At 47.8% G+C, this 140711-nt stretch overlaps 4 protein-coding genes and 1 long non-coding RNA gene across 15 annotated transcripts; 2 read left to right on the top strand and 3 right to left on the bottom strand.

The window, feature by feature from the left end:
• Positions 1-2410: 2410 nt before the first annotated feature.
• FAM186B (family with sequence similarity 186 member B) lies at positions 2411-28770 on the bottom strand. Of its 3 annotated transcripts, none has more exons than XM_055582989.1 (9): positions 28263-28770; positions 18461-18612; positions 16958-17183; positions 11817-11999; positions 9819-11478; positions 8922-9114; positions 6763-6941; positions 5914-6099; positions 2411-2707 (listed from the first exon to the last, which is right to left on the bottom strand). In XM_055582989.1, the coding sequence occupies exons 2-9, from the start codon at positions 18554-18556 to the stop codon at positions 2557-2559; spliced, it is 2874 nt and encodes a 957-aa protein (XP_055438964.1). In that variant the 5' UTR covers positions 18557-18612; positions 28263-28770; the 3' UTR covers positions 2411-2556. The 3 variants fall into 3 exon arrangements, with proteins under 3 accessions (XP_055438964.1, XP_055438974.1, XP_055438983.1); XM_055582999.1 differs by lacking the exon at positions 28263-28770 and adding an exon at positions 20724-20799 and having other exon boundaries at positions 18461-18608; XM_055583008.1 differs by lacking the exons at positions 16958-17183; positions 18461-18612; positions 28263-28770 and having other exon boundaries at positions 11914-11988.
• Positions 28771-28897: 127 nt separating this feature from the next.
• Positions 28898-49271, top strand: PRPF40B (pre-mRNA processing factor 40 homolog B). 7 transcript variants are annotated; one of them, XM_055583018.1, is made up of 27 exons: positions 28898-29026; positions 35211-35291; positions 36129-36272; positions 36571-36636; positions 37308-37335; positions 37562-37587; positions 37721-37831; positions 38123-38243; positions 38327-38351; positions 38580-38780; positions 38999-39128; positions 39212-39276; positions 39802-39966; positions 40067-40175; positions 40533-40683; positions 41392-41525; positions 42177-42291; positions 42440-42531; positions 46571-46687; positions 46883-47020; positions 47232-47327; positions 47580-47678; positions 47879-48056; positions 48169-48219; positions 48304-48365; positions 48486-48629; positions 48720-49271. In XM_055583018.1, the coding sequence occupies exons 1-27, from the start codon at positions 29024-29026 to the stop codon at positions 48810-48812; spliced, it is 2745 nt and encodes a 914-aa protein (XP_055438993.1). In that variant the 5' UTR covers positions 28898-29023; the 3' UTR covers positions 48813-49271. The 7 variants fall into 7 exon arrangements, with proteins under 7 accessions (XP_055438993.1, XP_055439002.1, XP_055439020.1 ...); XM_055583027.1 differs by having other exon boundaries at positions 47580-47666; XM_055583045.1 differs by having other exon boundaries at positions 38123-38195.
• A 496-nt stretch (positions 49272-49767) lies between these two features.
• On the bottom strand, positions 49768-101125 carry FMNL3 (formin like 3). Of its 3 annotated transcripts, none has more exons than XM_055582972.1 (27): positions 100767-101125; positions 70311-70394; positions 69339-69419; positions 68992-69068; positions 65399-65482; positions 62519-62671; positions 61233-61341; positions 60980-61056; positions 60541-60634; positions 59411-59485; positions 58594-58704; positions 58141-58287; positions 57597-57698; positions 56403-56682; positions 55925-55993; positions 55711-55835; positions 55360-55562; positions 54339-54573; positions 54129-54197; positions 53938-54018; positions 53708-53837; positions 52990-53150; positions 52598-52699; positions 51988-52080; positions 51608-51731; positions 51364-51480; positions 49768-50695 (listed from the first exon to the last, which is right to left on the bottom strand). In XM_055582972.1, exons 1-26 carry the CDS (start codon positions 100890-100892, stop codon positions 51389-51391), a joined length of 3084 nt encoding a protein of 1027 aa, XP_055438947.1. In that variant the 5' UTR covers positions 100893-101125; the 3' UTR covers positions 49768-50695; positions 51364-51388. The 3 variants fall into 3 exon arrangements, with proteins under 3 accessions (XP_055438947.1, XP_055438942.1, XP_055438958.1); XM_055582967.1 differs by having other exon boundaries at positions 58141-58290; XM_055582983.1 differs by lacking the exon at positions 62519-62671 and having other exon boundaries at positions 58141-58290.
• Positions 101126-107942: 6817 nt separating this feature from the next.
• On the bottom strand, positions 107943-113128 carry LOC129641704 (uncharacterized). The gene is made up of 2 exons (XR_008709407.1): positions 112882-113128; positions 107943-108089 (listed from the first exon to the last, which is right to left on the bottom strand). It is a non-coding gene; the product is annotated as an uncharacterized LOC129641704 (long non-coding RNA).
• An 11365-nt stretch (positions 113129-124493) lies between these two features.
• On the top strand, positions 124494-139350 carry TMBIM6 (transmembrane BAX inhibitor motif containing 6). Its single transcript, XM_055583087.1, has 10 exons — positions 124494-124645; positions 131635-131722; positions 132092-132200; positions 134850-134970; positions 136185-136233; positions 136341-136438; positions 136640-136719; positions 137208-137308; positions 137991-138066; positions 139154-139350. Exons 2-10 carry the CDS (start codon positions 131667-131669, stop codon positions 139172-139174), a joined length of 711 nt encoding a protein of 236 aa, XP_055439062.1. The 5' UTR covers positions 124494-124645; positions 131635-131666; the 3' UTR covers positions 139175-139350.
• Positions 139351-140711: the final 1361 nt, after the last annotated feature.

A 140711-nucleotide genomic window follows, 5' to 3' on the forward strand; every position in this document is an offset into this window, starting at 1 on the left:
GGCACAAAAATATAAAAAACATGTAATTAAATGTTTATATAATGTTCAAAATCCTCCAGGCCAGGCTTCAACAGTATGTGAACTGAGAACTTCCAGATGTTCAAGCTGGATTTAGAAAAGGCAGAGGAACCAGAGATCAAATTGCCAGCATCCATTGGATCATCGAAAAAACCAGAGAGTTCTGGAAAAACATCTACTTCTGCTTTATTGACTACGCTAAAACCTTTGACTGTATGAGTCACAACAAACAGGAAAATTCTTAAAGAGTTGGGAATACCAGACCACCTGACCTGCCTCCTGAGAAATCTGTATGCAGGTCAAGAAGCAACAGTTAGAACCGGACATGGAACAATGGACTGGTTCCAAACTGGGAAAGGAGTATGTCAAGGCTGTATATTGTCACCCTGCTTATTTAACTTATATGCAGAGTACATCATGCAAAATGCTGGGCTGGATGAAGCACAAGCTGGAATCAAGATTGCAGGGAGAAATATCAATAACCTCAGATATTCATATGACACCACCCTTACGGCAGAAAGCAAAGAGGAAGTAAAGAGCCTTTTGATGAAAGTGAGAGAGAGTGAAAAAGCTGGCTTAAAACTCAAGATTCAAAAAACGAAGATCATGGCATCCAGTCCCATCACTTCATGGTAAATAGATGTGGAAACAATGGAAACAGTGACGGACTTTATTTTCTTGGGCTCCAAAATCACTGCAGATGGTGACTACAGCCTTGAAATTAAAAGATGTCCGCTCCTTGGAAGAAAAGCTATGACAAACCTAGACAGCATATTAAAAAGCAGAGACGTTACTTTGCCAATAAAGGTCCATCTAGTCAAAGCTATGGTTTTTCCAGTAGTCATGTATGGATATGAGAGTTGTAGCATAAGGAAGGCTGAACGCCAAAGAACTGATGCTTTTGAACTGTGGTATTGGAGAAGACTCTTGAGAGTCCCTTGGACTGCAAGGAGATCAAGCCAGTCAATCCTAAAGGAAATCAATCCTGAATATTCATTAGAAGGACTGATGCTGAGGCTGAAACTCCAATACTTTGGCCACCTGATGCGAAGAACTGACTCATTGGAAAAGACCCTGATGCTGGGAAAGATTGAAGGCAGGAGAAGGGGGTGACAGAGGATGAGATGGCATCACTGACTCTGGACATGAGTTTGAGCAAGCTCCAGGAGATGGTGAAGGACAGGGAAGCCTGGTGTGCTGCAGTCCATGGGGTCACAAAGAGTCGGACACGACTGAGTAACTGAACAACAACAAAAAACATAATATTGTCAGTTTCATTATTCTGTTAAATTTAATATTCAAAATGTTCTCATATTTACAAAACTTGTTAGATTTCCTCTCTATGGGTGATGAATGCTGAGAAGTCACAGCCCACTGCACATTAAAAAAAAAACACAACTTACTCATAGTCAGTCAATTTCCAAAGCAAAGTTATAAAAATCTTTTCAAATTATTTATAAAGAAGTATATTTAGCATGAGGGCTACCATGGGTGAGGCCTCCTGGAAAGAATAGACCCAAAAGGCTAGAAATGGCCCATTCTTGCCCCAGCAGTCCAGTGTGTGTGACCTGCATCAGGAATGCCTCTCACCATCCTCCCTCCAGCAGGCTTCCTTGGGATACACAGAGCTGTGGCTCAGAGATCAAATCCTGCTCTGGCCCAGAGATCAGGTCAAGCGCCCATCTGTTTGCATCCCATATTCTTCTCTTCCTTCCAAAGTTTCAAGCTTAAGCCGGGAGCAAGCATGGCTGCCATTCCTAAGAAACAGAACCACTGGACTGTGGGTCCTCTGAGGACAGGGTGACTTCCTAGCTCACGTTTGGTTGTGCCTGCTCCCAAGGCCTGGCCCGGCCGGGTGAGACAAAGCGGAAGGGGCGGGCAGAGGCCGATGGGAGACTGGCAGGCCGCTGAGTGCAAGGGAGAGTGAGGGTGGGACGCTGCTTATGAGCTGTGTGAACCAACCAAAGCCATGTCTTACCTGAATTAAGACAATAGACAGGCATGGCCTCCTAAGCCCACAGCATGTAGATTTGGAAACTCGTGTCTCCATTTGTTCCATCTGTGTCCTCACTCCTCAGAAGGACACTCGTCTTTGCCCTCCCCTCCGCAACCTGGTCACCCCTGGCTCTGACTTGTACCATCTTCTTTTGTTCTAAGTGTTGATGCTCATTATCAGTTACATATTTGTCCATGTCTCTGACTGAATGAAGACTTACTGAGCCCTGACGTGTGCCAGACACTAATCATGGCTGTCTTGGTGGATCAACTCCCAGAGGGCAAGCTCAACATTTGGGGGATCCTCTGTAACTGGTGTCCAAGTCATGGACCTGGTTCCAAAAATGAGTTGGGGAGGTGTGGGTTTTAGCAATGAGACAGAAAATTTAAAAAATAAACATATCTCTATTTTATTAACAATGTACAGTTTGCTGACTGAAAGAGGAAAGTAGTGTTTCTCAAAGTTCTAGGATTACTTAGCAGGACCCAGAGAGTTTGTTTAAAAACAGTAGCTGGGAATCTGCTTTGGAACAAGTTTGAGAATCACTGGCTCAGGCATGGAATGGGGCTGGGATTGCCTCGATCCTTCTGGCTCCTTGGGGTTCCAGGGAAGGACTCGTTTGACTTTTTATGAACAAGCTCAGCTGACTCCTCTGGGGGTTCCTCTTCTTCCTTTCTTTGCATCACTGAGGCACTGAAAGGGTTAATACAGTTATGGATTGGGGAGCAGCTGAGACATGGCCCCTGAGATGTGAGCGCCCACCCAGCCTACCCAGCTGTTTCCCTGGTCGACTCTGGGAGACCAGTCCAGGGCTGACCCAGATGTGGAACTGCTTAATACAACATTTCTGCCACATTCCAGGGGCTCTGCTGCTTTTCTTACGAATCTTCCTCTTCTTTCGCATCACAGAATTCTCCCTCTCTCTCCCCTCACTGTTTCCTGTCCTTCTTACCCATCCATGCTTATTCCTCTCCACCCCTATCTTGGTTCCTTCCCAGAAACCAAGTTATAAGCCCTCTCCTCTGTCAGCACCACACTGGAAGTCTGCATGAGTCCCTGCTCGCTGCATCTCGGCACACACATGTGAACTGCTGTGTACTTTGTGCAGAAACAGGCTCTGAGCAAGGGAGGGCAGGGCAGTCTGAGTCGAGGTTAAGATTCTTCTCGGACTACACACAGTGCCTAGAGTGTTCGGGCATGTAGCTATCTTACGTGTCAGACAGAGCGCCCAGGGGAGACGTGTAAAACAAAGCATAGAAAGCTTCTGGAGGAGGGGGTCTGCTGGCCTTTGAGAGACTCAGTCCCAAAGCCCAGGGGGAAGATGAAGAGCCCTTCCCCACAAGCTGAGAAGACATCCCAGTTAGCCTTTGATGAGGCAGGTTGCCAGTGCCAAGCAAACGGGGAGAACGGCGCAGTTGGCCCGAGGTGGGTTCCAGTTAGGAGACTAGCCACTACTGTGAACTGGAGAGCATAGCCAGGGGAGCTGATGAGGTGGGCAGGGTCACAAAGGGGTGAGTGGCCTGGACCCACGCAACAGGTGGACATGCAGATTTGAGGTAGGCCTGGGGCAGTCAGCCAAAGAGGGGATGCACTTTTGGGAGTGGAAGCAGCATGTCTCCAGAGGTGCATACACACAGAGAATTCACAAAGACAGCAGCATAACCACCAGCCCAGGGGCAGCAGGAGCCTGGAAAGCGGCAGAGAACTTGCATTCAGGAGCAGGAGATTCTCAGGCCATAGAACTGAGATCCCAGGACAAGGCAGGCAGCACTGCCCTGAAATGTCGGGGATCGGCTTGACATCCAGGTAGGTGGTGCCCACCTGGCATGTGGGTAAAGAACACAGAAGCAGCAGGGCTTGACTTCTACACCTGGTACTGTGATAAACTGAATACATGCATGTGGAGTTAGAAAAGGGAGAAGAAAATTGTATTCACCTAAATTCTCCTGGAAAAGAGAAAGTCTTTGGTGGGAGCAATATTTTGATAAGTGCTTAAATCTGAAGCTGAGATCCCAGTGGAGGGCTGGGTGTGGGTGGAAGAGCTCTGCGTGAGACAGGAAGGAGTTTTTGCATTCTGCATGTTATATACAGAGAGAGGGGAAGAAAGGAGGCTGCTCTGTGGTGCTGTTCACTGTGAATCCCTGTCTCTGTCACCCTCCTAAATTTTCAGAAAGTTACTAACATTGTGAAGCGCGTGCAGCCAAGTGGCGTGTGTATACTTGATATTTACGTGCACGCATTTATGTGTGTCTGAAGAACAAAGGGGTTCGTGCCTCAGGTTGAAACAGATGCAGAGGAGCTCAGAGAGGAGAGACACCACTATGGGGGTGCGGGAGTTGAGGGCAAGTTTAGCCCAGTCTCAGCAGGGTGCGGCCCCTGTTGATTTCTGGGTTACTAAATTCTGCCACACTGTTGTTTCGGTTATTCTCAATTCTGTTTGCTCAATTCTGTTGTATCCAAATCAACTAACAATAACAGCAACACACCCACACACTTGGAATCGCTTTAGGAACCAAAACCAGGTATGTATATACTAGGTGGGCTATGTTGATGTCCAGCTGGGACTCTCAGGACCACTTCAGAGTGGGATCACAGCCGAGCACCAGCCTCCTTTGATGCTGCTGGGCCACCCTGTCTTCCCTCAGTCCCTGTCGAGGGACAATGGCAGCACCAGCATCTTGCAGGCTTGGTTCTGGTTAGGTCTAGACTGGCAGGCATCAGTGCCCGCTCCCTGTCTAACTCATTCATTCATTCATTCTTTTGTTGCAGGATCTTAGTTCCCTGTGTGCGTGTGCTAAGCTGCTTCAGTCACATCTGACTCTTTGCAACCCCATGGACTATAGCCCGCCAGGCTGCTCTGTCCATGGGATTCTCCAGGCAAGAATACTGGAGTGGGTTGCCATGCCTGCCTCCAGGGGATCTTCCTGATCCAGGGATCGAACCTGGGTCTCCTGTATCTCCGGCATTGGCAGGCAAGTTTTTTACCACTAGGGCCACGTGGGAAGCCCCTTAGTTCCCTGACCAGGGATTAAACTGGGGCCCCGGCAAAGGAAGTGCCAAGTCCTAACCATTGGACTACCAGGGAATTCCTATCCGGTCAGAGATCTTTAGATGCGCATGGCCAGGGCCACAAGAGACAGCTGGCATTAGTATGTAGAAGGGTTCCCTGAAGAACCTTGAGTCTTCAAGCCAAGAGAGGCAGAGTTGAACCTTCCTAACCAGAAAAGCCTCTTGTTGGCCCCACTGAGTCCCACTTCCCTCCCCTCAGCTGCTCTTCCCGGGGGCAATTCTTGAAGGCAGTAAGGAAACAACAGTGCCAAAGATGGGCCCAGGTTTATCCTGAGATTTTTGGTCTCTCTCATCTCTCCATACCTGCACCTGGCTCACCTTGAGAACAACCCCTGATACACTCTTGAGTAATTTACATGCAAGTCCCAGGAAATAAGTGGAAAGAAAAGACTTGCATCCTGGTCTTCTGAAATGCCATGTGGAGTCTTTGAGACAACTAGATGGTGTTGGTGTGGGGACCCAAGCTCATGCCTGATGAGGCAGGTAAGCATCTGTCTGTCTGATGTGGTACGGTAAGTGAAAGTGTTAGTCACTCAGTCGTGTCCGACTCTTTGCAGCTCTATGGACCATAGTCCACCAGGCTCCTCTGTCCATGGAATTCTCCAGGCAAGAATACTGGAGAATTCCTCTTTTCCAAGGGAATCTTCCCAAACCAGGGATCGAACGTGGGTCTCCTGCATTGTGGGCAGATTCAATGTGTTACAGTGAGTCATTATTGTTTGGAAAGATATCTGTTCAGCGGTTGGACACAGGGAGTGTTTACTCTGGCCCCTGCCCTTAATGGGCAGGTGTCCCTGAATCCAGATTGACCATCTGGCCTTGCACCTTACCGGGCCTTGAGGGACATCAAGCTTTTGTGGAAGGAGGACTGCACATCCAGTGTCAACAGGCGGGGAATGTCTGGGAAACCTCCTAGCTGGTCCCAGGACAGGCTGGCGGGGGTCTTCTTTTCTATGGGGTAACTGGAGGCAGCCACATCAATTTTCCACATGGCTTCCATCTGGTTCCCCTGCTGGCTGGGGTGTGAAGGCGGAAAGTACAAAAAGAGACGAAGTTAGACTTGCAGAAAGGGAGAGAATGGGCAGCAACAAGCTCTCCAGGGTTTTCTTCCCTCTTCAGATAGTTGTCACCATCCTCCGTGCCACATCTCTTCCCTTCCCAACTCTCAGTCTCACCTCCCGGAGTCTCCTCTGGTTGAGGAGCTACTGGAAAAGGCTGCCGAGATAGCCCCTGTTCCTCCGAGACATGGCCCGGGGCTGAAGCCCTGAGCCGGCCACGCTAGGATGGTTGAGGTGTGGCTCACAATGTCTCTCTTTGAGCCCAGCGGCCACAGGGTGGGAAGGCTCAAGTTTATTTTTATGGACGGACCAATGCTCAGGGTAGAAATGGTTGTGAGTTCTCAGCTGTGGGTCCCAGGAGTCTCTCAGTTGCATAGTTTGAAACATACTTGGTCAGGCTGGCCCTTGAAGCCCACACACCACACACATACACACACCCTCATCTAGGCCAATGGCCAGAACTGGGCAGGGCGGCTGAGAAGCTGGGCTCCTTGCAACTCATGGGTGAGCTTTGCTTGTCTGTGCCTTCACTGAGCTTCTGGTCCCCTACCCAGTCTGCTCACCCCTGCTCCCTGATTCCCCACTCACCCAGCCAGCTGCCCCCGGCTTCCATGCACCTACCGGGCCATCTGCTGAGGCACACGTGGCTGGTGCTTAGTCTTAAAGAGCTCCTGGGATCGCTTGCAGAAGGGGCTGCTGGAGTGGATGTGCTGCAGTAGGAATGGAGGAGGCTTGCTTTTCCTTGACTTTGGGGAGATGACCACAGGGGTGTGCAGGTTAACGTTCCACTCCTTCTGGAGCTAAGAGAAACCAGCAGAGAGGCATCATCAGAGAGACAGGAATTTATCCTCTTTTAAAAGAATCCACCTGCCAATCCAGGAGATGCAAGAGACACAGGTTCGAACCCCTGGGTCAGAAAGATCCCCTGGAGGAGGGATGTTTACCCACTCCAGTATTCTTGCCTGGAAAATTCCAAGGTCAGAGGATCCTGCTGGGCTACAGTCCATGGAGTCACAAAGTGTTGGACATGACTGAGTGGCTGAGCACAGCCCAACACAACTGCTGCCTGACTTGGGGTTTAGCACAAAGGGGGAGGTCCCACTCCAATTAGAGACCCCCTGGGACTTCAATGTATCACATTTCCTAGAAATGCCTTGAATTGCAATTTGCTGGTTTAGTTCCTGTTTTCTCCTTTGTTGTGGAGAATCCAGACAATGGGCAAAACAGCAAGGAAAAAACTAAAGGAAGCTAGAGCAGCTGGAACTGTGAAGACTCATAGGGTTCATGACACGGGTCAGGTTGTGTCTGGAATGCTCTCTGTATCTAGTCATTCAGCCTCTGCCCTGGCCCTGGGCAAGGAGCTAGGGGAACCCTCACAGCCACCTAAAAAATTATATACATATGGTCCCTTTCCTTCTCAATCTCAAAACCAATTTAGCACGTCAAGACACCTACAGGAGGTGATCAAGACTAGTATAAGGAGACAGGAAACTGAGTTGGGAGATGGCTCCATGGCAAGGCTCTTCCAACTGCCTTGGCTCAACTTCCAATGCTGAATCCCTCAGAACACTGCTTCCCCCAGACTCTGACCACTGCTGCTCAGGACTCAGGGGGGTTACCTCCTGGCCCATCTTAGCAGATTCAGAGTCACTGCTAGCCATCAGCTAGCCTCCTGTGGGCCACATCAGCACTTAATGCTTTTCTGACCTTGGCAGCAAGGGAAAGAGTACAGGAAACTGCAGGCAGCCCTTAGAGAATAAAACTGGGTGAAACCCAATAGAGTAAGACTCAGAATGACTTTGGACTCTCAACAGCAAAGCCAAAACCTGGAAGGCAACGATCAGTGCCTTCAAAATTGTGAGAGAAAATGAATTCTAACCTAGACTTCTCTATTCAGGCAAGCTGTCAGCCTCAGTTAAGGGTAGATATTAAGTGAAGACATTTTCAGACAACCAGGGTCTCAGTGATTCTACCTGCCAGAAACCCTTTGTCAAGAAGTGACTGGAGGAGGTGCTCCACTAAAACAAGGGAGACCCAGGATTGGAAGCAGGGGAGCTGTCCCCAGAGAGCAGTAAAGGGAATCCCCAGTATGAGGGTGAAGAAGACCTGGAGACCAAGCCTGGAGAGCAACCAAGAGAGCAACCAGATCCGACAGGAGCTGGACAAGGAGACCCACGGGAGAAGGAAGATCTGAGCACAGAGCTGGACTGCAGGCTCTGGCTACCTCCCCTGCAGAAGAGGCTTCCTTCTCTAGCTCTTTTCTTTTTAAAATTTATTTCTTTATTTTTGGCCGCACCTTGTGGCATGTGGGATTTTAGCTTCTCTGCCAGGGATTGAACCTGTGCCCCCTGCATTGCAAGCATGGAGTCTTAACCGTTGGACCACCAGGGAAGTCCCCTCCAGCTCTTTTTGAGGGTCCCTCAGATCCCCTGGAGAAGGGAAAGGCAACCCACTCCAGTATTCCAGCCTGGAGAATTCCATGGACTGTATAGTCCAATACAATCCATGGGGTCGCAAAGAGTCAGACACAAGTGAGCGACTTTCCCTTTCTTCCCTCTCTTGCTCTCCCCCCATATGTGGAGATTGGAAAACTTGCCTTCCTTCTACTCAGGCTGCCGCCTGCCTTCCCCTCTTCCTGGTTCAGAGGCTTTAATCTGCTCTCTGATTTCCCATCTGCTCTCCTGCCCCCAGGCACACCCCCACAGCCCCATGGCTCCATCCTGGCCCTGTTCCTGCTGGCCATGCTGACCCCTGAGAAGGTCGCAAGGTGCGAGGCCCACCTTGGGGAACATAGTCGCCATGCTGCTCAGGCACTCTCGGCGCTTATCCTCCAGGTCCTTCTGCTTGTTTGTCCACACCTGGAGCTGGAGTTTCTGCAGGTGGTCCACGTTTTCCAGGAAGAGGAAGAGGTTCTGGGCCTTGTAGGAAGCCCCAGCTTCTCTCACGACTTGTATATGGTTGATCACGTCTTGGCTGGGAAGAGAGGAAAGTGATTTAGTGGGTGAAGGGGCCTCCTCCCAGCCCCTATGCTATGCTATGCTAAGTCACTTCAGTCGTGTCCGACTCTGTGCGACCCCATAGACGGCAGCCCACCAGGCTCCCCCATTCCTGGGATTCTCCAGGCAAGAACGCTGGAGTGGGCTGCCATTTCCTTCTCCAATGCATGAAAGTGAGAAGTGAAAGTGAAGTCGCTCAGTCGTGTCCAACTCTTAGCGACCCCATGGATTGCAGCCTAACAGGCTCTTCCGTCCATGGGATTTTCCAAGCAAGAGTACTGGAGTGGGTTAACCAGGGATGACTGTGTGTGTGTGAGAACTGGGGAAAACAGGGAGCAGAGGTGAGGTGGTGTCAGGTAAGGAGCCTTGGGCTGGGCTGGAAATAGAAAGTAAGGCCAACGGGGGAGTATGGCAGGCGGGTTATGGGCAGGGCAGTAGGACGACAGGAAGACAGCAGGAAGACTCCCAGAGGGAGAGCAGTGTTAAGTACTCCACCTCCCACACCTCAGGATTGCCCAAGGCTCTGAGGCTGGGTGTCCTGTGCAAGTCCCTCTCTCAGGGGCATCATGTCCAGGCCTGGGTGATTCTCCCCACCCCATGCCCCATGCTCCTTCTTTCTCATTGGGTTTTGGCTCTGCCCATGGGTGTGGGTGGTGCCAGTGGTTGCCAGGGAAGACTTACCGGAGGCTCTGGAAGTGTCTGTAGCAGATGTACTTGTGGCAGAGGCACCACAGCTTGAGCGCATTCAGCTCCATGGTGGTGGTGGTGAGCTCCAGCGCCTTACCACGCAGGTAGTGGGGCAGCCCCAGCATGTCCTCCTCAGTCAGGAGCCGCAGATTCCTCCTCTGGGCCTCCATGTCTATATGGTATACCTTCTCCTTCCGAGTTACCGGGGCTATATGTACAGGGGGCTGGGTCACCCTTCGTGGGGATGTACCCGTGACGGGAAAGGAGGCCGATTTCTTGGGCTTCATAGGAAGCCGGTGGGCCTGTGGTTTCTGGGTAAACTCGGCTGAACTCATGGACCTCTGGTTTCTTGGGGTGGGCTGCTGGGCCTTAGGGGACCTGGGCACGCATGGCCTCCTGCCTTGGCGAGCAGATTGGGCCCGGCTTGGGGGAGGTGCCAAAGATGCGTCCTCCGAGTCCTTCCAGCGAATGATGGGCACGAAGATCATCTTCTCTGCGTCCTCTCCCGGCTGCTCCAGCTCCCTCCACGGGCCCCTGGGCTCCTGGTCCAGTCTCAGCCGCTGCTCCCTTGCCGCCTCCTCTGCCTCCCACTGACGCAGCTTCTCCTCGTGCTCCTGCTCTAGCAGGGCCCACCTTTCCTGCCGCTGCAGCCACATCTCCTCCTCCTGCTGCCACTGCTGCCTCCGCCTCTCCCAGCTCAGCTCCTCTTCCCTGGCCTCTGCCTTGCTCTCCAAGGCCAACTTCCTCGACCTCTCTAGGGACAGCTGCTTCTGAAAATGGGACTTAATTTGGAGTCCTTCCTTCTCCCAGGCCACTTCCTGGAAGAAGTCCTGGTCTTTGGCTCTGTCACCTGGGCTTTCTGCTGACAGTCTTTCCCATTTCTTAGGAAACATGTGATCCATGGAGGATGGCAACACAGGCTGAAGACTTTCAGCGTCCTTGCTCCTGTACATATCTGCAATCCTTGAATCCACGGTCATGGTGGAAAGAGGCTGATCTGGTGAAGGCATAGCACCACTGTCCCAGGCCATGGCCATGGGGCTTGGGGAACATGGTGAAAACTGCTCCTCCTTCTTGGGCTCCTGTTGGGTTTCCTCCATGACTGTGCCTTTCTTTGGGAGGGCTTCTTTCTTGGCAGGGTCTGGGAACTCAACCAAGACCCTGACTAAGTCTTCTACTTGACCTCCAGCAGACTGAATTTTCTTCAGCTGGAACTCTAGGGCATGCTTTATCAGGAGCAGGTCATGGTACTTTCCCCCTAAAATTTCTATCTGCTTTAGCAGGGCATCTCTCTTACTCTCGAGGACCTGGAGGGACTTCTGGAAGTACAGCTTCTGGCTGCTGAGTTCTTTGGTCATCTCTATTTTCAGGTGCCTGTATTTGGCCTCCAGGCTCCTGTTCTCCTTGTGCTGGAGGATCAAGGCCTTATTGAGGTTCTCCACCACAGCAGACATGTACCTGATGGCCCTAACCTCCCCTTGGTTGAACATGGTGGAGTCCAGGAGCTCCTGTAACATGGACTTCACCTCAGAGACCTTTACGCAGGTAGTGTGCTTGTCCTGCAGCATCTGCTCTGGGCTCAGGAGCTGAGGGCAGGGTATCGCTTTTTGTGGGCTCTGTTCCTGCCAGTCCTGCCAGAAGGTATGTTTGGACACTAGGAGAGGTAGAGAGAACAAAGACAATAAGCTCCCATGGATCCAAGGATTATACTGATTCTCCAGATCCTGCTTGGCCACATTCCCATCCAGCCCTCTTAGGGCTTTGGTAGTAAGGAGCTGGGGCATTATATGAGGCCATGAGAGATACTGTCAGGAGAGGACTCTGCTGGGCTCAGAGCTTACCTGTCAGGGTCTGTCAGCTCCACAGCACCTGTAGGGCCCAGAGGGGTCTGGACCTATTTGATCCAGTTCAACTCAATTCAACACACTCCTGATTCTCCATATTTCTCTGGAGTAGAGTTATTTTTCTAATCATGCTGTTCCCAGTACCTACTTTGTGCCCCTTTCCTTTGTCCTTCAATGAGAGTAGAGCAAAGGGAAATGAGAGACTCGATGCCTCCTTTGGTGGCTATGAGGGAGAGGGGTAACACCTTTTCCATCACCTCGATCCATTCATCCAGGGCTTCCTCTTCCTCCTCACTCTTTCTGTTCTTGATCTCATAGGTCAGGCTGTCACCTGAGAAAGAGTGGGAGATTCAGGCTGATAACAATCTGTCCTCTAGGGAGCCCCAAACAGCGGTAGAGCATGGGGGTAACCCCAGGAGACTTTGAGGTTAAATTAGTTTAACCTCTTATTAGCTGTATGATGTTGGGCAAATCACTTATTCCCCTAAGCCTTAGTATCCTCGCCAAAAAAGGGCTGGGTATGGATTAAATGAGATAACACAAGTGAAATGATTAACATGAGACCTGCCATGTAGAAAATATGCATAGATATTAAATTGTATTATTGTACTACAAGGCCAAGCATGTGTCTGCCTTGTTATTTTTCTACGCTCATTGCCTAGCCTACTTATTTATTCTATCTGGACAATTAAAGGAATTAACTGGAGTCAACAGCTCTGCTTAGTTTCTGGAGGCAGCTGAAGAACCACTGAACTGAGCACTCAGGAGCAGGGCAATGTGAGGAGGGTTAGAGCACATGCTTATACCATCTTCCTCCAACACTGCAGCATCCACCACATCTCACACCAGACTGAGGTCTCTTGATGGAATAGTTCTGATCTTAAGAGGGGTAGCACCTGGTTCCAGGGCTGCGTGCAGCTGGTCCACACCCAAATGGCTATACCAGTTGCTTACAGCTGGCATCCGTGCTCTTTGGCCTAGTATCCATTCAGTACTTTGAATATCACCCTTGAGTTCCTCTATGAAATAGCTAGTATGCTCCACCAAAAAAAGTATTAGAACTAATAAATTCAATAAAGTTGCAGGACCTAAAATCAACACATAAAAATCAGTTGCATTTCCACACACTAACAATTAATTATCTAAAAAAGCAATAAAGAAAACAATCCCAATTAAAAAGCATCAAAACAATAAAATACATCGGAATAAATTTAACGGGGGTGTGTGAAAGATATCCACAGTGAAAACCATAAGACATTAATGAAAGAAATTGAAGAAAACACATATAAATGGAAAGATAACCCATGTTCATGGATCAAAAGAATTAATATTGTTAAAATCTCTATACTACCCAAAGTCATCTATATGTTCAGTGCAATCTCTATCAAAATCCCGTAGCATTTTCCACAGAACTAGGAGAACCATCTTAAAATCCATAGGGAGCCACAAAAGACCCCAAATAGCCGAAGCACTCTTGAGAAACAAAAACAAAGTTGGAGGCATCACACTACCTGATTTTAAGCTATATTACAAAGGAAATCAGTCTTGAATATTCATTGGAAGGACTGATGCTGAAGCTGAAACTCCAGTACTTTGGCCATCTGATTCAAAGAAGTGACTCATTGGAAAAGACCCTGATGCTGGGAAAGATTGAAGACAGGAGGAGAAGGGGATAACAGAGGATGAGATGGTTGGATGGCATCACCAACTCGATGGAGATGAGTTTGAGCAAGCTCTGGGAGTTGGTGATGGACAGGGAAGCCTGGTGTGCTGTAGTCCATGGGGTTACAAAGAGTCGGACACAGATGAGTGACTGAACTGAACTGACAAAGCTACAGTAAACAAAACAGTGTGGCACTGACATAAAAACAGACACATGGACAAATGGCACAGAATCAAGAGCTCAAAAAGAAATCCATGCATATACAGTCAGCTAGTATTTGCCAAGGGAACCAAGAACACTCAATGAAGAAAGGATAATCTCTTCAATAAGTGGTGCTGGTAAGCCTGTACGTTCACATGCAAAAAAATTAAATTGGAGACTCCTGTCTTATGCCACTTACAAAAATTAACTTGAAAGGAATTAAATAACAGCCCCCAAACCTTAAAACTCTTAGGAGAAAACTTAGGGGAAAAACTTTCTGATATTCATCTTGGCAATGATTTTTTTTTTATATATATGACATCAAAAGCAAAGCAACAAAAGGTTAAGTCACTTCAGTCATGTTCGACTCTGTGTGACCCCATAGATGGCAGCCTAAAGCAAAAATAAATAAGTGGAACTACATCACACTAAAAAAGTTTCTGTACAGTAAAAGAAATGATCAACAAAGTGAAAAGGCTCAACCTACAGAATGGGAGAAAATATATATAAACCATATATCTAATAAAGGGTTAATATCCAAAATATCTAAGAAACTCACAAAACTCAAGAGCAAAACAAAACAAAACAAATAATCTGATTAAAAATGGATAAAGGGGACTTCCCTGGTAGTCCAGTGATTAAAAATCCACCCTGCAAAATGCAGGTTCAATCTCTGGTCAGGGAACTAAGATCCCACAGGCCTCAGAACAACTAAGCCCAAAAGCCCCAACTATGGAGCCTGCATAACACAGCAAAGATCCCTATGCAGTCAAATAAATAAACATTAAAAAATTGACAAAGGATATGAATAAACATTTTTCTAAAGAAGATATACAAATAGCCAATGAGTATATGAAAAGGTGTTTAACATCACTAATCATCAGTTCAGTTCAGTTCAGTCACTCAGTCGTGTCAGACTCTTTGTGACCCCATGGATCTCAGCACGCCAGGCCTCCCTGTCCATCACCAACTCCCGGAGTTCACTCAGACTCACGTCCATCGAGTCAGTGATGCCATCCAGCCATCTCATCCTCTGTCGTCCCCTTCTCCTCCCGCCCCCAATCCCTCCCAGCATCAGAGTCTTTTCCAATGAGGCAACTCTTCGCATGAGGTGGCCAAAGTACTGGAGTTTCAGCTTTAGCATCATTCCCTCCAAAGAAATCCCAGGACTGATCTCCTTCAGAATCAGGACTGGTTGGATCTCCTTGCAGTCCAAGGGACTCTCAAGAGTCTTCTCCAACACCAATCATCAGGGAAAAGCAAATCAAAGTCACAATGAGATATTACCTCAGACCTGTTAGGATGGCAATTATGTAAAAGATACGAGATAACAAGTATTGGTGAGGACAGGAAGAAAAGGGGCCCTTGTGCACTGTTTGTGGGAGTGTAACTTGGTATAACCATTTTGGAAAACAGTATGGAGGTTCCTCAAAAAATTTAAAATTGAATTACCATATAATCCAGCAATCCTACTTCTGGGTATATAACCATAGGAAACAAAATCACTGTCTCCAAGAGATAGCTACATGCGCATGTTCAGTGAAGCCCATGTTATAAGAGTCAAGGCATGGAAGCAACCTAAGTGTCAGTCAATGGATGAACGGATAATGAAAATGTGGTATATAAAGAAATACAGATAGTCCCCAACTTCTGACTTTTTGACTTTACAATGTGAAAGTGATATGCATTCAGTAGAAATCTTTGAATTTTTATCTTTTCCCATGCTAGCCATAAATGGAATGATACTCCCATGATGCTGGCACTAACAGCAAACTGCAGCTCTAAGGAGCCACACAATCACAGGAGTAAACAGCAAATACACTTGCAACCATCTGTATGCATACGGTCATCCTGTTTTTCACTTTCAGTATAGTCTTCAATAAATTATGTGAAATATCCAACACTTTATCATAAAATAGGCTTTGTGTTAGGTGATAAGCTAACGGAAGTGTTCTGAATAGGATAGGCTAGGCTAACCTGTTTGGTCGGTTAAAGTGAAAGTGCTAGTCACTCAATTGTGTCCAACTCTTTGGGACCCCGTGGACTGTAGCCTACCAGGCTGCTCTGTCCATGGAATTCTCCAGGCAAGAATACTGGAGTGGGTAGCCATTCCCTTCTCCAGGGGATCTTCCCGACCCAGGGATGGAACCCAAGTCTCCTGTGTTGCAGGCAGATTCTTTACCATCTGAGCCACTAGGGAAGGTTAGGTGTATTAGGTACATTTTTGATTTATGGTATTATAACTTAGGATAGGGTTATTGGGATGTACACCCATCATAAGCTAAGGAAGATCTATATTATTAAGTCACGACAGAGAAGGAAATCCTGCCACTTGTGACAATATGGATGGACCTTGAGGGTATTACACTAAGTGAAACAAATCAGACAGGGAAATGGAAATCAAAAAATGCTGAGCTGACAGAAACAGAGAGTAAACTGGTGGTTATCAGAGGCTAAGAAGTGAGAGAAATGGGGAGATGTTGGTTAAAGGTACAAACTTTCAATTATAAGATGAATAAGTTCTGGGGATCTAATATACAGCATGGCGACTACAGTTAACACTGTATTGTATACAGGCACATCTTGTTTAATGGCATTTTATTTTATTGCTCTTTGCAAATATTGCATTTTTTAAAAACTGAAGGTTTGTGGAAACCCTGCATGGTCAGATGATGGTTAGCATTTTTTAGCAATAAGTATTGTCAATTAAGGTATGTACATTGTTTGCTTAGATATAATGCTATTGTACACTTAATAGACTACAGTATAATAAAAACATAACTTTTATATGCACTGAGAAACCAAAAAATTCTTATGATTCACTTTATTGTGATATTTACTTTATTGTGGTGATCTGGAACTAAACCTGCAATATCCAATATCTGCAATTTGCTAAGAGAGAAGATCTTAAATGTTCTCACCATACACACACAAAAAAGGGTAGCTGTGAGGTGATGTGTTATTGTGATAATCTTTTCACTGCATACATATACATATAAAATAATCACATGTACACTTAACATTTATACACTGTTGTTTGTCAATTATATCTCAATAAAGCTGGAAAAAGAAAATAGTGTGAGTTTGCATTTAGTTTCTGTCTTACTGAACAATGAGATATAATAATGAACCCATGACTTAGGGTGCATCACATAGGCATCTAATGTCACAATCTGTTATGTTTTGGACAATGACACATTTGCCTCTCTAGGGAGTAGAGGTGACGTGCTATGTCTTGAGTGGGCAATGTTTTCACTGGCGAGGCACTACGATGTGTCTTTTGCTCCTTCTGCACCCACCACTCTGCCCTTGCTCCCATCAAAGGCTGGCCTAGGGTGGGGAAAGAAGGAGGTTGAGTGAGCTGGAACCAGAGTCACTAGGGGAAGGAACCCACCCTTAGGATTGCACCCCGCCTGCAAACTCACCCCAGTCACCTAGCCAGTGAAGAATTTCATACAAGTGCTTCTCTTTAGTCTTAGCATCTTTGGAGAAGGAGGAAATTTTCTCCAGCAAGATGAATCTGTTCTTGCCCTTCTGCTGTGGCTGGGGAGGTTTCGCCTTTTTTTTTAAATCATATCCTAATTCTTCCTGGAAGCGGTTGATGACACAGTTGACATTGTCCAAGATTTCTGAGAGCTGGGAAGAAATATTCTACACGGGAAGCAGTAGATTGCAGTGTTTAGGAATGTAATCTCTGGCACCAGATGCCATGTCCCAGTCATGTGATCTTAAACAAGGCAGTTAACCTCTCGGGGCCTCAGTTTTCTTATTTGTAAAGTGGGGATCATTATAATAACTATCTCACAGAGTTTTAGTAAAGATTAAATGAGCCAGTATTTGTAAAGCACTTAGGTCAGCACCTGGCACAGAAAGTAAGTGTTAGCTTTAATTACTCTCATTTCAATTATTAAGACCAGGTCAGGGAGAGAATACAAAAAATCCACAGTGAACATTTCTTCAGAATTTCAGAATTTGCAGGGACTTCTGGACATCTCTCCTCACAAGGATCCAGAGGCAACACACTAGAAAAATGAGGCCCCAAGAAACCCAAGGATCAGAAAAGTGAAAGTGAAAGTCGCTCAGTTGTGTCTGATTCTTTGTGACCCCATAGACTATACAATTTATGGAATTCTCCAGGCAAGAATACTGGAGTGGGTAGCCTTTCCCTTCTCCAGGGGATCTTCCCTACCCAGGGATCATACCTGGGTCTCCTACATTGCAGGCGGATTCTTTACCAGCTGAGCCACAAGGGAAGCAAGGATCAGAGGTTCCCATTTAAAAATGAGAGTTTCTAGGGCTCAGCTTGGGGAGATTCTGATAGGTTGCCAAGAACAGACCTGAAATCATGAACTCTGGGCCCCTTCTGCCCTGGTATGGAGAAAGCAATGGCAACCCACTCCAGTACTCTTGCCTGGAAAATTCCATGGACGGAGGAGCCTGGTGGGCTGCAGTCCATGGGATCTCTAAGAGTCGGACACGACTGAGCAACTTCACTTTACTTTTCACTTTCATGCACTGGAGAAGGAAATGGCAACCCACTCCAGAATCTCAGGGATGGGGGAGCCTGGTGGGCTGCCATCTATGGGGTTGCATAGAGTCGGACATGACTGAAGTGACTTAGCGGCAGCATCTGCCCTGGTAGGACCCACCACCATGGTCTCAGAGCCATCCTAGGGCTTCCCTTGGGCTGTCCTCTTCCTGGACCCATCGCTGGCCTCGGGAGGGTGCGGTTTGATTCCAGATCACCCTCCAGAGGCCAATCTATAGGAGGTGAATATTTTGCACTAAGCTATCCACAAACCCAGCTTGCTGAGGATCCTGAGGCCCCACAGGGGCCCAGAGCTGGAATCTTGCCCAAATCTGGCATCAGTCCCTGGCCTCCCCATCAGACCCCAACAGAAAGGTGACATTTTCATCTCAGGGGTTACCTCCTGAGCCCGAGTTAGCTGGGCAGCCTCAATCCTTGAGATGATGGCTTTCACTGACGCAGGGGTCACCAACTGTGGGGGTTTATCTTTCTCCATCTTGGATCACTCTGTCAGTCACAAAGACGTCCTGTGTCTCTGGTGCAGGGGCCTGCCTGAATACACAGTGTTGGCTGCTTGGGAGTTAAGGACTCCAGGGCAGCTCCTGACCCCTCTTCCTAGCTGCAGCTCCCTGTAACTGCCAGGTGACAGGTTCCAACTGACCTTCTTTATTCCAATGACATCATCAGGTTGACTGGAAGAATGACTTCCTGTCATCTATCTGCTTGATTATTTAGCTTTTTATCCATATCCATCACCTAATATATATTAACTTGGCCTACTGCTTTTTAAAAAATCATTAAATGCTATGCTCCCAAACTAATATTAATGGCTAAAAGTAGTAAAAAAAAAAAAATTAGAAAAAGTTATTTTCCCAAAGAGGTTTTTTAAAAAAATTACATTCAGCCAATAACTAATGGGAATACATTTCAATTTACACCAAGAGTCAGGGCTTAATCAATACTTTCACTGAAGATAATCATCATTACCAGAGGCCTTTTTAAAACAAATGATTAAAATGAACATTGTTTCATGCCCAGGACTAGAACTTTGCCTGGTATATAATAGGCACTTAATAAACATTTGTTGAATTAATGAATATGTAAGAAAAATACATATATGTGCAAATTATTCTTCCATGCTTCCGGGCTTCCCCGGTGGTTCAGACTGTAAAGCGTCTGCCTTCAATGCAGGAGATCTGGGTTCGATCCCTGGGTTGGGAGGATCCCCTGGATAAGGACATGGCAACCCACTCCAGTACTCTTGCCTGGAAAATCCCAAGGACAGAGGAGCCTGGTAGGCTACAGTCCTTGGGGTCGCAAAGAGTCGGATATGACTGGGCGACTTCACTTCATTCTTCCATGCTACTGAAACATTTAACAGATAAGGAATTAAACATTTTAAGTTCAGTTCTCAGCAGTGCGATAGCCACTTAAAAACATGTCACCTGACACCCACCTGTCTTTTACATACTATCATTCATTCACTATGGGCTTCCCCTATGGCTCAAGCTTATTCAAAGTTAATTCTTTCATTGTCTCACTCCTACAGTGAACACTTATTGGTAACATTTAATGTTTCAGGCACAGAGCTAGGTGCTAGAAATACAGAAGAGTGAGACCTAGTTCTGCCTTTGAGGTACTCAGATCCTGCTTTATGGATTCCTATCCATACATCTAGCACTGGATTCCTTTAATCCCTTGTGATTTCAGAGCATGTTGTAGTTTACAAATAACTTATTCATCCTTACAAACATGTTTGAGAGCCAGCTGAGGCTCAGAGTTATGAGATTTATCTAAAGTTACAGGGCTGGCAAGTACAGAATCAGGACTTCAACCTGCTTTTTTGATTCCCCGTCTGGGGTTCCTTCCTCTTTTTTCCTTTCTCTCCCTCTCTACTTTTTCTTTCTCTTAAAGATGATCATGCTACTGCTGCTACTGCTAAATCACTTCAGTCGTGTCCGACTCTGTGCGACCCCATAGACGGCAGCCCACCAGGCTCCCCCATCCCTGGGATTCTCCAGGCAAGAACACTGGAGTGGGTTGCCATTTCCTTCTCTAATGCATGAAAGTGAAAAGTGAAAGTGAAGTCGCTCAGTCGTGTCCAACTCTTGGCGACCCCATGGACTGCAGCCTACCAGGCTCCTCCACCCATGGGATTTTCCAGGCAAGAGTACTGGAGTGGGGTGCCATTAAATAGATGATCTAAATAAGCTAATTAAAAGATAGATTAGAAGATTCAATTAAGAAAAACCCAAGACTCAAACTATGTTCTGTCTACAAGAAACACACTTTAAATAAAAAGACACACATAGGTTAAAAGATGGAAAGAAATAAACTATGCCAATACTAGTCAAAAGAAAGCTAGAGTGACTACATCAATTTCAGATTTTATTTTATTTTTTACTTTTTGGCCACATGGCACGGCATGTGGGATCTTATTTCCCTGACCAGGGATTAAACTAGCACCTGCTACATTGGAAACTTGGACAGCCAAGGAAGTCCCAATTTCAGATTTTAGAACAAGAAAGATTAGCAAAGTTAAAAAGGGAGGTGTCCTTTTTAAATCCATAAACTCTATGATAGAGGTGTCAACTAATAAAAGTGATGTAATCCTATATATATTTGAACCTAATAACAGCTTCAAAATACATGAAGCAAAAAACTTGCAGAAGTGAAAGGAGAAATGGATAAATCCACAATTTCTGTTAGAGACTTCAATGCTTTTCTTTCAGCAACTGGAAAAAAGTAGAGAAAAAAAAAGCAAGGGTATAGAAGTTTTCAAAAATACTGTCAACCAACTTGACTCAATTGACATTTATAGAACACACCACCAAACAACAGCAGGATGCCTTATTTCCAAATGCATATGGAATAATAATCTGGACCATAAAACAAATATCAATAAGCTTAAGATTAGAATCATACAAAATCTGTTCTCAGATCACAATGGAATTAAACCATAAGCCAATAATTAAGAGGTATCTGGGAAAATTCCCAAATGTTTGCAAATTAAACAACACACTTCTATACAACTCATGAATCAAAGAAGAAATGACAGGGGGAACTATGAAGTATTTTGAACTGAGTGAAAATGAAAACTTGACATATTAAAATTTATAGGATGCTGCTAAAGCAGTGCTTAGAGTAAGAAACTAGATAAGTAATTACAGAGAAACTGAAGCAGAAGGGAATCGTATGGATAAGAGTAAATAAATAAAACAAACAAAGAAAGATAGAGAAAATCAATGCAATCACTCAAATCTGGCTCTTTGAAAAGATTAATAAATTGATAAAGCTCTATCCAGCTTTCACCAGGGGGGATAAAAGACACAATTTACCAACATCAGGAATAATAAAGGGGACATCACTACAGACTATATAGTGGGATATAATGAAAGTATTACAAAAAAACTTTATGCCAATAAACTTGATAAATTAGATGAAATAGACAAATTCCTTGAAGGATACAACCCATTAAAGCTCAATAAGAAAGCAAAACCCTGAAAAACCCTGTATCTACTAAAGAAATTGTAATTAAAAACCTTTCCCTTAAGGAAGACTCCAGCCCCAGATAACTTCATTGGTAAATTTTGCCAAAGATTTAAGGAAAACATAATATACAATTCTATATACACTCTTTGAGAAAGTTGAACAGTAACGGAATACTTCTCAAATCATTTTATGCAGTAAGCATTATCTTCTACAAAAACAAGACAGAATATTATAAAAGCACAGACCTGATATAGACATAAAAGAAAAGAAAATAGAAGCCCTGACAGGAAAAAAATTATTTGCAAAACATGTATTTGGTAAAGGACTTGTATTCAGAATATATAAAGAACCACTATGACTCAATTACAAAAGAGAAAACAATCCAGTTGTTAAATGGGTAGAAGATGTGAATAGACACATCACTGAAGATATTCACAGGCTTCCCTGGTGGTCCAGTGGTTAAGAATTCACCTGCCAATGCAGAGGATACGGTTTGATGCCTGGTCTAGGAAGATCCCACAGGCCAAGGGGTAACTAAGCTTGTGGCCACAACTACTGAGCCTGTGCTCCAGAGCCCGGGAACTGCAACTACTGAAGTCCACACAGAGAGAAGCCATCCCCAGTGAGAAGCCTGTACCACAGCAGAGTAGTCCCCGCTTGCTGCAACTAGAGAAAGGCTGCATGTAGCACAAGACCCAGCACAGCCAAAAATACATAAATAAATCTTAAAAAAAGAGAGGGTTCTCAAAAGGTAAATAAGCAATAAGAAGATTCTCAACATCATTAGTCATTAGTGAAATACACATAAAACCACAACTTGTTAGCCACAATAAAAAGCGTGAACACACCAAGTGTTGAGGAGGATGTTGGCATGTGAAACCCTCATTTATTACAGGTGAGGATGTAAAATGGTATGGCCACTTTAGAAAGCTGTTTGGCAATTAAAAAAAAATTAAATATCTATTCCATACAATGCAGCTAGCCCATTCCTAAGTATTCACCCAAGAGAAATTAAAACATATCCATACAAAGACCTATACACAAATATTCATCAACAGCTCTATTTGTTATAGCTCAAAACTATAAACAACCTAAATGTCCATCAACTTGTAAATGGATAAACAATGAAATGTACCACTTAGTATTTTTAAAAAAGAATGAACTACTGATACATGCAACAACATGGATAATCTCAAAAGCTTCATACCAAGCGAAAGAAGGGCAGACACAAACTACTACACACTATACATTCCACTTATATGAAATTCTTGAAATGTAGAACTGTTGTGACAGAAAGGAGGTTAGTTGATGCCAGGAGCCAGATGAGGGAGATTCAACTGACTGCAAAATGGAACAAAGAAGGTCTCTGAGGGAGGGAACTGTTTTATGTCATGATTAATTCACTGCACCCTACACTTCAAATTGGTGAATTTTATTATGGGTAAACTATATGTCAATAAAGCTGATTTAAAAAAAAAATTATTTATTTATTTGGCTATACTGGGTCTTAGTTGCTGTGTGTGGGCTCTAGTTCCCTAATAAGTGAAGTCACTCAGTCGTGTCCGACTCTTTGCGACCCCATGGACTGTAGCCTACCAGGCTCCTCCCTTCATGGGATTCTCCAGGCAAGAGTACTGGAGTGGGTTGCCATTGCCTTCTCCAGGGTTCCCTAATAACTAGGGATCAAACCCAGGCCCCTTGCTTTGGCAGTGCAGAGTCTTAGCCATTGGACCACAAAGGAAATCCCAAAGCAGACTTTTATATACTTTTTTAAACTTTAAAAATCGTTTATTTTTGACTGCTCTGGGTCTTTGTTGCCATGCACAGCCTTTTTCTAGTTGCGGTGCATGGGCTTCTCATTGCAATGGCTTCTCATGTTGCGGAGCATGGGCTGTACGGGGTGTAGGCTCAGTAGAGGCTTCAGAGACGTCCCCCAAACTGATTTTTAAAAATGTAATGTTCTATAATGTTCAAGGCTGTGGAGGGATTGTGGGCAGACAGCACAAAGGACTGGAAGTTAGTCAGGAGGGTATAAGGAAAGAACTCTTTCTCTTTGCTCAGGTGGCAAGTCTTCCCTATTTCATTCCCTTTACCACTGGGGCTGGTAAAGGGGCTGGTAAAGGGCTCCCTCCTCCAAGCCCCTCTCCCATGCAGGTCAATAGCAGAACCTTCACCACAGTTCAAGGGTCACACTAGTTGATCACCAGCTCAAAAGAGATGTTTGCAAACGTTTAAAAAAGCAGCTGGGGGCTTCCCTAGTGGCTCAGTGGTTAAGAATCCGCCTGCCAATGCAGGAGACACCGGTTCGATCCCTGGTCCAGGAAGATCCTACGTGCCAAGGAGCAATAAAGCCTGCACGCCACAACTACTGAGCTTGTGCTCTAGAGCCTGGGAGCCACAACTATTGAAGCCCACATGCCCTAGAGCCCCTACTCTGCAACAAGAGAAGCCACTGCGATGAGAAGCCTGTGCACCACAACTAGAGAGAAGTTCCCGTTTGCCACAACTAGAGAAAAGCCTGCACAGCAATGAAGACTCAGAACAGTCAAAAGAAATAAAAATAAGTACACAAAATTATAAAAAAAAAAACCCAGCCAACCCCTTCCGCAAGCAAAGCCTTTTGTAGAACTTCACTATCTAAAACAGACACAAGCAATGTCTTATTAGAACACATTTGTAAGTTCAACTTCATATCTCTGTTATAAAATCATTCAATGTCAACTAGCCTGTTTTGACTAAACCAAAAATTTGAAATGTAGGACATCTGAATGTTCATATTTTTAAACTACTGTTTTACAAATAGTTAAAAGATATTTAAAGTTTCTGGGTAAAAATGGTAGATTGAACACATGTATCTAATTTTGCTCTACTAAAAATACACTAAAACTATAGCAAAGGGATTTGTTTTTTAGGGCATAAATGCACAAAGACAGGAAAACAGGAGAGGAGACAAGAGTGAAATACTTTAGGAAGCTAGATGAGTGGTTTCTGACAGAACAGAGAAGGATGAATCCTAGGACTGCAGTGTGGCAACCATATGGCAAATGGAATTGGTTGTGCCAGACTGCTGACCACCCTGAGAAGGCAGGCCTAAAGATGGGACTCCAGAGGTTCCCCGCAGTGAAGTTCTTAGAGACAAGTCCACTCACGCACCTGAGCCCACAGAGCACAACTGCTTCTCACTGGATTTTGGTAACCCATCCTTAATGTGAGCAGACAACAAAGGATTATAAAAGCAAAGAATATACATGAAAGAAACCAGAATCACAGGAAAAGAAATTTAGAGAAAACAGCAATTATGTGAAAGAAGAAAATTTAAACAAAAGGATCATTAATAGTGTCGGAGATGTGTGCACGTGCTCAGTGGCATCTGACTCTTTGAGACCTCGTGGACTGTCGGCCACTGGGCTCCTCTGTCCGTGGGATTTCCCAGGCAAGAACATTGGAGTGGGTTGCCATTTCCTTTTCCATCTGAATTATAGGAGTTACAAAAAAGAAATGAGAGAAAATGGCAGGGAGGAAGTCACAAATGGATGAGTCAAGACTACTTCCCAGGGGACTTCCCTGGTGGTCCATGGCTAAGATTCCATGTTCCCAATGCAGGGAGCCTAGGTTCGATCCCTGGTTGGGGAACTAGATCCCACGTGCCACATCTAAGAGTCTGCATGCCATAACTAAAGATCTCTTGTGCTACAACTAAGATGTAGTGCAGTCAAATAAATAAATAAAATTTTAAGAAACATTATTTCCCAGAAGTCATTGAGTGCCCAGCACTACAAATAGCCTCTCCCAGACATATCACTGTCATTTCAGAAAACTGAAGACAAGGAGAGGTTCAGAGGGAGGGGGAAAGTCACTTATGAAGGATAAGGAATTAAAAGACTTTGGACATCTCAAGAGCAGTGATGGAAGTTAGAAAGTAATATCACAATGCCATCATAATTTCAAAGAAATTCAGGCCCAGCCAAACAATAGACCAAGTGTCAGAATAGAATAACGGTAATGTCAAATGTGCAGTTTCCAAATAATTTACCTTCTCCTTTCTGGGGAAGCTTCTAGAAGATGGTCTCCTCAAGAGGGAATAAGTTAAAAAAGAGAAAGATATAGAAAATGGCAAATAAAAGATCTAACAAAGGAGAGAGGCAAAGAAAATGCCTAGAAGGATGAGAAAGGAGATGCTAGGTGAAGCAAGGGGGTGGGAGGATAAACATATTGGAGCAGGTCAGAGGGCTCCAGATGTCATCAAGAAGATGAAATTGATGGGATATCTCCTGTATCTACACATTCTGAGAAGAGATTTAGGCAACTGCGGGAAGATTCTGAGGCAGATTTTGTGATAAACACATAGAAAACTAAACAAATGAAAAAACAAGATAATTACTAATTCCAGGAAACATAAAAAGTGCAGGAAAGGAAGAGTAATCAAAGTTTTTTACAAGGCTCAATTGTGAATAGCATATGTAGTCACAGCATCGTAAGAACTGAAAATTCAACGAACAAAAATCATCAAATTTAATTTGGCAGATAGGAGATAAGAAGAAGGTATGAGCAGTGGGGAGAGAGGAAGGGGAAAGAGTTAAATCCTCAATCCTTCCCCTATTATTTGTGGGGCCTTCGACAAGGCCCCACAAGATTACAGATGGAGACTCACACACTACATATCTTAATGTTACAAACTAAGGCAACACACTGTTAAAGAAAATACCTTCCAAACTCCTAACTTAACAAATATACTTTCCTAAGGACCTACCTAAAAGGCCAGGCTCTAAATTACAATTTTGGGAATCCTGAGTTCTACAGTAGAAAATAGCAGCCCCTAGCCTCTGACTCTTGCCTGACCCCCTTCCTTTCTGCCCTTGCCTCTGTCCTGCAATGAGAGAGCCTTGCATAAGGTCCTGTGGACATCCCAGCTTGTGCTCATTCCTCTTGCTTGAATAGCTGTTCCCTGGCTACCCCTCAGTCCTAGGAATGCCCACATTATCAGCATGGTCTCCCTGGGGAGGAAAGACCCAAGGAAGAAGCTGGTGCAGGCCCAGGAAGCAAGCTGGGCAGGGAATCCCAGGGTCCCAGGTATTCAGAATATCATCTATTAGAGGGTAAGTGGGCTTTGGGTCTGGAGGAGGGCATGGCATCTCACTCCAGTATTCTTGCCTGGAGAATCACTTGGACAGAGGAGCCTGGCAGGCTACAGTCCATAGGGTTGCACAGAGTTGGACACCACTGAAGCGACTTAGCATGCAAGAACGGGCTTTGGGTAGGCACATCCCCTTGGGTGCCTCACTCTGAGGGGAGGGATACAGCTGGAGGAGGGTCAGAGCTATGAAGATAAATGCCAAAAGAAACAGTTTAAAAGAGCTGAATATGGCTGAAGAGGTAGAGATGATGGAGGAAGGGCTCTGCTGTGTCTATGTATTCTTAAAAATTATCTCATTTAAAAAAAACACTGTAAAAATAAAATATGATTAATAAAACTTTATGGAGCCCCTGAACCATTCTGTTATGCCTAGAGGTCTCAATAATAACATTTGAAAGCAACAGGACTAGACCCTCTTTGAGCCCATCTAGTATTACAATGCGGAGAAGGCAATGGCACCCCACTCCAGTACTCTTGCCTGGAAAATCCCATGGACGGAGGAGCCTGGGAGGCTGCAGTCCATGGGGTCGCTAAGAGTCGGACACGACTGAGCGACTTCACTTTCACTTTTTACTTTCATGCACTGGAGAAGGAAGTGGCAACCCACTCCAGTGTTCTTGCCTGGAGAATCCCAGGAACGGGGGAGCCTGGTGGGCTGCCGTCTATGGGGTTGCACAGAGTTGGACACGACTGAAGCGACTTAGCAGCAGCAGCAGTATTACAATGAAAACCACATGGTTTGCGAATTCCCTGGTGGTCCAGTGGTTAGGGTCGTCCCTTCCACTACAGCCGGCAGAGGTTCCAACCCTGGCTCAGGAACTAAGATCCCCACAAGCTGTATGCTGCCAAAAAAACACTCCCAAACCAACTCCCTCCAAATGAAGTTTCTCTCTGCAGTGGCCTTAAGAATGACTCTCTCTTCCTTTCCTCCTGTTTGTCACCTTTAGAACTTCTACTTCCTATTGGTTGTTTTCCTATCTCTCACCGGCTAGGCGCTCAGCTTCCGGCAATCGGACGCAGGTGAGAGTTCTTTGTATCTTCAAGATCTAGCACAGTACCAAGCACAGAGCACAGGCTCAGCTAAGTGTGAATAAATAAAGAAAAAAGGAAACATCTTTACCTGGGCTTTGGAGGAAAGATGTTCCACCTTTCTGCACCCGAATGCCTGGAGCTCTGTAAGTTACTAGCCCTGAGACGTTGAACAGTCATTAAATAGCTTTAGGCTATAATTCCTTTCGGAGAAGGCAATGGCACCCACTCTAGTACTCGTGCCTGGAAAATCCAGGAGAAGCCTGGTGGGCTGCAGTCCATGGGGTCGCTAAGAGTCGGACACGACTGAGCGACTTCACTTTCACTTTTCACTTTCATGCATTGGAGAAGGAAATGGCAACCCACTCCAGTATTCTTGCCTGAAGAATCCCAGGGACGGGGAAGCCTGGTGGGCAGCCATCTATGGGGTCGCACAGAGTCGGACGCGACTGAAGCGACTTAGCAGCAGCAGCAGCATAGTCCCTTTATCTGTGCAACATAATATCTATCTCACATCTTTATTCCTACAATGAATTGGGCTCCTCACCTTACTATTTCACCACTTGGTGGGAGCCAGTCTCAAATGAAGCAACACTGGAGTCACGTGAGAAACACGTGTACAACGCATGAGGGCAGGGATTTCCGGAGATCTGTTCACTTTTATTTTTTCCACTGCTATTTGCCCAGTGTCTGCACACTTCCCGGCACATTAACAGGTGTTCAAAATAAATAGCTGTTGAATGAGTGAATTAAAGTGCTAAAAATAACTATGCATTAAACAAAAAACGCCTTGCGAAGTGCAAAGATACCCCTATATTCGGAATGAATATTTGGGTCCGGCCTCTGGTCCTCAGAGCAAGCGCATGAGCCGCTCCGTGCGCCTGGGCAGCCCAGCACGAAGGCCAAGAAGCGGAGGGCGGAGGTCGGAGGCCTGCCGGCAGGGCGGGAAAGCAGGGGAGTAGCGGGTGCGCGCTCAGGGGGCCAAGCTCCACGTTCAGGCCGCGAGCTGCAGGCCTGCGTCGGCCCTCGTGCAGTCAGAGCCCGGAGCAGGCGTGCCCCGCCCCTAGTGGGCGGATCCCGGACCCGGTGGCGCGGGGGCGGGGCCTGGCTCTCCGCGCCGGGGGCGGGGCCGGACCCGGGCTCTCCGGGCCGGTAGAGGACCCGGCTGGTCGGTGGGAGCTACCGGAGCCCCGGCCACCAAGGGGTGCGACCCCCCACTGGCCCCGCCTTCCCGGCTGCGGTCAGCCAATCAGAGCGGCTTTTACTGGCGGGTGGGCCGAGCCGGCCCAGCTGCTCCGAGGCTCTGGCATGGTAACGTCCCCGCGCGGGGGTGGCGGGGCCCGGGGCGGTCCCACAGCGCCCCCGGCGGCCCGGGCCGGGGCCACGGGGGCAGGGAGGCCGCCAGGGGTACCCGGGACCCCGGGGCAGAGCGAGGGGAACGAGGGGTTAGGGAGAGGAGCCCAGGAAGGGGGAGGGGGCGGGGATTTGGGGGGGAAGGGGCGGGGGAGGCCATGATGGAGGATGGCGGGGGGGTGGGGGTGGGGGTGTTGAGGAGAACTGGAGTTGCGGGACTGGGTGAGGAAGGGGAAAGGATGAAGTGAAGGGTACGTTTGTGGAGAAAGGTCGGGAAAGAACAGAAGGGCGAGAGACGTGGGAACCGTGGGTCTAGGGGAAAGGCGAGGGGTGGGGGGGCACAGTTTCCCCTCCTGGGATGTTTGGCGTGCGACAGGCCCCTTCCTCAGACTCACTGCTTGCTCCCTTTGGAAGCCGTGGATGCCCCCTAAGACCTCTTGAGACTCCGTTCTTCGTTTCCCCGCATAGTCTCCTGATGTGAGGAGGGGGTATTGTCTCCTGAGGAAGGAGACGTTTCTGGCCCCCACCCAGTGCTGGGTAGTCCAAGAAACGGGGAGAGCAGAAGCCCCTTTGTCCCAACCCTGGCTCTGCCGCCAAGACAGTCTGTAACAACTCTGTGTGACCTTGGGCAAGTCACTCACTACCTTTCTTTGGGCCTAAGATTTCCCATCGATTAAAAAAAAAAAAAAGGAAGATGCATAAGAAGGATATCCCAGATCTCTTTCTGCTCTTAAAATGGGGAGGTGCTTGAGGAGAGAGTTCAGGAGAATGGGTTCTAGGACGTGGGGAAGCAAAGGAAAGAAGGATGAAGATGGAGGCTAGGCCTTCAGCTGGGGCCGCAGAAAATCCCCAGGGACGTGAGGGGAGGGTAAGCACAAAGCAAGGCTGGGGCAGGCTAGCCAGCGCCTCTGGAATCCTGTTGGAGTGATGGGAAGACTGTAAATAAGACAAAGAGGTTGAAACTGAACCGAAGAAGGATGAAGACCAGAAGTAACATTCTGTTCATCAGGAGAGTGGTGAGGTGATGGCAGGATTAGAAGCAGTGGAAAATATTTTCTAATATTTTGGGGAAGCAGAAAGAATAATAAGGCTGGTACAGGGAAGTGGGGACTAGGATGGCCTCGAAAACAGGGAGGGAGTGGCTGGTGCTGTTTGGGGCAGCTAAAGAAGGGCAGCTGGTGGATGTAGACCACAGGGGAATCAGCTGGTCTCTCAGCCTCCCTAATATCTTTCTTTTTGATGATTGCTCCCTCTTTCGGAAAGGTGTGCCTCCCCAGCCTTCATTTTCCAGCATAGATCCCTTTAGGAAGTGAGTCAGAGCAGGCCAGCCTTGGGATCACCTGGTTGGCTGAGGATTTCAGGATTGTTTGAGAATTGGGGTAAAAAGAAAACAGAGGAATGAATTTAAATGTGAGAAATGCCTGTGGTACCATCATCCTTGCTTTGTGGAGTAGTTGAAAGCTTAGTCCTATTCGGGGTCAGACTGCTTGGATTCCAGACTTGCCCCTGCCATTTAATCTTTTGGAACCGTGGTCAAGTTACTTGATCTCTCTGAACCTCAGTTTCTTTATCTGTAAAATAGGGATGATAACCTCTAAGATAGTTGCAAGGATTAAATGACTGTTGGTCATGGTATCTGGCTCATAATAAGCACTCAGTAAATATTAGCAATTAGGTGTTGGGTTTTTTTCCCCCTCCTTCCATTCTGTGTCTCTCCAGTCTTCTCCTTTTCTCCTTTTGTTCTTTTTTTCTAAATCTTCAGTTCTGAGATGTCCCCCACAAGTGAACGCTGAGAAGAATTGATTGTATGGGGGTGGGGAGGAATCCTTCAGCTGGCCCAGGTGAACACATGATGATCAGAGATTGATTATCTCTTCATTGTCTGTCCCCACCCACAAATGTGTTTTTGTTCCAGGGAAGACACATGATCTGTTTCTCTTTCAGCCCCCTTTCCTGTATCGTTTTCTCACACAAATTACTTCTTCAGAGTCTCACCCAGAAGTGTAATAAGACTCGAAGATATATAGGCACTGCATCAAGTGAGATAGGGGCAGGGGTGTTTTAGGAAAGAAAGTATGCAGGTTGCACAGGGGAGACTCAAGGAAAGGAGGGCTTTGAATGTTTCACAGTAATTTATGTTCATACCATTGCTCTCTCCACTGTGGAAACTGTCCAAAACAGGCTAGTGTCTGGATCCTGGCCAGGAGTCTCCGTTCCGTTAAAGATGGTCATATAGAGTTAGTTTTTTAAAATTGTTTAGGTTTTCCCATGTTAGTATTTGATTCTAGTTCACTTTCCCCAGACACACAGACCTCTGCCAAACTGCCTCTCTCTCCATCACAGTCAGCTTTTACCCAAAGAGTTTATACAGATGTACCTGGGCACATACACACACATTTGTCTATTTTAGGATGTTCCAGTATGCAAAAATAAGGTTAGGGATGAGTCTGCATTTTGTCACAACACTTTGTATACAGGGCCCTGACTTAACATTCAGAAGAGACTTAAAAGGAGAAAACTCAATCCCTAAACGTGGGGAAACCCCAACCTGAGTAGCAAGACATGCAGTCCCGTGTGGAACACCCAGCAGACATCCATAGAGTAGCGTGTCACTCTGTGCAAAGTAGTTCAGTATTTATCCCGAGGGGACTGAGGTAGGAGGGTGTATGTGTGGAGGATAATCATAAAGGCCCAAAAGGAGGTGAATATCGGATCATCTTGAACAAAATAAGAGACAAAACAGAATAAAAGAAACACATGGAGTAATCTAATACTTTCTGTGCAAAGAGGAGGAGGGAAGCCATGAATCAGGGTGAGCCAGAAGAATGTGGAATGGGTCTTGTTTAAAGGCTTTGAATGTCTGATGAGAGATTCTGTAGGGTGGGCAATGGGGAGCCACCACTGGCCCCTAGCAAGAAAATGTTGGACTTCCTGGTTTAACCACGTGGGTCACAGAGAATATGCTAGAGTGAAAAAAACAGAGCTCCTTCTTGTAAGGATTGTGTTTTTAAGGGAGTAGGCCCGGAGGGCAGATTGAATCCAGCCCTGGGACCCATTATTCCCCCTTTTTTCATCTGAGAAAAAATGCCTAGGGTAGTTGCCAGAGTCTCCTCCAGCTCTGACATTCAGTGTTCCCTAAATAACTGCTAGACCTTACTGATGGCTTTGTTTTGTGAACCTGCCAAGACCATTCAGTCATTAAGTTAAGAAATAATAGCATGTACTGTGAGCCAGTGGTGGTGGTGGTGGTGAAATTACAATGGGCACAGGGTTCTGGGATGAGCAAAAACAAAGTCCTTGCCCTTAAAATTTCTAGCCTAGGCTGGAAACTGGAGGTATCACATATTTCATTGATTCTAAGACTCACATCTTAACATTTCTGAAGTCAAGATGTATCTTAAGATCAGTGGTGAAAGTTGCTCAGTCATGCCCAACTCTGCGACCCTGTGGACAGTAGCCTACCAAGCTCCTCTGTCCATGGGATTCTCCAGGCAAGAATACTGGAGTGGGTTGTCATGCCCTTCTCCAGTGCTCTTTCCAACCCAGGGATCAAACCTGGGTCTCCCGCATTACCGGCAGATTCTTTACTGTCTGAGCCACCAGGGAAGCCCAAAATCAGTGGAGTATTGTAATTTGGGCAGCATTTGTTTTTTATTAGTGCCACATAATAATACAATCAGATACAAACTGATACAATTTGTATCAGTTGTACAAATAACTAAAATTCCAGTGACTAATTGCTGAAGGGGAAGGTACATGGTGTATGAAAGTGTAAAAGAGGGCTCTGACTAGTCCACTGGGTTGGAGAAAGCCTTTCCTGAAGAAATGATGATGACCAGATCTAAAGGTTATGGAGGCGGGGTGTGTGGAGTTGGAGGGAGCATTGCCCCAGGCAGAGGTGGGTGTCTTAGTTGGGAAGACTGCAAGAAGGAACTCAACATGGGTGAGGAAGACAAGGCAGCTGGGAAGCAAACCTGCCGCAGCCTCCCAGGCCCTGGACGTGGGTTTTGGGACAGTGGGAAGCCATTAAAGAGTTTTAAGCAGAGGAGAAATGTAGCCTGCAGTTGGAGTGGATGTGGGGAGACCAGTCAGGAGGCCACTGAAGTAGGTCAGATTTTTTTTTTTTAAGTTGTAGGGTTGGAAGAGGAAACAAATAGATGGATTCGGGAAATCTTTAGGAGGTAAAATTAACTGGACTCATTGATGTATTCACAAGAAAGAGGGAGGTGTGGTGAGTGGCTCACAAATTTCTATCTTGGACAACTGTGTGGATGGTGGCATAGTCTCTGAGATGGGTGATCGTAGAGCCTGGTAGGACCCAGAGATGATTATGTAGCCTCTGGGAGGCTAGGACCCTGAGGCAGGTTGGGTGGGAAAGTGTGGCACAGAGAGCTGGATTTCATCCTGAGTTGATTTGTTTCTGACTTCTCGTGCAAAAGGAGGTTTCAGGGGGTGGAGCAGGTCTGAATTCAGGACTTAGAGTAGCTGAACCCCAAGAAAAGGTAATTTAAGTTGGAGTAGTTTGATTTACCCCCTCTCTTAGGACAAGATAAGCAGAGGGAAGGAAGGACAGGTGTTGCTGAAGTAGAGAGTAGAAGCATTGTTAAATACTGGGTCTTCCCAACATAGGGGTAATTGGGAAAGTTGGGAAATTGGGTGGCAGTGAGCCAGCCCCCACCTTTACCTGGAACTCCTCCTCACCACCACGCTCCCAGCACCTTCCAAGCAAGGAGGAAGGACAGAGCCTTTTAGCTGCATTTCGGTGCCCCAGGTTACTTAAAAACTGTTTTTGAATGGGTGAACCTAGCTATATTCAAAGTTACAGAGGGCAGATAGAGTTCTTTCTACCAGTGTCCTCATTCTCATTTCTTGTGTCATCTTTTGTTTCTGATTTTTATGCAAGTGATAAAACTTCGCTGCACTTTGCTTTTTTTCCCACTTGTTTATGTATCTTCCAGATTATAATCGAGACAGTGGGCCTCTTCATTCTTTTTATGACTGCATAGTAGTTCATCTTATGTTTGTGTAAAATTTTATAGTTCCTTACTTAGGGATATTTAGGCTGATTACAGTCTTCTGGTTTTATAAATAATGCTGCTCTGAAAATCTCGTACACACATGTAGGGCTATATCTATAGGATGAATTTTTAGAGCCATAAGATTCTATATAAATAGGATTTGTTCCTTCATCTGTGTATTTATTCACTTTATATATGTTGAGTACCTATTATGTGCCAGATGCTGTGGCAGGTACCAGGAATTCAGCTTTCAACAACTCAGATATGATCTCTGCCCCCATGGAATATGTGTAAGGGGAAGCACATATCCAATCTAACATAATAATTACACAGTAGTATACATGAGGGAACTAAAAAGAGGATCAGAACAAATTGGACGTGCTTTAAATAGAGTCAGGAAGGCTTCTTAGAGCAAGTGATATTTAAGCTGAGAACTAAAGGATGAGATGTGGCTAGCCATTGGGTGTGGGATAGGGAGACCTAGGCTGTTCCAAGCCTCCTCCACTGGGATGAACCTAGGAAAGGCACAGGCTGCTGTCTTGATGGAGGCTGGGATGCAGAGCTAAAGACGAGGGGATGGGAATGGAGCTGTCAAGGACAGTGAGTGACTAAAGATGAGGCCAGTTAGGGGAGGAGGCTGGTGGTAGTACTTAGGAAGGACTAATGATTGTGTTTAGAGGGCTTTGGGTTGAGTCTCTGTACTTGTTGAATTCAGGAAGGCGAACAGGAAAAGAGGCCACTTCCTTCCTGAATGGGAATGAGAGACCTCTGACTGATTTGAGGGAAGCGCAGCCTTGCCCACAGGCGGGAGGGTGGGTGAAAAGCCTTGGAAAGAGTTGATCTGTGCCTGTAGTAGAACCTCCTCCATCTTTTCTTGGCTTGGGCAAAATGGAAACTTCCAAACTACAGATGACTTTGATGGGCCTCAGTCAGCTGACTCTGAACTGGCAAAAGAAAGAACAGATCTATCGAGGGCTCAGAGTGGGGATGGGCAGGAAACTGGGCTTTGAGACTCTTCCTTTGAACTTTGTGCTCCTTTTTCATCCTCACCCCTCTGCTTCTCTTCTACAAAAGCCCATCTCTTTGCCCATCCGGGGTTCTATGACTTTTCTCTCCCTCAACAGTCGGTTCCCGATTCTGGTCCCCGGCCCCCAGCAGCGCCTGCCCCCTTCCCACCGGGGCCCCCCATGATGCCACCACCCTTCGTAAGTTTTATGTCTTTCCCTGGGCTTGGCTTTTCCAGCCTGCATCCCCAACTTCCTAGCCCCCAGCATCGCCAGCACAGTTTTTGTGTAATGCCCACTTCCTGTTGCCCTTGGATGAGGGATGGTTTTGCTTGGGTCCATAATGTTGACAGTTCTCCCTTTGTCTTTTTGTCCTTGGGACACACGGGGGCTGGGGGAAGAAGTGAATGGGAAAAGACCCTCTTAAGTGTGAGGGCAGGGTGGGGCTCTCTTTCTCTTTCACTGCTCCTTGTCTGTATTCTTTTTTGTTCCTCCCCCAACATGGCTCGTGGGATCTCAGTTCCCCAACCAGGGATTGAACCCACACCCTTGCAGTGAAAGCTTGGAGTCCTAACCACTGGACTACCAGGAAACTCCCCTTGTCTATATTTTTTAAATACGCCATGAAGTCAGGCTGGAATAGCAACCGATGGTCATCAGTTGGGAAAAAAGGGATAGGAGGCAGAGGACTGGGAGATTGGGGACTGGACACCTGCCTCTGGCCCTGCATCTGAAAGGCCTCTCTGGAGAGAGTCGCTTAAGTGGTGGAGCCTTCCAGTCGCAGTCTGGTGGCAGTTCCATTTCTCTTTTCCCTCTCCCCTGCCTCTCAAGAAGCCGTTTGCTTGCCTCTTAGACCCAGAGGACCCCTGTTGTCAGTCTCAGTGGTGAGGAGGGAGGCAGTTTGATGCCTCTCAGACTGAAACTTTGGACTGTCTCAGAGCCAGTGTGGAGGGTTGGGTGGGAGATGAGTGGCTGTTTCCTGACAGGGGCAGAGCAGTGTCTCCTCTGCTCAGGCTCTCTTCCTTTCCTCGTTTGCAGATGCCTCCTCCAGGAATCCCCCCACCTTTTCCTCCAATGGGGCTCCCTCCCATGAGTCAGAGACCACCAGCCATCCCCCCCATGCCACCTGGCATCATGCCCCCAATGCTCCCACCAATGGGGGCACCACCACCACTCACACAGGTAATCTCCCCTGCTCCAGGGCCTCAGAAAACCCTGTCATCTCAGTTGCAGGTAGAGATGAAGGTGGATATCTGAACTGAACTTGAGAGTCTGGGGAGGAAGGGAGGGAAGGTGGGGCCAGGCCCATATGAATTTGCCTGCTCAGTGGCTAGAGGCCACTCTGAGGCTCAGCTGAGCACCCAGAGCCCAGTGCGTGCCCTTGTGAGGGTCATGGCCCCGACAGCATCTCTCAGGACTCTGTGCAGCCTGTGCTTGCCTTCACCTCAGTAGCTGGTTTTTGTCTCCTTTGTATCCATAGATACCAGGAATGGTACCTCCCATGATGCCAGGAATGCTGATGCCAGCAGTGCCTGTCACCGCAGCGGTAAGCACTGGGGGGCAGGAAGTGGGCTCTGCGCTGCAGCCCAGCGGGTCTGACTTGGCGTACAGGGACGCGGCCTCTGTTCTCTCCCTCTTCTCATCACATCCACCCTTGGCCCCTCTGTGCTCCCCACACTGAGTCCTTCCAGCCACGAACTCAGCTCTTCTAGCTTCTCACTCGTCCCAAAAGGCACATACATCCTCTCATTATCCCCCTGCTATGCCCAGTTCCCTTAAGGAACACCTTCACTCCAGACACTGATCACTCTCACAGAGTTAGCACTGTGGACACGTGAATACAATTTCCTCTTCGCATCTTCTTTGTCTCTGGAGGAAGCGGCAGTACCTGGAGATCTCACTATACCTTCTTGTGCTGCTGTTCAGCGTAGTAGAGTTGGGTAGGATGTGGCAGTTGGTACTTTCTGTGGAAGAGGTGGGCCATGGAGTCTCACTCAACAGAATACTCTGTCTTGAAAAAAGGAGCTGCCGTGCAGTTTCTTCCTGGGGTCCTAGAGCCATGGTCCCAGAGGGTGGGGGAAGCTTGTTAGGGAGCAGAGATCCCTGGGAGCAGGACACATGGATCCTGGCCTGGCCTGCTTCTTCATCCCCCATGGCCTGGGTCTTGGGGGCCACTGGGCTTGGCCCCAACCCTTCCCCCTCCTCTTTCTTCGGCAGACGGCTCCGGGTGCGGACACCGCCAGCTGTGAGTCTTCTGGGGGGTCTGCTCCCCCCAGGCTCGGAGGTTGGGCGGGGAGAGGGACCATGGACTAGGGCCCACCCTGGATCATGCCTGTTGGGGTGCCAGGGATCCTGGGATGTGATGGGACCAGGGGAGATTTACTGGGGATGGAGTGTAAGGGAGGAAAAGATGGGGATCAGATAAGGGTTGGAACAAGGACTTAATAGGTTTCCTTTGGCTTCTTTTCTAGCTGCTGTGGCTGGGACAGGCCCTCCGGTAAGTTCTTTCCACTCAGGGGTCTCTGGGTAGGAGGCTGAAAGAGGTGCTAATGGTTAAATTTTGGGGATGAGGAGGAGAAGCTTTGGGAAAGGAGCCGTGACCACCGTTCTGTGCACCCTCCCCTCCCTAGAGGGCCCTGTGGAGCGAGCATGTGGCCCCTGACGGGCGCGTCTACTACTACAACGCTGACGACAAGCAGTCCGTGTGGGAGAAGCCCAGCGTGCTCAAGTCCAAGGCAGAGGTCCTGAATGGGGCTTTCTGGCTCTTTTTTTCAGCTGCCCTGACCCTTCCAAGTCCTTGGCCTTCCTTGAGTCTCTAACCATACTCATGGTTCCTCTAATCCTAAGATCCCTGACTATTCCCCAACCTTCCTAGGATCTCAAGAAGTCCACCTTCCCTCATCTTGAGCCAGGCCAGGTGGTAGCTAAACACTTCTGTGTACCCCCTCACTGGGTCCCCTCACTTAGCTCCCCCAACTGTGGCTGGCGGGTATGCCCAACCCACTGATGTTCCCTGGCCCATCCTCTTACAGCTCCTGCTGTCCCAGTGTCCCTGGAAAGAGTACAAGTCGGACACAGGCAAACCTTACTACTACAACAATCAGAGTAAGGAGTCCCGCTGGACCCGGCCCAAGGACCTGGATGACCTGGAGGGTGAGGAGGGGGTGGGCCCAAGCAGGGGCTCAGGGGCGTGACTCTGTGCTACTCTCTAACCATGTTATCCTTTCCTGTTGCAGCTCTAGTCAAACAAGAGGCTGCAGGGTAAGTGACTTGCTTGTCTTGCCTGCCCGTCCACCCATACGTGGGGCCTCCTGAGGGGTGGGAATGGCCTCTCTCCATGATCCGTGCTCTGTGTGAGGAAGAGCCGGCTCTCATCTCCTTGTGGAGTGGTCTGCTCTGGCTCTAGTCCTTCACAGGATGGAGACCAGTCAGCCCCTGACCACCTCTGTCTTTGCACTACTGGACACTGCCCTTCTGACCCACCTGCAGGAAACAGCAGCAGCCACAGACACTACAGCCACAGCCTCCTCAGCCTCAGCCCGATCCCCCACCTGTGCCGCCCGGCCCCACCCTTCTGCCCACAGGCCTCCTAGAACCTGAGCCAGGTGGGAGTGAAGATTGCGCCGTGTCAGAGGCTGCCCAGCCCCTGGAACAGGGGCTCCTGCAGCAGCCAGAGGAGGGCCCCAGCAGGTGAGGGCTGCCTCCCATGGCATTCTAGACCTCAGGCTCCCACCTGGGTTCAACCCTTGACCTCTGCCAGGTTTCTCGGTAAAGGGGTGAAGATCTGGGCATGGCTTCTAATGAGCAGAAAAGGGCTTCCCTGGGGAACAAGGGAGTGTCCTGATCACACAGGGCACTGAAAACTATAGGGACTTGGGGACTCTGGCTGAGTTCCCTTTGTATCCCAGTTCTGCTGGACAGCATCAGCCACCACAGCAAGAGGAAGAAGAATCAAAACCGGAGCCGGAGAGGTCTGGCCTCAGTTGGAGCAACCGGGAGAAGGCAAAGCAGGCCTTCAAGGAGCTGCTGAGGGACAAGGTGCTGAGGGTGGGGCTCCCAGGGTAGCCCTGGAGGGGGCTGAAGGTGGGCAGGGCCCATGACCCCCGCCTGCTCCATTCCAGGCTGTCCCCTCCAATGCTTCGTGGGAACAGGCCATGAAGATGGTGGTCACTGACCCCCGTTACAGGTAGGCCTGGGCAGGCCCTCCAGACATTGTTCATGAGGGTGGCTGATCCACGGATTTCCTAAGAAACCCTGATGGGGTCAGAGTGAGGAGAGTGATAGATGGGTGAGCGTGCTGGGGAAGAGAAGCTGAAGAGCCTCCAGGAGAAGGGGAAGGGGATCATTCAATAAATGCTTGTTGAATTGAATTGATTGGAATTGAATTAATTGGGGAAAGGGGTTGGATAGGGCAGAGGCCTGACTGCAACTTGAGAACCCATAGCAAAAGGGCTCACTCAGTATTAATAGTGTCTTAAGAGCCCTGTCTTGTTCCCTCACTGTTTGTCACCCTTCCCCACATGCCAGAGACCAACCTATCTTGCTTCCCTGTGCCCTTGGGGCCCCTGCAGCCCGCTGTGCCCATGCGTGGACATTCAGTCAGTTCTGTGAGACCCATCCCCAGTGTGCCATGACCCTGCTTTGTGGGCTGTGCATTCTGGTTCAGGCTAACTCGTCTGTCCCCACCAAACTCCCACCCTGTCCACCCTAGTGCCTTGCCCAAACTGAGTGAGAAAAAGCAGGCATTCAATGCCTACAAAGCGCAGCGGGAGAAGGAGGAGAAGGAAGAGGCCCGGCTAAGAGCCAAGGAGGCCAAGCAGACCTTGCAGCATTTCCTGGAGCAGCATGAACGCATGACCTCCACTACCCGCTACCGGTCAGGGGGCCAGGCTGGGTTGGGGCCTGGGAACCCTGAGACCCCCATGGGCCCAGGCTCTGTTCTCTGCCTGCCTTCTCACAGCCCATATGCTCCACAGGCGGGCAGAACAGACCTTTGGGGAGCTGGAGGTCTGGGCTGTGGTCCCTGAGAGGGATCGAAAAGAGGTTTATGATGATGTCCTCTTCTTCCTGGCCAAGAAGGAGAAGGTAACAGCTACTGGGCTGGATCCATCAGCCCCAGTCTCATTAAGGCCTTCCATGTCTTGGCTTCCTTGTGGACCCACCCATTCACTTGCTGCCCCAGGGTCCCAGCTTCTTACTTAGAAGCTGGTATGGCACATCCCCAGTTCATGCTTTGGGCCTACAACTTGGTCTGGGAGGACAGGAAGGTCTCTGAGGGTGTGGTCTGTAACCTGTGCTCCTTCCCCTTTCTGGAGTCAGAAAGGCCTTGAGTCTGGCCATCCCAAAGTTCCCAAACCACCTGCCTTTACCTAGGTTCTTTGCCCAGGCCCACTTGTGTAGCTCTGCCCTGCCCTGCCTCACCCTAACCCCATGGCTCCCTAGGAACAGGCCAAGCAGCTGCGGCGCCGCAACATCCAGGCCCTGAAGAGCATCCTAGATGGGATGAGTAGTGTCAACTTCCAAACCACATGGTCCCAGGCCCAGCAGTACCTCATGGATAACCCCAGCTTTGCTCAGGACCATCAGCTGCAGAGTAAGCCTGGGTCTCCACTCCCTTCTCTCCCTTCCTTTTTCCTTCCTGACCCCCAGCACCTGCCTCACACCACTCCCCCTGCACCTCCTATCCCCTTGGACATCTAGGAGTCCCTCGCATTTAGTCCAGAACCTCTCTGGACTTGAGATCACAGGATGGATGCTTCAGGACACCTCTCCCTCTAGGGTCTATAGTTAACGCAGATATTATGTGTTCTTGGGGGAAGAGCACTGGGATAGGAATAATATTTGAAGATGACTTTTATAGCTCATGTGAATATGGTTTTAAATCATCTTGGTATGGTGGGCTGTAAATGATCACACATGTGGCAATCAGCTGCTGTTGGCCTGTCATCATTTGCAGTATCTTCTGATATTCACCTTCTGAAGTTATATCAAAGCCTGGTTGATTCCCAGTCCAATAAAAAGTAAAACCTTAGATTCTGAGATAACTGATTTTATATAATGACTTCTAGTAACCAAATTCACAAGAGCTGAATGCTTCTATTTAATACTTCATATAATCACTGAACCCTTTTCATGAACCATCATTCCAATAGCCTCTCCCAGGAGCCCCTGCTCCCCTCTCCCCACCACCCTAGATGTCCCCAACAGCTGCAGGAGTAGCATCTTGGAAACTCTGGAGGGGCTGGGACTGAGAGGGTGTTCACCTGGTGCGATGCCTGCTGAGCCTCCTCTCTGCGGTTAGACATGGACAAGGAAGATGCGCTGATCTGCTTTGAGGAGCACATCCGAGCTTTGGAGAGGGAGGAGGAGGAGGAGCGAGAGCGAGCCCGACTTCGGGAGCGGCGCCAGCAGCGCAAGAACCGGGAGGCCTTCCAGGTATCTTTGCCGCCCTCTGAATCGGAACTCAGCTCTGCCCCGGACAGTGTCTTCACCCACACGCTGCCTCCTCTTGGCCAGGCCCACTGTTCTCCCTGTGCCCAGCCTGTCCTCGCTCCATGAGGACTGTCTGTGCCTGCAGTTTTGCTCCTGCTGTGTCCCCTCAACTCTGGGCCAGCTCCTCTAGACTAGGTGTGCGTGCCACCTGGAAACTGCCAGCAGATGGCGCCCTAAAAGCAAGGCTCAGCAGCTTGGCCAGGTTTATTTCCCTTCACTGGGGAGCCAGACAGGCATAGCTAGTTCATCCCCCGTCTTGGAGGTGGCACTGGTGGTGGCGGTGGAGGGGGTTAGTTGGCTGTAACACATGGGGAAGTGTGGGAGTCATGGGAAGGTAATGCTGCAGGCGCTGTTTCTTTGCCTCCCAGTCCGGCTTATTCTCATGTGGAGTCTGTCCCTTTCTGTTCTACAGTCTCTGTTCACATTGCTCTCTGCCTCCCCATCTGTAACTCTTCATCTCTGCCTCCCTTGCCGGCATTTCCTCAGTCTGGTTGTTGCTGCCTCTCCCTGCCGTCTCTCCTCTCCCCACCCAGGCTTTAACTTTGCCTCCTTCCCTCTCTCACCCTCCCTGTAACTGGCCTCTTCCCTGCTTAGACCTTCCTGGATGAGCTGCACGAGACAGGGCAGCTGCACTCCATGTCCACCTGGATGGAGCTGTACCCAGCGGTCAGCACTGATATCCGCTTTGCCAACATGCTGGGCCAGCCGGGTAAGGCAGCCGGGCTCTCCCTTCTCTGGCCTGGCTTCCTGCCCTGCCAGTCTCTCTGCACTCCCACTCCCTGGTCCTGTCCTCAACCCCACCCTCAGGCCTTGGGAAGCTGCCGCCCGCCAGGCCCCCCTCCCTCCCTCCCCCGCAGGCTCCACCCCTCTGGACTTGTTCAAGTTCTATGTGGAGGAGTTGAAGGCACGATTCCATGATGAGAAGAAGATCATAAAGGACATCCTTAAGGTGAGGGAGGCCTGGGGCTGTGGATGGATGCAGGCTGGGTGCAGGGCTGCTCCCAAGACAGGGCTCCCTGATAAATCCTGTTTTGTGGAAGCATTGCAGCTCAGTTCAGGAGATAGCTATTGTGATCCTTTCTTTATACAGAAATGAACAAGATACAGTTTCTGCCTAGAAGGAGCTCAGGGTCTAATAGGAAGAGAGACATGGAAAGTAGATAGACATTACAGAGGGGCAAGGGTTATTATTACAGAGATGAGAATCAGAAGAATTGCCATTTGAACTGCACCTCTAAGAATGAGGAGGTGGGGGAGGATGGAGGCCGGGGGCGTAGGGTGCCGCAGGAGCAAAGAGGAGCAGGAAGCACAACTAGTCATAAACTAGTTCCCCACAAGTATTCTCCTTCTGCCTGTACAGTGTTTTAGAAAAACCTGGAATTCGTTGCTAACATTTTAAAATCAATAGATTACAATTAAAATCTGGATCTTCAGCATCTCTTGGAAATTTGCATTATCTAGCAGCGCTAAGGTTGGCTTTGAGAAGCATTCAGTGGGCTAAAGCTGAGATACTAAGGCTTTTTAGAAGGGGCATATCCTCCTTATCTGTCCTCACTCCTCCCTGTCACATCTGTAACACGAGAGCAAAGTCACCTACAATTTACCATCTCCATGCTGGAGAGTTCCTCAACATTCATGTCTATCAAAGAGGAAAAAGTGAGTGATGGACTGAGAGAGCCCTGTGTTTCAGGAAAAGATAACAAAGAGAAGCATATTTCTTTGTGGAAATAAAGACCCTTCTCATGAGTTTCGGGGAGCAGTGTGCACCGTGGTTAGGAACAAGACTGTGAAGGCCGACTGTGGGGTTGAAAGTCCATCTTAACCACTTACAAGTTTTATGACCTTGAGCAGATTACTTAATTTTTCTGAGCATGTTTCCTCATCTGAAAAGTGGGGAATATTCCCCCAAACTTCACCTGATTATCAGCAGGAATAACTTGGTACCCGAGATGAAGAAGGTCTCAGAATAAAGCTAGGAATGTCTCACTGCACACACATTTCTTTTAAATCCCATGTCTTGCCTTAAAATGCATGCAGGTGCTGTACGTTAATACCGTAACACTTATCTGTTAATATTTTAAAATTACTTACCATTAGGTAACATATATTGTATTGTCCTGTGGCTTCCTCTATTTCTCTGTACCCCAGTTGGGAAGGAGAGCCCTGCATATAAAATTCTTTGAATGCTAAAATAAGGAAATTGGATTTTTATCTTGTAAGTAACGGGGAGGTGGGGAATGATGTCTTGGAAAAGCCCCAGTGGTGGTGTAGAGCCCTGCCCGCAGCCAGAGTACTTGTATGCGCAGGGATGGAGTGGTAGGGAGACAGGACTTGAGGCCTCAGGACGCAGAAAGTGATAGTGGCAAGTGATTCAGATCAGTTCTGAGCTTGAGTCATCCTCTTCTGACTCACCCCTAGACTGCTCCCTTGCTGTTGGGGCCCTTGGGAGAAAAGTCTGGGCAGCCGTGGACTCTCGAGGCAGGGTTTGAAGTGTGGGGGGTGAGCAGAGAGACCAGGCAGGAGCTGCTGTGTGGTCTAGGTGGGGATGGCCGGTGAGCACAGCTGAGGTGCTCCAGTTGCTTCTGAAACTCCCAAGGTCGGCTCACGGGGGCCTTGGGACAAGCCGGAGGGGACGGGGTGGAGGGACTTTTTGCTCCTTCCTTTATTTTCAAGTGTAACTGCTTGTTTCTCTTATGGAATGAGGGTTCTACTTAAGATTTTTATTAAAAAAAAAAAAAGCATCTGCTGATTTAAAAAAAGTGTTTCCAACCAGTAGGCTAGACTCACGCAGAAGTAGAACTGACACATTTGTGTGTGTGTGTGAAATTGAGGGAAGGAAGGAGTGAGACGGAGATAGCAGGGGTGGATTGATGGTAAGGATTAAGCAGGAAGAACAGGGCTGGAGAAAACAGGAATTCCATTTGGGAAATTGTTCTCATAAAGCAACCAGAGGCAGGGAGGAATAGAGCAAATACCATATTTTAAATATGATAATCACATAGGGTAGAAATATCTTATCTGGGAAGAGTTAAATTTTATTGGACACTTAACTTTTAACCCCTAAGTGGCTGGTACTGCTGACAGGCCTGTAGGAGCCCTATCCTTGCTGAGGCCTGTCTCTCCACACCTCCTGAGGACAGTCTTTGGTCAGTTCCCCTTCCTGTTGCCCCTTTTGGGCTCCTGCCTCTAGAAGGGAGGTGAACCCAGGGCCCTGAGGCCATCTACCCGCCAGGCAGACTGTGGGCTGTGATGGCACTCCACATCCCATGGGGTAATGCAGAGTCCTGAACTCGGAGAAGCTGAAAGTCAGAAGATCTGGGCCCATCCATGGGAGTGGGGAGTGGAGTGTGGGGTGGGGGCTCCCAGAAAATGAATTATCTTGGGATCTGCTGAACTTGAAGTGTCTGTGAAATATCCAGTCTAGAATGGGTCTGAAAGTCAGGAGAGAGGTGAGGGGTGGGATTGCTAGGAACAGTGTGGAGCAGGCACATAAGACAAGAGAGGTGGTAAAAGGGGTCAGAGACAGGCGGGGACCCCGGAGAAGGAAGGACTGCAGAAGTGAACAGAGGCTAGAAGAGTGAGGACTCAGAAGGGGTCCCTGGAGTTCTTAGGCCATGAGCAACCTCTAGGGGAGCAGTGTCCATGAAGAGGGTAGAATAAGTGCAGCACAGGCTTTAGTTATATAACTCCTGGCTGTTTATTGGTTGAGACCTCTGCAAGTTATATAGTGTCTCTGAGCCTCAGTTTCCTCATCTGTAAAATGAGGATAATATAAATGCAAGGTCATGAAGTTAAATGATAACGTTTGTAGCATCTTGCTCATTAGTAGGCTTAATAAATGTTTTCCTTTGTGCTACATTTAAAGATTGTGAAACAGAGGGACAGAAGCAGAGGTTATTAGCTTGAGGAAAGTGAGAGCAGGGTGGAAAGGGTATTTCAGGTTAAGTGAGGTGCATACTTGACGGAAGGAGCCAGTGAAGAGGCGAGATCGAAGTCTGCAGTTCCCTAAGCGAGAGAGATTGTATGTCTGAGGAGAAGAGCTGGAGAGCATGGGCTGAGGAAGCCCTCTTGGAAGCAGCAGGAAGAGTATGCCTCTGCTGTCAGCAGGGGGCCAGAGCAGGTTCCGGATGAGCAGAGGTAGTAGATGGGAACCTGGGCCTCTGCCTCAGACCCTACGCTCCAGTGGCTCCACTTTCCACTGAGTCGTGTTGGGCCAAGTGAGACAACTCTCCTACAGCCTGCTCACTGGCGTGTTGTGAGGCTTAGGTGAGAAGCACAGCGCCTAGTCCATGGTGCTTTATAGTGTGACGTGTCCTTAATAATGTTGGGGAGTTGTACAGCTGATGGCCTTTATTTTTCATGATTGTGGGTGTAGTGCTTAAAAGTAGGGACTTCATCGTTAGAAAGACCTGGGGTAGAATTCTTGTCCAGCCATATGTTAGCCTTGAAGACCTTGGGCAGTTACTCTAGTTTCTCTCAACCTTGGTTTCTTCTTCCACATAAAATTAGGACCTGTGCTTTAGTTCAGATATGTGAGGATTAAATGAGATAATGTGTGTGAGGCACTCAGCATGGTACCTGGTACATAGTAAGCACTCAATAAATACAGCTGTAGATGTTGACTAAGAAAGAATACAGGGAACTTATGACCCAGCAATGGCTCAAGCTTAAGCCAAAGGGACAAAGAATCAGTTGTCAGAAACACAGGCATCTATCAGACGGAGAACATGTACCTTGAACACCTACCCGTGATCCAGCCCTGCCAGTCCCGTGACAGCTAAGCCAAGGGCTGGTATGGGAGGTTTAATTATCAGATGGGGAGGACTTGAATGACTTGGTCTCCGAAGTGCATCCCCGTCCTGTGGATCCCTTCCGGGGGAGGGGGCTACTTGAGCATCTGTAGTCTGACCCGTGACTGCCCTGGAGGCAGCCAACTTCAGGTTCAGGCCTGTGGTGCCCCCCTGCTTCATGCGCTGCTGTGCCCACAGGACCGGGGCTTCTGCGTGGAGGTGAACACAGCCTTCGAGGACTTCGCCCACGTCATAAGCTTTGACAAGAGGGCTGCTGCGCTGGATGCAGGCAACATCAAGCTGACTTTCAATAGTGTGAGGGGCCGCGCGGGGTGGGGCTGTAGCCAGGGCTCCGTTCTCGAGCTCGTCCCTTGCTCTGGTTCCGTTCCTTCTCACGCACCGCCCCAGCGTGACTCTGCCCCCAGTCCAGGAGTGATAGTAGGAGCTCAAACCCCAGCTTCCCACACACCCTCTCTTGAGTGACCCTGCCCTGTGCCCTGTCGCCCTCAGCTGCTGGAGAAAGCAGAGGCGCGCGAGAGAGAGCGGGAGAAGGAGGAGGCCCGGCGGCTGCGGCGCAGGGAAGCTGCCTTCCGAAGCATGCTGAGGCAGGCTGTGCCTGCTCTGGAGCTGGGCACGGCCTGGGAAGAGGTCAGGACTGCAGCCTGGCATCAAACACCACCCCTCAGTCCTGAGGGCAGCAGTGCTTCTCCACCACTGGGGGCCCACCCCAGTCGTAGCACAGCTCGGGGCCAGCTTCGGCGCCCTTCCTTCCTTCCTCTGCCCCAGCCCTGCCCTGTGCTCACGGCGGCCTCCACGTTGTGCTGGGGCTGGTCTGATCAGCAGTGCTCTCCTGTTCAAGGTCCGTGAGCGCTTTGTGTGCGACTCAGCCTTTGAGCAGATCACCCTGGAGTCGGAGCGGATCCGGCTCTTTCGGGAGTTCCTGCAGGTACTGGAGGTGAGGCAGAGCTTCTGGTCCTCTATATCTGCCCCAGGCTGGTGAACACATGAAGCTAGCTTAACAGTAGCCTCAGTAACCTCTCAGCCCCAGGCTGTCCTTTCCTTGACAACTAAGGAAGGGGAGGTCTCACGGTGCCCTGGATACACCCAAGGCCCTAGCCTCAGAGGAGGCAGCAAAACCTCTGGGACACAGGGTCCTTCCTGGGGCTAACCTTGCCGCCTTCCTCACCCTCCCTTCTGCCTCCACCAGACGGAATGCCAGCACCTCCACAGCAAAGGCCGGAAACACGGCAGAAAGGGCAAGAAGCACCATCGCAAGCGTTCCCACTCGCCTTCAGTGAGTTGGCGGGTAGGAAGGATGTGGGGTGAGGCTGGACTACCTGGGGGAAATAAGAACCACTTCTCTTGCTTTCCCCATATATCACCTCCCCTGGAGGGAGACTGGGAGATTCCTTTGGTCTTGGATTTTCCTGTCCCCAGTTCCCAGACTTGAGGGCTTCTGGAGCCCAGCGCCCCTCTGTGCTGACTTTTATCTGCTCATCTACCCAGGGCTCTGAGTCAGGAGATGAGGAGCTGCCCCCACCCTCTCTCCGGCCCCCCAAGCGGAGGCGACGGAACCCCTCGGAGTCAGGCTCTGAGCCCTCTTCCTCACTTGATTCTGTTGAAAGTGGGGGTGCTGCCCTTGGAGGACGGGGTTCCCCCTCCTCTCGCCTTCTCCTTGGATCAGGTAAGTAGTTGGGAGCTGGAGGGGAGGCCTTAGGGGAGCCCCACCCCTGAGGGTGGAGGTGGTGGGGAGGGCTGCACCTGTCAGAGAGTAAGAACTTCCCGTCCCTGCCCAGGCGGGAAGCGGAGAGAAGGAAGGAGGACTGGACTGAGACTTCCTCAGAAAGGTCCCTGCCTGTGAAGAATGAGCAGAAAAAAGGATGAGGCCTCCCTTTTCCCGTGGGACTTAGTGGGAATTTTTCCATCTCCAGATCATGGTCTTCGGAAAGCCAAGAAACCAAAAAAGAAAACTAAGAAGAGAAGACACAAGTCGGTGCGTAGAGAAGGAACTTGCGTCCAAGTCTCTGCTATTTTATGAGATATCTTCATGTCTTCACCCGCCTCCCGGGCCGTCCTCCACAGAACTGAGGAGGTGGGCTCTGGGCTCTTACAGAATAGTCCTGAGAGCGAGACAGACCCTGAGGAGAAAGCTGCCAAGGAGAGTGATGAGAAAGAACCAGAACAGGACAAGGACAGGGACCTCCGGCGGGCAGAGCTCCCTAACCGCTCCCCAGCCTTTGGAATCAAGAAGGAGAAGGTGAGAAGCAGGCACCCGGCCCCCGCCCGGTCAGCGCTCTACCCAGGCCCTCGGGGAAGCCGTGGGTGAGCTGTGCCTTTGCTCCACCAGACGGGCTGGGACACGTCGGAAAGCGAGCTGAGTGAGGGTGAGCTGGAAAGACGGCGGCGGACGCTCTTGCAGCAGCTGGACGACCACCAGTGACCTGACACGCCACCGTGCCTCGGGTCTGCGTGAGGCTGTGGCTGAGTTCACCCTCGCTGTCTGCCTCAGACTTCTTCCTTAGTTGGGTCTGTGTCCACTTTTTCTCAAGTATCCCCAACCCCAACCCACCATTTCTGGCATCTCCCAAGGTGCTTGCGGTGTTCAAGGGTCCCCTCAACTTCCCGGACAACTAGTGCAGTCCTTGCCCTCAGTCTCAGACCAGCGATTGGTGGTGAATGCCATGTGGGTGGGTGGTGCCAGTAGATAAAATGTGAGAAGGGGCCCCCAGAACAAGTGGCAGGCTGGTGGACACAGCCTGGGCGGCAGGGGCGGGTCCTTAGCCGCTAGCATCAGGGCCTGCTCCCGCCTGCCCAGGCCCTGGGGCTCCACCACCCCTGGGGCCCAGTGTATGTGTGTTTTGTTTTGGTTTTGTTTTTTAAATGACAATATTTATAACGTGGCCAGTGGCTGTTTTGTCTTGTCCTTGGGCTTGGTACTGGGGGCAGGCTGGGGACCAGACAGGTACACACATGGCCAGCAGGGGGCACTGGTGCCTCATGGGAGGCCTGCCTCCCTGTGTGAGGTTGGCGCCCATCTAAACCGATTCTCCTTGCCCAGGCTTCTGCAGTCACCTCCCCCAAGCATGGCAGCTTGGCCCAGCCTCCTTTCTGTCCCTGTGGCTTGCTGCTGCTTAGCCACATCAGTCGTGTCCAATTCTGTGTGACCCTATGGACTGCAGCCTGCCAGAGTCCTCTGTCCATCGGTGAGAATACTGGAGTGGGTTGCCATGCCCTTCTCCAGGGGATCTTCCCCACCCAGGGACTGAACCTACGTCTCCTGCATCGCAGGCAGATTCTTTACCGCTGAGCCACCAGGGAAGCCCCCCTGTGGCTTAGGTCACCCTAAATGGCCAATGTAGCCCCTACGCTCAGAAAAAGGAGACAAGAGTCAGGCCTGGTATTTCAAGCCTTTGTTGAGAGAAGGAAGGTTTGGGGGTTTATATACAAGAGAGAAGGAAGTGGTACATGTACAAAAAGGAGTGGGCCCCTGTGTTCCCTTCAGGGACTGAGAAGAAACTGGCAGGGGATGGAGAAAACAGCTGAGACCACCACGACCCTGCCCCCTGCCAGCAAAACCTAGCTGGGGAAAAGCGAGGATGCTGTTGGCACATCCTTTGTCTTGCTGTCTCCAGGTTGGGGAAGAGGAAACGACCCCTCTGCTCACATTGGCAAGGACAGAGTCAGCCTTGACTGCAAAGGGCCATGGGCAGGGAGTGTGGGCTCGTTCCTCCTCATCACTAGGGCACAGCTGGGCAGGCCCAGGCTTAGGAGAGCCTTGCTCCTGGTAGAAGGAGACCTGAGGCTGGCAGGGTCCAGGGCTTGCTAAGCTTGGACACTCCTAGATCACAGCTGACCACTGGGATTCAAAAAGTAAGGGGAAAAAAGGGATACTTGCTTTCTCCTCTCCTCCCTCTGCCTCTAGTGATGGCGGGCCTAGGTGCCCGTGGCCTAGCTTAAAGCTGAAAATGGTTTTTCTAGCCCTGAGCTGGCTCTTGAGGAAATGAAGTTGAAGACCTTGGGAGCAAAGTGCAGTGCTGGAGGCACCAGGGAAGTGCCAGGCCCTGAAAGACCTAGTGCCCACAGAGGCGGCAGGCAAGCTGCAGCTTTGAGAGCTGGGATGGACTGAGAGCAGCATAGCCCTCTGCTGGGCCCTTGGCCAGTTGCAGGGCTTCAGGTGCACTGGTTGGACCTGCAGGACTCCGAGGGTTGAAGTGCTTCTGCTTCCAGGAGGGTCTCAGTGGGGGCCTGGAGCCCGAGGGGGGCCAGCGGGTGGTGCAGCACTCCTGGCTGGATGGCGAACGACAAGGGGCTGGTGGTGGAGGCCTGTGGGGAAGACAAGAGGCCTGTGAACAGGCAGGGAGGCTGGGCCAGGCCCACCTTCTGTAGGCCCAGCCCCACAGGCAGTCTAGCGAAGAGCCAGCCGTGAGGCTGATGAGTGAGATTAAAAGAGGCTGGAGTGGACAGTCAGGGTGGACTCTGCATGTTCAGAAGAATAGGTGGGGGTACTAGAGGTCACTAGGGAATGGCAGAAAGGTGAACTCAGCAAGAGCTAGAAGCGGGGAAGAGATGCCAGGCAGATTGGATATCAGGAAACAGGTCAAGGGTCATCTGATGTCGCTGGGCAGAAGCCACTGCCAGAGCTCATTTGAGGAGGCAAGGACAACGGACACCCAGGCCCAGGACTGGAGCTGCTCAGCCTCAGTAATCAGAGGCGGCGCCTGGTCCTGCCTATTTGGACAGCTCCCTACCCCTTGGGTCTTAGTAGAAGCCAGGACAGCATTAGTGGGAGAGCATCACTTCCCTGAGGGTACATGCAGGGGATCAGTCACGCTTCTCAGAGCATGGGGCATGCAAAGGAAGAAGTATGTGTCCCCCGTCACCACGAGGCTGCCAGAGGGTGGTTCCAAATCATGCAGGAGAGGAGGTGCCTGTGGGTCCCAGCAGGAGTGCTGGGAGGTGGGCATGCAGAGGGCAGCTGTGGTGCCCAGTACCTGTCAAGGGCCCCAGCCTTGGGGGTTAACAGTTTGACTCATCATGGTGGGCTGCATCACAGAAGAAGCGTGAGCCCCGCTTGGCAGTACGGGCCGTGAAAGGGACACTCTTCAGCACTGTGGCCCAGGAGAGAGACACAGTGGTCAGGCCCCATGGGGGTGGGGTGGGAAGAGGCCCAAAGGGCTATGGGAGGGGTTTGGGAGCCACCCAGCGGCCAGGCGCCAGGGAGGGCAAAGGGCCCACCTGTGATGATGTCCTCAATGGTACCATCCTTCCCCTCGTAAACAGGCCGGTGCTCCTTGGCTTGGCGCCGCCTCAACTCTGCAATCAGCTCCTGCTGCTGCCACTTGTTCCGCTGAGATGGGGTCTAGGGCCGAGCATTTGAAGGGGAAGGGAGTCAGCACTAACCCTCCACGGGGCTGGTTCCTGCCTCAAGATACACTTAGACCCGCTCACCAGCACCCCACCCCCATGGCCTGGAGTCCCCTCTCGTAGCCCCTCTCCCCAGCCCGTGGACTCCAGCATCAGGCCCTCTGGGTGGTCTTGGGGCTCCAGCTCTCTGCTCCACCCTCCCCCTAAGCCTTTGCCCTGTTCTCCAGGCCCCAGCTCTTGGTCCCACCCACCTTGGCATCCAGTTTCTTGGCTTCCTGAGCCAGCTGCTTCTCCCGCATTACCTCCTCCTGTTTCTTGCGGGCTTCATTCTCTTGTTCTGCTTCCTAAGAACCAAGAAAGATGGTGTGTGTGTGTATAAGGATGGTGTGTGTGTGTGTGGAAGACGGTGTGTGTGTATAAGAATGGTGTGTGTGTGTGTGTGTGTGTGTGGAAGATGGTGTGTGTGTATAAGGATGGTGTGTGTGTGTTGAGGGTGTGTGTGTGTGTGTGTGTGTTGAGGATGTGTGTGTTTAAGGATGGTGTGTGTGTGTGCTGAGGCTCACACAGGCTATGAGGGGAGGAGCTGACACTGAGGGTGGAGAGTGGGTGTCAGTGGGACCAGCAACCCCAGGTGGCCACCCTCTGGAGGGGTACTTCCTGCCCCAAACAATGACAGGAAGGGCCTGGGCCCCCACCCTGCCCACCAGTTCACAGCTAAGAGGCCTGTGGCCAGCTTCCATTGATCCCTCCCAGGACTCAGAGGAGTAGATGAAAAAGGCCCAGACTTGAAGCCCAGCCCTCTCTCCCCCTACCCAATTTCTCTGAGGCAGACTCCTCTTTAAAAACCTCTCTTCTACTCACCTTGTAAGAACGAATGAATCGGACAAACACTGGGAAGAATACAGAAGGAGGTGTGGTCTTGGGACTCTCACCGAAGTAGCGTACTACCGCATTGTAGGCTTCCTGGGGAAGGGGTGGGCAGAAGGGGTCAGCCCGGCGGGGAAGGGGAAGCCAGCTCCCACCAGGGACCAGCCAGGACCAAGGAGAGGCAACAGCGGCCCCCATAGCCCCTGTGGGAGGGAAAAGAACAAGGGGCTCCCAGAGCCCCCTGGAGTGCGTGTCTCCAGAGGCAGCTGCCTGCCACCACAGTGCAACCCTCTGCCCCCCAATCAGCCAGCCAGCTGCCTGACGAAAGTTGTCTGAGCCAAGAGCCGGAACCACGCTGCTTCCACCCGCCTCCACCCTGTGCTCACCTCGGCCGTCTTGGCGTCACGCTGGAGCTTGTCCAGTTTGCCTTCGTTGGTGCTAAGGAAGTTGCGCAGGACGCTGTTGTCATGTATGCTGCATTCCCGCCGGATCAGCTCCATGCCCCGGCCCAGCTCCTTCACGTCCAGCAGCACGTTCTCCAGGGACACTGTGGTCACCAGAGCCCAGGCTGAGGACTACAGCCCTCCCCGCAGCGGGGACTAGCTTGGTTCCTCACGCCCTGCTTCCAGAGCTCCCACATGGATGGAGAGGGGCACACCAAGCTAGCCAGGCTCTTATAGGGCAGGCAAGGAGAAGGAGTGGAGGCTGTGGGCTCATGACCCTCCAGATAGCCAAGGAAGCTGAGCCAGAGACTGCTGGGCTCCAACACAGAGCTGCCCCAGGCCTGCCCCGGTTTCAGGAGTGGGACAAAAATAACAGCGACCCTATGTCTGTGGGGGGCTTCACACACATCACAGAGACATGCAGGCTCCAGGGCCAGCCTGTGGGGGCAAAGAGCCACGGCTGCCTTTCTCTACCAGCTCCCATAGCACCCAGGTGGGCAGAGCCGGGTGGGGCAAGGGGCCTGTAGGAAGGCTCTCTCTGGGGTGGCCCCTGCCCATGGCCCCAGCGGAAAGCTTTGAAGTGTCAGAAAGAAAAGCCAGAAAGAAAGGCACCCAAGCGTTCTTCTCCTCATAGCTTCTGGGGATTGTCCTGGGCTCTCACCTGCAGCGGCTTTCTCCACAAAGTGCAGCTCATGCCAAAAGTTAGCCAGGTCTGGGTACTTCTCCTTCACCGTCAGGGCGATGAAATGAAGCAGGGTCATCTTCCTGTCGGTGGACTTGGTGTCCAGCAGCTGGTCGAGGGGGGCAAAGGGCAACGCAACAAATCTGAACACCTGGGCTCCACAGCTGCCCCTCAAGCTCCCTGGCTCCGTGTCGCCCCTACCCTCTTACCAGATCCAGGCTCTGGAGCTTGAAGCCATACACAGCTCCCCGCTTGCTGCTGTTCATGTAGTTCCCCAGCGCAAGTATGATCTGTCCAGAGGTGCACCAGAGGGACTCAGGGCAGGCCCTCCTCTCTGTACAGCTCCAGCCCCACCCAGGACCTGGGGACCACCCGCACCCATATCCACAACCTCCCCTACCTCCAACATCTGCTTCAGCTTCTGGGAAGACTTGACAGAGGCAGAGGCGGCAATGATAGCGTTGAGTTGCTGGAAGGCAAGAGGAAGAACTAAGTAACCCCACGCCAGGGCGGGACGATGTCAGAGCAGGGCCAACAGGGAAGGGGGCCAGCAGGTCAGGAGTTGGGGTTGGGGCACCGCAGACCACCAGGATTCGGGGGAGAGCCGTACCGGCGTGAGCATCTGCAGGTTGTCCTGGAAGTTGCCCAGGAAGGCCATGCCAGCCATTCGCTGGGTCAGCCGCTCCACCTTGCTGAAGAGCAGCATGAAGCGGTCCTCAGCCGTCAGCTCCTCCAGTGGCTGCCTCTCCCGCTCGTACTGCCGCAGCAGCTTCACCTCCGCCTCCGTGGGCAGGAAGCGCATCAGGCACTCCACGAAGTCCACGGGCAGTGTCTGGAGGTCAAACCTGTGTAGGAGGGAGGAACCACCTTGGGTCTTGCCTTTGGCCACAATATCTGTCATCCCTTCATTATCCAGTTCCTGCAAGGACGGAGGGCAGGGTCTTGAGCAGCACACAGCCAGAGGCAGAGGACTCACTGCCTCACCTCCAGTAACTCCAGTACTGATGTTACTCAGTGCCAGGAAAAGTCCTAGGGGCACAGTCCATTCTTGTTTAAGAACTCTTCAGTATCTTCCCTCTGCAGCTGAGAAGTTTTTAACTCCCAGATGTGGCTTAGGAGGCCCAGCCTGCAAGACTTCTGCTCACCTCTCTGCTCTGTCTCTTTGGCTCCCCTCCTTACACTAAAGCCAGAGTCAATTTTCAGTATCCAGGGCACCATGCCTCTTCCTCCAGGCCCCAACCTGCACTTTATATACACATACATCCTTCAGGTCACAAGTGAGACATCGCCTCCTCTAGGAAGCCTTCCTTGATCATCAAGCTCGGCTACCTGGCCCTCGCTGTTCTCCCAAAGCCTCCTGTACCTCCATCATCTTGGTGGTTACCACCCAGTGTTACTGGACTGTTCCCACTAGACTGGGAGCTCCCTGAGGGAAGGTCTGGGCTGACTACCCTGCACCTCATACAGTGTCTGGCACACAGCACAGATGCAGTAAGTTCTGGCCAAGCCACTGGATGACTGAGGGAGTTCTGTCAATACCCTGGAATCCAGGGAAGGCTGGGGTCCCAGGTGGAGATCCTAAGTGGGTTACCAACAGCTGGGGGCCAGGGAAAGTTCAGTGGGAGCCTCACGTGTGGATGGCCCTGCAGATCTCCTCAGCTGAGCGGCCAGCCTTGCGTAGGGTGATGGCCAGGTTCTTGGCACGATTGGCTTCCAACAGGGTCACCTTGCTGGCAGCCTTTTGTGCTGTCTTGTTCTTGGAGCAGATGAGATCGAGGGCAGGGCCCTGGGCTTTTGTCTTGAACAGTTCTTCAAACTTGTCCAGGTCCAGGTCCTGGCAGGAGTCACGAGAGGGAAAGTGCTGTGTGGTCTTACCCTCAGGAGGGCCCTTGGCAGCTCCTCCAAGGCCAGGAGACCTAGCCTGAAGGACACCCTAGTCCCTAGCCCCCAGCCCCATGCCTCAGGGCCCCGGGCCCTGCTACCTCCAAGATCTTCTCATCATCAAGTTCGCTGAAGACAGTGCCGCTGATCTGGTTGGGTTTTAGGGCTGTCCAGTTGAAGACGGGCAGCCGGAACTTGGTCTTGATAGGTTTCTTAATGCGAATGGCTAATTTAGAAGGAGGAGCAGTGAGACAGGAGCCAAGGACACACTCCCTCGGTCCCACTAGCTCTACCCAGAGCCCTCGGGACACTCACCTGACAGCCCTACTGTCAACACCACAGAGGGGGCAGCACCAGGGAGAGGCGGGGCTGGGGGACACTTGTCTGGGGGAGAAGAAATGGCACAGTTACTCAAGGGCCAAGCGACCCCTCTGCTCGCCTACCTGTCCTTAAAGACTTTCAGGAGAGCAGGCTGCATGAACTCCCTGCCCAAGTGGCTCCCAGGGTTCTAACTGACTCCCAGGGGTCCCGGGGGTGGTGGTGCTAGTCTCTGACCCACTCTTTCCTGCTTTAGTCTAAGCCCTCTCCTTGAATGTCTTCAGAGGAATCAGAAGCAGCATCTTTATGCTCCTTAAAACAGATTCACACCTGCTCTTAGAATCCTTCCCTAGTAACCTGAGCATCCCTCAGATCCCAACCCTCCTCCAGCCCCTCCCATCTGACTTTACATCCTTCGAGCACATCCCCTGTGACCCCACAACCCAAGAGGCTGCACCTCTTGGGTTCTGCTTACCTGGTAACGGGGGAGGAGGCGGGGGCAAGGGAGGAGCTGGCGGTGGAGGCAGGGGCAGGGCCTCCTCAGCCGGGGGGGCCAGAGTGAGGAGGTCCAGGTCGGAGTGGGGCATGCCCTCATTCAGCTCCGCAGAGCCCACCCGGGCTAGAGCCTCGCTGCCCATGGACTCCAGGCCCCGGGCACTGGGCTCCAAGTGGCATCGGCGCTGGAAGGCCTCCTCTTTCTCTTTAATGAGCCGCCGCAGGGTGTGTACCTGGTGGCTTGTGTTCTCATAAGTCTCCTATTGGGCAGAGGGTACCATTAGGAAAAGAGCACCTGAAGGCCTCTGGGAGGGAGGCTTCCTACACCGGGGTCTCCAGGAGGGTGTTCAGAGGAAAAGAGCAGCAGAAACCCAGGTGGGGACTGGGGGAAGCTAGGATGCAACGTAACAAGAGGCGAGTGGAAGAGTCGACCACCTGGCCGGCACCAGGCAGTGCTCCAGTCCAGTTTCACCGGCCCCTCAAGAACTGGGTGGAAGCTGCCTTGGAGATGCTCTCTCACCCACCAGCAGCCTGCTATGGCTGCTCTCAGCCCTTGGTGCCTCAGGCCTGCTCTCGTTCCATTTGGTTTGTACAACTGCTCAGCTGGAAGCCCCCTATGGATGAGGCCCTGCCTTAGCCACCTCTGTGTCCTCCATACTCCTGACAGAGCACTTCAGACTCCTAGCAGGGGCTTGGCGGATGTGTGCTGGGCTCAACAGAGCTGGCATAACTGTATTCCTGTGGGAGAACAGGTAGGTTGGGGCATGATTTTGCAACTACATCAAGTTCAATGAGGGACAGAGAAGACACTGAAATATGAGGAGGCCTTGCCCTCCAGTATGGGACGCCTGGTGGAAACCCTAACAAACAGCCCCAAGGAGCTGGGCTGGGGAAGCACGTGGAGGTGCAGGCGAGGGAGAAGCAGGGGGACGGGCTGGAGGAGGAGGCGGGGACTCGAGGGGTCTCTACCCTTCTGTGTGTGCATCTGGCCGACTCTGGCTCCAGCTTCCCTCTCCAGCTAGATCCTGGGGTGAAATCATCAGCCCACCCTCAGTGGAGTGCTCCAAGGGTGAATCAAGATCTGGATTCTTGAGGACTTGACATGACTCAGGGACGGAAAGCAAGCTCCCCCGGCCCCAGCGCCCGGGGGCCCCTTCCCCAGGTAAGCTGGTACCTTGATGCTCTCGAGTTCCTTCTCCCGCTGCAGCAGTTGCTTCTCTAGCTCCGCCACACGCATCATGTTTTCATTCTCTAGGTCCAGAAGCTTCTCTGTGAGCTGCAGGATGAGAAGGGCAGGTCTGGGGGCCAGTCCTAAAGCCTGGCCACTCAGCGGAGCCTAAGCCTGCGTGACCAACCTGGGCCCGACCCCTCGACCCAGGGCTCCAAAGGCAGCTTGGCCCAGTGGCTTCCCTACGGACTCCTGTGGGCCTGGGATCTGAGGCCGCGGGAAACAGTACCAGGCAAATGGCTACACCCAACTCTCTGGAGCCCAAGGCCACCTCACATCCAGGCCAGAGGTCACCAGTGGTGTGTTCACTCTACCACGGATGGCCCCGAGCCTCAGCCGAACCATGCGCCAGAGAGCCTGCTGGGTTCTGAGGCTTCCCGGGGGCTCAGTCGGGAGGTAAGTAGGTCGGCTCGGGGTTCCTGGGACTCACGTGTCCCCATTCCCTCCCCACACTCAACAGCGGTTCTGGCAGCCACGGAGGACCACGTACATGGGACACATGCTCCTCCAGCTCTTCCACCTTCTCCAGGGCCACATTCTTGGTCTCGGCATCCTCCAACAAACCCCCCACGTCGAACACGTTGTCCAGGTACGCCTGGATCTGCACCTGCAGCTTCTCGCTCTCTGTGTGCCGTGACTTCTAGGGAAGAGCAGACAGAGTAGTAGTGAGGGGAGCCTCCTCATCCCCTTCACGATCCCTTCCCAGAGCTAGGGCCCGGGGAGTTCCTTCTGCAACAGTGTCCAATTCTTGGCCCTGGAGCTGACTGATTGAGCCCTCTGCGGGAAGGCCTGAATCCCAGGCCACAGAAGACAGGTGGGGTGCCAGGAGCATCCATGACTAGGCTCTTAGAAAAGAAACACCCACTGTGATACAGCTAAGCTGGTCCTCTGTCCTGAACTGTCCTGAAGCGCCTCCCACTGTGAGGACTCCGGCCTAGCTCACCTGCAGGAACTCCTCCAGCCCCAGCTTTGTGAACTCATACTGCAGATGGACCCGGAAGTTCATGTCTTCCACTGAGTGCACCACGATGTTGATAAACTGCATGCAGGCCACCTGGGGGAGGAGCAGCCCAGAGGGTCAGAGAGCTGAGACAGAGATGGTAGGTGGCTGGCAGAACCAGCATCATTGGGGATAATCAAAAGGAGTGAGTAAATAGGGAAGGCTTTGGGGAACAATAGCAAAATAAGAGTATTTTCATTTAAGTCAAACAATATTCAGTGTACGAAGACAAACTATATGAGAAATGAGTATAAATGAAGATTCGTGCTCTGATTTCCTTTGCACATCAGCAGGTTTTTTTTTAAACTTCCTTCTATTTTTATTTTTTAACCACATCAACCTGGCATGTGGGATCTTAGTTCCCCGATCGAACCTGTGCCCCCTGCAGTGGAAGTGCAGAATCTTAACCACTGATCACCAGAGAAGTCCCTCAGCAGGTATTTCTTGAGACCACCCTACTAGCTGAACACCTTCGAATGAAGAGAAGTGAAGCCAGAGGAAAAGCTAGGGGAAAGCTGCTCAGGAAGGATCCAAATCAGGGACTGTAAGGCCAAAAAAGGGGGGAAAGGAACCAGACCCAAGACAGAAAAATGACCTTGTCCTGGAGTTTCCTCTGGGGTGAGCGGGCAAGCAGCAGTTACTGAGTAGAGAACCACTTGCGGTTCCACACAGAACACCAAAGCGCACTGTCGGCCTGGCCCAGCTCTCAAGGAGTAGGTGACCCTGCTGGGCAAGCGCCTGACCCAGCCCAGCTCCTCACCATGAAGTCAATGTTGCTGTCCTCATTCCGGAAATACTCCATCAGCTTCTCAAAGCGGTGCAGCTCCTTGCACACCTGAACAAACAGAGTTTCTCAGTGACAGGATCTGTCCCCTGCAGAACCCTAGCACCCCCCGAGCCCTGGTTCCTAGGAACATTCGGCAAAGGGACTGGTTCTGACCAAGTGTAACCACAACTCTCTATGTAACTGGCCACTTGGGACATGACATAAGAAAGCCTGGGACCTGACATCTGCTCTGGGCCTCAGAAGAGGCTCAGTAAAGGTGTGACCTTAGTCTGGGCTCTAGGTGCCTCTGGGGGTAGGCCAAGAAGAAACAAAGGGGTCTGGGGCGCTGAGTTATTGAAAGGAGTCAGGTGGAAGATGGGTGGAGGCCAAGGCTGAGGCAGGACGCTGAGGTCCTAGCAGGGATACAGGAGACAGGCTGGGGCGCAGGAAAGCCCCAGAGCTGAGAGGGGTCCAGAGACTCCGCTGAGCCTCTGGCTTCAAGGAGGAAGAGCCACTTCCTGGCTTGAACAATGGATGCTAGGGAAGAGGTCCAAAGAGGAGGAAGGGGTGGGACCAGCAGCTGCGGCTGGATGTCGAGGAATCCTATGTTCAAGCAGATGGGGGTTTCAGAGCCAGGCCCCGGGGCTGGGGAATTCCAAGTAGGAGGTCCCTCTCCCTTTACCAACAACAGCCCACCCAGGAGAACCCCTGCTTCTCCTCCCACAACAAGTATAACTGCCTTGGGTATGACCAGTGTGTTCACCGCCTCTGAACCACCCAGGTTGCCTGTTAAAGCACAGATCACCAGGCTTCCCAGGGGTCCAACCATTTACCAGGCTCTTCAGGTATTCTGCACAGTGGGTTAGGACTGTGGGACTGTAGCCCTCAATGAGGGTATCCTTTGCTGGCCGATCAGGGGCATCCCCAACATAAGATCTAGTAAGACTGAAGTTTGGCTTTGGGTTTAAAAAAGCAGGGGGCAGACCACCTAGCTAAAAGCACTGCGCTGTTAAAATCCCAGGATGTGTGAGATCACAGGAAAGGGTGCTTAGCTACCTGGCTCCCATATCCTCCCCACTAAACACACACATGCACACACACACACACGAATGTAGGACACTGACCTCTTTGAAATTGTCAAAGGCAGCAAGAATGATTTCGTGACCTCCTCGTACCAAACACACAGCTGCCAGGAGCTCTAAGACAAGGGCTTTGGTCCTAAGGGGTGGAAAATAAAAATGAATACCCTTGCCCCTGCCCTGGCGACAACACAGTTCATTTGCACACCTGTGTGAGTTCTTTCGAGGGAACAAAGACAGCCTCCGTGGTGAAGGAGAAGGTGTGGGCTTGGGAGAGAAGGCAGGGGAGACAAGCTGGCTCCCCTCCCTAAGCTGTGAGGGAAGCAGAACACTCCTCCTACAGCAGAGGGGAGGGGGCCGAATCGAGGCACTGACCTAGGCCACGGGACCCGAGACCAGGCAGGACTTCCGGACAGGGACAAGTGGAGCCCAGATCTCCAGAGCCCTGGGCAGAGGGGGAGGAAAGGAGAGGAAAGGAACTCACCTTGGATTCTTGTTGTTGAGACTGAGCGCAATCTCATTGACAGCATGAGGGTGGGACATGACCAGGTTGAATCCATACTGCAGCAAGGACAAAAGACAGGAGGGGAGACGATGATGGGGGGAAGGCAGACCCCAGCTGGAGCTCCCTGATGGTGGCCCCACCCGCAGACTCATCCTTTACAAGCTGGTGCCTTCCTAGCTGTCCTGGGTGAGAGACCAGGACGAGACGCCCATGGCCAGTGCTGTCGCCTTACCTGGTAGTTCATGATGGCTCTGAGACAAAGGATACACACGTGGACATCATCCTTCTGGCTCACCAGGCGGGAGTTCTTCAGGGCCCTGCGCCCAGGGAGAGTGCTGTACCTGGGGGAGAGGGGGCTTCTGGTGAAGGGTCGGGGGCATGCAGCATCACCCAGACAGCAGGCTGCCCCTCAGCAGCAGGAGGAAAGGGGGATGGAGGACCTTGCACCAATAGCCCCGAGAGAGAAGGTACAGGGGGCAGGTGCTCCACTGTTTTCACCTCCCTGGAGCAGGTCTTTGTCAGTAAATATCCAGGACCCCAGCCTTAAAACCAGTGCCCAAACCATCCTAAGCTCCGGGCTCCTCCAAACACAATAGGAGCTGTGAAGGCCTTCCTGGACCTCGGCATGGGTCCAGGAGACATCCATCCGAGCCCTCCTTACTCCTCCTCCCAGTCACTGCATCTTCTACACGTCCCCTGGGGCTGGGGCATCTTGGCTCCTACCCCACTTCTAGGTCCTAGAAAAGACAGAGCAGACCCCAGAGGCTACAAGAGGGCTGGGGCTACCTCTGACTTTGCCCCCAGTGATGTTTCATGGGAAAAAAAGGAAACACAAATGGTATCTGGTCATGCATGACTAGAATGATAAGCAGTGTCAGGGGCAAGACCCAAAGGAGACAAGGAGAAAAGCATGGCTGAGAGAAATTATGGAAAGGGCCACAGGGCCCAAAGGGAAGCCTCCCTCTGTGAAAGAGCTCTGAGAAATCATCCAGTCCATCCACCTGCATCCCGGCAGGACAGCTCTTCAGCTACTGCAGACCAACGCACACGCTGCAGCCTTGGAGGAAAAAAGGCCTAAAGGAAGAAGTGAGGGAAAGGTGAGCAGCAGCAGGCTGGTGGGGGGTGGTCTCCGGGCAGCTGATGGAACAGAGGGAAACAGACATGAAGGCAGGTGCTGGACCAGCCAGTGAAGACCAAGGAGCTGGATGAGGACAAGCCCTGCCCAGGGGCCTGGAGGAACGGCAGAGAGTGAGTGAGGAATGGAGGGGCCCCCAGAGAGGGGGGAGACGAGAGGGGAGGGCACAGCCGAGGGGGATGTACTTACCCAGGACAGATCGCTGGGCAGAGTCAAGGGACAGAGAGGACAGACCAGAGACAGACTGGCAGGCAGAGGGCAAGAGAGCTGAGCCTGGAAGCAAGAGTGAAGGGAGGCGCGTGAGCACTCACCGCCATTACCCAGGACCTGCATGGATGGGGGCAAGGGTGGGAGGCAGGCGGGCAGAGCAAGAGCACACATACCGGAGCACAGACTGGCGCGCAGAGCGAGCGAGGCTGTTGGTGAAGGGGGCTGACAGGGCGCTGGGTGGCTGCAGGTCCTCGATAGACCTGCTCCAGGACCGGAGCTTGTCAAACGCACCATCGTCACCACTCTCCAGAGCCTCAAAGTCAAACCTGGAGCAGGAAAGGACACACATGCACGCACACAGGAGAAATTCAGTGCCAAGCCCCTGGCGGGCCCACCCCCGCCCGTTAGACCTTGAGGGCCATGAAAAGCAAGGGCAGCCAGAAGGAAAAGCGGAACCGGGCAGCAGAGACCCAGCCCTGGGCGGGAGAGCCACTGGTACAGGTGTGCTGAGCAGGGCAGAGGCGGCATGGGCCATGCCCAGGAGGGGCATCTGAGGAGATGGGGATGCTGGGAGGCCAGCTGCTGCTCCCCACTGGCCAAGCAACTCCAGGAGTCACCTCCCATGAGCCTGAAGGGACTTGGGGGGCTGGTAGTCTTTCTGCACTCCAGCCATAGACAGGACATCTCAGAGAAGCCATGGGTCCCCTTGAGTCAGCCCGAAGAGCAGCGGTGGGGAACTGGACAACTGCAGGTACTACTAGGCAGCCGACAACAGCTGCCAGAGAGGCCTCTCAATGCCCTGAGGGGGCCTGGGTGGTTCTGGATTATGTTCATGAGGGCAGGTCTGATTGGAGGGGCATGGGGGTCCTGGTGAAGCCAGAGTGGGACAGGCCTCCATGTTCAGGAGGAACTCCACAGTCCCATCCCAGCACTGAGTTTTGATGGCTGGGTTCTCCATGATTCTACTTGAGGTTTCTAGGTTTTCCTGGCTCAAAGGCTCCTCGCGCTGCAGCTTCCCTTGGGGGAGGGCAGAGGTGTGAACTGGGGTCCTTAGTCCCTAAGAGAGTTGGGACGGCTTCTTTGTCACTTTCTGCTTCTCGGACCAGCTGTCTTCCATAATCAGCAGTTTGGGACTGTGGCCAGAGTAAAGAGGACAGCTCAAGATGATGATCCCACAGGGCCTTCTCCCTTGTAGGTCCCCTCATCGGATCTCCCCCTCTGAGAAACAAGCCCCACTCCCCTTTCCTGTCCTCTTCCCTGAAGAGGGTCATCCAGGACAGAACGAGCATTTCCAACAGGCTCATTAAACATGCACAGCACCAGGGTCAAAGTCACAGAGGCCAAGGCTTTCTGAAATAGGAAGCAGTATCTGCAGATGCTTGAATGTTTCCAAGAAAGTAGGAGCAGACTTCAGGATCCTGACGGTCAGATGTTTGATGGGGCTTTCAAGTGGACCTCGGAGGAGTCTCCAGGACAGGGAAATCGCTTGCCAGTGCCCTCCCTCCATCGAAAATAGTATTCCCCACTCCAACCCCACTCTGGGACGTTCAGTGTACAAATTAAGTGCCTTTACTCAAACTCTTATTTGGTTTCACTCTTTTCCTCTCAACCCATCCCAAAACACACACTCTTACCTGCCCTCTGCCTGCCCTGAGTCTTTCTTTTAAAAACACAGTCAAAGGTACTGCCAGGGACACTACAATACTGAGGTTCCAGGGTATTTTGGTTTCAAGCAGCTGGAATTTATGTGCTTTCCAAACAAGATAGGCTTATTTGGGAAAATGATCTACATCTTTTACTATAAAAGCTCTGAATTATTTTTTTTAAATTGCTTCAGCAAATATTTTTCATTTCTTTCTATAAAAAGAGTAAGTTTTTTTTTTTTTTTTAAGGGATAGACGGATGATAAGGCTTGACTTCTGCAGGGATGGGAAGGGGGAGTGGGTCACTCTTGGTTTTAACGGGATGACCTGGTAAAAATGACTAAGGCCAAACCCAGGAGGGGCAATAGTTCCGAACTCTTAAGGAGATGAGGGGGAAAACCTGCTGAGGAAGGAGAATGGCCCAGGGCAAGGACGGCAGCAAGAAAAGTGAAACTCGTGACTGGGGTGGAATCCCCGGACTGAGGAGTTCCCCAGGATGAGGGACTTTCAGCACTAACACTGGGGAAAGTCATGTGGGGAAAATCATGGGTAAACTGGGATGATCGGTCACCCGAGGGCTCTGGTAAGTCTTGGGTACAGGTCTGCATGTGTTGCTCATGCTGTGAATGATCAACATAATCCCTCTTTCCATATATTTAGGTAATTATGGTAGGGAACACCTTAAATAACAATTAACAAATAAAAAGTGGCTACCACAGTACAGCCTATGTTCCAAGTACTACAGACTGCTTTACACACAGTATCATCTAATGCTTACAGCAACCCTGGAACATGGATCCCCTCTTACATAAGAGGACCTCAACAATCTTTCCAGAGGTCACACAGATAGTAAAGGACCGAAGAGACCCACGCCAGGCTTTGCCTTGAAAGCCCTCGTTCCTTCCACTCCCACCCCAGCCCACGTTGCCTTTTCCTCTGCGTTAACTCACTTCCAGCTGCCTCCAAACCCCCGCCTGCTTGAAAAAGGCTTCTGAATGCTTCATTTTCAGTCTGTCAAAGGTCATGCTCACTGCTTCTGGGGTGACACGGAGAAACCCTCTCACAGCTGGAGACCTAAAGTGGCTTTGAGAAGACCTAGCTCTCCCTAAGTAAACGAACCCTGTGGGGGGCCTCTCTCCCAAAGGCCAGGACACCTCCTTGGGGAGCTCCCAGCATGGAGTCTGGGTCTTCTGGGTTAGGATCCTGAGCTGCTCTTCCACATCTTGCCTTCTGCTCCCCAAAATGCACCTTCTACTCCAGTCACCTGGCACTCTTCACTGACCTCAGACAGCCCCGTGGCCACCTGCCCACGCCCAGACTGCTGCCTGGGGTTCCCATTCTACCTTCACTACTGGCAGTTCCAGTCAAAGCAGAACGGGACCCCCCACCCTGGTCCCAGGTGGTACTCACATGACAGAACACTGGGCAAAGGACAGGTAATCCACCAACACGTCCAGGCCTTTGTTTTCGTCATTCAGAAACTCCCGCACCCACCTGCAGATAAAGGAAAGATAGTGGAGGAGTCTGCTAATAAAGTGGGTTGAGGGGGAGGAGCAAAAGGTGCCTCTGTGAAACAAAATCCCCTCTTGGATCCTCTGGAACTTAGCACCAGGCTGGGAGAATTCTGAAGATCAAAGCCTGTGGCTGACCCAGCCACAGTCATGTCACCTGGCCGGACCTCTCCTAGGCGGGGGAGCCAGAGATGGGGAGAGATGCAGGCCTTCCAACACCACGTCAGCCAAACCAGCCTTCAGGAGCCCCCTCCTCAAGAGCCAGGGCCCCCACTCCATCATTTTCTGGGTTCCTGGTGTCGAACACGAGGCTGGGCACAGCTTCCTGATGCCACATTTGTGGGAGGAACTGAGGGTTACACAGAGCATTTACTGTAGTCCTCGGACAGAGCTGAGCCTGACGGAAGCTGGCAGGTCCCCAAATTGACCGGTGGCTCAGCAGGTAAAGAACTTGCCTGCAGAGCAGGAGACATAGGAGATGTGGGTTTGATCCCTGGGTCAGGAAGATCCCCTGGAGGAGGAAATGACAACCCACTCCAGTATTCTTGCCTGGGAGATCTCCAGGACAGAGGAGCCTGGCGGGCTACAGTCCATGGGGTCACAAAGAGTTGGACACAACTGAGCACCCCAACTTAACCAAAGTGTCAATTAAAAGACAGGCTGCTGCTGCTGCTAAGTCGCTTCAGTCGTGTCAGACTCTGTGCGACCCTACAGACGGCAGCCCACCAGGCTCCCCCGTACCTGGGATTCTCCAGGCAAGAACACTGGAGTGGGTTGCCATTTCCTCCTCCAATGCATGAAAGTGAAAAGTGAAAGTGAAGTCGCTCAGTCGTGTCTGACTCTTGGCGGCCCCATGGACTGAAGCCTACCAGGCTCCTCTGTCCATGGGATTTTCCAGGCAAGAGTACTGGAGTGGGGTGTCATTGCAAAAAGAGCTCTGGAAAAGAGGCATACTGGGCCAAAGGGCTTTCCACCAAGTTCAAGAAAAGGTATTTTGGGAAGCAGTGAACAGAGGGATACGTGGGATTTCTGTGTGTGGTCACAGGTGAGACTGGCAGAATAGGAGAAGGATGGGGGAACAGTCGGAACTCAAGTAACTCCGGAACGGCTCTGACCTCTAAGGGACTGAACCAGGGAGGCAGGAAGACAGACAACAGACCGGGGCACTTCCACCCTTCTGCCTTCAAGCCTTTCAAACTGAGACAGCCCTGGAAGGAGTCAGGAGCAAGTCCCAGGATCGTTACAGGACAGGTTCACTCCTGTCCTGTAGACACACAGGACCCCGAGAGAAAGAAAACTCTCCAGATGAAACCCTGACTCTCCTGTGCCCTCTTCACTCTGAGAGTCTGGGGTCTTTCTAGGCCAGCTGCGCCGAACAGCCCCCTGAGGCTGCTTCTCCCCCACAGCTGGGACACCAGCGCCATGTTGGATGGCCACACCCGGGCTGCAGAGAGAGGCCGGGCCGAAGCGCCAGCCCCGGCAGAGATCTGGCAGCAAGCTCTGGCGGAGGAGGCTGACTGACACCGGAGCTGCCTGAAGTTAGCTTCCTCTCTGGGGGCCGACAGGCCTCCCGTTTCCTGTCTGTCTGCTCTCCAGCTCCCCACCCCCTTCTCATTTCCTGTCTGAGTCTCCACTGCTATTTTCGGGATCTTGACACTTTGAGGAGATGTCAAAGGGCACCTCGGCGAGGCCGTGAAACCAACACAAACCAGGGGGAGGAGGAGCTGGGGTAGCTCTGGAACCCCGCTTCCCAGCCTGTCCCGCTCCAGGCTCAAGTCCCCTCCTTCCAAGGGCCTGGGGCGGATCAGGATGCTTCGGAGGCAGGATCGCCCTCTTGCTACCTTGTCCTGGGCTCCCACCGAACTGGAGCTCCCACAGCCCTGCCTGACAGCCTGACACACTCTTCCTGCCCAGAAATGTAGGAAGCGTCCTGGCCTTCCCACATAACTCCACCAGGGGAGCACAGTTCAAATGACAGGAGCTCCTCAAATGCCAGATGTTGAGCTGCTCCTGGGAACCAAGGACCCGGTTCGGATCTCTAGCTTGTGTGCCAACTGCTGAGAGGCCTGGGCCTGGGAACCACGCTGCTCTGGCCTCAGAGCCTGGCCAATGGCCAGAGGGGACGGCAGCAGGTAGAGGCGGAAGGCTGGGGGACCGTCCCACACTGCTCCAAGGCCCTCTCTGGGGAAGAGCAGAGCCCCCTCCTCGGGCAGCAGGACTCAGTAAGGAAGCAGGGGGGGTAAAGGCCCTCCGGATGAATGCAGGGTGGAGTTTGGAGCTGTCATCCGTGTCGCTTGTGCTCCCACACGTGGGGCAGCTGATGGGGCGCTGCAGTTTTTCCTTCCTTGAGCTTCACTAAATAAAGGTGAAGGCTGAGTTACACATTTCCTAGCTGGTCAGTTCTCAATGTGTGGTTCATGGATTCATGGATGAGGTGTGGAAGGCAGCTCTGGCCACCAAGCACAGCGACTGCGCCAGCAACTGTCCCTTTCCTGTTCTCTCCCATGACTACAGGAGGCAGCTGACTGCATACAGGTAGCCTGCACCAGAAGCCCAGGCGGGACGGGAGGGGAAGGCAGATGATGTCATTTGGCTCTTTCTACTCCTGCTTCTGGGGCTGGAACCTGCCCAGCGACCCCACCTCCACCCCAGGCTAGACTTCTCAGACGTCTCACTCCTGTGAGCTCTCAATGATCAGGCCAGATTTGTAGTACTGCCTGCAGTTCTCCGTCACAGTCCCTCACTGTCCTGTGTGCACACACACACACGCATGCTCGCTCTCTCATCCTCTCTCTTGCTCTCACTTTCACTATATTTACCCTGGCTGGTTACAGTTTTATGAATCCAAGACTGTAGCTCTTTCCCTGTATCTCACGCATTAGCCCTGTGCCTGCTCAGCAGGTCCTGGTTCCTCACTCCTCTGGAAAAAAAAAAAGACTCATGTAGCTTCTAGGGGCTCAGGCAACAGGTTGACAGGACCTGGGTCTGGGACTACAGAAGACACTCAGCATTTGGTCCACCTGCTTCAGATCTTCCCTGATGTTTCAGGAAGCTGCTTCTGCTCATGAACTAAAATTGTCTTATAATTAAGCAAATAGTCTTCTGGGCACCAAACAGTCTACAAACCAGGTCTCAGCAACCCAATACAATACATTCCCCCATTCCCAGCCTTCTCTGGGCCTCCCTTGGCCCAGCCCCAGGCCACAGGCAGACTCCAGTCTCAGCTGCTGTGGGAATGTCTTCCACTCAAAGCCACAGACTGAGGACCCCAGGAGAGGCCCCAGGCTTGCCAGCAGCATCCAGTCAGCAGCTGGCAGAGCTGAGGGGGAGAAAAGCCAGAAAAGGAACAGTCTGAAGCCCTCTGGGGAACCAAAAGGCATTCGAGAGGCAGCTCTGCCCCACAGCAAGGAGATAAACGTGCAAACTCTCTTCAGTGGACGCCACGTCCTAAGCGGCCAGGTGGAAAGGCTCTGATGGTCAAGGGTGACTCACCCAATGTGGTTGGTCCGCAGTGAGATCTCCAGCTCTCTCAGTACTTTGGTTGACTCCTGCACTCTCCTCCTGAATTTCTGCGAATGTAGGATTCTGTCACTGATGGAGGCCCCCAAGTCAACTTTACAATACAAGCAAAAGGGGCAGAAAAGGAAAGGGAAGGCTCCCAAGAGGGCGGTGACAGTCCTTCCATCTGTTCCTAGCCAGCCATTGCCCCACAGCCCCAGAACACAGAAACCCAGCTCCTGCTGCTCAGAACAGTCCTGACCCACGTCACAGGGTTTGCCCCTAAACCCCACAGGACTGCAAAGGACAGCAAGATGGGGCTACCCTGCTTCGCACCTCACCTTCCGAGTTACGCTGGGGTCCAAGAAGCTCTGGAGTTTCTGGATGTACGTGTGGGGAGGATTCTTCACCTGGAATCGTTCCTGTGAGGGAAACACGTGTGTGCACACAGACACTCGGGCTTCTGAGAAGAGTGCTGAGGAAGCAGGGCGCCCACAGTGTCTGATGTGAGGGGACTCCTTAAGCTGTCACCTGGCCCTTAACATCCCCCACACCGTAAGTTTCCCTCCGTGACTTATCCTCAGGTACTTCTCTGTTGCCATCTTCTCCTCCTTTGATGAGTAATTCTGAGTTACTGAGTAGACTCAGTAACCCTGAGTCTAAAGTAATTTTCTATGTTAAAAATTAAGAGGTTGCTTGCGGCCAGGCCTGTCCGAGTTCAAAAACTCATGATCTGTCATCTTCAAATGTACGCAGGGGAAAAAGCAAGGCCACAGGTGTGAGTTCTTGATTCTGAGCTAAGTGAAAATCTCTCTTTTCTCTTCTGGCTCTAAACACTTTCATGTAAAGGGAGCTTCCAATCCTCACATTCTGAGATCTGGGAACAGAAGACTAGAGAACCGGGGCTTCTCATTCCTAGAGGCCTGTAAGTAATGGGGAAAAGGCTGCTATTCGCCAGGTCTGGAGCAGAGTGAAAGACAAATGGCGCTTTGGATTCTTTAGCCAGGCACAGCCCTCACCCTGGTTGGAAAGGCAGAAACAGGCTCTGCTGGGGAAACCACCAAACTCCTTCACAGCAGACCTCACAGCTCAATAAACCTCACTGGGAAGAAATCAAGACAGTGCTTTGTGGGAGCTAGAGGGGAACCTGACCTGCCAGCCTGTGTCTGTTAGGAAAGTGCTTTTAGAAGAGGAAATAAGCATGGGCTGAGGCCAAGACCAGGCTGGGGTTCCTCAAGGGACCCCAGGGCTGTGGTTAATGCCCAAGGCCCCGCCGCCGTGCTTGGCCTCACTTCCGGTCCCAAACCCTGTACCTGGTCACAGATGAGGTCCCACTTCTTCTCGTTGTCGTACTGCCGGAGGAGCCGCGCCTTGTCGGGGGGCAGGTTCATGGAGCTCTGCAGAGAGAACCTGAGTCAACAGGGCTGACAGGCTTCCCTCACGCCTGAACCCTCAGGTTTCACCCTGACATTCCATGGGTGAACAGGAAGGCTCAGAGGGGCACGGCCATCTTCCCACTTCCCCTTCATGTTTGGTTCAGTTTGGCTGAGCAGCATTTTCCAAACCACTGGTTGTGAAATCAGTGAAGTCAGTCAAGAGTAACTTTATTTTGAATGAGAATGAACAGATTAAAATAGAACAAGAATTTAAGATATCAGAATTGACTGCAATTAGGAAGTATAAATAATGTTTCACAAAGTTTTTGTTTCATGAACAAAACAGACACACAATGTAAGATGTGTTTCTTAACATGGGACAGGTCAAAAAAGTTTGAAAGTCACCAGTCTAAAGTGACAACATCAATCAATTTCCCCCCACAGCCTGAGAGCTGGGCAGGCTTCCTGTACCACACACACCCCTGGGTGAATCCTGAGCCACCCATACATAGCCTGTGCAGATGCTACAACTCTAACCCTTTCTGTCACATCCAGGACCAGGGAATGAGCAGAACATCAACATGAAGATAACTGCTCAAGTTTTTAAGGAAATAGTTTACAAGATTTCAGTACTTTTAATCATTAGTGCTGATTACTCATGACACAGCTCCCAATTATTTAAGACACAGTGAAGTGTCCCAACCCCTCCCTGAGACACTCTAGCTGAGAGTACAGGACAGACCAGGAGTCATTTTATTTTGTTCACTACCATTTGCTGAATGAATACATGAACACAAGTGTAAGTGAATAAAAGCCAAGGCATCCAGGGGCAAGTCCCACCCAGACCGGCAGCTCTACTGTCCCCTCCTTACCCTTCGCCTCCCCCTCTGGTCCAGCCAAGCCCCTCCTCTAACCAATCTAGCTGCCTTGGCTGCAGGTCCTCTCATCTTCCTCTCCCTTACCTACTGCTTGAAGCTCAGCTCTAACTTCCAGGTAAACAAAGCGTGACCACCTGGCTTATCTCTGTTGGGTCCCTGACATCTTTGTCCCTGGGGACACAAATTGTATGTGCCCAGGATCCTGAGAAGTCATACCAACTCTGAGTTACTCCAAAAACAGCAAGAGTATCCTGGGAGTAGGCTCTCTGTTTTCTAAGAAATTCAAAGAAAATCCTTAAACATCATTTATTTTTGTTACATGTATCTATTTATTAGGTATTTATTTACACACATGCTATTAAGCCAGTTGTATGCTCAAGGGCTTTCCAAGTGGTGCTGGTGGTAAAGAACCTGCCTGCCAATTCAGGAGACATAAAAGATGTGGGTTTGATCCCTGGATCGGGAAGATCCCCTGGAGGAGGGCACGCCAATCCACTCCAGTATTCTAGCCTGGAGAATCCCAAGGACAGAGGAGCCTGGCCAGCTACGGTCCATACGGTCACAAAGAGTTGGACACGACTGAAGCGACTTAACACACACACACACACACACACACGGTCATCTAAAGGACTGACTGTACCATTATTCATATGATCTCCAACTCCTAATAACGTCTAACCATACGACAGGCACCAAGTAGAGAGTAAGCTGATGGTAAACCTACGGTTAAGAGGTCCCAGTTGTGGGGCTTCCCCTGTGGCTCAGTGGTAGAGAATCCGCCTGCCCATGCAGGAGACACAGGTTAACAATCCCTGATCCGGGAAGATCCCATATGCTATGGAGCAACCAAGCCCGTGCACCACAACTAGAGAACCTATGCTCTAGACCTGGGGGCTGAGCTGCAACTACTGAAGACTGTGTGCCCTACAGCCTGTGTTTTGCAACAAGAGAAGACACTACAATGTGAAGCCTGTGCCCTGAAACAAGAGAGTAGCCCCTGCTCGGTGCAACTAGAGAAAAGCCTGAGCAGCAACAAACATCTAGCACAGCCCAAGATAGATAAATTTAAAAAAAAACAAACAGGTTCCGGTTCTGAGCTCTGGGCCAAGCTTCTGGCTGGAAACAGGGTCATTATGGCTCGAAAAAGGAAGTGGAGTTGGGATCTCTGTTCAGTGTTTAGAAATGGAAGAATTTAGAAACCCAGAAGAGAAGAAAAGAAGGGGAAGGGATCATCACGTCATGCCTCTCCCCATGGTTGCTCCCGCCCTGTGAGTCTGCCTGAGCTTCCGCAGGGAAGAGGGGCTAACCGAATCCACCCCACTGCCGATGGAGCAGGCCTGGCCCGACAGGCAAATAGGACCCCAGGTGTTCTCTCTGGGACCACCCTGCTAAGGGCCGATCTCAGCGTGTCTGTGTGGCCAGCAGGACAGGAGCAGGAGGCCACCACAGAACAGGGACCTGAGGACCAAAGGTGGCCTGGAGCAAGTTCTCCCACCTAAGCAGGGCCAGGCTGCAGCCCGCAGAGCCCGTGGGACCAGGCCTGGTTCTGGCTCTGCGCACAGCCTGATGTGGCTTCACTGTCCTCCTGCGTCTCTCTCTCACGTCTGTGCCATGAAGACAGAAAACAGTAGTCTCCCCTGGAAGCACGCGACTCGGGAGGGGGAGGGGGAGCTCGTCGCGGCTGTGGCAGACATCACATCCCGTCTACACCAACCTCCTCCCTCAGCCGCTGGGGCCTCACACTTCCCCACCAGGTGAACCACTGAGAAAACGTCTGGTCCCCCGGGGCTTCAAAGATGAAGCAGGGTCACCACCTCTGAGAACCCCAGCCTAAGAGCATGGAAGAGGAATCTCGGGGAACTGGCCAGACTTTAGATGCCCAGGAGAGAGGGATGCCAGCAAACAGAAACCAGGAGCAGGAGCGTGAAGCAGCTCTGACCACAGGCCCACGTCCTCCAGTCTAGAGCTCTGGGTGACGCTTCTGAGCAGTGAGGGTAGTTTTCTCTCCTTTGTGACTGAAGTGTGACGGGGAAGGAAGTGGGTGGGGGAATTCCCCAGCCTCCAGCACTCACAAGAAGTCAGCCATGGACTGTGGGGGGGTGGGAGCCACCCATCACGGGCAGGGCCAGGGTTTGGTGGTTCTCTCCCCGCCCGGCCATGGCACTGGGGCCCCTGCCTCCAGCAGATACTGTGTGTGAGGCCAACAGGGCTCAATGTCCTGAGGAAGGGCAGCTTCCTGAGTTCCGGGGACAGCCAGGGAGCAAACCTGCCAACCTTCCTTCCCGTTTCAGTCAGAGGTTGCTTCCTTGACATTTTCCTGCTGTGACTCCACAGGCTCTCTTGAGGCAGAAGCCGGGCTGAGTTCTTGCTAACTCCTCTCGGAGCCCCTCGCTGAAGAGAAAGGAGACTCGGCTGTTTTGGAGCAGAGGACACTGGATGTGGAACCAGCGAGCTCCAGAACGAGTTCAAGCTCTTTAGAGTCACAGAACCTCAGAGAGCTCATTCACAAAACGGAGATAATTTCACCACTTCACAGGGTTTTATGAGGATTAAATGATAAATACTTTAGGTCCGAGTAAGTCTGGAACACTGTGGGTGTTCAACACACTTCCCTCCCCGCTCCTCCTAGAAACCCTGAGCGATGCTCTGACACCCCAAGGACCTGCCCTCTCCCCGGTTGTCCTCTATTCCTGCCTCTGTCCCTCCTCCTTCAGCTCTGCTTCTCAACACTCTGGGGACAGAGCAACCCCTCACCCCTGCTTTGATCCTTCGCTGCTAAGACTAGGAGGCAGTAAAACATCACTGTCCTTGGGGAGGGAGGGGGAGACTCCAGGGAGACGAGAGAAGAGGAACTCAGACTCAAAGCAACTCTGGGACTGATTCCTAAATCAGAGGGAACCAGCCAGAAGTCTAAAATAAAAACCTATAACAGAAAGCAGAAGAAAGGGGTGGATCTGATGCTTCTCCAGCAAGGCGGCTCTGGTTTACGGCCAGTTTGAGACCAAGCTGAGCACCCTGCTCAGGGGCCAACCCCTTCCATGGGAGCAAGGGCCCAGTCCCCGCAGCGAGGCTTCCTTACTCCCCACACGACCCTGTTGGCCCCAGAGAAGCAGAGGAGGGGGGAGCTGGCTCTGGTCACAGAGGTTCCTTTCCCTTTCCTGCTCTGCACCCCCAGCCGGTTAGCCCCTCCTCGCTTCCTTCCCACCGCAGGGGAAGGGAAATGCCGGTGGGGCTGGAGTTTCCTTCAAAGCTGTGGGTCCTGTGCTGGGACTCACCCCTCCTCTGCCAGTCTCCTTGGGCCAGGCCTGGGGAAAACCCAACAAACAGAGATAGGAACCACCCAAAATTCCCAGCTGCCTCTACTGGTCCCAGTCAGTCATGATAAATTTCAGGATCAGAGGCTAAAATGGCATAGTTCCTCTGAGGAGAGAGAGAGAAAGAGAGAGAGATGGCTGAAATGTTCCTGCAAAGGGGATTCTGGAGACTTAAGGAAAGGCAGGCAGGGGCTGTTCATTTTGAGCAAATATAGAATGTGAGTTGGTGGTTTTCTTAATGTTTTCCCTCTCAGAACCACCTCCCCACCGAGGCCCTTAAGGCTGGCCACTTCTCCCTGGAGTGGTAGCCGAAGTCGCCATGCTCAGCCCACGGGGCAGGGAGCCCTGGGAAGCGGAGTCTAGATCCTCCCCAGAGGGGGAGTGAGGCACCGTCCCAGGCTGGTACTATATGCTATTGAGCTCTGGCCCCTGGTCACAGCTGCCAGCAAGTCCTCTCGGGCATCTGCAGATCAGCCCATTATGCGGATGGCAGAGGAGACGGCGGTGAGAAGGTACAAGGTGTGGGAGTCCAGGAGACTGCTGGAGGAGCAGCTGGAGTACCATATTCCCACCAGGAGCCCCTCACAAACCAATATCTCTGCCCCCAAGTCAATGGAGAAGCAGGCAACACTGAGCACAGAGGCCCACGCCCAGCTGCCAAATGGACCTAGGGTTAGGAGTGGCCAGGCCTCCCCTCCACATGTCTCTCCTGGTGGGGAGTAGGGGCAGCTGTGGCCAGCTGGGTGCTGCTCCCAAAGGGCGGGAGCCCAAGGAGGTGGGAGGCATCATTCCTGCTACCCCGGCCCCCTCAGCAGCCATAGCCAGCCCTGCCGCGGTAGCAGCTCCCAGACAATGAGAGTTATTTTCAGCCAGCGCTTTAACACAAGCCAGCTGGCCAGTGTGCAGGGCGGGAGGCCTCCTCCACCCGGCCCGCCCAGACAGCAGGCCCAGCCCGGTGCTTACGCTGCCGCCGCCTCTGCGTCACTGTTTGTTTATCTCACTCTTTCAGCACAGCTCCTCCCAACTGCCCCCCAAAACTACAATATTGGCAAAAGGAAATAAAAAAAATCAGAGTGTTTGAGTAAAGGTCCAAGAGCTAAAATTAAGAAGGTCCAGACATGGGAAGCACAGCTTCCCCAGCCCCGTGACCGGTGGGTGTAGTGCAGGGAGGAAGTGGGCCGGGTCGGCAGCCAGGTCTCAATGCAGCCCCCGCAGACAGCCCGAGCCAGACTCTGCGGCCAACCTAGGAGACGAAGCTCAGGATGGCTCTCCTCGCTTTCCTCCCTCCCATCCTTCTTTTCAGAGCTCAGGTTTGGAGAAGATAACATGAGACAGACAGAGCCTGGAATGAGCCCGAGTCAACTGGGAAAGGCTCTGGGAGAAGAAGTGCCCTGCGGCAGAAAGGAAATCACAAGAACAGTTCATGACACTTGGCTGGAGGAAGAGGGAGCCCTGCCCATGATGGAGTGGGGTGAACACTTGAAGAATAGGAAGGAGTGGACCAGGAGCAGTCACCTCCCTAGATGCGAGGCCTGGAGCCCTGGTGCTGCCAAATCCCACAGCCTCAACAGAGCAGCTCCCCTGCCAGCCCCCTCCCTCCATTTGCAGCCCCATGCACAGGAGCTCATGGGTGTGACACAGAGCTCACCACACACAGTTTGCTCAAGGCCTGAGCTGCCCGACTAGACCTGTGGGAAATTTACCGCAGTACCTTATGGCAAAAGACATCGGAAAAGTGGGTGCTCCTTGACTTAAGCGTCTGTAGCGGCTTAGATCTGACTTTCTGGTTTTGTTTGCTTGAAGCTATCACTTTGGGGACAAGCTACCAGAGAAAAGCCAGCTTTCAGAGCCCTGTCTGGAGAACGTGCTTCTGTGGTCACTGATGACTCTATAACCAGAAATGACTTGCTGAGTGGTTACGGGCCAAGTCCCTGAGCAGCCTGGAGGAAAAAGAGATGGATTTGCCAGATGTCTCAGGCTGAGCTCTGCAACTCACACCAGGGAAGTCGGGTAAAGGCAAGGTCCTGGAAGGCCGGTGTCAATCAAACGAAGAGGTGGCTTTATCCAAATACAACTGTACCCCTGAGGCCTCCTCCTCACCATGGTCTACTCCCACCTGGGATCCTGAACTGGTGCAGGAAGTCAGTCAGGTCCCCAGCTCCAGCAAAGCCCCCTAGCTCTACTCTCTGCCACGGGGCCGGCCTTACACCTGACATTGGGTAACCTGAGCAGGTAACCTGGCCCTGGCTAAGGACGCCCTCTTGGCCTACTCAGTCAAGAAGCATACAATCTGGGATAGAAGAACTCTTGTTAGCCACGGGCCCCAAGCCCCAGCTTAAAAACACCACTGCCACAGCAACTCGATCTGTCTGCTGGCTCCTCAGCCCCTCCTCGCGGTTAGCCAGACCCACACTCCCCAGTTACGCAGAATGGAAACTATTCTGCTGGGGGCCGCTGCCTTTTCCAAAGCCAAGGCGTCTTGGGGCAGACTCACATTGTCCCTGTAGCCAACCAGGGTTTACCCTTCTCTTCACCATATTCTGCCTTCCCGCAGGGGGAGCCCTTAGGCAGTGCTACCTCAGAGAGGACACAACATTTCTGGGGTTACACCCCACAAAAGACATTTTCCTCTCTCTCCTCGGACCACAGGCCATTACTCACTAGGACCCAAGTGTGCTTCTCCCAGGGTCTCTCATCCATACCTTCTCTTCCCCTCCCATGGCCACCATCAGATGGGCCCTTGTTGTACACTCCTGACCTTCTGGGATAAACTTCTAGCTGGCATCCCTACTTCCAGCCTGCATGTGGATGGAATTTCCAAACTTCCTAGCACATAAGATAAATCATGCTTCTTTTCAGTTCAGAAATCTCTGACTCCTTACCATTTACACAAGAAAACCTAAACTCCTTGGCTGACTTGTACTCAGCATCTTAGATAAGGAAGAGCTTCAGAGCTAAGATTTTTTCTGTGTTGGCCCCAGCATCTCTGACCAGCTCATTGTCTCCTGGGTTCTCTTGGAGCAGCTACTCTAGTCATAGGATTCACTTGTAACTCATGTCTGTGACTACCCAACATAGCTCAGTCCCTCTTCTGAGCTCCAAAGCATAATTATATGTGAAGAATGATAAGGCGGAGACCTGCTTGTTATCCCCAACCTCTTCTCATCTTCCTTATTAATGAACCTCTGATGCTTAGCTGAGCACTTAGCAACCCAGAATTAATACATTTCTATAAACAACAAGATCCTACTGAATAGCACAGGGAACTAAATTCAATATCCTGGCATAAACCATAGTGGAAAAGAATATAAAAAAGAATGTATATATGTGTATAACTCAGTCACTGCTGTACAGCAGAAATTAACACATTGTAAATCAACTATACTTCATAAAAAAAATTTTTTTAATACAAAGAATTAATATATTTCTCATCTTTCCTAGAATTCAGATGTGGCTATGTGACCACGTGGGATGTGAACAGAAATAGTATGTATAACTTCTGAGAAGTATCATTAAAGGGAGGGAGTATACCTTTTTTTCTCCTTTCTGCTTCCAGCTGGCTGGAATGCAGAGACAATAACTGGAACTTCAGCAGCTATTCTGGAAAATGAGGTGACCTTAGAAATGAAATCCAGATGAGTGAAGCAAAGAGAAAGAAAGTACCTGGTCACTGAGACTGTGGATCTCAACACAAATTGAATGAAGTCATATAGTGCATTTTCATGCATCTGCTTCCTTTATTTCAATTAGAATACAACTGCTGGAGGGGAGGAGTCATGCCTTATCCTTCTCTGAATCATGTGCAGGTGCTTAATAAATAACTGATTGATCCTGCTACTACCTCATCCATCACCAAGTCCTTTGTTCAGTCCCTGGTTATTTTTGGAGGGGATTATCCAACTTCTCACAATTGTCCTTGCTATTTCTGGTCTTATAATCTGCCTTATGTGCTACAGCCCAAATCATTTTCCTTATATGTTGCTTCTCCCGCAGCAAATTCCCACTTCTCATTGGGTTTCAACTCTGTCTTTCAGTTCATGTTATAAGTCTAAGACACTCCCCTGACTTATTGTCTAACCAGATGCACTTAAAGTCCGCTAGACCACAAGCTCCTGAGCACAGGCATCATCATCACCAGCTTGTTGATCACTGCGGTAGGTGCTCAATAAAGATTGAGCAAACTGAATTTCCCCAGACATATATTCTTCATCCGCTTCCTAAGATTTCTCCTCCATCATCCTCAGAGATCATCTCCTTCCCAGCCGCCAGCCATCCCCCTCATCCAATTCACAACGGGAGAAATCCCACCTTCTCCAGCAAATCTGTCATAAGTAAGAGTGGGAAGGTTTACACTCTCCATTAGAAGTGTCTCTACACATTCCCTAATGCTTTTAGCACGTGTTCATGGAGTTGTGATGTACAGCTAATGTCTCTTCACTTTTTCTTGGGTGTTCAATAAATATCACAAATCTCAAAGAGTGGCTAAACCACAGAATGAGGAGCTATACTGCCCTAGTATGAATCTTGGTTCCACCACTTACTAGTGTGGCCTTGGGAGAGTTATTTAATTTCTATGAGCCTCAGTTTCCTCATCTGTAAAATGGAGGTACAAACAGTACCTACTTCTTAAGCTTGCTATGACAACTAAATAAGTAAGTATACATAAAGCATTTAAATCAGAACTAACTAGGTAATAAATGTTACACATAAAGCTAGCTGTGTTCTTCTTGGTTTTTTGTTTGTTTTTGGTTGGGATTTCTTATTCAACAATTAGCAGAAAATAACTATATGCCCGTCACTAAGCTAGGAGCTGGAGATATAAAAATAAATAAGGTAGGATCCCTACATTCAGAAAGTTTATATCCAGAGGGCAAGGGAGATCAGCAAGCCAGGGATGAGTGCACACAGCACTGCTGTCAAACAGCAGCATGTGGCACTGTGGGGCCCCAGGGAGGAAACGGAACAGAGGAGTCAAGTAAGGCTTCCTGGAAGAAATGCTATAGGATTTACTCTTAAAACATCAAGCAGGAGGAAGTTAGGCAAAAGCAATGAAGCAGGGGAAGATGGTGATATTCTGGGCAAGGACATGGCATTTGCAAGTACATAGAAGTACAAAACACCATAAAAAGCCCAGGAGTCTCCAAGTGATCTGCAATAATGGAACAACAGCATATTCGAGGAAATTACAGCAGGCAGGGAATGGCCAGATAACACAAGGTCCTAGGAACTAAGGTAAATCAATGGGCATGAGTAGGATACTAATGACACTACCATTAAAATGAAAAATGGAATAATGACAAAAGCTGATGACATTTATTGACAAAACTGAGATAAGAACTCTATATAAATTATCTCATTAATTCTCACAACTAGCCTATGGAGTTAGGACCAAAATCATTCCTATTTTACAAGTGAGGAAACAAAGGCTCGGAAAGGCAGGCCAAGGAACTTGCCCAAGGTCACACAGCTAGTGCGTGATGGAGTTGGGGTTTGAACCCAGGTCTGGTCCTGACTTTGTATTCTCACACAATGCCTCCTCTGAGACAACCAATTGTTTTAGCCTTTCTCTGAACCTTTTCGGATTGTATGCATCCTTCAGGATTAATATGATCAAGGTACCTCATGAAGCCCCCTTCAAACAACCCAGACCTCTGCACACTCCGTCCCTTGAACCTCTGCAGGGCTACTGCCCTCGTTTCCCATCCACGATTACATGCCATCATTCCTTTAGTATCTTCGGGGCACCATACGCTGTGCCAACTGGAAGTCTTGTTTTGTCTGGCAATAACTCTTATATGTTTACCCAAAAAAGGAAAAATTATGGCTTATAAATATCTACTTTGGTCTGAACACTATGCTAGATCTTTTAATTGTAAGATTTCATGAAAAACAAAATGATTTCACTCCCATATTGCTACTCATCTTTCACATTCTGTATTATTTCTTGAACTAGACTGTAAGCTTCCTGAGGGCATGGACTTTTCCTTGATCTCACATGTTCCTAGACAATCTGACATAGAGAAGAAGCCTAATAGGTGTTGTGAGTTGCCCGTGTGGCCGGCTGGGGACAGCACTCCACCCCACCCAGTACCACTGGGTCTGGATTTCCAGAAGTCTCGTTATAAATCCAGGAGCTTATCACCAAGTCATAAAACCTAATGAATCCCTTCCTACATCCAGACTACACGTGGGAGAGGCATGACTCCTGCTTTTTGGAAGGACAAACTGAGGCCCAGCACCAGTCATATCAGCTGGGGAGAGGCCCTACAAGTCTTATCTCCCCTGGCTTTTCCAATTGCTCTCAAACGGGGGTCCATCTCAGTGCCTCGGAGCACCTCGCCTCTTTGGGGAGGAAACATAAAGACCCCAGTCTGCTCTTGACCCACAACCCACCTTCCCAACATTGTCCCTCCCTCATACTTGTTAAGGCCAGAGCTTGACACAGGGGTCATGACTGCCCACACCCCCAACCCCATCTTTGAGTGTCCCAGCCTTTTTGTATCTCATTTGATCGTCCAGCCAGAAAAAAAAAACAAAAAACAAAAAAAAACACCTGTTTAGAGGCAGCCTCATAAGAATTCCCACCCCTTGACCCAGAGAGACTCTGAATCTTGTCTGCTTCTCTCAGTGCCTGGCATTCTGGGTGTCATAACCTGAACTCAGGGCCACAGATGGGGAGGAAAACATTACTGAGCGTCTGTTACACGCCAGGCACTTTTATCACTGTTCTCAGTAACCCGTGGAGGTTAAGTGGTGTTATGCCTGTTTAACTGGTGAGAGAATTAAGAATCTGAGACCAACAGGCTTGAAGTCACACCGAATGAGGCAGAACCGAGATTCAAACCCAGATATGTGGCCTCCAACAGAACTTTTGACAGGACATGCCTTTTTCTGCCATATCTTGCCATCTCCTTTCAAAGAAATCAAATCTCCATTTCTAACTTGGAAAGGCCCACCTGGATTTGTCTGACTGATTTTGGTTGATCATTAAACAGTGCTTCTCTGTCCAGCAAGACTGGGTGAAACTAGCTGAATGAGGTATGTGTGCCGGACACCTGAAGTTCAAGGCTTCTGTCTTACAGGAAGAGGGACACCATGCAGAGCAGAAAGCCAAGGGAACTCCCTCTTGGATACCACCAATGACAACTCCTTCATATCTGAATGGCATTTTAAACATTCAGAGCCATCTATAAATAATGGCATGGGCTTTGCAACAGGGAGAACCTAGATTTGAGTCCTGGTACTTTTCATGAGACAGTGGGAAGGTTACTAGACTTCTCTGAACTTCAGTTTCTTCATCTATAAAATGTGAATCACAATCTCTATCTCCTACAAGAATTCAGTGATGGGATGAATGAACGACAAGTATTTTGCATATGGCCTGGCCCAGGAGAAGGGCTCTATAAATGGTAACTGGGATGAGCTACTCCAGGAGTCACAGGTGATTCAAAGACAGCTTCTAAGCCCATACATAAAACATAATTTCACAGTACTTTAAAATACACAAAAGAGAGAGTCTATACATGCAGCTGAACAATATAGGTTAAATATATTTACTTATATGTTTACTAATTTTCTAGGTTAGAGCAGTTGCACATACACCCCTTTGAAAGATAAGACTGAAAATACCAATGGCCACCCAGGGGATTCACAGGAAAGCTGGGACCAGAGTTTGAGGAGAAAGAATTGAGTCACTGACTGCCTAAGGTGCTCTGCTGAGTGATCTTTTGAATGAGATTTTTCAAAGAAAATTGTTTTTAGGGTTCCACCTTATCTCAAGTCCCTTGCTTCCCCGTTGTCTCCTGACTTCCTCAGGTTAAACCTGCGGTCTGCAAAGCTGAGGTTTGATTAACCACAAATCTCTGTTTTCAGTCCCCTCAGCTAACCATTTTTCTCCACAACTCTGTTTCTTCCCTTGTGACCTTGCAGAAGTCCCTGGAGTTGTCCCTCCCAGACACACTAAACGGCTGTTCTGTCTATGGGAATACAGAGAGAGGCGTGAGAATGTTTAAGCCCCAAATTTTATTTGACCAATAGACACCATGCATGCTGAGTTGCTTCAGTTGTGTCTGCCTCTGTGAGCCCCCATGGACTGTAGACTGCCAGGCTCCTCTGTCCATGGGATTCTCCAGGCAAGAATACTGGAGTGGGTTGCCATACCCTCTTCCAGGGGATCTTCCCAACTCAGGAATCGAACCCACAACCCACATGTCTTATGTCTCCTGCATTGGCAGAAGGGTTCTTGACCACTAGCACCTCCTGGGAAGACACCAATGACTCACTCAAATATGCATTTCTATCTCAAGCTAGAAATCTAGTGCCATCCTGAATTCCTCCTTTCCCACTTATCTCCACCTTTCCAATATCAAATTTGATCCATCGAGCTCCCTAAATTTAATCTTTTAAACTATTTGTTGAGTCTCTACCACACAAACCAGCCCTGGTTCGGGCTGCCACCAGCATCACCACACTGTCAGGCATCCACTTGGCTGTTGACCTCCAACTGATTCCCCTCCCACGGCTGCCACACTGACACCTCAAAATCTGATTGTGCTACCCTCCTACCAAAAGCATGATGTGTGGTTCATCCGCTGTGCTGTGCTTAGTCGCTCAGTTGTGACCGACTCTTTGCAACCCCATGGACTGTAGCCTGCCAGGCTCCTCTGTCCCTGGGATTCTCCCAGCAAGAGTACTGGAGTGGGTTGCCATGTCCTCCTCCAGAGGATCTTCCCAACCCAGGGACTGAACTCAAGTCTCCTGCATTGCAGGCAGATCCTTTATTGTCTGAGACACCAGGGAAGCCCATCCACAGAGCAGTCAAAGTGCTTTCACCACTGTCTGCCTTACACTCTATACTCCAAAAGCCCCAAGCAGCTCCGGAAGGATTCTCTGAGCACATTACGCTCTGTCTCGCCCGGATGTTGCCCCTCTACCTGGAATGCTTTCTCCTCCACACTTCCCTCCAGCTCCTAATTATCCTTTTAGCCAGCAGAGATTTCCTCCTACAGGCAGCATTCCCCAAGCCCTGCTCTGTGCTGCCCAGGTGCTCCTCCCTTTCTACACCATCGCACTTCCCAAGCTGAAGACTGCAATTAGATGTTAATGTGTTTGTCTTCCCCTTCAGACTGAACTCCTGGGGGCAGACACTGGCTCGGTCATCTTTATTTCTCTGGCACTTAACACAATCCTAAGTGCTTAGTAAGTGCTTGCTGAGTGAATGAACACCAGGCTGCACTCAGGAGGCTCTGAGCACTGGCATAGCATTCCTCTCCCTTCTTCATCTCCAGGCGAGGAAGATGACACCTTCACCATTCTCAGTTCGCAGCCTCAGAAGCCCTCCAGAGTACTGAGTGACTCTATACCTAGCCGTGGTGGGATAAGGCCGGAGTAGCCTCTCTGCCCTCTTGCCTCTGAGACAATCAGAAGCAGCCGGCAGTGTTTTATAACACTGTGACACCACCTGACATTTCCCTACAGTCATCCATAGGCAACAAATACTAGATGGTTTCTTTACAATTCCTGGAGGGAATCAACCGAGAAGCCTAATGCCACCAGACACTGTCTAGCCGCCGACCCTTCAACTCCTGAGGTTTTACTCCCAACTTTTAACAAGGGTATTCTGGGGAAATGACAGATAAATGCTTTGGGAGCTCACCAGGACCTGCTGCCCCATAAATGCAGAAGAGACTCTTAATCCCTTACTCACCCACGATGCCAGCAGTAATTAGGCAAGCCCAAAGGGAGCAATTAATAGCTGCTATTGGACCATCAATCTGGAACTCATGCCAGATGCATCAGAAAATAATCTGCAGATGTGAGCACTTTACAAGGGATTTACCAAGTGTCCTGACTGCCAAGGGGGTGAGGATAATGAGTGTTTGTGTGATGCTGATTCTGCTGAGCAGCAAGTGAAAACAAAATAACCACAACCATAAACCAGAAATCTGTCCAAAGGGGCCTAAGCATACTCTGGACACAGAAGATTCAAACAAAAATACTCTTTCCCACTTAGCTATCTCTCATCCATCTGTTTTAGAACATTATCTGGGCATCATTCTGAGGGAAGTTTTGAGAAGAAAGGGAGTCTGTGACCCCTTCAGTCTGCAAATGAGCCACCACCCCCCCAAAGTTTACAGTCCCAGGAGCACAGGTCTGGACTTCAGTAGGCCTAGGCTGGCTATTCTAGCCTTGGTAAATGCCTTAAAGGCTCTTCAAGTTCCTTCCATGGCTACGCTAGAGATGAAAGGTGCTAAAGGATAGGCCAAGGGCTACATTGGTTCCTGGAGGTCCTAAGGCCTGTGGGGAGGTCATGACAAGGCCAAAAACATCAAGAAGGAAAGCAAGGTGATTAATGTGTGGTATGCAATTCAGTGATTTTACAACTTTGAGGTACATAGAACCAGCCTCTTACCCATCAACAACAACCCATATTTCTCAATTAATACCAGATCCCTGACTTTGAGGGCTTCCCAGGTGGTGCTAGTGGTAAAGAACACACTTGCCAAAGCAGGAGACATAAAAGACACTGGTTTGATCCCTGGGTCGGGAAGATCCCCTGGAGAAGGGAAACAACAACCCATTCCAGTATTCTTGCCTGCAGAATCCCATGGACAGAGGAGCCTGGTAGGCTACAGTCCATGGGGTCGCAAAGAGTCAGACACAAATGAAGCGACTTAGCAGCCCTGACTTGAAGAGGTTGGTGGACTGAGAATAATATTTCTACTTAAAATGTACTGAGCACCCACCACACCAGACATTGCCCTGGACCCTTAAATGTTATTTACGTCTCCTAAAATCCCTAGAAGCCAAGTACTCTTATCCTCATTAGACAGACATAGAAACTGAGGCTCAAGGAAGTTACAACACTGGCCCAAGGTCATGGAGCTAATAAATGGCAGAGCTGGGATTCAACTCCAAATCCGTGGAGCCCCAGGGTCCTGAAAAAAGGCCTGGCTGGGCAGCAGTCCCAGGCTGAAGGAACCCCAACACCGCTTATAGCTTCCCGGGCCAGACTCCTTAGTCCTCCTCTAGCCAAGAACACACAGTGGCTTCAGGAAATCTTAAGAGAATCAGGCTTGAGGAGCCCTGAAAAGACAAGTATCTATTTACAGTTAATAGCACCCTGCTGGGCCCTGCAGACAGTTCTGACAAGTGGAGCCAGGAAGAGGCAACCACAGGCTCTGACTGGGCCCACCTGGGGCTAGGAACCAGCCAGGCCCCTGGATGAGCAGCGTGGACCAGACCCTGCCCAAACGGGCTGTGCTGCCCAGGGACCCCCTGCCCTGGGGGACTCTCAGGAGCTGGGATCCAGAGTCCACAGAGAGTTGTCTTCACTATTTTAATTTTCTCTTGTATTTCAACTCCCCAAACTGCGACTTTACTAAAATATCACTGCTCTTCCTCTCTACCCCTTTAGCTTCTTTTTCTTCATGGCACTTATCCCACCTCAACATTCTATGCAGACCCGTGTATGTGTTGATCACTGTCCCCACGAACAATGTGACATCCATGGGGCAAGTCCCTCTGTCTCTTGTTCACTGTGGGACCCCTAATGTCTAAAATGCTAACACTCAATACATTTGTGTTGAGTGAATAAATGAGTGATCACACAATCAAACATTTAAAAATTCTACTTTCGGAACTTCCGTGGTAGTCCAGTGGGTAAGAATCCGTCTTCCAATCCGGGGACACGGGTTTCATCCCTGGTTGGAGAACTAAGATCCCACATGCCACAGGGAAACTAAGCCACAAGAGTCCACATGCCTCTCACGTGTCACAACTAAGGCCAGATGCAGCTAAATAAATATTTTTTTTAATGTATCACTTATTAAAATGAAAAAATACGTGCTTCCCAATGGGTTATTTGAGAGGCAACTGAATAATGCCAGCCTCCTAGGAAGCCCCATCAAACCTGTTGTTGGACCCTAACAACCCTTGCAAATATCTCCCTAAAGCTCACCCCTACCAGGCCCACAAACCCTAACTCACCCAGAGCAGGTACTCCAGGGAGAAAATGGAGCAGCGCCTAGGGAGGAGACACATTTCTCTTCCAGTTAAACACAGCCCAGGAGCTCTGCAAATTAAAAGCTCCCTCTTTACTGAATCCACTCAGCTTTAGTTATAGGTCGCACTTTTTATTTTTGTAACCAGCCAACCCACCAAATTATAGGCTCAGGCCACGGGCAGGCACGCCAAACACTGGGGCCAGCCTAACAGAGGCACTGCCCTTTCTGGCCTGAGGTGGGTATAGGAAAGAGGGCTGGACACCAGTCAAACCTGAAAAAGCAGAGGGCTCAATCACCCTGCTGGGCAGAGCTGACTGAGAAGCCTGGTCTCACTCAGGCCAACAGGCTGCCCGGAGGAAAGCCAGATTCCAGGACTCTCCACACAGCAGCGACAGTGAACTCTTCACACTATACAACACATCGGGTCACTCCCCAAAAACTCATTATCAAGGCTGATAAGGTTCCATGACCTGAGCCCTGATCACCTTTCTTCTACAATCCCTGACGTCTCTTTAGCATCCTTGTTGACCAGTCTGGCATTCCTTCAGTTCCTCGGATGTGCAAAGTTCTTTCCCATCCCAAGGTTTACTCTTTTTTCTTAGAAAACCTACCACTCAGATCTGTATATATGGCGGTGAAGATGAATGGGGGCGGGAGTAGTAGGCAGATGGGGCTGGGTCTGCAAGACTGGAGGAGAGACCCCTAAGGAGTCTACTACAGCGGACCAGGCAAGAGATGAGGACCAACGACGGCGGTGGTGGCACACAGAGAGAAGGCAAGAGGAGCACAGCCAAGAGTAGCCCCAGGTGTCCAGCCTGAGTGACTGGCTGGGAGGGGGTGCCATCCCACTGCCCCCCACCCTAGTACAGCATACAAGAAAACCCTAGCAAGCAGAAAGGAGAACACACGCACTGGACACTATGTAATGAGTAGTATGAAATGAACACCTAACATAACAAGGTATTGTTAATTATATAAATTATTTAGTACACAACCACATTCCACTTTAAAGGAAGGCAAGATAAGTTTGGCAAAGGCAAGAATTAGCCCCAAACTTGGTGACTAGAAATAGAAGCATCTATGTTTTTTGAAAGTGAAAGTGTTCATTGTTCAGCTGTGTCGACCCCATGGGCTGTACGTAGCCCGCCAGGCTCTTCTGTCCAAGGAATTCTCCACTGGAGTGAGTTGTCACTTCCTCCTCCAGGGGATCTTCCTGACCCAGGGATTGAACCCGGGTAACTTGCACTGCAGGCGGATTCTTTACCGTCTAAGCCATCAGGGAAGCCCTTAGATTTCTCCAATTCAGGGGTGACATTTGGGATCATCTTCCATCCAGTTTTACTTAAATCAAATTATTCAGATTTTCTAACCTGTAAGGACTGAGCGGGTTTTTTTGTTTTCTTGTATATTTCAATCACTCATTGTTACAAGTAAGACCATGAATGGCAAGGAACCACTTATCAACGAATCTCTATTCCCCTCTGAAACTCTGGGCAGGAAGGCCTCCAGAGCCTTTTCTAACAATCAGGGGCTCTTCAGACCAAACTCTCTGTGAACTGGCCAACTGCTCTGATCCAAGCTCATGTCTGTGTCTAGAACTAGGATCTTCTACCCTGACAGGTGGGTCTCCTGGCTGCCCTTCATAGATCTGGCTCATTCCTCTTCTTTACTCCCCTCCCATTCTGCTCTAGCCTTCCACTTCCTCTCTCCTAATCCACACCTGTCCCCTTTAAGGCCTGACTTCAAGTCCTCGTCCTTCTGAGAGCACTGCCTGATTAGCAATCCTAGGCCATGCTAATCCTTCCCTAACCCTCTAGTCCTTCTGTGCTTGGAGCTATGTGGCCCCTCATCACCTCATGATCTCATTTGGTCTTCTTGGGCAAGACAAACAGTAACCCCACGTTATGGATAAAATAACTGAGGCACACAGAGAACCTCACAGATAACCCGAGGACATGCACTTGTTTTAATTCTCTAGTCATTCAAAGTACAGCTCTAAATGCATATTTTATCTTTCCAATTATCTTCTATTTTTTGGTATTCTCCAAAGCACTCAAGAAAGTCTTGTATATACAGCGGGCACCTAAGACCTATTTTCTTAGTAAAGCAAGAAAGGAAGGAAAATTAGATGAACGTAGAGTCTCTCATAGATCCCAAGGCTGCCTCTGGCCTTCATTTAAAGGGGAGTGTTGGTTACATTCTCTAACAACCTGTTCTTTGCCTTCCAAGGACATACGATTTGTAATTAAGTACTTATTCATTTAATGTCTGCATTCCCATAAACTCCATGAAGGCAGAGGTGATATTTGTTTTTCACCACTGTATACCCAGTGGTATCACTGGCACAGAGTAAATGAAGAAGGAAACATTTGTTGGACAGTGAATGTCCTACGGGATAGCTGGGATTCAAACCCAAGCCTGGCTGGGATTCTGAAGCCCAGACCTTCCCACCACACCTCTCAGCAAAAGATGACTTGTCCTACTTCCCCTGATTTCTGCTGTAATGTACACAATCCCCACCAAAATGATACTGAAGGCGAGGGAGGTGCTGACCCCAGAAAGAGAAGGAGATTGTGGTTAAGGATGTGGGTTTTGGAGTCAAACTGCTTGGATTCAAATTCTGACTTCACCACCTACCAGCTGTGTGATCCTAGGTGAGCTATTTAGCCTTCTTGGACCTCCATTTCCTCATCTATAAAATGGAGATAATAATAACTACTTCATAAAGTTGTGGAGATTAAGTGAGATAACATGTATAAAGAGTCTGCCAGGTGACCAGCCTACCATTAGCACGCAACAAACATTAGCTGTGAAAATGATGCGCTATTCGTGTCTCTGGGAGACTAGAATCTAGAGAACATAGTTTCCTAAGTCAGTTCCCAGCTGCTGAACTGACTTAACTTTGAGAAGCTTAGCTGCAGTGAAGCCCAGAGCTCATGTTTATTCTCTTTGCTAACTTCATCTGCTAAAGCTCTGCTGAGGCTGGAGGTGCAGCTTTCAATAGCCTAGAAATGAGAGAGGCTAAAAATACACAACCTGCCTGTGTCTAGGGGACCGAGATTGTGCCTACATTTATGAATTTAAAATACAGCCTCAGGGCATAAGGGCATCTCTTAGGATTCTTTCTACTATGAAAACTAGTGCCAAGCTCAGTACAGAGCAGGGAATGACCCCAGTGGTGTCCTTTCTTCCTCCTGCTCTCTTCTTTTGGATCAGTGCAGAGTGAGAGACAGGAGCTTTCTTTTTTGCAGCAAAAGTTGAATCTTCCTCCCCTATTATTATTCCTCCTTTTCCCTTAAAGGAGGAACAAATATGTGTAGCTTAAAAAATTAATCAACTCAAAAGCTTATAGAATAAAAAAGGAATCCCTGTTTGGTCCCCAACTCTATCCATCCCCCTCCACAGGTAACCACAGGAACCCACAGCTTGGTATTGATTGTTCCAGGCCTTTTTTTCTATACATTTACATACAAACATGTTGCTTTATAAAGCATTATATATAGTCTTCTTTTAATTCCCCTTTTAGACTATTATATTTACACACACACACATATATTGGAGATTCCCATCAGCCACAACCATTTATTGAGGGCCTACCCAGTGCCAGGTATTGGGGTGGACAGTGATAAGCATACAGAAAGTCTCTACCCTCATGGAATCAACAGTCTGGGAAGACAGATAATAAACAATTAAACAAAGAATTTTAAAACAGAAAATGATACAAAAGACGTTAATAGGATGCTAAGATAGAGAATAATAAGGAAGAGAGGCCTCTCTGAGAGGTGATATTATAAAAACTGAGCCCTGAAGCATAAACTAGATTGAACCATTTGCAAATCCAAGGACAAGACATTCCTGGAGAGGAAACAGCTTGTGCAAAGGCCCTGAGACAAAGAAGGAACCTGTCCTAACTCAAGGAAGGCTAATGTGGAGGCTAGCAATCAGGAGGGCGAGTAAGGTTAAAGAAGTCAGCAGGAGCCAAAATAATGCACTCTTAGGGGCCAAAGCCAGGAGTTTGCTGTTTTTTCCTTCAAGAAGGAAACCATTAAAAAGATTTCTCGGTAGGAAATGATGCTATTTGACTTGTAGTTTAAATTTGGCTGCTTTGTGGAAAATGGATGTGAGGACGGAGAAAGGGACAGTGGAAGAAATCGGGAGGCCAATTTGTTGGGTGTAATACAAGTCAGAGTTGATACTGGCTTGGACTGAGGCAGTAGAGATAGAATGGGTAGATCTGAGACATATTTTCGGAGATGGAACTGGCAGGGTAATAGACTGGGTATGGAGAAAGCAGAAGGAAAAATGAAGGCTAACTCCCCGTATTTGCCCAAAGTAACCAGATGAACGGTAAAGGAATAGATATGGACAGGAAATGGACAATCAGGTTTCTCCCAGATGTTTATTGTAAACAATGCTGTCCCGAGGATCTTTTCCATGCACCTTCATGCACATGCATAAACAATTCTGTAAGACAGCTTCCTAGATATGAGATGACCAAGTTAAAGGGCATGCACATATGAAACCAGTAGACCCTACAAAATACCTTCTAAAATGTCTGTACCAAATTACACTACCCCTAACGGTGTATTAATGTACTATTAGTGACAACCATGTTGTTGTGTTAGTCACTCAGTTGTGTCTGACTCTTTGCAACCCCATGAACTGTAGCCCACCAGGCTCCTCTGTCCATGGAATTCTCCAGGCAAGAATATGGAAGTGGGTAGCCATTCCTTTTTCTAGGGGATCTTCCTGACCCAGGGATCAAACCTGGGTCTCCTGTGTTGCAGGCAGATTCTTTACCATTTGAACCATCAGGGGAGCCCAATGACAACCACAGACGCTGTCAATCTTTAAAATTTTGCCCTGATGATTAGTATACAAGTGTATCATTGAAATATTCATTTCTTTGATTTCTAATGAGATTAAAATTTTTTTCTTTAACTTTTAATTGTATAACTAACACATAAATACATTCTCCTTGTAAGAAACGTCAACATAATATATAAACCTAAATTCCCTTTGACTTTCCTGTTGTTCCTATTATGATTCCTTCCCTGCATTTCACAGGTATTCATTATTAGACTTATTTGTATTCTTCCAGAAAATTTTCTCTGTTCTTTAAAATCTATATGAGCATCTTTTAGAAGCTGTATTTCTATCAATCCTTTTAGCATGAACAAAAGTATCTAAACAAAAATTTTTACTTAAGGCCTCTCTAAGTGACATTTAAGCTGAGACCTTCTCCAGGTTAGTTAACTCCTCTGAGTCCTGGTTTCATCACCTGTACAACAGACATAAAATAACTGCCACATTTAATGAGATAATTCATGTAAAAGTATGTGTCATATACCCAACAAATGTTGAATTCTTTCCTTAAGCTATACGAGTTAAGTGTAGGCATTTGGTGGAGCAGAAACCAAGCCATCTATAAGGATGAGACGGGAGACTCCACCCAGAAAAAACATTCTTAACACTGTCCTGAAAAAAAAATTTTTTTTTCGTAATAAATGAAGCCCTCCAAAGATCTGAATTTTTCTTCACAAAATTTTGGTATGAAATATTCTGAGCAGTCAATAAAAGCAAAGGTCTTTTTTGTTTTTCTTGGCAAGGTAGAAAGCAAAAGGATTTACGCATAGAAGTAACTGCTAGAAACTGTATGTCAAAAATCCCCTTTAAGGCATGCCCAGGGAAGCCACAACCACCTGGATTTCCCCAGTGACCTTAGGCCTGAGGGAGAGAGCTGCAGTTTGGGCAGGTAATACCTACAAACACAGGGAGATGACCTAACCCTAGGGCCTCACTGCAAGGATGCCCCTGGTTCCCCTGGCTTGTCAAAGTACATCCTGCCATCCCTACCTGGATGTTCCTGGAGGTTGAGGGTCTGGCTCAAAGGGGCAGACCTCACCACAAAGTATCCTTAGTTCAAGTTAAGATGTCCAGGGACCAGAATATCTCCCTCTGAATGGCAGTCAACCACGTTTCAACATGCTCTCTTTTTGGATCCACCAACAAAGGCATCCTTTTATCTGAACTGATAAACGACTCCCTTCCTCTTATAAAAATATTGAGTACTGTGTGTATGAAGGAGCTCCTACAGTGGCTTCTCCTCGTCTCCCTTCCTATTCCTCTAGGCTCAAAGCCAGGGGTTCCCTAGCAGACCCAAGAACGGGTTTAAAACCCTAAAGGGCTGTGTGCATGCCTAGAATTAGGAGTCACAAATTTAAGTGGATTTTCAAAAGGGTCCTTTACTCAAAAGATCCAGAAACACTGTTTAGAGAGCTCTTAAACATATTCCCAACCTAAAAGAATACTTCCCCTGGCTTGAGGAGCTAATGGGATTAGTAAAGGTCAACAGTGAAATGTGTACCCCAAATTGCTCCTTGACAAGTTGTAGGATAGAACTCACAGTACAGAAGGAACCAGGGAATCCGCCCTTAAACCTATAGACAGAGGTAATAAAAAGATGGAGGTCCAGCTCTTCCTTGAAGGTGTACCAGGAAATGGGAAAACCATGAGAAAAACCAAAAACTGTTGCTCTGCCTTTACTTTTACTGCCCTTAAAGCTTCATCCCCAACTGGAACACAAAACAACGAGGTACAGATCAACAGAAGATAATTCTCAGCAGAAATGCTATTAGCATTTTGGGTAGGATCATTCTTTATTGTGTGGGACTGACCCAAACACTGTGGGATGTTTAATATTCCTAGTCGTTGGGCACTAAATGTCAAAAGCCACCCCCATCTCCCCTAGTCAGTGTGATACCAAAACATCCTCACTTACCAAAAACTCCCCCTGGGGCAATACCTCCCCCATCTGAAAACCACGTTAAGAGGTGGTATACAGTGGGTAATGTATATGCCACAAACATTTAACTGTAGAACCTTTACAGATTATACAGTATTTTCACTATGTTGTCTACTTTAAACATCTTCAAAACCTCGTAAAGTAGGTATAATCATTTCATAAAGATGAGACTTGAATCAGAAAAGTTATAGACTTTGCCAATGGTCATCAGTTGCGGGGAGAAAAAAGGCTATCAAGCTGGATCAGAATCCAAGTTTCCTGATTCCAAAACTGGTGCTTTTTCTTTCAAAATAATATGTTTTTTAAGGCTTCATGGGAAATACTGGGAGGATCTAGGGACTGGCTTCCCAGCTCCCTGCAAGGAAGCTGGCAAAAACTGAGAGGAAACTAACTCTGCTCTAAACTGTAGATAGTTCGTAAAGCTAGATAACCATCTCTGAAAGTACCCAAACACCAGGCTCAGGCCCTGCTCTTCCTTATAGAGGGGCTGAGCAATCAGAGGAGGGCTATGCCACTCTAGTCTAGATTTGAGTGGAAATGAGCCAGCACGGGAGGAGGAAAGTGCATCACTTCCTCCTTCGTGTTTTCAGGGCTGACCATCAGCCCAGCCAGCCCTGGGAATAATCTAGGAGAAGGTGGTATAAGGAGGGAACAAGGAAAGAGATGAGGACAAGAACTGAACCTTCATGGGAATTCAACAGCCTAAATCCTTCCTCTACTTGCAAAACCAGTCACATAAATAATTCTGCTCTCCCCCTGTGGTTCTGAATATTACTTAGAACACCCTTCACGTACCTCAAAGTACTTTATAAACTGAGAAGAATATGCATATTAGTGAAGGGAGTGGGGAAAACTGTTTCCCCAAAACCTACCCAGGTCCTCCTCTACCTAACACACAAACTCCCAACCCACAATTTTGTTGTGAAGTGATAAAGACAGAAAGCATAAGAGACTCTGGGAAGAGGATTCAGAAAGATGAAAACAGAAGTACAGAGGAGGGTGGGAGGCGAAGACAACCAGAGTATCTCAAAGACAAGAGGCAGCCTGATACCTTTACATCTTTCCTGGGGGACGCATTCTCCCATGCAAGGAAAACAAGATATAAAAATGTGGCTCTGCTGAGGGAGGCAAAGACAGACTGGAGACGGGAACTCGGGAATTCTAGCTGCCTAGTTCATCTCTATTCCGGAACCTTCTTCTTCTTCGTGGATGACAACCTTAATACCCTACATTTCCATACGGTGCTATTCAGAGAGGGGACTCTCAAGTATGTGGCAAGAAGCAGGGGGTGGGGGCTGTGTGGAGACAGCACCCTCTCTTATCTTCAAAGTAAAAGGTCCTTCCTCTTCTCTGAAGAGCATTTCCGAACTGGAATGAACCCCCAGCCTTTTCCTGGCACTGCTTCAACTCAGCTCCGACTTGGGAGAAACATTTCCCCGGAACGGAGGTGAGCAGCCTGGCTGACCAGATCACACGCTGGCTTCAGGCGGCCAGGGCTGCTGTCCCCTGGGCCTTCTGCACTCGGCTCTGGGGCAGATTCTTTGGTTTCGACCACAGAACTGGGGCCCTGGCTCCGTCCAGCCTTCCCAGGCAACCCCAGGGGCAGGGGAGGATCTGTGGTCTCATTTCCTCTCCACCTTGGCTTCTTTTTTCACTTCACTGAAGATTAGCTATTTCCACCACAGCCAGTTCCTGCTCTCACCAGTGCAGCGGTTGTTTCCCCACAGACGCAGCCATGAAGCGCTGGTGCGGCTGCCACCTGGACCGCCCCCGCTGCAGCCACAGGTCCCGGAGGTCCTGAGCTAAAGGGCTTTCTCATCCCAGAAAAAAAAGCAGGGAGAAGAAATTAAGGGGCAAGAAGCAATTCTAAGAACTCCCCAGCGGATATACTAGTACCCATTTTATCGTTATTTTAATCTTACATTATAGTTATATATGCTCTTTCATACATGCAAAATATTTTATAATGAAAAAGTGTAGAAAGTGTATACATTTTTTTACACAGAAATATGTATATATAATAAAATCCCCAACAGAGAACTAAGAACACATATAAAAGATGGCCAAAACACTTATGAGGAAATGTTCAAAGAAATGCAAATTAGAACAAGCTACTACTAATACTACAAGATACTACAAGGTACTGGCTAATTAAATTGGCAAAAGTATTTAAAGTTAAACCATTCAGTAATGATTAGCTTATCGAGAAAGGAGACGCATGGTCAGTGGAAAAGCCAACTGGTACAACCTTTTCAGAAAGCATATTTCTCAAAGGCCTTTGATCCAATAATTTTTCTTCCAGCAATTTATCCCAAGGAAATAGAGATGCGCACAAATATTTATGCACAGAAAATTCATCACAGTGTTAATTATAGTAACAAAAAGGAGAGAGAGAGGAAATATAAGGCATTAATAAAATACTATATTATGGAATACTCTGCGGATATGAAATCATGATACTGAAGAATAAACAAATGAAAAAATGCTTAAAATAGTCAAATTAAAAATCAACTTACAAAACAATATGCACAGTATGACTAATTGTTAAAATATAAGTACATCAAAATGTTAAAAGTAAATGGAGAGATTATAGGTGATTTTAATTCTCTTATTTATATTTTTTTATGTATTTTATACTTTACAAACTTTTTACTTCTAAATTTGCTTAAAAAGTGTTTTATTTTCATAATCTGGAGAAAACAAGCTATTCTCAACCCTCCTCCCTCCCTTTAAAGACACTCACATGCATTAATCTCTTATTTAAAAAAATCATTTGGAAATACATATCTAGGACCTGAAAAACATTATTTCCTACAATCTGGCAAGATCAATTTTGGGTTTCTATCCCAAAGAAAACTCTGTCTATTGAAAATGTACACCAAGATATTCATCACAACACTGTTTATGCCGGCAAACAGAAGCAAACAAATGTCCAACAATAGGAGGAGAGTTAACAATAGTACATTCACTTGATGGACCATTGTGCAAGCATTTAAAAATGTTAACAGTGACTAGCCTGGGAAAACTACTGAAATAACAAAAGCAAAAAAAAAAAAAAAGCCATATTGGATAAATATGTATGTATACACACACACACTATCACAACATTGTATTGATACAAAACTCTACACAGAGAAACACATATGAAAAGTTTTAGAACACATGTCTCCATTTGCTAAAGGAATGGAGAAAATATGGACTTTTTCCTTCAATCTAAATTATAAATTGCCCAAACTTTTTAGAGAATGAGTATTACTTTAAGAAAAAAAAGAAAAAAAGGTTGAATATCCTTACGAGCAATGAAACATCCTCAAATCACAAGGAGTCCACTGCATCAGTTCCATCCCTCTCCCACCCAGCCCTACACCTCCCCAGTCTAAAGCAGGGTCACATGGAAAAGTCTAGGAATTAGGCTCCTCTCTGTGGCCTAGGGTCTTCTCAATGGGGTCTCTTAACAAGGGGGTTCCTCTGGCCAGAGCTGCTGTCAAGAGCTTTTTCCCTCCCCCAAGTTCTATCCCAGCCTGAACTAATTCACCACAATCCCCAAGGCTGGGAAAAACATTTCCACCATGGCGATTTGGAACTTGATATTTAGTCCAAGTTTTTCCCAGCCCCTTTCTATGTCAAAGGAGGCCTCTCAAAGTCTCTTGACAACTAGCACCCAGGCCAGTTTAGCTCCCACATCAATGCTACACTTATAGCAAAACCCCAAGTCATCAGTCATCACCAGGGAAATGTGAAAGGAGGGGCCATGGTAGGGACAGGCTGTCACAAGGCCCCTCCCTCGTGCCCTGAGAGCCTCCTCTTGCGGAATACCCAGGGCTTTTTCTGGCATCAGAACCTTTAGACTTCATCTCAAATCTGTAATGAGCTAGCAAATAGAAAAATCAGGGTGCAAACAAGAAAAGCTATCCTTTCAAGACCATTAAAGCTCGCTGTCTCCCCTCTCTACGCCAGCACTGGCCAGCATACTAGCTTCTGAGCAACTAAGATTGGGTAGTAATCCAGCCAGGACCAAAACACAGAAGGGGGCTTTACCAGACCAGAGATCGGCTCTCATCCTGGTGTTAATAAAGAGGAGCTCCAATAACTGCCCATCCTAAACTCTCAGTCCTCAACAGAATAGGCGCTGCTGTCAAGACATGGGGTAAGGGAGGATCCCAAGGAAATAGTGTAACATACATAGCAGCTTCACAGCCTTTTTAATATGAGGGCACATCTAGAAAATAATACTGTTTGTACTGTACACAGAGTAAATGGTGGAAGCTGATCCAGCCAGAGGGGATCCATCCAGGATGTCAGCTGCCCCCAGAGCAAAGAAGGGCAGCATCTCAGCACACCAGGAGGAAAGCCCCAGGTGAGGACACTGGACTGGGGCAGCACTCTTGGGAACAATGTCCTGCACAAATCACCTCATGGCTTCAGACCTCAGTTCTCCAACCTCAGCTGACAGATTGTGGGTCAGATCACGTGTCTGCACCAAAAAGCAGGGAGCCTGTGGTCTTGACTCAGCAGTGATACAACTTCCCCAGCCAGGGTGTTTTTCAGGGGGGGTTTCCATAGATATATTGGGACTGGGGAAGCCCTCCATGTGACAGCAGCAGCATATCCTGGGACTGGCTGTACATAATGGGGTAACTGGTTTCATCAGATTTCTGAACTGAAAATACTTTTCTGGGAATACAAGCGCTCTCAGATCTGAGTCACAGCTGAGAGTTACACATTTAAAAACTACTATTTACTGAGCATATAGTAGATGCCAGACTATGCTAACTAAGGACTTCTAGTTTTGTTAAATTCACACAATAACCTCATGTGGGAAATACTATTACTATCTTCATTTATAAGAGGAACCTGGGACTTACAGAGATTAAGTAACCTGCTGGAGGTCAAATACTTTTCTAACTGGAGACTGTGAGGAGCCATATACGAGCCCATTTTGACTTGAAAATGCATATGCTTAACCAGGACACCAGCGCATCACCTCAGCAAAACCAACAAATAACTTTTTCATAAACCACGTCAATCACAGTGAGGCTGACAATCTGGGAAAGAAAATGGTGAAAAAGGAGCAACCTGTCACACAACCAAAAAAAGAAACAAATCTATATTGAGTACCAGGTGCTAAGCACTTTATATATATACCTCACTTAATTCTCAAAATCCCACCAGGATGGGAATCATTTGCCCCATTGTACAGATGAAAAAAAATCTAGGCTCAGAGAGGTTAAGACAATTGCTAAGTCAGAGCCCCTGCCTTTTCTACTTTACTAAGCTTATCCTCGCTGTTAGGATATACACCTGAGCCTGTTCCAGGGTCAAACAGCTAATAGCCAATGGAGTTCCCAAAGGATAGTGGAAAGGGCATGTTTTAGGAACAGAGGGAAAAGGGATCTTTAAGAGCCCCTGAGAAGAACTGAAATCTCCAAGAAAGCATGATTTCCGTGTGTTGGAAAAATGAGGTAAAATTCTCTCCTTTCCTAAGACAACTAGCCCCGGGCCTGCCCTGTCCCAGCTCCCCATCAGCAGCAGAAAGATCAAAACAAAAGCAACAAGGAAGCAAATCAAAACTTTATACAGAAAAGAAGGCTTGCGAGTGGGTGGTCAGGTCTCCGGCTTGACCTGGGCTTGCTGGCTAGTAATCAGGATATCTTGTACATTTTGTGAATATTAAGCCATTAACCTGCCAACTAAACAAACGTGTCAACCAAACCCCCAAGAGGACATGACCAACTCTGGTTTTGAGCTCTCACAACAACCAGCCTGGTAGCCCCTACCTAAGGCAGCCCCCCATCAGTCCACCTTTGAACAGCCCTTTCTCTCCAGTTCTTTAGCTACCTCATGCCACTCGGGGGTTTTCACACCCTTACTGGAGTGCAGATTCCCTCCTACTCTTTTCCGCAACAGTTGAGCTCTTGTTCTCAAGGGCACCAAATCCCAGGCTCTCCTCCTCAGCCTCTGAGATGGCCACAGCACATTAGTAATCACTGACTCACCCCATCCCCCTGAAGAGGCTAGAGGAAATGCAGAGGGCCACAGGATGTGTGGCTCAGATCCCTCAGGCCCTTCACAGAGCTGATGGGCAAGAGAGGTGCCAGCTTCCCTTTGGAACTCGGTGGACCCACTCTGATCCCGCTACGGTGCCAATGGGCTGATGTCAGGCTCTGCACCATTGGAGAGGCCAGGATCTCTAGACAGCTTCACTGATGCCAAAAGATCTAATCTGCCTATTCCAAAGCAGATGAAATCCAATAAGGCTGCTAAGTCCACAACTTATCCCTCCTCACAGGCAAAGGCAAAGTCAGCCTTTCTGGCCATAGTAACAATAAAGGCAGCATTGGCACTGCCTCTAACAGAGTTCTTGGAGCAACTGGGAACTATTTCCCCAAGTTTCTCTAAGATTTACCTCTGTTAGCAAATGTTCCATCACCTAGTTCACTTTCTCCAAAATTTCATTTTTAGCTCCAACATATTCTCTGTCTCCATCTCAGTGATATCAATCAGATCCCCTGGTTCCAGACAGCCACTAACATCAATGTCCAATCTCCACATCAAAGGAGGGTCCCAAAGTCAGCCCTAAAACCTCACTCATACAGATCACTTAGGAACCTACAGAAAGACTAAAAAGAAGCACAGGCACAAAACAAAAACCAACCACTAGGGCTTAACATAAAAAGGGGGGTTGTGGGGGAGGCAGGATGGTTTGTGTATTGTTTCAATTGGAAAAATACACTAGTGAAATGGTTTATCCACATGTTCAGCCCTTTTAGGCAAACCCACTGTAACTTTGCAGGATGCCTGCAGGCCGTTCTGAAAATAAGTAGAATGGCATCACTCTTTATTCCACCCCCTTCACGAGCTGCCAGCCCCCCTCCATTCCCCCACCTCTCCCCTAAACATCTGGTCTGGGCTGGGAGTAGGACCCACTCCCTGGAAAGCCTCCATGTTAACACGAGAGGCGGTCTCCCCAGTCAGAGAACCCGGACTGAGGCTGAGGAATGGGCCGGGCCAGAGCTTCTTAATTCCCCCTCTCCCGCCAAAGATTTAGAAATGAGAATCCCAGGGATCTGGGGAGACTGTCAAGGAAGTGGGGAGAAGTGCGAAGGGCGGCAGAAGGGGGAGAGAAGAGGAAGAACTCTGGATACTGGGGCGGTCCCAGGTTAGGGACCCCTCCTCCTAAGTGTCCAGAGGTAGAGGCTTCGCTTGGGAGGTCCCCGACGGGGCTGCTCAGCGCCTGGAAAGGCGCTGGGGGTCGAGGGCCATCGGGGGTCCTGACTGAAGGGGTGGGCCGGACCGAGGAATCCGGGCAAAGTCCCCCCCCGGGGCGCTGAGATCGGGGCGTGGGGGGGTGGGGAGCGGTAGGAGGGGGAAGGGACAGGATCGGCTCTCACCAGCACTAAGGCGAACCTCTCTTCCAGCTCACAGGGCTCCGGCATCGGCATCTTGCCAGGCGGCGGCAGGAGCGAGACAGAGGAGGGCTCGCCCGGGCCCCCCTCGGCGCTCTCCAGGTTGCCCATCGCGGCGGGGCCCCCTTGGGGGCCTCAGCCCCCCCACCTCCACGCCCGGGGCTCCTGGGCACGGCCGCTCGGACCCAGCTCTTCCCTTAGTGCCAGCTACCCCGGTCCCTACTCCTCCGCCGGGTCGGGGGCTCCTCGGGGTCCGACAGGAGGCGGTGCAGCGGAGAGCTGCACCGCAGCGACAGGCACCGCGGCCACGGCTCTCGCTCACACCCGCCGCCTCGCCGATCTCAGCGCGCCGCCCCGGCGCTGCCCCTCCCCGCCCCCCGCGCTCTTTCCCTCCCCCCAACACTTCGCTTCCTCCCACCCACTCCGGGCCGGGACTCTTGCTTCCCCCCCGAGCGCCGACTGCAGCCGCGCGCCGCGCGCCCCATTCATGCAGACCCCGCCTCTCGCCCACGGGCCTCCCTGGCGCCCCACCCCACCCCGCCCCTGCCTGCGCCCGATTGACTGCAGCAATTGCCAATCACAGCGCCTCCTGCCCACTCTTCCCCCGACTCCCTCCCGGCGGCCTCGCGCCTGGCACTTGGCGCGCCCTGGCGGCCCTGGTGCGTATCTAATCACTGCAGTTGCTGAGGCCGTGAGGTGTGTCGGCTTGGGCGCGGGAAGCGGCCGTTTTCCACAACAGCTCATAATATACACAAATAAGTAAGATATTGGGCACATTGTGAAAAAAAATTACTACAAGAGAAGTAGAAACAAGTAGGATGCTCAGAAGTAGGAGAGAGACCACATCTGTTAAAGAGTCAAGATAAGGGAGATCATATTTGGGCCATTCAGGGATAGGGAAATACCGTAACTAACAGACAGGTGAAAAGGCAGTTGAGAGGACCTTACCAACGTTCAGAGGTTGATCTGATTGGATGTGAAAATGGAGAGGCAGGACAATGCTGTTCTGGCCGAGGTCTGCTGGGTGGGTCATCATTTATGTGATGGACATCTGTTGTTTCTGCCAGCCTAGCCTATATCCCTCTTCAAGTGATAACACCCCATTTGGGAACTTAACGTTCTGCTGTTCTGAGTCTATGTAGAGCGGAATTTCACGCCTGTCCCAGGAGGTCCCCATGACCCAGGCTTTTTCTTGCTCTACCTTTAGGACTGTTTTAGGGATTGACACTTGACCCAGAATATAAAACTCATTTCTAAGGCTTTCACTAGAATCATCAGGAAAGAGGCACTCTCTTCCCAGAGTGGGAAGGCTGCTGGATTGTGAGAATGTAAATCTGGAGCTGCTGGTGGCCATCATGCCATCACCATAAGATCTCAAGCCTGTTTGAGAATGAAGTCAGTGCAGAGGAAAGCAAAACTAAGAAGGAGTTCTAATAACATGCTGAGAACCTGATTCCAGCCATGTCTGAAGTTATCACCTTGACTTTTCATTCATTTATTCAACAAGTATTTACTGAAAAGTTCATTATATGTCAGATACTGTTTGGGGCATTGAAGACATATGTGTAAACCGAAAAAGGCATACAGGGAATTCCCTGATGGTCCACTGCCAGGGGCCAGGGTTCGATCCCTGGTCAGAGAACTGGGATCCTGCAAGCTACGTGGTCTGTCACCCACCCCCCCAACCACCCCCCACCCCCGCAAAAAAAGAAAGAAGCATACATCTCGGTCTCCTTGCTCTTCTGGGTAGGAAAAAAGGTGGACAATAAACTAAATAAAATGTACAGGTGTTAGTGATAAGTGTTAACAAAAATAAAATCGAGGGACTACTCTGATGGTCCAGTGGTTAAGACTCCACTCTGCCAATGCAGAGGGTGAGGGTTTGATCCCTGGTCAGGGAACAACTAAGATTTCATGTCTCTTGGCACAGCCAAAATTAAAAAAAAAAAAGGAAATGGAATAGAGGTGAGTTCAGTTCAGTTCAGTCGCTCAGTCGTGTCTCACACTCTGCGACCCCATGAATCGCAGCACGCCAGGCCTCCCTGTCCATCACCAACTCTCGGAGTTCACTCAGACTCACGTCCATCAAGTCAGTGATGCCATCCAGCCATCTCATCCTCTGTCGTCCCCTTCTCCTTCTGCCCCCAATCCTTCCCAGCATCAGAGTCTTTTCCAATGAGTCAACTCTTCCCATGAGGTGGCCAAAGTACTGGAGTTTCAGCTTCAGCATCATTCCTTCCAAAGAACACCCAGGGCTGATCTCCTTCAGAACAGACTGGTAGGATCTCCTTGCAGTCCAAGGGACTCTCAAGAGTCTTCTCCAACACCACAGTTCAAAAGCATCAATTCTTCAGCACTCAGCTTTCTTCACAGTCCAACTCTCACATCCATACATGACCACTGGAAAAACCATAGCCTTGACTAGACGGACCTTTGTAATTTTAAATAGGATGATCAGAGCAGACCTCACTATTAAGGTGAGGTCTTGGATACAAAGCTGAGGGAAGTGAAGAATTGAGTCATGGGACTATCTGGGGGAAGAATGATCCAGAAGAAATGTCAAGTACATGCTATACTTGATGTGTTAGAGGAATAGGAAGGAGGTCAATGTGACTGGAATGCGAAGAGCAAGGGAAAGAGTAGTAAAAGATGAGATCAGGGCTTCCCTGGTGCCTCAGTGGTAAAGAATCCACCTGCAAATCAGGAGACTCAGGTTCGATCCCTGGTCCGGGAAGATCCCACATTCCATGGAGCAACCAAGCCTGTGCACCACATCTACTAAGCTAGTGCTCTAGATCTAGGGAACTGCAACTACTGGAGCTCGAACACTCTAGAGCCTGTGGTCCGAAACAAGAGTCGCCTCTGCTCACCACAACTAGAGAAAAGCCTACGAAGGAACGAAGACCCAGCACAGCCAAAAATAAATAAATTAATTTAATTATTTTTTTAAAAAGATAAGGTCAAAAAGGTAACCAGAAGCCATATGGTGCAGGATAGTGTAGACTGTTGCAAGGACTTTGGTTTTTCTCTAACTAAGATAGTAGCCATTGGAAGATTTTGAGCAGAAGAGTGACATGATCTGACTTATGGTTTAAAGGATCTTCTGGCTCCTGCACGGAAAATGAAAGGAATAGAGGCATGGGCAGGAAGACCAGTGAGAAGGCTATTACAATAATACAGGTGAGAGATGATGGTGGTTTGGAGCAGTGTTGTAGTTGCACAAGTAGAAATGATCAGATTTTTAATGGGTTTGAAAGAAGAGCCAATAGAATTGTTTGACAGTTTGGTTGTTGAGGGTGATTGAAAATTAGTGCCAAAGCATTTGACCTGAGCAAGTGGGAGGGTGGAGTTTTCATTGACTGAAATGGAGAAAGATTGTGGGAGGAATAGATTTAGTGAGGGACAGCCAGAAAGGGAAAATCAGGGACAATGTTTTTAGCCATGTTGAGCTTGATTTGCTGATTGGACATCCAAGTTGAGGTAGCCACTAGGCATTCTGGTATGTGTGAGACCGGAGATCCAGGCTGGCAATATCAATTTAAAAATCATTGGCATGCTGATGCTATTTAAAGCTAGTAAATTCTGCTTTGTTATAGGTCAGTCAGAGTTAGGTTTCTGTTGTTTACCAAACAGTGAAGTCCCTGTCTTTGCAAACCCCTGAAGCTCTGGAAAACCTCAACCTCCTCCAGTCAGTTGGACAAATCAATTAACTCACATCTTATCCCCTCTCCTCCTCCCCCCATACTCCAAACACACTTTCCCAATTGCCATAGCAGACTCTTCTAGGACAGGCGAGTTTTAACACAACTGAAAACTTCTACTAGACAAAAAAAAATTAGAATTCAAGAGAGGAAATAATGCATCAGTCATTTATCATGGAACATCTACCAGAAAGGAGAGACTTGACAAGACAGTACACAGTAGTGTATTCACTCTTGTGCGGTTTCTTGGTCCCAAACTTAAAAAAAAAAAAAAAAATTATAGTTGAGGCCCCAGGCTCTAGTGCTCAGGCTCAGTAGTTGTGGCACACAGGCTTATTTGCCCCAAGGCATGTGGAATCTTCCTGAACCAGGGACTGAACCCGTGTCCCCTTATTGGCAGGTGCATTCTTATGTACTGGACCACCAGGGAAGTCCTGATCCCAAACCTTTTGTTTTTGCTTTATTTGACTACCAAATTTACATACTCTAGGGTCTTCTGGAGTCTGCTAGATTACTTCTTTCATCATTGACTCTCTGCTTACCCACCTTCAAAGTTTTCTTACTTTATACAGGATAAAGCCAAAGCTTACTCTAGTATTCAATGAGCAAGTGCGAGGGTGGAGTTTTCATTGACTGAAATGGAGAAAGATTGTGGGAAGAATAGATTTGGTGAGGGACAGCCAGAAAGGGAAGATCAGGGACAATGTTTTTAGCCATGTTGAGCTTGATTTGCTGATTGGACATCCAAGTTGAGGTAGCTACTAGGCTTCTGGTATGTGTGAGACCAGAGATCCACGCTGGCAATATCAGTTTAAAAATCTCTATCATCTCCAAACCCCAAGGCCTCTTCAATCTAGTTTTCCTATCTTGCTGCTGCTGCTAAGTTGCTTCAGTAATGTCTGACTCTGTGCAACCCCATAGACGGCAGCCCACCAGGCTCCCTCATCCCTGGGATTCTCCAGGCAAGAACACTGGAGTGGGTTGCCATTTCCTTCTCCAATGAATGAAAGTGAAAGTGAAGTCGCTCAGTCATGTCCAACTCTTAGTGACCCCATGGACTGCAGCCTACCAGGCTCCTCCGTCCATGGGATTTTCCAGGCAAGAGTACTGGAGTGGGGTGCCATCACCTTTCCTATCTTACATGGCTCTAATATTCGTGAGTCCTTTGCTTCAGCAGCACAGGTCCATCTCCTAACATTAGTTGTGCATTTTTATGTCTTCAGCTTTATTCCTTGTGGTAGACAGAATAATGGCTCCCCAAAGTACCCACATCCTAATCCCCAGAACCTGTGAATATGTTATTTTATGTAGCAAAAGGGACTTTGCAGATGAGATTAAGTTAAAGAGCTTGAGAGGGGAAGATTATCCTGGATTATCTGGGTGGGCTCAATGTAGCCACAAGGGTCCTCAAAGAGGGAGACAGGAGAGTCAGGATGAGAGAAGGAGATGTGACAACTGAAGCAGAGGTCAAGAGGATGCAGGGTCATCAGCCAAAGAATGCAGCAGTCTCTAGAAACTGGAAAAGGTCAGGAAACAGATTTTCCCCTAGAGCTTGTAGAAGGAACACAGTCTTAACACGTCAATTTTAGCCCTGTAGGACCTGTTTTCAGACATCTAATCTCTAGAACTGTAAGATAATGAATCTCTATTGTTTTAAGCCACTAAGTTTGTGGTGATTTGTCAGAACAGCAACAAGAAACAAATTCCTTCCTGCTGTGTCCCTGATCTGGATTTCTATTTTTCTTATCTGCAGCCTATTCTGATCCCCCCAGGTTCAGCATAATCTTTGGTTCTTAGCAAAATGTAAAAGACATTATTGGATGCTTATCATGTGCAAAGCATCTGGCTAAATACCAACAGATAAAGAATGCAAGATAACGAAGATGAGTAAGAGACTCTCGTGCCTCCCCACTTCAAAAGAGCTCATAGTCTGGAGCAAAGGAGGTAAGGTACAGAGGAATAGAAGTATGGACTAAGTTTGAGGGCACCAGCTAGGACCTTTGGTTATATTAGTAGGTGACAGTGAAAGTCGCTCAGTCATATCTGACTCTTTGTGACCCCATGGACTGTGTGTAGCCTGCCAGGCTCCTCTGTCTATGGAATTCTTCAGGCCAGCGTACTGGAGTGGGTGGCCGTTCCCTTCTCCAGGGGATCTTCCCAACCAGGAATTGAACCAGGGTCTCCTGCATTGCAGGCCAGTTCTTTACCAGCTGAGCTACCAGGGAAGCCCATATTAGTGGGTACCAGCTTTGAAATCCCATCCTGGAGTTCTCCCAGATTTGTGATTCTTATTTTCTCTTACTTTTCATTTCAAACTTAATTCAGTGATGTTACTGAGTCTACTATGTACAAGACACTGGGCTAGGTGCCATGGAGGATACCCAATACATAACTTGTGGTTCCTCAACTGCCATTGTTGTTTAATTTTTTTGTGTATGTCTTGTCTGGACTGTGGGTCTTTTTGGCTTGTTTATGTAAGACATGTATATCCAGTACCTGCTTTGTTTCAAGTACAAAAGAAGATTCAGTGATGAATAGGTATCTTTCTTTCAGGTTCTCAGAATCTAGTAAGGAAGACTCTGAAAATAATGTTTATAAAACAATGAGATAAGTTTTATAAGAGAAGGGTGTGCAAAATGCTGTCTAAGGCTTCAGGGAGTAGATGTCACTTGATCCAGAGCTGAGGGATAAATAGATGTGCCAATGGAAAAAGTGAGACAGTGTGAATGAGAAGGTGATGGAAAGAGGGGTGATCAGGAAGGGGAAAAGGCAGTTTAAGGAGGAGGAACTGTACAGGTGAAAATGGAGAACTGTAGAAGAGCACAGAACGAGCGATATTAAGAATTTCAGCGAGGCTGGAGCATAGGGTATGTGGTGGGAGGACAGGAGACAAACCTAAAAAGTCAGGTGAATCAAGTTTAGAGGAGTCTCATGTTCAGCTGAGTCTTTTCTGCTGTAGAAGATAGTCCTGTGTCCTAGTCAGGTTTTTTGTATTTTATTTTTGTTTTTCTGACAAAGCAAAGAGTCTTTGTTGAGAAGAGGTGACTGTGCAGAGAGCAGCAGGGTAAGCAAATCCAGGAGAACTGCTTTGCCACATGGCTCGTAGTCTCAGCTTTATGGTAATAAGGCTAGTTTCCAGATTGTCTCTGGCCAATCATTCTGATTCAGGGTCCTTCCTGGTGGCTCACGCATTACTCAGCTGAGATTGATTCCAGCGAGAAGGATTCTGGGAGGTTGGTAGGACATATGGACTGGTGTCTCCTCTCCCTAGTCAATTTTTGAGTATACTCTTTGGAAGGATTCTTTTAGCAGCATTTGAGAATGCAGAGATGATATGGAGGAGATAAGGGCCTGAACAAAATCAGGACCGGGGCAGGGGTCAGGTGAAGAGAAGTAGAATTTGTGGGAAAGATTACATTAGTCTGTTCAGGCTGTTGTTATAAAATCCTGGAGCCTGGATGTCTTAAACAGCAGATATTTATTTTCTAACAGTCCTGGAGCTTAGAAATCCAAGATCAAGGTGCCATCAGGGTTGGTTTCTGGAGAGACTTTTCTTCCTGGCTTGTAGATGTCTGTCTTCTCGCCATGCCCTTACAGGACCTTCCCTCTGTACTCACATGGAGAGAGGGCTTTAGTGGCTCGTCCTCTTTTTTTTTTTTTTTTTTAACTTTATTGCATTTTCTTACAATATTGCTTCTGTTTTATGTTTTGGTTTTTTGGCCTCGAGGTATTTGGGATGTTAGCTCCCTGACCATAGATCAAACCTGCATCCCCTGTATTGGAAAGCGAAGTCCCAAACACTGGGAAGTCCCTTTCTTCCTCTCCTTAATAAGGACACCATCCTGTCAGGTTAACACCCCACCTTTATGACATTTAACCTTCATTGCCCCCTTTAACCTACATTAACCTTCATTAACCCTTCATTAACCCCCTTTAACCTTCATTGCCTTCTTAAAGGCCCAGTTACCCACTACAGTCACATTATCATCATATGAATTTGGGGAGGACACAATTCAGTTTGTAACAGAGATATATCTGAGACAGAATCAACAAGACATAGTTACCTATTTGATAACAGTGACTAATATTTTTACAGTGTTTGTAATTTACAGAATTTTTTCCCACATCTATTATCTGGTTAGAGCTTCACAACACTGTGGGAAAGGGATATTATTATCCCCATTGCACAGATGAGTAAACAGATTAAAAGAAGTTAAATAATACATCTGAGGCCTTATAGCAAGTAAGTACAGACCCTGGCACTGAACCTGGCCTTCGACTTAGAATTCCATGCCATTCTGATTTTCTTGTGAGAAGTGAGGGAGTAAAGAGGACTGAAAAGTTGAGGCCAGCTTGGCTCCCTTACCCTTATTCTCTGGGGAGCCCAGACTCTCTCTCAAGTCAACTGCTTACTCAAAACACTTTCAAACTCCTGCTACTTCCTCCTACCTAGGAAACTGTATATTATCTCTAGCCCCCTCCTCTAAGGTCTTTAGAAACACACATCTGCTCTCTCCTTTCTTGTGGGAAGTTATGTTGGCGGGGGGTGTGAATATAGAAATTTTAAACTTTTACTTTTACTGTTTAAATTTACACTGGTACCGATAGAAGGATTTTCTCTTTCCTCTTAACTGGCTAATTCTTACTCATGCCTTAAAACCAGGCCTATAGGTCACCTCCTTCATGACCTCTCCAGAATTGATGAGAACATGTCTGTGAGCACATAGTGCCCCAATATATTTCTGTCATCATATCTTGAATCATCAGATTGTGTAAGTTCCTTCAGGGCAGGCTGATATTCCTAGTATCTAGCAATAGCACCCACTTTGTGTCTGTTACATGTTGAATAAATGAATGATTTCATACATTGTGACATTCCTCCCACACCACAGAGCCCTTTTACTCTTTATCATTCTTCTCGGATACAGTCTGACTGCTTGTATCACTGAAGGTTCAATGCAGAAAACAAAAACCCCTCCAAGTAGTACAAGGATATGAAGACATAGGTGCTTACAAAATCACTTGGAATGTCTAGAAGCACCCACTCTGGGCTGAAACTCCAGCAATGGAGCTCCAGAACACGATAAAAGTGCTCTATCAGACGAGCTGCTACCTCTGCCATAGACAGAGAGGGTGGGGCACCTGGACGTCTCCACTGATGATGGGGCTTGAGAACAAGTGGTCGCAACTGTGATCCAGGGATCTGGAAGCTATAATCAGGACATTGCCGCCGCTGCACTCTGATGCAACCACCTCTCAATGTTTGCAAAGCTTGAGACATCACTGGGCTGCTGCAGTAGAAATAGATCACATCTCCAAGGCCTTCCTTGCCAGGAGAAATAGCCAAAGTAGCAGAGGGATGACCTTTGTCTCACTTCTGCCTTTTAAATCTCACCCAAGTACATCTGACTGACTACAAGGTATGTTGAGAAATAGAATCCTTATTTTTTTCAGCCTCTGCAGTATAGGAAAGCACACTGGAAGGAAAAAACATGTTAGGAATGTGGGAATATATGCTGAATGCTAATAAACATATCCACTACTCTGCTTGTATGACAATCCACCCAATGTCTTAATCACCTGTAACTGGGTCTCTTCCTCTCCCCTCCCCCTGCCTTCCCTCCCCAGCCCCCATCCCACTCCCACTCCCCCAACCCACCCAGGGGCCCCTGTTTGTGACGATCTCTGGTCCTGTCTCTCAGTCTTCTCCTTTAGGCTACAGTTTGCCCTTTTCTGTGACGTGGATGAGGCCAAAGTTCTTAGTTATCCTTAGCACAGTCCTTAATAGGACAAATGGATATACTGGACTTCATCAAAATTAAAAACAAATGCTCTTTGAAAGACATTGTTAAGAGAACTAAAAATAAGCCACAAACTAGGAGAAACGATTACAAATCACATATCTGACAAAGGACTTGTATCTAGAACACAGAAATAACTCTCAAAAATCAATAATAAGAAAACAAACAGCCCAATAAAAGAAATTGGGCAAAAGATTTATAGGCTTGTTCAGCAAAGAAGATATATGCATGACAAATAAACACATGAAAAGATATTCAAATCATTAGTCATTAGGGAAATACAAATTAAGACCACAGTGAAAAACCACTATATACACACCTAAAATTTAAAGTGATCTGAGTGTTGGAAAAGCTGTGGAGAACTTGGATCTCTCATATCCTGCTGGTGGGAGTGTAAAATGAATGGTACAACCCTCTGGAAACAATTCGGAAATTTTTTTTTTAAGTTAAACATACTGTGTAAGATGGTATGGGAAACCCAAACAAACTTCTTGGCCAACCCAATACCTACTATATGATTCAACAATTGTACTCCTAGATATTTACCCCAGGGAAGAAGAAACCAATGAGCACAGAAAGATTTGTACACAAATATTCTCGGCACCTTATTTATAATGAGAAAAAAAAAGTCCCCTGGAAACAATCCCAAATTCATCATCAGGTAAATGAATAAATGATTTATGGTAAATCAGATCAAACCAGTCAATGCTAAAGGAAGTCAACCCTGAATATTCACTGGAAGGACTGAGGCTGAAGCTGAAGCTTCAATACTTTGCCCACCTGATGTGAAGAGCTGACTCACTGGAAAAGACCTTGATGCTGGGAAAGATTGAGGGCAGCAGGAGAAAGGGGAGACAGGATGAAATGATTGGATAGTATCACCGACTCAATGGACATGAGTTTGAGCAAACTCTAGGAAATAGTGAAGGAGAGAGGAGCCTGGCATGCTGCAGTCCATGGGGTCACAAAAAGTCGGACATGACTTAGTGACTGAACAGCAAAAAACACAATGGGATACTTCTCAGGAATAAACAGAAATGAACTATGATTTCTGTTTGAACAATAAATAGAAATAAACAATAAACAAAAATGAACTGTGATTCATTCACAGCAATGAATGAATCTCAAATTTATGGTGAGTAAAAAGAGGCAAAAGAAAAAAGAGTATATACTGTATGAGTCCATTTACATAAAATTCTAGAAAATTCAAACCAATCTAATAGTCATAGAAAGCAGGTCAGTGGTTGGCTGGGGATGAGGAGGGGGAAGGCAAGAGAAATCGTCGAATGAAACAAAGGGGCATGAGGAAGTTTGAAGGGATAATGAATCATTCTTTATCTTGACTAGGGTAATGGTTTCATGTAAAAAACTCATGAAATTGTACACTTTAAATATATGTAGCTTATTATATGTCAATTATACCTAAATAAAGTTATTTAAATTTAAAATAAAGCAGAGGCCTTTGAACTGGGAAAAAACTGCTATGCTCCTTGTGTGTGTGTTTTCCAAGATCTTATTTCCCCAATCAAGCATCACACCCAGGGCCCCTGGGCCCAGCAGTGAAAGCTCAGAGTCCTAACCACTGGACCACCAGGGAATTCCCTCACTTCTCTCACTTTGTGAATGTCTGATGTCTGTCTTCCCCTGTAGAGTGAAAACACCATAAAGGCTAAGGCCATGCCTATTTGCATCTCTAATGTTTAACACAGAACCTGGTGCTTGTTAGGGATTTGACAAATACATGTTGAAGAAAGAAAAGAGAGAAGAGTTGAGAAGAGCTCCAAGTTTTAACCCTGAATGAAAGAGAAAGTGTGTCGTTGCTGATAGATAGGGAGGAATCAGGAGGCAAGGCAGAGGTGGAACACCCTAAGAGGTGAAAGGGAGCCACGTGACACTATGTCCGCAAAGCCAAGGGGAAAAGGCATTTGGATTTTTGGATTCCACAGTTAGACAGCATTGGCTCCCTTAAGAAAGCGATTTCAGACAGATACCGGGTTGTTTTCCCTCCCCAGTCTTCCCTATATACAAAACACCAAACTTCCCTATACAGTAGAACACCTACTTGGCTTCCTCCATCTTCAACAAGCTGCCATTCTAGTCCAAGCCCTCATTCTTCCTCATTTGTTCCGTTCCAGTAGGAGTTTCTTGGATGCCACTCTTGTTCTCTTCTGTCACAAGTTAGAGGGATTTTTTTTTTCAAGTTGTACGCTTTATTTATTTTTAATTTTTGGCCTCACAGCATGTGAGATCTTAGTTCTTTGACGAGGGATTGAACCACACTCCTTGCATTGGAAGCAGGGAGTCTTAACCACTGGACCACCAGGAAAAGTCCCTAGAGTTTTAAAACTAGGGACACAGGTCCGGTGCCTAGCTCTTCCTTGGAATCTCCTTGTCATTCAGTTTATCTCTTCACTGCAATGATTGGCACCCAAATGTGTTCAAGCTATGAAACTCTCAAGCTACATCACATCATCAGCTGGAATCAAGAAAGGAAACTACATAGGATATTAGTGATATATTTCTGCCTAGCAAATAACCCCAAAACGTTGAGGCTTGAAACAACAAAACCAAAAAAAAACAAATAAACTATTATCTTACATTTTCCGAGAGTCAGGTATCTGGGAGAGGCTTGAAAGTGAAAGTGAAGTCGCTCAGTCATGTCCGACTCTTTGTGACCCCATGGACACCAGGCTCCTCCGTGCATGGGATTTTCTAGGCAAGAGTACTGGAGTGGGTTGCCTCTTCCTTCTCCAGGGAACTTCCCGACCAGGGATCGAACCCAGGACTCCCGCATTGTAGACAGACACTTTATCGTCTGAGCCACCAGGGGAGAGGCTTAGCTGGCTGCTATTGTCTCAGGGACTCACATTCGGTTCCAATAAAGCTTTCGGCTGCAGCTCCAGTCATCTGAAGGCTTGATTTCTTTCTTTTTTTTTTTTTTAATATCTATTTATCTGGCTGTGCTGGGTCTTAGTTGAAGCGTGTGGATTCTTTAAGTTGCACCATGTGAGGTCTTTTAGTTGTGGCATGCTGAATCTGTTTTAGCTGTGGCATACAAACTCTTAATTGCAGTGTGTGGGATCCAGTCCCCTGATCAGAGATTGAACCTGGGCCCCCTGCATTGGGAGCACGGAGTCTTAGCCACTGGACCACCAGGGAAGTCCCCAACTTGATGTGCTTTTAAGATGCCTCACTTACATGGCTGTTGGTCAGATGCTTCACTTCCTTACTAGCTGTTGGCAAAAGGCCTCAGTTCCTCCACCACCTGGGCCTTTCCACAGGGCTGATTGAGTGTCCTCCTGATATGGCAGCTGTGAGCAGAGAGAGAGCAGAGAGGAAGCTGCAATGCTTTTTCTGACCTAGTGTTTTTACCTAATCCTCATCACTTCCACTTTATAGACAGTCCCCAACTAACCATGGTTAAACTTACGATTTTTCGTGTTTATGTTGGTTTGAAAGTGACACACATTCCTTAGAAACTGTAGTTAGAATTGTGAATTGTAATCTTTTCCTAGGCTATTGAGATGCAGTGCCATACTCTTCCCTAATGGGGATCATGACAGTAAACAACTGATGCCATTACAACCATTCTGTACCCATACAAGTATTATATTTTTCACTTTCGGTACACATTCAATAAATTACATGAAACATTCAACATTTTATTATAAAATGTTGTGTTAGATGATTTTGCCCAACTGTAGGCTAATAATAAGTGTTCCGAGCACATTTAAGTTAGGCTAGGCTATGGTGTTGTATGGCTTAGATGTATTAAGTACATTTTCAACTTAAAATATTTTTAATTTTTTATGGGTTTATTGGGACAAAGTCCCATAGTAAGTTGAGGAAGATCTACATTCTATTTATTAGAAGCAACTTAACATCCAGCTCATGCTTGAAGGGAGGAGAATTAAGCTCTGCTTCTTGAAGGGAGAGGACTTCTCATGTGAGGCAGTGGTAAAGAATCCATCTGCCAATGCAAGAGACAAAAGAGACGTGGGTTTGATCCCTGGGTCAGGAAGATGCCCTGGAGTAGGAAATGGCAACCCGCTCCAGTATTCTTGCCTAGAAAATTGCATGGACAGAGGAGCCTGGCAGGCTATAGTCTGCTGCTGCTGCTGCTACTAAGTCGCTTCAGTCGTGTCTGACTCTGTGCAACCCCACAGACGGCAGCCCACCAGGCTCCCCTATCCCTGGGATTCTCCAGGCAGGAACACTGGAGTGGGTTGCCATTTCCTTCTCCAATGCATGAAAGTGAAAAGTGAAAGTGAAGCCTCTCAGTCGTGTCCGACTCTTAGCGACCCCATGGACTGCAGCCTACCAGGCTCCTCTGTCCATGGGATTTTCCAGGCAAGAGTACTGGAGTGGGGTGCCATTGAGATGGCAAAAAGTCTGAGCACGTGCACGTATACCTGAAGGGAGAAATCTTAAAGAACTTGTGTTTATCTATTTTAAAACCATTAAAGGAAGGCAAAGGAAAAAGGTATGTTGAAGCCTTAAGGCAAGAAAGATTTTTGTCACCAGTTGTGAATAGTCATTCAAGCCAGTGCAGTAAAACAGTGGTTATGCAATGCAGTGCTTTTCTACTGAAACCGAGTCCCTCTAAAACTTAGTTCCCCTGCAGAGTTTGTGATTAACCTCTCTGTCCAAAACTTATTCCCTTTCTTGTCTCCTCTGACTTCAGTCCTGTGCTAACTGAATGCTAATCAATCAGAGTTAGATGGCTAAAATTGTTGTTGTAAGTAACACAACATACAAACAAAAACCATACAAACCATACAAACTACCACCATACAAACTCGGGTTGTTCCTCCAGGGCAAGATGAACTAACAGACCCCCAAGCCATGAACCACCTGGCCAGAGAATCATAAACCAGAGATATGCTGGCTTCCAAAACTACAATGAAGAAATGTCACAAAGTTGTCACAGGACAATGATTAATCCCAGCCTCTTGGCTCTTCCCTTTTAAAAATCCCCTAACTCAAGACCTAGTGGGAGTGGATCTGAGGATTGTCTCCCACACCCTTGCTTGGCACCCTGCAATAAATCCTTGAAAGTGAAAGAGAAAGTTGCTCAATTGTGTCCAACTCTTTGCGACCCCATGGACTTACACAGTCCATGGAATCGTCCAGGCCAGAATACTGGAGTGGGTAGCCTTTCCCTTCTCCAGGGGATCTTCCCAACCCAGGGATTGAACCCAGGTCTCCCGCGTTGCAGGCAGATTCTTTACCAGCTGAGCCACCAGGAAAGCCCAAGAATACTGGATTGGGTAGCTTATCCCTTCTCCAGCAGATCTTTCCAACCCAGGAATCGAACTGTGGTCTCCTGCATTACAGGCGGATTTTTACCAGCTGAGCTATCAAGGAAGCCTAAATCCTTGCTTTGCTGCAAACTCCTGCTGCCAGGGTTGGCTTTCTGTGTGCCCTGGGCACATGAGCCCTTTGCTGTGTTTCACTACCTGCACCCATGACAGAGGCAGGATGAAGATGAAGCAGATGAAGAGGTTGGCCAAGTGTCCGGGGTTTGGAAGTGGTGATGGAATAGAAGAGTGTAGACTTTATTTATTTATTGGCTGTGCTGGATCTTCGTTGCTGCAAGCGGGCTTTCTCTAGTTGTGGTGAGTGGGGGCTACTTTCTAGTTGCGGTGCGGGGGCTTCTCGTTGTAGTGGCTTCTCTTAGTGTGGAGCACAGGCTCTAGGCGAGTGGACCAGTGGTTGCAGAGCATGAGTTTCGTTGCTGTGTGGCATGTGGGATCTTCCTGAACCAGGGATCAAACCTGTGTCCCCTGAATTGGCAGGTGGATTCTTAACCACTGGACCACTAGGGAAGTCCTGAGTATAGATTTTAGAGTGCTGGGAAATACTAAAGTAATTGATCTGAAACTCAGACTGAAACTCAACAGAAATGGAGAGAGCTAATTACATCTAAGACCAAAGCATCTCTCATAGCTCTTTACAGAAACTAACAATCTATTTGAGTTTCGGTTTCCTCACCTATAAAATGGAACTGATAATATCTGCATTACCTTCTCCACTGGAGTTTTTATACAGAGAAAGTGAAATGACAGATGGAAAATTATTTTGAAAAGAGTAAAGCATTCTTCTAATACTCTTGCTGCTGTTAATCACTGCCCTCTGAAAGGTTACAATGGGCTGAGTTGATAGTAAAAAATACTGTAAACTGTGTAGTTTAGTTGTTTTCTCCTTCTGGTCTTCAGTAATAATAGCCTACAATACTGTGATTTGAAAAAGAAAGCTCAAGTTTTGTTTCTTCACTTCTGTCCTTCAGATGTCAATGGAAATGCAAATGAGATCTGGGAAGTGAAAAGGCTCCTCTTGAATCTTAAGCAGAATATTAAATACACATTTATAGGTGATGGTGCGGATTTTGATGTGTTTCAATCCTGTTCGCTGCTTGTTCTCATAACCACTGGGCAGAACAAGGTCAGCAAGTTTGAAGGAGGGATTGGAGTTATAAGAGTAGACAAGGAAAAGATTCAGGGAAGCCATGTTTATCATTATTGTTAGGAAACCAGTCAACCTCCCTATGGTTAAGTTGAGAGTAGGACCCCCAGTCATTCCAAGCTATCCCTTTCATCCTCCTCTCCTTCCTTACCCTGCTTTTCACCTCCTCCCTAGCTTCTGGAATGTAGACTCTGTTGCTGTCTTCCCACCTCCTCCCTATCATTTTTCTTTTTTAAAAATTTATTTATTGACTGTACCAGGTCTTAGTAGTGGCACGTGGAATTTTTTTTATTATTATTTAGTCGCAGCATGCAGTGTCTAGTTCTCTGACCAGGGATGAAACCTGGGCCCCTGCTTTGGGAGCTCAGAGTCTTAGCCACTGGACCACCAGGGAAGTCCCTTCCTCACCATGTTTTAAGCTCCCCAAGCTCTTAATGTCAAGTACAACTGCTCTTTTCTTTCAAAGATTTTATTAAAATACAAAAACACATAGAACTTTACAAAATTGCATTAACAACACATGCCAATTTTATGAGATGCAGTATAGCTTAATGATTAAGAATAAGGGCTTTAGAATGAGATACCCAGAGCTCAAATTGAAGCTCTGTGACCTTGGGCAAACTGAGTCTTAATTTCCTCATCTTAAATGTAGTATTCGTTCCTGCCTCGCAGGATGATTATAAGAATTAAATTAGTTTATACATACAAAACATTTTATCCATTGACTAACATGTAAGAAACAGTGCACAATACATATTAACTAGTATTATTATAGAAAGCAAAGGTAAAAAAAAATTACCTGAATTCCCTAACAGTCCAGTGGTTAGGACTTGGTGTTTTCACTGCTTCGGGCCCGGGGTTCAGTACCTGGTCAGGGAACTAAGACCCCTCGAGCCGTGCTGCATGGCCAAAAACACAAAAAAACAGAAACAGAAAAATCTTACCTATAATCACAAGTGTTTTGCTTCTGCTAATAAAAACAGACAAAAAATAACACTACAAATATTCAGAGGTTATGAAGCTTAAGAAATCTTTCTGGAGTCTTTTGCTTCTTGGTCATTAGTTACATCTACACTCCTTGAAATAACTGGAAACCCAACAGAATTTTCCTTCAAATTCACGTTGTGGGAGGAGGTCACTTAGCTTTCTCTTCTCCTACTATCCTCCCTGCCTAGCCCTCTGTCCTACAACTTCCACTCTGTCCCAGGTTTGGGGCTGGCGGTTGTCCCAATTTGCCTGCCCTGCTTTTAGTACTAAAAGTCCTGCATTCTGAGAAACCTCCCAGACCCAGGTAAATAGATGTTTGGTCTTTTGTTCCCTTAATTTAAGGTTGGACATAGACACTCGGAGGATCTTCAGGTAGACTGGGTGATGGCCATTTCCCTGGGTCTCTGTGCTATTTGGAAACAGTCTCCTTGAGTCATTTCCAAAGAATATGTCTATGCTTTCTAAAAGCCAAGTTCCAGGCCCTCCTGGGAGGTGCATTTTATGTAACTGAACTTGGCATTGGTGGGTAGAATGGGAACCAAAGGGTAAACGGTGAGATGGACAAATAAAGAAGCAATGGGAAAAGAAGGCAAAGTCTAATTTAGGAATCCTGTCAGCCTAAATTTCGCAATGTTTTTAAAGGATCTAGAGTCCAGGCCTATCAGATAGTAGGTACTTCAACAGCAGCTATGGCCTAGTGCTTTAAATCACATTTTAAGATTTTTCCCTTGGTTTTCTTCCTATTTCCCCCCAGCAAGCAGTCGGTGGACTTTATGTTTATTGTCTTTGTGGAAGATATGGCAAGTAGAGCAGGGTCAGTGAACAAATAACGCCTGCTAAGCATTTCGCTTACTGGCAAAGTACTCACGGGCGTGGGCATAGTGTCTTGGACAGATAAAAAAGGACCTTCGTTTCACCAAACTAAGAAGAATCTCCCTCCCCTGGATTAGAGACAGGATGGAGGGGAGGTCTGTAGGGGCCTGAGAGCAGAGGGTTTCTGGACCAGGTAAACCCATCTATATCTTCAGGGCCAGGACAATGATATGAATGGGGTGAAGCAGGCAGGGTTTTTAAAAAAAGCTATTTGTTTTATAAGCAAACTCTATCTGCTCCATCCACTCATATTCTCTCATTAAACTGGATTTCACTGACACAGACCCAGTTAAATGCACTTCCCAGGCAAGAATACTGGAGTGGGTTGCCATTTCCTTCTCCATCAATGCACTTCACACACACCTAAAACAAATAGGAATTTTTAAAATATTTAACTTTTTACTTCCTTTCAATTTGAAAAATTTGGGAGGAAAAAAAAGCACAGACAATAATAATAAATGTCCATGTTCCCATTGGTTACAATTAATGAATGTTAAGATTTCATAACTTTTTCTTCAGAAAATTTCTCGTAAAGATAGGATATTATAAATACATCAAAACTTTCCTTAATCTAACTCACGAAGCATCCTCTGAGACCCCTATTATCATGATTCCAAACCCAATTCTCCTGCATTGCAGGCAGAATTTTTACCATCTGAGCCACCAGGAAAGTCCAATGTTAATACAAGTTTTGGACAAAAGTTTGGACAAAAAAGTCCAAGTTTTTAAAAAAAAACTTTCTAAAACCTGTAAAATGTTACGGAAAAAAGCCCAAAGAACTTTCTGGCCAACCCAATATTTAAACAATATATACATTACTGTTCTGCTGCTGCTGCTGCTAAGTTGCTTCAGTCGTGTCCAACTCTGTGCGACCCCATAAACGGCAGCCCACCAGGCTCCCTCATCCCTGGGATTCTCCAGGCAAGAACACTGGAGTGGGTTGCCATTTCCTTCTCCAATGCATCAAAGTGAAAAGTGAAAGTGAAGGCACTGTTCTGAGTGTTACTTTATACTTAAGTCAGTTGTACCATTTTGGGTGTAACATTATATAATTTGTTTTCATTCATATTGTGTTCAAGATGTGTCCATGTTGATACATATAAATCTACTACATTTGTTGTAGCAGCTGCAATGGTTTTTCACTGTGTAAATCTGTTTCTCAACCTTTAGTTATTTTTCCCAAAGAGAAAATTTTGTTAACTACCAGTTATTAAATGAATAACATTTAATTTTAATTTAATTTCTTCCTACAAGAGAAAAAAAGTTCTAAGGAATAAAATTTTCATTGGATAGGACTGAGCTTTGGGGAGTTCACAAACCACAAGCCACACCTAAGTTTTGGCCCCCTAAGAACCAATTTTCACCATTTTCAGGGTGATATTTGCCCCTGTTGAGAATGTATGGTATAAATATACCATGTTTCTAACTTTTTGTTGCAAAGAAGAGTTTAGTTTTATATTTTTATACATATGCATTAAAATATTAATATATCCCTAGAAGTTATGAGGTATGTTTATTTAAGCTTTGGTGCTGCTGCTGCTGCTAAGTCGCTTCAGTCGTGTCCGACTCTGTGTGACCCCATAGACGGCCTCCTACCAGGCTCCTCTGTCCCTGGGGTAGATCTTGTTAAATTGCTCCCCAAAATATTTATGACAGTTTTCCATTACACCAGTAGCATATGATTTTCTGTTTTTCCACTTCTTTACGAAAGCTGGAGTTATCAGGCTTTTTGATTTTGCCAATCTGTGTAAAATGGTCTATCATTGTTTCAATTTGCATTTTTCTTAAATACTAGTGAGACCGAACATACTTTCCTTTGTCTATTGACCATTTGGTTTTTCCCTTGGATGAACTGCCTGTTTATACCCTTTGCCCATTTTTATGTTGGTTTTGGTCTTTTTCTTACTGAGTTGTAGAAAAAACACACTTGTCCATGCCACCCCATGACAAAAACCAACAACCACTTTATTAAGCCTATGGAATCTATGAGATAGGAATTTGGACAGGACACAGCAGGATATCAGCTGGGAAGATGAATTGCTAGAATCATCTGGAGGCTGGGATCATCCAAAGACTTCATTGCTCACATGTGTAACATCTGGGCTAGGATGACTCAAAAGTTGGTTCCATTGTGACTGTTGATGGGAGAACCTATACAAGGCCTCTTCAAGTAGCTTAGACTCACAAGCTAGTACCTGGGTTCTAAGAGAGTCTCCAGAGAGTATCCCAAGGAACAGTGCTCCAAGAGAAGCAGGCAGAAGCTGCACGGTATCTTATGACCTAGCACTAGCAGTCACACAGCAATACTTCTATAGTCTATTATGGGAAGTAGTCATGAGCTTGTTCAGATCCAAGGGAGAGGGAATAGACTTACTCTGTTTATTAGTGTCAAGCATTCAAGGCCATTTTAGAAAAACTACCCCAATTACAGCTCCAGATTCAGCAATTCCACACCTAGGAATAGGCCCAAGAGAAATCAAAACATATCTTCACGCAAAAGCTTGTACATGACTATTCACAACAGCATTATTGATAATAGCCAAAAAGTGTAAACAACCCAAATGCCAATGGATGAATGGATAAACATCCCTTCTCAGCATGTCTTCTCTTATACTCTTTAAACCATAATCCTAGCATTCTCAGACTGTGATCTCTTTCAGTGTTAACCACATCCCTACCCTCCACATATCAAGGATAGAACAAGAGGCATAATGTCATATGTGCACTCATTTGGCACAACTTAAGACTGATGTGGGTGGGAACACAGCATCATCACAGCATTCAGAAACAGAAGAGGACATTAGTTGGGAAGGCCTTTTGACACTGTGGACCAACAGTTTTAAAAGCACTCAGAAGTGATCTTGGAGGAGAAAGGTGGGGCTACTCCCAGAGGACTGCTCGACATACATTCCACAGTCTTTGAAGGAGATGCAGTGAATGCCCTGGGTGTCAGTGGTAGGATGGGTGGGGGGTGGGGTGGGGGTGGCTTGTGTGTGGTGATGTACAGAAGAACAGATGCCTGTGGTCACTCTGTTTCCTCTGGTGCTATGGACACACACAGCCCCACAGTCAGAACACGGACAGGAAAGGATCAATACAGGGACCCATACACACAATTTGAGCCCAAGGCTTAGTAGAAGACTCTTGGCAGCCCAGAGGCCTCAGTTCATCTTCTGTCTGACCCCCAAGTAGGCATACCAGCATGATCCTGGAGATCCAATCTCATGGATTCCACAAAAGAAATACTATCCTGGCCAGCAAGAGTGATCAGGCTGCCCTCTCGGGGCAGAGACTTGATCACAGGGCCTTGGGATAATGCTATAGACATGAGTTCCAGAGTTCCTTGGGCATCCTGGAATTGGAGAATCCCATGAAGAGGAGAAATTTGAACAAGAGCTCAGCAGGACCCCATCTGGGCTGAACCTTGATGCCATAACTGGCCTAGATTGGTCCCAGGCACATGAGGAAGACTTAGAAAATTTCTAGGAAGGCCCTCCAAAGCATGAGGCCCTCTGAGGCATGAGACTTGGGACAGGGCTCTGGGAATAAGGGTATTACTATAAGGAAGTGATTGTTATGCAACTGCAAGGATAAGTTGTAAAAAGGGCTTCCATCTAGTTGTCTCTGCTTCTGGGATTGCTCTTTCTGGAAAAAGCCAGGCCTCAAACTTGAGGACATTCAAACAGTCCTAAGAAGGAACCCATTTGGAAAGCTTCTAAGGTCTGCTACCAACAGTCAGCACCAAATTGTCAGCCGTACCTTGGAAGTAATTCCTCTAGCTTCAGTCAGTCCTTGGATGACTGCATCCTTTGTTGACATCTGATTGCAACCTCTTGAAAGACCCTGAGCCAGAAATGGAGTGAATAATCTATGTCTTCAATGAATGAGTAACCTATGTCAGTATATACTATCCAGGCCAAATTCTTAGCAACCTCTTGTTCTAGGTGGATAATTCAGTATTAGCTTGACAAAAGGTTTCTTGTGCCTTAAGTATAGGAAGGAAATAGCTACTGCTATACCTGAAAGGACACCAGTACAAATGTAAAAACTTCTGCAGCAACCTGTGTAGATCGAAGACCAGGAACCAGATAGGCCCTGTTCCCAAGCACTTTAGCCCCAGAAATGTGACAGAAATTAGGGTGGAATAGGGACAGAAATCTCAAGGAAGACTGATAATATATATTTTTTCCACTCTGATGGAATAAGGTTCAGAGTAAACATTAGGTTGCACTACAGAAAATAAAATGTTATTGCGTATCTGAGTTTGTGTTCCAAGAATCATACCCTGCCCATTTGTATTCTTTATGAAAAAAGATAACCATTTTACCCTTCTAGGGAATTCCCTGTCAGTCCAGCTGTTAGAATTCCATGCTTTCACTGCCCAGGGCCTGGGTTCAACCCTGAATCAGAGAGACGCTGCCAAAGAAAAAAAAGAAAAAAATAACCTATCCTTCTAGAAAGCAGTTTCCTAAATCTTTCATTCTGATTTGATATTCACTGATGAAATGCTTAATCTAAATTTCTTCCCTTGTTTTGCTAGAACCTTTTCTGTCCAGGGGCTTGTTTCCTTATTTGTAAAATGAGGGTCAGGGGTGGATCTATGCTTTGTACAGCCCAAAACATCTACAATTGTAGGGCTGTATTTCAGAAAAAGAATACAAAATTATGTAATAGAGTCAATATTTATTTAGAATAAGAATATTAATAAATCATTACAGATTTTAAAATGACAAAACCACAAACATCACCACAATCAAAAAAATTACATTATTATTACTAACTGGGAGGGATTGGGGGCAGGAGGAGAAGGGGACGACAGAGGATGAGATGGCTGGATGGCATCACCGACTCGATGGACATGAGTTTGAGTGAACTCCGGGAGTTGGTTGATGGACAGGGAGGCCTGGCGTGCTGCAATTCATGGGGTCGCAAAGAGTCGGACACGACTGAGCGACTGAACTGAACGGAACTGCTTGCAAACCACTTTAAGCTTTTTTTCTTTTTCTACTTTTTTTTGGCTGCAAACTCTTTGCCTCTTCGTATGACCATGTTGTATTATTTTTGTAGAGATATTAGAAAAATAAATCAGCAAAAAAAATAGTTCTGAAAAAAACTGATAGTGTAGAAACTTTTTAAAATCACTTTCATAACTCCTTACTATAAGTTCTTGCGCAAGTATTGCTTAGGAGTCCTCGGAGAGCTCGAGCCCTTTGATCTTCCATGGCTTAGTTTCTTCAGGGCTGTCAGGGCAGCTCGGCCAGACAGCCACCCTCGTTCCCCTCCCACCCATCGGACTAACAATATCCACCTCCCCGAAGCAAGGTGGACAGGGAGGTGGTCCTGGCAGCCCGCTGGCCCCGCCCACGACCCCAGATCCACCATTAAGGCTCAGAGAGGGACTTTCAGGGTGGGCTCGTGCGTCCGATGCAGGATTGGGGCTGTTAATTCTTCCTCGCGTTCCTGGAGAATTCACTGAGCCTCCATAGGTGTTCTGAAGTTTAAGCTTCACTAGATTCACGGTAAATTGGCCCTTGTGACAGCGTTTTTCTATGTGTTCTCTGAATCTGTTTCCCCCTTTAACATTACATGACAAGCCTAAAACCAGAATCCTGACACTTTTGCAGCGCTACCTCACGCGTTTTGCAGGCTGCATTAGTTGCCCTGTGTTTTGGGTGGGGCCTGCCTCTCTTCCCTTTGTCCACTAGAGGCGGCTTTGGACCGCGACCCTTCCTTACTATGCAGGAAGAAGGTGGAGGTCTTTTGCAACGACGCTGGTTGGCGGCTAGAGTCCTGATCGACAAGGGAGTTAAGCAAATAGCTCTGAAGTAAGTAGTCGTTGTTTATGCACGTACAACCAATAGAAGGGCAGAAGTGCAGTCAACGACCAATGAGGACTGGTCTTAGGCCGAATACGGAGGCGGGGCTTCCCTCGAGGGGCGGGGACGCAAGGTAAAGAGTCTGGAGCGGACCCTGGGAGAGTCAGAAGCACATCCGGTGTTAGAAGAGCTGTGTGGGCTCCCGAGAGGCGGGTTAGAAGGTATGTCTGAAGCTAGGAGTGCGCAGGCTGGGAGTGAGAAATGGAAAGAAGGTTAGCAGTTATTGCCTGAGAAAGAGTGGAAGTAGTCACCGTTTTCGGACGGACTGCATCCTGGGGGAACTGGGCCTTGCTCGGCCGCTGGACTCCGGAAAGCTAGGCGGAGAGGGAAGCGAGGGAACTACAATGGCGCATGCGCCACTGTACCGTAGCAGGGCAGAGGCGGGGGGCAAGGTTGCTGGGTCTTTGCGCGGCGTCGAGGCGGGGATTCTGCGCGTAAATGTTATCGAAGGCCCCTTTCTTGGCCTTCCTGCCCCGCCCAGGCCGCGTCCCTCCTTCTGCTCCGCCCAAGTGTAAACTGCCTAGGCCTAGCCTCGATTCCTTGAATTCGGGGCGCGTTTCCCCGCCCCCCACACACACCCCTTCCTTCGGAGGAGAATGAAAGCGAAACCTTACGGGCTTGTGGTCATCCCAACCCCTCCCGACCGATTGCTGGCCTCCTGGGAGGCCTCTGGCTAGGCCGCCTGTGGGTGAGGGGCTGGGGCTTGGACTCCGGAGTACCTGGTCCGACAGGCTGCCCTGTCACGGCGGGACGGGTGATGCCACACTCTTCTGTGACATGGGAGGCGCCTTAGTTACTTGGAAGCCAACAGCAGAGGTGGGAGGTGAGGAGAGACCAGGGCTAGTCCTGGTTTGCCAGCCCCACTGGGCAGCCCCGCTCTGATCTGATTGGTTACCTTTGGACAGGTGAGGTGGGTTTGGCTTTGCTGGTCCTGGGCCTTGTGGGCGTCTTTCTCAAAGTTCGCTCAGGAAAGCGTCATCGGGCAGTTTTGTTTTGTTTTTTCCCCTTGGACCTACTTGCTGGAGCTGTGGTATTTTTGTGTATTTATTAAGTGAGGAATTGCAGCCCTGTGCCTGCCCAGGTTGCGTTGCCTGCTTCATCAGCCTTTCATTGACCAAACAACAACAAAAACCTTACTGAACTTGAGACTCTGTTCCAGCAATAGTTCAGTTGTGAATGTCTAATCATGCAGAAGAGCTGACTGTGCCTGAAACATAGACAGAAATTTCGAGGTTAAAGGTTAACGGCAAATGGGCTTTTCTAGTTACTTATTTATTTCAAGTTTATCTTTTGGTTGAATGTGTAGTTTAAGAATTAAGTTCAGGAAAGATAAAAATTTTATAACCACATTTCTTATGGCTTCTGCAAACACCTTTCTGTAATGACTTGACTTATTCTCTTCGGTGTTTTCTTTTTCCTCGTCTAATGTTTTTTTCTGTCCTGGCTTCAAGAGTGTTGACATTTAGATTTTCTGCCATTTTCCTCCAGTGGAGTCAGAATGGTTGAAGCCTTGAGAAGTGCACTCTGTAACTTGGATTCAGTGTTTCCCTTTTCCATTATTTTGTTGTGGAAACCTGGCTTAGTACCCTCTTTCTTTCCTTCTCTCTCCCTTCTCCCCTGTTGATCCACTGAAGTCTCACTCTCCTAAAGAATAGGAAAGGTAAAATTAATCCAGATATTTGGTCAGCCATTTCCAGGTTTTTTCCTGACATATGTGTATGGTTCATATTTACTGTAGAAATGCTGAAAAATACAGAGAAAAGTGTAAGAGGAATCGGGATATGTTTGTTGTCATAGTTGTTTTACAACTTCTCTCGACCAGCAGCTGAAACTGCTTTAGGGAAAACTTGCTTTTCTGCTGTCGGGTGTAATAGTATAAGAGCACTAGAGTTTACCTAACCGGTCCTGGCTCCACTGTTTAACTTTCTGACGTTTGTCAGCAGTACTGTCTGTTTAATGTCCACTGTAGTGTTTAACACTTTACAGTAATTTCACAGAGATTTTCTAATTGGCATTCAGTGAGCTTGATAGGGAAGGTGTTAATCGTCGTCCTCTCACAGATGAGGAAGCCTAGATGACCTTAGGTAAAGTGATTTCCCCAAAGTTATGTGGTAGAATATGGCAGGACTTGTAACTTCAAATCCAGTGCTCATGATACTATTATGTTACTTTTTTGAACTGTCTAATCTTTAGAGAGGTACTAATCATTTTTGTCCTTTCTTCATGTGTATAATGATCAAAGGGGATAATGTACATAATACAACGCTTTGAAAGTTGTAAAGTTTTATATAAATGCAGTCAGTGGTATTGTTACAGGAGGTACCGTTACTGGCCTGAAGAGTTTCACTTTGTTTCATAAACTACCCAAGGGTATTAGTCTGCTCTGGGAAAACACTGAATATTCTCTTGATGCGTTATCTTGCTAAATTTTTCTTTGCTACTTTGGATGTAGAAACTGGTAGAAATGTCTTTCACTCCACCTTGCTCTCCTCTAGAGTTACTAACCGAATTGTAGGGAGTAGCTTTTATATAACACATACACATTTTTGTTTTCAAAAACAGTATTCAAACCAAGGAGAGAAAAACTGTAGACTGGCTTTTAGGGCCACTTGAATGACCCTTTAAGGTAAGTTCCTCTCTGAGCCAGCTGAGAAATCTTGATGTGTGGTTGCAACGCTTCATTAGATAGTAGCATCTAGATTTACTCTGGAGATTTAAGTGTGGGGGATAGCGAGATGAATCACATGCAGGTTCTTAAAGTGATTACAACAAAATGTGTGAGAAAAGTTCCTGCACAGTTAACTGGAATCCAAAACACTTGGGGAAAAAAGAGCTTTAGGAATGAGGGTTGAGTGAGTGTGCCGTTTGTCCTAATCTATGCCTGCTCTCACTTGGGCTAAATATGGTTTTATTGGGGAGGGATTGCTGGTTTATACTGGAGGATGATTATGCATTTAGGACTTTGAGACCTTCTTAAGGCGATTCAGTGTCTGTCAAACAATTGTGCTTTAGTGAGGGAGATTTAGTAGTGTCAGCTTGATGCAAAAAAATAATTTATTGAAGGCAATAGGCATTCCATCTCCAGTTACTTGTTAGGTTCTGAGGCAGCCTCCTAGAGATGCAGTGTTACCTGATCCAGGAATTTTGGTCCAAGTTAAGGGATGGGCTGGGACATCTGGAATCCAAATCTAGGACAATCAAAGCTCAGCCCTAGCCGAGACAGAATTTCTTGGATTTCCTGAAACCAGACTGACCTGCCTCCTAAGGGTGGCAAGGAAAACATCAAGCTAATAAATAACCATTTACTTCATCAAATTCTTTTCCACATCAGACGATCACTTAGTGGTTATTAGGCTGTCTCAAAACACCTTTGTGGTCCTGGGGGACAGGAGAGACAGTGTAAATGTACCAGCAGAGAGACATGCCATTTAAACCTTTTAATCGGTAGTTAGCTTAACCAGGTTCCTTTCAATTCCAGTTTATAATTTTCCTAGACTCTCCCCTCCTCCCATTTAATTTTACTCTCTCATTGTGTAACTGTTAAGCCTTCAGGATATAGTTAGTTATTGGATAATATATTTTTTTAAGTAAAATACAGAGTGTATATAAATTAGGTCTAAGATAAATGTCTTCTAAAACTAGACTTTTAAAAAAGGGAAACCCACCACCTGTAGCCCTGTGAAGGGTGTATTTGGAACATCTGTTAAATGATTCTAAACAAATTAAAAAAAAAAAAAAAAAAGGGGAAGTCATGCCCTGAGGACCTGAGAGGAATGAATTACACTAGTAACAACAATGGTTAACATATTGAGCTGGTCTTACCAAAAAAGCACTACTCTGAGCGCTTTATTTGTATTCTCTTGCTTAGTCCTCATTCCTATGAAGTAGGGAATATTAAGTGTTACTATTTTACAAAAGAGGAAACTGAAGCACAGTGACGTTAAGTGCCAGAAACTTGCTGCATTATACAGCTAAGGAAGTAGCCAGGGTTCAGAGGCAGCTGGCCATGTTAACCACTGTTCCAGGGACATGGTTGTACAGAGTCTACAAGCTATTTAGTAGGAAGAACTGCTAACAAAATTACTGCTCCACCCCCCCCCCACTTGTTTTTTTAACATGAGATTTTTCTTAAGTATCAATCAGATCCTTTTGGATGTGTACTACAACAGGAATGAAGAACCATATAATTCACACACTGAATGTTTAAATCAATGTGTGACCAATGTTTCTTTGACTTAATTGGTTTAATGTTGTTAAATTGTATACACTGAGGCAGCTTCTGTGCTGGCTCCAAAAGTCAGCAAGCTTTTCTTTTTCAAAGGCAAGGATTTTTTTTTTTTTTTAATGAATGCTAAATGCATGATTGTTTTGCATAGCTTTTGGCCGCTTGGCCATGTTTCATTTGCATTGTACTTAATATGTGTTAGAATAAGATTGAGGAGAATTTTTTTTTTTTTAAATATAAGGCTTGGCTGTTATGTTTTAGGACAGGTTAAGGGAGATGCTTAAAATAAAACAGGAGATTTAACAGTATGTGAGAAGACATAGGTGTTCTTTGATCAGACTATCTGACTCCTGTCTCCCTCTGCCTGCCCCTGCTGCCCTTCCTTCCTCAAACCAAAGCAGATCTCATGAATACCGACTCAAAGCAATGTGTTCACTTAAGTTTTTCTTTCTTGGTAGAACTATGCAATGTTTTTGGGTGCCTCTGGCAGAGAGGCCGGCCTGGGAAACCACACTTCCAATAAAGCTTTAGCAATGTATGCGTGACCAATTTTGACAAGTTTTGGTATTCTGCCTTTCTAAGGATGAAAGCATAAAATGAGTCTCTAAATTAAAGAAATTTAGTTATGATTAACACTTGAACATTTACTTCTCATTTACAAATGCAGTGCAGGCAAATTTCCCATGAGTCTCAGAGGCATTGTCCACTTTACTGTTTCAGATCGGAGTGTAGAACTGTGTACGAGTTGGGGTCCAGAGTGAGACAAACCAATGCTGGTATCCATTCTGTAATGGGTTTCAATGTATGTTAGGGGAAATCCTTTATTGAGTACCTTTTTAGATACTTGCAGTATACTTTTCTCCTTTATTTTGGTAAAATACACATAACATAAAAATTATTTTAATGTGCTTTTACATTTTATTTATTTATTTATCTATTTTGATTGAGCTGCTCGGCCTGCAGGATCCTAGCTTCCTGACCAGGGCCTGAACCTGGGCCCTTGGCAGTGAAAGCATGGAGTCCCACCAGACTTCCAGGGAATTCTTTGTACTTTTCTAAAAGCAAATCTTTAAACAAAGATTTTCACTTAACTGTGGGGGCCCTCTGGAATGTTAACTGAGTTACTTGGTTAATGGTTCTGAATACTTCAAGCTGGGCTGAGAACTGACTGTTCCTGGGACTGAAAATACTTCTGGTATGGGAGCTGCTATTTTTGAGTTATGAATGCAATTTAATCTTGTTCAGCTGAGTTTACACAGGAACCACTGAATGTGGGTATCTCTTCTCTATGCTTCTGAGCACAGGTAGTTAAGGCTAAGATTGAAAACTGGTGCGTTTAGTCTGTCTGGCAAAACTTGTAAGAACAGTTTTAACTCATTACTTGTCTGTGTGTTAGTGTCTGTTTGGAACAGACCAAGAGGAAACTGTCATATGTTTCCTTGATTCAAAGTCCTAACTTTTTTCCCCTCTGATTTTAACAGTTCTGAAGTTGTCATATACACCTTGTCATATTTATTAAATGTTTACTTTATTGCATTTTCCCCATAAAGTTGCTACTATAATTGCTGTTTACCTTTGCATCTAGAAAATCTGATAATTACATATTTCACTTAAATTTTAGAGTTGATTTAAAAAAACTTAGAGTTGATAGTAATGGCGAAAAACTAGTTTTATTTAATTAATTAATTTTTTAATGATTTTAATTCACAAGACACTAAATCATGGAGAAATTCTTATTTGACACCTCCTTCCCTATCTTAACAACCTTTGATGACTTTGGTTTTTCCATCAGCAGTTTTAAGAGAGAGAGTACCCCCTGGGAAATGCCAAAAAGCAAACTGCCATTCTCCCGTCCCACAATTTCCACTCAGTGGGGTCTGGTTACAGAATGTTGCCCCTTTCTGACTAACAACCTCCAGGGTGTTTGAGGATTTAACCGCCCTCCCCATCCCCACCTTTAACTCTTGAAATTGGAAGCAAGAGGCACTCGAGCTTTGTTGTAAGAGAAACTTGGCTCTGCAGGTTGCTTCAGTGCTGTTGCAAGTTCTGTCTAGGGATGTCATTAGGGCACTTAATGGAAGCTTTAATCAAAGACACTTTCCAGATGCTGGATTCTGCCATCCTATAAATGTGTTCTCTAGAGGGTGTATTCATCATGGTTATGGAAGGCTGTGGTTGGCCGTGCAACAGCCTGCAATCATTGCACCATCTCGATCAAGAGGGCCAGAGTCCCGTGACTTAGAGGTGAGGGGAATGGCTTTAGTAGGTTCTGGAGCTTCTCACTGTGTCCATCCTTAAGAACAAAACTGAAGGTGCTATTGAGGTGAGTAGGGATTCCGGTGAGAAAGGAAAGGGGAAATCAGGAAGCAAGCCCGCCATTGTAGTTGTTTTCATTTGTGAGAGAGAACCTCAGGGAACAAATGGTAGCAGTGCCTGTGAACTCTTAAGGATGGCCCAGGATTCCTCAGGAAGTTAGTTTGGGGATTGTAACAAAAAAAGTTTCCTTCTTTGTTTCTCCAAGAAACAGAATGTCTTTTAAAGGGCAAGTTACCTAATGAAAAAATGGAAATCGATTGCTGGTAATGAAACAGTTTGGGCAGCAGATGAGTTTGTCCCCTTTAAACTGGTTGCATATGATTGCGAATGTATTCTAGAAGGAAATATGTAAAAATGAAAATGGTTGTGTTAGGGCAGTGGGATTTTCAGATAACTTTCATTTTTCCAAACTCGTATGTTGCTGTTTTTCATAACAAATACCTGTGGCTGATTCATGTTGAGGTTTGACAGAAAACAACAAAATTCTGTAAAGGAATTATCCTTCAGTAAAAAGTAAATAAATTTAAAAAAAATCAAAAGAAAGTTGTTTGTTATTTTGTGTGTCCCTGTATCTTTCGGATAACTTTTTTTATATCCTTGATTTCACAGAGCGGAGGCTGTGTCCCACAGACACTAGCATCATGAATATATTTGATCGGAAGATCAACTTTGATGCACTCTTTAAATTTTCCCACATGTAAGTGCTTTGACTTTGACTGTGCTTCCTTTTATGTTTCCTTTTATGTCTTTTTTCTTTTCCTTTTCCTGTTGTATTAACTTTTGCATATATGAACTAACATTAACTTTGCTAGAGTCCAGAGGCTCTGATAAAAGCATCCAAACCCTTAAGGGCTGCTGTGTGGTCACTGAAAGCCAGTTAGTTATTATAGTTTGGGTACCAATTGTTAATTCTGGGCGGTGGGGCCTTCCTCAGAATTTAAGATTTTCTGTTCTTTCTTTATTGTATTAAAACTTTCATATATTCCCTGAGAAGAAGGAAAATTATCCTTAGCTTAGAGAATAGATTGGTCCTGGAGTGATGGCCATTATTAACCTTTTTTCCTAGAACCCCCTCGACACAGCAGCACCTGAAGAAGGTTTATGCCAGTTTTGCTCTCTGTATGTTTGTGGCGGCTGCGGGGGCCTATATCCATGTGGTCACCCATTTCATTCAGGTAAGAGCAGTTTTCTTCTCTAGTTGCTGTGGCATAAATTGCATTAGGAAGAAACTAGCTCAGCAGGGTGGTACAAGCCTGTGTCTCTCCGTAGTCTTTTTCAGTAGTTTGGGATCTGCACCCAGCCAAGTGAAAGTCATTCAGTCATGTCTGTCGCATTGGACTTTCTCCAGGCCAGAATACTGGAGTGGGTAACCTTTCTCTTCGGCAGGGGATCTTCCCAACCCAGGGATCAAACCCAGGTCTCCCGTATTGCAGGTGGATTCTTTACCAGCTGAGCCACAAGGGAAGCCCAAGAAGACTGGAATGGGTAGCCTATCTCTTCTCCAGTAGATCTTCCCAACCCAGGAATCGAACAGGGGTCTTACTAACTGAGCTATCAGGGAAGCCCAGCCAAAACCAGTCATGAATCAGGACATGCAGAGCCATTTACTTTTTCTGGCAGTTATGCCCTCTCTAGGTACTGAAAACAGGATGTCTTGACCCTGACACTGAATGCCGAGCTGCTGACGTACGAGGCCCCCACCCACTGAGTAGAGACTTGACATGCATGCTGGGGTGACTTTGCACAGTAACCTTTTTATCTGTTCTTCCATTCTTCCTCTTTTTGCCTGAATGACTGTGGAGTACTTGGATACAAAACACTGATTGTATGTTTAATTTCCAGGAGAGACAGGGTTGAGACCTTTAAGGACTTGGTGCATTTTATTCTATGATACAACTCATTTTCCTTTGTTGAGGGAGAGTTTGAGTTTGGCTAGCATCAATAAAAGGAACAGTTGAGGAAAAACCAGAAAGTGTGAGGCTCACTAATCAAGACTGGTCCCTTTCAGAGTTGTCCTTTTTAGTGTAAATATGGAGATGTACTTATGTTGGCATTTGCCACAGCTGGGGAGTGGCATGCTCAGACACCCCAATGCTCAGGCATCTCCTGGCAGAAGCTGTGTGAAAAATTACTTTGGACACTCAAAGATAGAGCTTTGATCCTTCGAGTTTAGACCAAAACATTGTACCTTTTAGGCAACAGTGGCCCTTTTGGTTTCTGGTCGTGTTGGCTTTTTTAAGTGAGACACAGTCATCCTCATTATTTGTGGATTCCATATTTGTGAATTCACCTACTTGCCAAGATTCATTTGTAACTCTAAAATCAACCTTTGTGGTGCTTTTGTGGACTTTTACAGCCATACACAGAGTGGCAGAAAATTTGAGTTGTCCGCTGCACCATGTTCTAGCTGAGATTGAGCAAAGAATACTGCCTTCTTTCAAGCTCTCATACTGTCAACAAGTGTCCTTTTCATAGTCTATTTAGTGCCACATTTTTTGCATTTTTATCATTTTTGTTGGTGATTTTGATGTTTAAAATGGCCCCAAGCATAACGCTCAAATGTCTGGTATTGCTCAATGCAATACTGTGATGTGCCTTCTAGAGAAAATACGTGTGTTAGATAAACTTTGTTCAGGCATGAATTACAGTGCTGCTGAGCACGAGTTGTGTTAAAGAGTCAGTACTACATACCCAAGTGTCTTTAACCAGAAAACACACATTCAGTAAGGTTTTGTATTTTATTTAGGCCAGTTGATAAAAACGTTGACAAGACGCTCGAAAGAATTACACCTTCATTTCCTCCAGGAGCATTTGTTGGGTATCACTGATTCATTGCTCACAGTGACTGTGCAGAACATAACTACTGCGAACACTGAGGATCGACTCTACCTTTAAGAGAAGGAAGGAACTTTGGTGTCTGCATACATCTTTAATTATTTTTTTCTGTCTCTATTGCCTGTTACTTGTCCCATTTGCTTTAAATTTTTTTTTTCTTAAACTAATACATGTTCACCATAGAGAATTTAGAAAACAGATTCGTTATAAGAAGGAAATATAAAACCCTGTAATCCCGTCACCCTAAAATAACTCTTAACATTTTGGTTCTTACTCTGTCTCAGTTCATTCACGCTGCTATAACAGAATACCATAAATTGGGTGGTTTAAACAAGAAACATCTCTCACAGTTTGGGAATTCCATGGTCAAAGCACGGGCAGATTTGTTGTGTGGTGAGGGCTTGCTTCCTGTGTAAGCGGCCACCTTCTGTGTCCCCACATAGTAGAAGGGGCAAAGGAGCTCTCTGGAATCTTTTATAAGATCATTAATCTCCCTTCAAAAAAGCTCCACACTTGTGACCTAATCACTTTCTGAAGATTCCACCTCCAAATACCATTACATTGGGGATTGGGATGTAAACATGAGTTTTGGGGTACATGAGTACACAGTCATTCAGTTCTCTCTCTCTCTGTATATTTGTGTATGTGTTTTAAAGGGATCAAAAAGAGGTCATTCCTACTTAATTCTGCAGATTGAAATGTTCTTTAAGCACCTGTCAATTTTGATTCATCTTTTCTGTTTCTTGGGCAAGACTCATAATTTGACTTGGGTAGTTATAGTGGATGGACTGCCTCCAGCAGCCGTCATGGTCCTAAGCCTGTCCCACAAGGCTTTTGGTTTTTCTCCTCTGCCTTCACTGCCTTTTCCACTGCCTCCAGGTTAAGATCAAATATTAGGAAGTTCAGGTGAATATTTTAATCCAATAAAGTCTCCTGTAAGATAAATTTGATAGTTTCAAGTATTTAATTATTGATTCTGGATCTGACAGGCTGGCCTGCTCTCTGCCTTGGGCTCTTTGGGGTTGATGATTTGGCTGATGGCAACACCTCATAGCCATGAAACTGAGCAAAAAAGACTGGGACTTCTGGCTGGATTTGCTTTCCTTACAGGTATGTTTGGGATGGCTCTGATTTTTGAGGGCGCGACACTATATTTTAGTATCTCTTTAGACCAAGGCCCAAGATATGTATGTATTCTGATGCATCCCAGCTGGCACACTGTATTATCCTGTCTTGTATTTGAGTGTGCCTTGTATTACTTTCTTATTTCATATAAGTGCATCTTGCTCCCCCATCCAGAGGGTAAGCTGTTTGTGACTCGTGACTATGACTTCTACTCTTGTATCCAAAAATAAGCATTCATGTACTTGAATGAATGAAGTTTAAGAGCTTAGGTAGCATGACTTGTTAACAGTGGACATGGGACTAAACAGCGGCCCAAGAATCTGACTTAATGAATTAAGGACTCAATGCTGGCCACTTTCGTAGGAGCATCTGTTCTGAATCTTGCAGACAGTTCATTAAAGCTGTACATCAAGATTCATCCTACAGGGCACTTTGCTGATTCTCAAGAAAAGAAGTACAAGCACAGCTCTTCTAGAATAATCATTAAGGAAAACAGTTCAAGCTACATAGTAAAAATACTCACAGAGCAACATTTGAGTTAATACAACTTGTTCTGAGTGCGTCTAATCTGTACAGTGTTGAAGAAGTTGTAGAAAGGAAGGGATTTAGAGATTAGATTTTTAGATCAGGAAAAGCTGGATTTTGAAAGTGTTAAGAGGTGGGATGAGCAGAAGGAGAGGGCATGGCCAGAGTAGAGGAAGTGTTGGAGCTGGGACAGGTTTCCCTCCTATTGGCAAGTGTCCACCTGCAGAACCGGTCTGGCCTTTTCTGCTACACAGGGAGTCAGTCTGCATGACTACAGGTTGTTGGCCACTTTTCACGACTTTGCTCTTTATCCTTTTCTTCTATTCTGATTCTCGATCTGGCCCACATTACAGTCTCACATCACTGCTCTTCAGAATTTTTCAGCCTTACAGTTTAGCTTGACAGTGTTTGAACTCCCTGCTTCATTTCTTCTAATCTCTGTTCCTTCCGTGTCATCCATGATTTTCAGCCAAGGACTTGGTTTTGCAGCTCTGTCCATAAATAACTTAGTCAAGTATATGTTCTCTGGAAAACAGTTGAGGATGGAAGGGAGGGAGACTGAATTATCTTACTCCACATGTTTTGTTTTCTAGGACTGTAGGCATGCCCATGCTATTGATTAATCCTTCAGGAATTGGTGTTTATGTTATGTTCTGGGGCTTTTTGTTTTCTAGGAGTTGGCCTGGGCCCTGCTCTGGACTTGTGCATTGCCATCAACCCCAGGTAACTATGTTAGTAGTGTCTTAGGTCTTTCTACCTTAATGAAGATACCTTCTAAACAAAGGTTATATACCTGTAGCCCTTGATATAATGGCCTTTTCCTTTAACAGCATCCTTCCCACTGCCTTCATGGGCACAGCAATGATCTTCACCTGCTTCACCCTGAGTGCACTCTATGCCAGGCGCCGTAGCTACCTCTTTCTAGGAGGTATGTATGAGCTGGAAAACAGGGAGAGGATCTCTGCTTTAGCCAAAATTCTCCCTGGGACCCTTTCCCTCCCTCCAACTTGTAACTGTTGGGTTGAGAATGAAAGCCTTTGTTTTGGGGGAAAAAGTAAAGAATGGCTTTAATGAGATTGCTGAACTTTGTGTTAGCTTTTCTCAAAGTGGTTTTTGTCTTCCCTTCTAGGTATCTTGATGTCGGCCATGAGCCTCATGCTCTTGTCTTCCCTGGGGAACCTTTTCTTTGGATCTGTTTGGCTTTTCCAGGTGAGATTTGCATATAACTTTCCAGTCCCCATTTACCTCGTGTTTCTTTTTCCTTGTTTAATCTCCTAAAACCAGGATAGGCTAGGAATCCGCCACAACTCTTATCTTCATGGGCAGTGCTCTTGAAGCCTCCCCGCTCACCCTTTCAGAGTGGAGCCTTCTGCTCCAGGTCAAAGTACAGACTGAACAGGGGTTGGGCATTGCAGTGGAGATGATGGTTTGCCCAGAAGTCATTTTTCTAAAACCAGTCCAGCAGTGGCTTCTTGTTAAAACGATCAAAGCTCTTTCAGTGACCTAAAAAAAATAAGTGCAGAATTGTGCTTGGGAAGGTAATATGGTCTTCATTGTGGGCTTCAGTTTTCGTGAATGTTTACGTCTGTAGGGTTAGTGTTTGATGTACTTTGAAGTGACCAAGGACCAGAGAGAGGTATGGCTGTTTTTCTCTACAATGTCTACCGCATGGTAACGTCTCATTCTTCTTTTGCCAGGCAAACCTGTATATGGGGCTGGTGGTCATGTGTGGCTTTGTCCTTTTTGATACTCAACTCATTATTGAAAAGGCTGAAAATGGAGATAAAGATTATATCTGGTGAGTGTGAAAATGGTCTTTAATAAGTATGGAGGAGGAGGCTACTCTTCAGCGGCTCTTTCCTGAATCTCTGGGATGATCTTTTGTCTGACTCACCTTTCTTTGCACATTGGTAGGAATAAGAGTGGACCAGGTGGCACTGGCTGACTTATGTGGCCAGCCTACCAGGGGTATACATGATGGAATATCCAGGGTTCTGAAACTATCCATTAGAAAGCATTGTCTTTCTCAGTTCCTGAAAGACATCAGATTTTTAAAAGTTGGACTATTGATAGATAGTTAATTATCTTATCCTTTGAATAGTGGTTACCTCTAGGCAGACGAGAGGGAGAGGAATCTTCCACGTTTTACTCTTTATACTGGTGTAGTCTTTAAACCATTAACAGTGAGAAAAAGTTATGTGTATATATATATATTTTTTTAATGTAATCCTCTCATAGTCTCAACTAGGTTGTTCAGAGTTCAGACTTAAGCCTCTACAGTCTAAATTTTCTTCTTTCTGTGCTCCATGGCTTCATGGAGTTAAAGAGGGTCTCAGACAATAGAGTACTTCGTTGGTGATAGGGTGCTGGTGAGGTTGACTCTTGGGGTTGGGGTGAGGTTTTTATGCCCTGTACCTCTGTGGGCTTGTGGATAAAGACACATGGAAAGTGCAGTTTATAACCTGGTTCTTCTCTTTCAGGCACTGCGTTGACCTCTTCTTGGATTTCATAACTCTCTTCAGAAAGCTCATGATGATCCTGGCTATGAATGAGAAGGTTAGCACCACCCGAAGAGGAAAGACAGGCTCCTGAGCTCAGCATCTGTGTGTCCTTCAGACCTGAGAGCTTGCTCACACTGTGTGTGGGCCCAGGGTACTTGTAAGGCAGGCCACTGAATATGAGTTAAACTAGAAGTCTTTAGCTGTTGGATAAAAAGGAACAAGTAAAGACAATTCTGTTTTTTTTTTTTAGAAAATGTCTCCCCAAGATTAGTATCAGAAGGAAAAGCGCTTCAGTGGCAGCAAGAAACAATTAGTATATATGAAGAATTTAAAGGCTGTAAAGATAGCTTTGAGTCAAAAAGAGATCCTAGAGGATTTGGATAATAATTTCAGAAATAGGCCAGTTGTATCCATTTGTTGGTCTAATTTTTTTTTCCCAAGTGAGGTATTCTAGGTAGGGTTAGTGAGGGGCAAGCATTGTCCACTCCAGTAGTAGGGGAACAGCTGAAAGCACAGCCTGTCTTCACAGAACTTAAAATGGAGCAAGGGACAGTGCAGCAGTGGTGCGTGCTGGCGACTGGATAGGATTTGTGGCCCCGTCTCGGCTGTGCCGCAAATGGGCTGAGCACGAAGCCAGCCTCCCAGTTTCGGTCCAAAGAACTCGCCTTTCTTTCATGTAATTATACACTGGGCTTCCACCCCAGTGCAGTGAAGAGTTTGGCTGGACTGGATTATTTTGCATCTTGGCTTACGCCCAGGATTTATGTTTCCGTCTCAGGCCTAATGGAAAGTTGGTCTTGGCCTCTCATTTAGTTCTTTTAGGATAGACTGCCAGTCTGCAGCTTTTGGTGGTGGGGATCTGAGCTGTCACGGTTGTGAGTACCAGGAGTGGTCAGGCAGCGCGCCTAGCTTCACGTCGGTTAGAAGCGGGAGCAAGTGCGTAGCCTTTATTCTTGTCAAGTCTGGCAGTTTGGGGGACTGCCAGTGGAAGACGGTTAAGCTTTAGCTCCTACACCAGAGTAGCTTCTCTCCTTCCGTCTTAACTGTACCTAATCAAAGGCAGTCAGCTGTTGGCTCACTCAAGAGTTTTAGCTTAACTGTCAACACCAGAAGTTAATTGGGTCATTTTCCTCCATTTCTAGGATAAGAAGAAGAAGAAGTGAAGCAGCCATCCAGCCTTCCCCAATTTGACTTCCTCTCCCTCAGCCCCTCATTTCCTCTTTGCACACATTACAGGTGGCGTGTTCTGTGATAATGAAAAGCATCAGAAAAGCTTTTGTACTTTGTGGTTTTCTCTATTTTGAATTTTTTGATCCAAAAAACTGATTAGCAGAATATAGTTTGGAGTTTGGCTTCGTATTCCTGGGGTTTTTCCCCGCTTTCGTTTTCTGTCAGCCCCCACCCCTAGCCCCTTCCTCTGCTCAAGCAGCCAGCCCACCGTGAGAAGGAGCGGGGTCTGCAGCAGAGGCAAGCTCCAAGAGTCCGCTCTCCGGCCAAGCTTCACCAAGTGGACCCGGACTGTTTGGTAAAGACGCCTCGGCCCTTCCTTCCTCAGCGTTGTTTGGTTTGTGCACAGTTCCTGTGGGACTAGGCAGTGTGTTTTCCACTGGAAAGACTGCTGGTCCCATTGTTACTTGGGCTCATTGTATCTGAGCTGTCAGCCCCTACAAGGAAAATGAAAGCCTCTTCTGGTGGATGCTGAGCTTCCTCTGAGCTGCTTAAGTCTCTGCTGGTCTGGCAAACACACCTTTCTGCCTTGCTATCACAAAAGGAATGTGGATTTGTGTGTGTTCCCTTCCCAACCCCTTATCTGATCCTCAGGGAATCTGCCTGCTTTCCTTCCATGGGGATGGGAGGATTTCAGTACTAAGGGAAATTCTTGTCAGGCATTTATGAAAGGCTGATTATGTATGGCAAGATATGGAAAATTCCCAAACTGTCCCAGTGTTTTTTTTTTTTTTTTGATCACTATCTTAATTACTGAGTGGCCTCTATTAGGTGACTATGATTAAGGATCCCAGGAGAGGAAGGATAAGGAAGGGGCATGGTTGTGCCTCTAGGGTGATTGTAACTAATCCTGCCAGACAAACCCAGATAAGGACCCGCTTGAGGCAGGAGAGAGCAAAATCTCCACTGACTGCATCTTTGTTTAGACCAGGGGAACCGGCTGTGATGACTCAGGAGGCAGCATTCAGAACAGTCCTTAGGTGCATTTTTGTCTTATCCCACCTGAGCACTAATAAGTAGTATCAGGCCAGAGATTTGGGGCAGTCGATAAATGTCCGTTTTACAGATGCACTTTTAGGTTTTGGTCTGTTCACTGGTTTCTAGAAATCTGTAGCTGCCTTTAGGCAGGGGCCGCGCGACCAAACCCCTGATTTCCTGCAACTTTCTGTTTGCAAGTGTAGGGGGCAGTACTAATGGGGATCACCAGCTGCTCCCCGTGAGCTGCCACAGTCAAGCTGGCCCAGAAGGGCAGGCAACCTTGGGAATGGTTGTGGCTTTGGCTGTTGACAGCTTCAGCCTAAGGAGGGCTGGAGCCATTGAAAACTCATTGCTCGTAGGACACCATTTTTGGCTTTCCTCGTTCACAACCAGTATACAGTTTGACCCGGTGGCTGCTGGTTCGCAGCGTACCACATCACCGTACCCCATGAGACAGTTGTGTTCGCAGGCTGTGTGGTTCCTGGAGTGGCATGC

The sequence above is a fragment of the Bubalus kerabau genome, chromosome 1, assembly GCF_029407905.1.
Source record: "Bubalus kerabau isolate K-KA32 ecotype Philippines breed swamp buffalo chromosome 1, PCC_UOA_SB_1v2, whole genome shotgun sequence".
In the NCBI taxonomy this organism is placed as follows: domain Eukaryota; kingdom Metazoa; phylum Chordata; class Mammalia; order Artiodactyla; family Bovidae; genus Bubalus; species Bubalus kerabau.

Coding starts and splice junctions, on each gene's coding strand:
- FAM186B (XM_055582989.1), bottom strand. CDS start 18,556: ATGGAGAAAGATAAACCCCCACAGTTGGTGACCCCTGCGTCAGTGAAA. Junction 9,115..9,818: donor AGACACTTCCAGAGCCTCCG/GTAAGTCTTCCC, acceptor CTCTCTTCCCAG/CCAAGACGTGATCAACCATA. Junction 6,942..8,921: donor TGGCGACTATGTTCCCCAAG/GTGGGCCTCGCA, acceptor GGTTTCTCTTAG/CTCCAGAAGGAGTGGAACGT.
- PRPF40B (XM_055583018.1), top strand. Junction 39,967..40,066: donor ACCTCCACTACCCGCTACCG/GTCAGGGGGCCA, acceptor TATGCTCCACAG/GCGGGCAGAACAGACCTTTG. Junction 47,679..47,878: donor CGCCTTCAGTGAGTTGGCGG/GTAGGAAGGATG, acceptor TCATCTACCCAG/GGCTCTGAGTCAGGAGATGA.
- FMNL3 (XM_055582967.1), bottom strand. CDS start 100,892: ATGGGCAACCTGGAGAGCGCCGAGGGGGGCCCGGGCGAGCCCTCCTCT. Junction 69,069..69,338: donor ACCCCAGCGTAACTCGGAAG/GTGAGGTGCGAA, acceptor CTACATTCGCAG/AAATTCAGGAGGAGAGTGCA. Junction 55,836..55,924: donor GTTGACAGTAGGGCTGTCAG/GTGAGTGTCCCG, acceptor CTTCTAAATTAG/CCATTCGCATTAAGAAACCT.
- TMBIM6 (XM_055583087.1), top strand. CDS start 131,667: ATGAATATATTTGATCGGAAGATCAACTTTGATGCACTCTTTAAATTT. Junction 132,201..134,849: donor TGGTCACCCATTTCATTCAG/GTAAGAGCAGTT, acceptor TGGATCTGACAG/GCTGGCCTGCTCTCTGCCTT. Junction 137,309..137,990: donor GGAGATAAAGATTATATCTG/GTGAGTGTGAAA, acceptor CTTCTCTTTCAG/GCACTGCGTTGACCTCTTCT.